Source organism: Choloepus didactylus, chromosome 1, assembly GCF_015220235.1.
Source record: "Choloepus didactylus isolate mChoDid1 chromosome 1, mChoDid1.pri, whole genome shotgun sequence".
Taxonomy (NCBI): Eukaryota; Metazoa; Chordata; class Mammalia; order Pilosa; family Megalonychidae; genus Choloepus; species Choloepus didactylus.
The window spans coordinates 4,822,726-4,965,318 of NC_051307.1; the positions used below are offsets into that span (position 1 = coordinate 4,822,726).

General features: G+C 50.3%; 2 protein-coding genes across 4 annotated transcripts; one reads left to right on the forward strand and one right to left on the reverse strand.

The window, feature by feature from the left end:
- The first annotated feature begins 13,814 nt into the window (after positions 1-13,814).
- On the forward strand, positions 13,815-16,745 carry TFF3 (trefoil factor 3). The gene is made up of 3 exons (XM_037831366.1): positions 13,815-13,941; positions 15,291-15,437; positions 16,604-16,745. Exons 1-3 carry the CDS (start codon positions 13,860-13,862, stop codon positions 16,615-16,617), a joined length of 243 nt encoding a protein of 80 aa, XP_037687294.1. The 5' UTR covers positions 13,815-13,859; the 3' UTR covers positions 16,618-16,745.
- Positions 16,746-26,076: 9,331 nt separating this feature from the next.
- Positions 26,077-115,336, reverse strand: ABCG1 (ATP binding cassette subfamily G member 1). 3 transcript variants are annotated; one of them, XM_037831395.1, is made up of 15 exons: positions 115,226-115,336; positions 95,906-96,149; positions 61,207-61,324; positions 58,916-59,048; positions 52,512-52,562; positions 47,030-47,175; positions 45,786-45,909; positions 45,090-45,204; positions 42,277-42,461; positions 42,034-42,135; positions 40,602-40,770; positions 39,621-39,721; positions 39,178-39,336; positions 35,810-35,928; positions 26,077-34,203 (listed from the first exon to the last, which is right to left on the reverse strand). In XM_037831395.1, the coding sequence occupies exons 2-15, from the start codon at positions 96,123-96,125 to the stop codon at positions 33,975-33,977; spliced, it is 1,971 nt and encodes a 656-aa protein (XP_037687323.1). In that variant the 5' UTR covers positions 96,126-96,149; positions 115,226-115,336; the 3' UTR covers positions 26,077-33,974. The 3 variants fall into 3 exon arrangements, with proteins under 3 accessions (XP_037687323.1, XP_037687313.1, XP_037687305.1); XM_037831385.1 differs by lacking the exon at positions 115,226-115,336 and adding an exon at positions 102,808-102,976 and having other exon boundaries at positions 42,313-42,461; XM_037831377.1 differs by lacking the exon at positions 115,226-115,336 and adding an exon at positions 102,808-102,976.
- Between the last annotated feature and the right edge of the window lie 27,257 nt (positions 115,337-142,593).

A 142,593-nucleotide genomic window follows, 5' to 3' on the forward strand; every position in this document is an offset into this window, starting at 1 on the left:
TACCTTGGCACTTTGAGTGCACTGAATTATGATACAAATGATCCTCATTAAAATGAATAACAAGCACAGCTGCCCACCTCAGTTTGCTTTCCCAGCAATCTATAAAAGTGTCGTGATAAGCAATTGTTCAGCCTCCTTAGCTGTTGGCTTTCTATACATTCCATGGCCTTTGGGCCCTGTTTTTGCCCAGAGTAGTGCAACGTGCTGGATAACTAATTTGTGACCCCAGGGTATTGCAAAATGTATGTTGGATCAGGTCACCACCAATCTCCACGTTATCTTCTCCAGACACCATTCCTGTTTTATCAGGGTGCTTGGGAGCAGAGAGAAGTTTCCACCTAAGCAGAGGAGGCCCAGGAGAAGAGCTAGAAGAACCGACGAAGCCACAGAGCTGCTCCCAGATTGACTAGTTGCTCTGGGCCTAGGAGTGGGAGACAGCCCAGGGGGCTGGTTAGTGAGGTGGGCCACGTCCAGCTGAGCTGAGGCTCAAGGGGTTGAAAGTGTCCACCAAGATGGTCACGACTGCAACAGAGCCATCACTGAGGCTCCATGTCCTGTAGAGGAGGTGACAAGAGCGGCTGCTGTGAAGGCTACACGTCTAGCCCACATTGCCCTGGGCCTGCGCTGGGAGGGAGGACAAGGGGGCGTGATGTTATCCTCAGGGAACACGGTGTGTGGGTCCAAGGCACCCACAAAGGCTGGCACCCCGGTCTCCCATCTCCAGACCCTGCACAGCCATGCCCAGTCAACCTTCCTGTACCCTGGCAGATCTGCAGATGGTGGGCCCAGGTTTGACCCCAAGCCTGGGTCCTTGAGCAGCTGCCTACTGGAGGCTGAACATGGGGGTGCTTCTGCTCGGGGGCTGTTCAGTGTCTCTTCCACCCCACATTCTTCGAGTCTCAGGATGGACCCTGCCCTGTTGCTCTGGAGAGAGGCGTTTTCTTGTTGCATCTCTAGTCATCTTTCTCTTCCTCACCTCCCAGGTAATAGGTCCCTGCTGACTCAGTCACATCCCTTCTGCCTGGCAGAGCCTCACACAGAATTTTCCCTCCCTCTAAGACTTCATGTGCTAAGAACACTGAAGCCCCAAACCCTCAGAAGACTGCATGTGTAGCTGTGAATTTGCTTTTGAAATGACCATATTCTCTACTCAGTCCCTCGTAATTTGCTACGGAGGTAGCGATAGCTATGGATTCTGCATAGATTCCAGACCGTGGGCCTCCGAGTGACTTTGAGTTTATCTTGCCTTCCCCACCCCCCAGGATTGCAGCTTTCTTATCAACAGCGACGACATCATCTTCTTCCCTGGTGAACTTCCCAGCTCCTGGGCTGAGGGCTGTGCACACAACATGGTCACTAAATATTGACTGATCAGTCTTTGTTCAATAATGTTTCCACCCATGGGAACTCAACAAATATTAGCTATTCGGTAACAACTCCTTAAGGCATCTGAAAACAAGATATGATGTGCTTTCTGTGTCAGTATGAATCATCTATTGATGAACCTCAGGATTTAGCTTTTGGTCATTTGGTGTGCAAAATATTGCTACCGCGAGTCTTGCAAACATCAGGTCCACTTGTATCTAGGAGCCGCTGGCTGATGGAAGTAGGTTCTTGCCATGGACTCTGCTTTTCTGTGTGTCTCACTCTTCCCTTTGCTTTCCATCCCCTGATGGATTAAACTCCTCATGGGGTGAATGCTTGAAGCAGTGAAAAAGCATCCTGTGAACCACTGATATGATGGCGAGTGGCAGAGCCAATGTAGGAGGTCTGCTTGCTTCAAACCCAGCAAATGTCCACACAGCACCCCAGTACCTAGCAGCCGGGATCCCCATGGAAAGCTTCCCTGGAAAGGTGGCCAATTATGATGGACTTTTCCTCCACACAGAGAAATCTCTCCCTTCCCTGTGGGGACAATCCCTCACCTCACCTACCAGCGTCGACTTGCCTACCCTATTGGAGGCTCCAGGGGTCACGTGGAGGGTTCCAGTTGGTCACCTTACACATTCTCACTGAATTTTGATAGCCCAGCATGTTTTCATTGTGGGCAAGCTACGTATTTCTCAGGGTGAGATCTGCTTTCAATTTCTCTTGGAGTCCCTGACAACTGCTCTCCTGTGATCTGGTCAAACAATTGTCGAAGATGTGGCAGAAAGAAGCAGGCATCAGATGTGGTGTGGAAGGTGCTTTCAAATCTGATTATTCTTACTCTACATTATAGTGAAAAATCAAATGGAACTTTTTCTTCCCCTCTCTTGGTGAGCAGTAAACCACCATCCACCTGCTCTTTGAACAAATAAGCGGTCATCTCTAAGAAGTCAGAGCAGTGGTCTCTAGCTTAGCTTGCCTTCTCTGGCTGCTTGGAGGCAAAAGAAATGGTGCACGGCACTGATGGAGCGTTGGCCAATGTCAACAGCATCAAACATGGACACTTAGTGCTTCCCCGCTGGGATGCCAGGTCACTCTCTAGCAGGCTCTCCAACCTACCCGGGGACAAAAGCAGGCGTGTACCCTCAAGCAGATCTCTAGTGCAGAGGAAAAGTCGAGATGGCACCGCAGAGGCTCCAGGACGTAGGAATTAAAATTAAAAACCTCAAGATTACCTAAGATCTTTACTTCTCCCGAAGTGATCACTGGGTGGGATTTAAGAGCAGTTCCCTCCCACTCCTTTCTCTTATCCCCAGACCAGCTAAACTTCTTTGGTAATGACCAGGCATCCAGGATGGATGGTTAAAATGGCTCCCCCAAACCAGCTCCCCGTGTTCTGAACTCCTGGCCTCAGGAGAATCGGCTTCCCCCAGGCTCGAGCACACTCATCACCTTCTCTCCCCACTTCGTGCCCCCCTTAGGGGAAGGGAGTTTTAAAATAATTTTTTTAAATGGCCATATTTCAAATATAAAGGAATGCACAACATATAATGTAATAGTCAGCTATGTAAAGGTGCTACTCAGATTTATTAGATGTTGGACTTTTGCTCCATTTGCCTTGGTGACTCTTATTTAAAAAGAAAAAAGAGTAAAATCACCCCCATTCCCATCTTTTTTCCTCCCTCCCCAGAGTTATCAACTCTTCTGAAGACAGTGTATATTATTCCCATTCATATCCATAAACATATGTAATATAATATATAGTAAAGTATTATTCTGGTTTTTTAAATGGTCAGAAATCATATCATAGTTTGCCGGCTTTTATAGCTTCTATTTTACACTTAACTTTTTTTTTTATTATTAAATTCAGTTTTATTGAAATACATTCACACACCATACGATCATCCATGATATACAATCCACTGTCCACAGTATGATAACATAGTTATGCGTTCATCACCACAATCTATCTCTGAACATTTTCCTTACATCAGAAAGAACCAGAACAAGAATAAAAAATAAAAGTGAAAAAAGAACACCCAAATCATCCCCCCATCCCACCCCATTTGTCCTTTAGTTTTTATCCCCATTCCTCCACTCATCCATACACTAGATAAAGGGGGTGTGACCCACAAGGTCTTCACAATCACACTGTCACCCCTTGTAATCTACATTATTATATAATTGCTTTCAGGAGTCCAGACTGCTGGGTTGGAGTTTGGTAGTTTCAGGTATTTACTTCTAGCTATTCCAATACATTAAGCCTAAGAGGTGTTATCTATATAGTGCATAAGAATGTCCACCAGAGTGACCTCTCGACTCCATTTGGAATCTCTCAGCCACTGAAACTATTTCATCTCATTTTGCATCCCCCTTTTGGTCAAGAAGATACTCTCAGTCCCATGATGCCGATGCTGGGTCCAGATTCATCCCCGGGAGTCATATTCTGCGTTGCCAGGGAGATTTACACCCCTGGGAGTCGGGTCCCACGTAGAGGGGAGGGCAGTGAGTTCACCTGTTGAGATGGCTCAGTTAGAGAGAGAGAGGGCCACATCTGAGCAACACAGATGTACCAAGGGGGAGACTCTTAGGCACAATTATATGCAAGTTTAGCCTCTCCTTTGCAGTAACGAGCTTCATAAGGGTATGTCCCATGATTGAGGGCTCAGCACATCAAACCTCCAGTCCCAATGTTTGTGACAACATCAACACCAGTCCAGGTGAGGATGTCCAACCCTTCCGCACCTTTCCCCAGATCCTTGGGGCTGGGGAGGGGGAGGCTGTAATTATATTTTTTATTATCTGCCCAAATTACTCTGGGATGTTTACACTTAACTTTAAAAATTATTCATATTAATGGAATGGATTTGATTCATTCATTTTAACATGGCCATAACATTCCATTGTTTTCATTCTCCTATTGACAGGCAATTAGTGACATTATTCCCAGTGTCTTGCTATTGAAACGATGTGCACTTTCCCAACTTAGTAGATACTATCAAAGTACTTGCCAAAGTGCATGTGCCAATTACATTCTCACCAGCTTTGTATGAGTTCCTATATTTCTATATCCTTGTCAGCATTTGGTGATATCAGCATTTGGTGATACAGACTTAGTAAGTTTTGTAATTCAGTGAGTATGAAATTATATTTTAATGTGAGTTTATTTTGCAATTCCCTGGCTACTAGCAAGGTTGAGCCCTAGTTTCCTTTCCATGAATTTCCTATTTGTATGTTTAAAAACTTAGGTTGTCTTTTTTTCATGGATGTGTAGAAGTTCTTACGTATCTTTGACAGCAGTCCGTCATCAATTAAATGGATTTCAAATATCTTCTTAGATAATTTCTTCATGGTTTACTCATTTGTTGGTGTCTTTGTGGATAGATGTTCTTAATTTTAATAAAGTCAAACTTATTAAACTGTGCCTTCCTGATTTGTGCTATTTTAGAAAATACTAAGAAAACTTTAAAACAACAGGATTGCAGGTTATTAGGTTAGTATACAAAAATCAGCTGTATTTTTATATATTAGCAACAAGCAATTGAAAATAAAATTGCCGTCTCTGAATAAAAGTTGTTTTACTTCCTTCTTTCTGATCTTTATGTCTTTTCTCTTTCTTGCCTTATTATAATTGCTGGAACAACCAATATAATGTTGAATAGAAGTGATAAGAGTGGGCCATCTTGCCCTGTCCTAATATTAGAGGGAATGTTCAATATTTCACCACTGAATATCATGTTAGGTTTTTTGTAGATACCCTTTATCAGCTCAATGATGTTCTCGTATATTTATGAGAATTTTTATCAAGTGTGAAGGTGAATTTTGTTAAATGCTTTTTATGCATCTATTGAAATGATCACATGCATTTTTTCCTTCTTTCTGTCAATGTGATGAGTTTCACTGATAATTTTATATAAAACCTATCTTGTTTTCCTTATTAAACTCAACTGCATCTTGATATATTATTGTTTTTACATCTTGCTGGAATAGACTTGCTAATATTTTGTTAAGTATTTTTGAATCTAGGATCATCAGGGATATTGGTCTTCTAAAAAAATAATATCTTTGTCAGGTATTGGTATTAGTGTTCTGTTGAACTTATAAAATTAGTTGGGAAATGTTTCCTCCTCACCTTTTTCTCTGAGTTTGTATAAGACTGGAGTTATTTCTCTTTTGATTGAATTCACAATGAAACTGTTTTAGCTTGCAGTTCTGTAGGAAGAATATTTTTGATAGCAACTTCAAAAATTTTAGTAGATATCGGACTATTCATATTTTCTATTTCTTCTCATGTCCATTTTGGAAAAATGTTTTTTCAAGGAATTTTTTTATTTTATCTAACTTTTCCAATTTGTTGGCATTAAAGTATTCTTAATATTCTGTAAATATTCATTTATATTATCTGTAGAACTATAGTGATAACCCTTCTTCCTTTCCTGATATTGGTAGTTTGTGTTCTCTTATTATTATTTTCTTGATCAGTATAGCTAGGGGTTTATCAATTTTTGAATCTTTATAAAGATCCAGCCTTGCCAGTTTTTTTCCTCTTGTCTGGTTTTTATTCTGTGTATGTTAGACCTTTTGATATTGTCCCAAAGTTTTTGGGGCTTTGTTCTTTTTTTTTTTTTTTTTTACATCTTTTTTCTGTTATTCAAATTAGATAATTTTTATTGCTCTATCTTCAAGTTCACTGAAATTTTCCTTGGTAATCTTCATTCTGCTGTCAAGAACATCCATTAAACTTTAAATTTCAGATATTGGATTTTCCAGTTCTCGAATGTCCATTTTGTTAATTTTTTAATATGCTCGTTTCTTTTTTTTTTCTGAGATATTCTATCCATTCATTGTAAGCACGTTTTCCTTTACTTCCTCGAGCATAATTATAATAGCTTATCTGATAATTCCAACATCTGGGTCATCTCAGGGTTTGTCTCTGATGATTGCCTTTTCTCTTGAGAATGGGTCACACTTTCCTGTTTCTTTGTCTGTTTAATAATTTTAGTGTACCCTGGTTATTATGATGTTATGTTGTGAAGAGTCTAGATTGCATTATAGCCTTCTCTGAAGAGTGTTTTGTTTGTTTCCATGGGCTGTTGACTTGGTTGCACTCAAACTTCAAACTCCACCTCTTGGGTGGCACTCAGATCTCAATTCAGATCTTTTATATTTAGCTGGAGTTCATCCTGCATCTCCATGATGCAGAGATTTGGGAAGAGATTTGACAAAGAATCTGGGGCTCTCCCCTTTGGTTCCCTTCTTCGGGGGAGGCCCCCTTCACTGTCCAGTGGCTGAGTTGCCCTGTTCTCTGTATGCTGCTTCTTTAGACTATAAACACTGCAATTTTTCTACTGGGATTTAGCCACCTACACACAACACCAAGTGTGGTCTGGCCTCAGCCTAAAGTATGTGAAGATGGTGCACTCATCCCACATCCCATTCCATGCCTTCTTGTGAGTGTCAACTCCCCTCCAGGATCTTCTGGGGACCACCCCACCCTCCAACTCTCCATTGCCTTCAGGTCACTGTTTTTGTACCTCCCCACCCACCCCACCCCCACACACAGAGTTTTAGTCAGTATCTCAAGAAGGATTGGGCTGGTATGAGCTAGTTGGTCATCTGTACTTTCTTTTTTAATGTTTTAAAGTTTTGAGCTCTCACATATGGGCCTTTAATTCATCTGGAAATGTGTTAATGTGTCATAAGTTGGGGATCTAAATTTATCTTTTTTCAATATGGATACTAAGAATGCTTAGCATTTGTCTTAGCTTCCTGGCTGCTAAAACAAATACCATACAATGAGTTGGCTTAACAATGGGAATTCATTGGCTCATGGTTTTGAGGCTAGAAGTCCAAAATCGATGTGTCAGCAGGGCAATGCCTTCTCCCTGAAGACCGTGGCGTTCTGGGGCTGGCTGCCGGTGATCCTTGGTCCTTGGCTTTTCTGTCACCTGGCAACACATGTGATGGTGTCCAGGTTCCAATGACTTCTGGCTTCTTCCCTGGGCTTTCTCTTTCTATGTCTGAATTTTATTCTGCTCATAAAGGACTCCAGTAATCTGGACTAAAGCCCACTGTGATTCAATTGGGCCACACCTCATCTAAAAAAAGTATCTCTCAAAGGTCCTATTTATGATCCATAGGAATGGATTAAGGCTAAAAACTTGTTTCTTCCTGGGGTCCATAATTCAACATACTATGGAGCTGTGAGGTAGGCACCTAAATTTATCTTTTCCCAATATGGATAACTTAATTATCCTGGTACTACTTATAAATTTTTTTTTCTTTTCTCAGTGATATGAAATACATTTCTGTCAGTATCCAGATTGTTTTCTCTCACCAGAGTATGGCTAAGTGCTAGGGAAACAAATGCAGAAGTTCTGTGGGGTTCAGATCTAGAAACAGAACCCAGTGAGGAAGCTCAGCTGCAGGTATGTCTGTTTTTACACCTGCTCCCCATGTCGCCAGATGCCAGCGTGAGGTTAGCTGAGACACGAAGGCCTTGTAGAGGTCATGAGTCAGAGAGATGACAGACCCTGACGCTTAAAAATGGATTTGGCTAAGATTCTCTAGGTCATTATTAAACAGTTTATCTATGTTGAAACTACAAATGGTTTGTGGGAAGCAAATTTTGTGGGAAAGGATGTGTGAGAACAATTTTTTAGGGAGAGCAGTGTCTGTGCCATGGCTCTCCCACTCCCTTCTTGCCCCAAGTTATGTGTGTGTGGGGGGGTTGGGGATTGAGGTGGGCCTGCCCCAAATCCCAATCCTAGTGAATGCCTGACTTCTCCTCCAAAAAAGGGAAAGCACCAGCCAGCCCCTACTGAATCCGAGGCAAAAATAATGATGCATCGAGACGAGAGATGGAGCCCCATTAGGTTACTCACGTCCCTGACCACTTATTGGGACCTGGTGCTTTATGCCCCTCTGTGCCTAGTGGGTGGGTGTTTTCAGTGCACCCTTCACATTGGAGAGTATACAGAGGCCTGAGAAGGCCAGGGGGTCCCTGAGGCCAGGGCTCAGCTGTGGTTGGAATTTAGCGGTCCAGCTCCTCATCTGTGCACAGACAGCCCCGTAACCACGTTCAGGTCCAAGCCCAGGGCCCTAAGCCCACCCAGTACAGAGCCAGGAGCAGCCACCTGCTTCAGGCGGTCCCTGGCCAGCACCGCCATGGGAAATGAGATGTACAGCATCCTCAAGCCTTCCCCCTGCACCCATTGCTTGGCTTGGCCTTTGTTTCTAGAGCTTTAGAAAGTGCCAGCCCCACAGTCCATGAAAGCCAGGTGGTGTTAACACCGCACCCAGGGAATGACTGCAGAGAGGGGAGAGCTTCCAGAAGGCCCTCTTGGCAGATGGTCATCTGGTTTCCTTGGGACAATCCAGTTCACACTGTTCAGACAGAGTGGCTCATGGCACACCCCCACCCACCATCCACCTGGACAGTGCCCCCTACAGACAATCACCACTGTGGTTCCTTCCTAATGGGCATCCACTGCCCCTGCCAGCCCCTCCATCCAGCAGAGCCCCTGCCCAGCCACCGTCAGGAAGTAAAGCTTGCACTTCCTGTGGTCTCAGCCTCCCCTGTGACAAGGAAATTGGAGCCAAGGATCCCACTATGGGGATTATTAGGGATCAATAAATATCTGCAATTGATTGTAGCTGGTGACTCTTGGAGACCAGCAATCAAATAGGTGCTGGGGTGACATTTGGGGCTGGGGAGGGTGTGGGGTCACAGATTCCCAATAAGCAGAAACTGAAACCCGGAGAAAGGCTGGTCCAGCATGGCTGGTGGGGGTCAGGTGGGGCCTGGGGCCCCCCGGCTCTGTCTAGGTCTCTGCATCTCACTGCCCACAGCCCCCACGGTGCCCCCCGGCCCTCCCTGGCTGTCCTCTGGGACCCACTCATGTGGTGGGTACAGTGGGTCCTCGTCGTGTGTAGATGCTCCTGCACCCGGTCTCCTCTGGGACAGTGCCCACCGTGTGCACCCAGACCCCGCAGGGCTCAGCTGCCATCAGTGTCTCTGATGGAGAAGGGCCACAGCTGCTGTGCAGAAAGGACTGTGTTTGTTTCTGACTCATCTGTTCCTGCAAGTTTCCTGGTCATCAGCCAACATGTTCTGGAACTTCCATTGCTGTAGCAGCACTTGGGACTGATGCAACATCCCCAAACCCAAAGAAGCCCTGGACTTCAAGGGTCCTTTCTCAAAACGAGGGGCTAAGATGACCTGAAGTGAGCCTGGAGCTGAACGCTGTCTTCCCTGATGTCCAGAGGCTGTCTCGTGTCCGCATCAAGGAAGGTAGGTGGGACTGGCCAAAATTTGGGGCAGGAGACCCAGGTTCCACCAGGGGCTCCCCAGCGTTGATGCCGGTGGCCTAGAGCTCCCAGCAGCCCTGTGTCACTGCCTCCCCTCCCCACAGCTGGCATGTGGCATCTCTGCCCAGCTCTGAGCCCCCCTACCCGTCCCACTTGTCCTCAGTGTAAAACACACCCAAAGACTTGGGCATCCCCCAAACTGGTCATGCTGTTTGTTTCCTGAAAACAGCCACATTCTGTTCCTGATGGCCCAGGGTGGGTCTGGAAGACCCGCTGAGGAGACAGGAGGAAATTCTGTGCAGAAGGAAGGGCCCGCACCCAAGCCAGCTGCAGAATGAAGTGACAGCTGGTCAGCAGGAGCTCCCCAGGAGGGGTGGGGCCCCAGGACCAGCCCAGGGTGTCCAGTCACACAGCTGTGCACCTTCCTCTTCCAGCTGGCTCTCTGCTGGCTTGAGTAAGCAAAAGCCACTATTGGGAATCTGGGATGGCATAGAGCATATAACCCTAAAGATGCTAAACTGATCCTAAAAATTAGCCTATATTCTCTGTGGGGTGGTGATTGAGTAGCGCCTAGTAGGCAGTACAATTGTCTTTGGACCCTCACCTAGCTGGTGAACTCCTACACAACCCTCAATGCCCAGTTCAGATTTCCCCTCCAATGAGAAGATTTTCTCGTTTGGAATCTGCCAGCTCTTATCACATTGCATTGTAATTAATGCTTCAAGGCTTTTTCTCCCTTGCTGGGCAGTGACTCCTCTAGGTGAGGGGCTCTGCTTGGTGTTATTAGGGCCCCAGCAACCCCAGATCAAGCACCTGGCCTGTGTTCCATGCTCAACCCATGCTTGTCATGAATTTTTACCAATAACCAAGTGCTACTGAGATGGAGAGATGCCTCTGGAGCCCTCAGGGCAAACTGCTGCTCCTTGAGCCAGCCCAGGAGGCTCCCTTGCTTTCCTGGAACCAGGGCACGAAGCCCAGGGAAGGGTGATTTGCAAGGGTGTGTTCCCAGGAGAGTCCACCCACACAACTGGGCGAGGGCTGCACAGCGGCATAGGGGAAGAGGGGAGGGCCTGCCTCCATCAGGACCCGGATCTCAGGGCCACACAGCAGCCACCTGTCAGAGGTGGGGCCCGGGCCTGGGGACACGTGGGCCTCCACCTCTGGTCCCAGCTGTACTTCATCCCTGGTACTGGAACTCCCAGGAGGAACGGGGAGACTGGGGAAGCCTGTGGGGCTCGGGCCCCTGGGAGGCAGGGCTGGCTCTTCCCGCATTCCCTGTCTCTGGTACCAAGCGGAGCCTGGGGCCCCTGGGTAGGGGGCTCACAGGGACCGCAGGAAGTGAACACACACAGACTTCCCTCCACCCACAAGCATTACTCAGCTGCTTTGCCTCCACAGGCTCGGCTCAAATCCCCTTTCCTTTAGGAAGCGTGCTGTCTTCCCGCCTGGTGGGCTCGATCTCTGGCCCTGTCTCGAGCCAGGGCTTGGCAGGTCTTCTACTGCTGCCGCCACAACCCTGCCCTGGGGTTGTGGGTTGAGTTGTGCCTCCAGAAAGACGTGTTCAAGCCCTCACCCCCATCCCGTGCATGTGACTTATTTGCAAAGAGGGTCTTTGAAGATGTGATTAGTTCAGATGAGGCCAAACTGGAGTAGGGTGAGTCCTGATTCAATATGGCTCTTGTCCTTATAAGTAGAGGGACATTTGGACACAGAGAGACAGACAGACACCAGAGAGAAGGAGGCCACGTGAAGTGGGGCGTCTACAAGCCCAGGAACACCACGGGCTCCCGGCCCCCACCAGAAGCTGGAAGAGACCAGGGAGGCCCCTGCCCACAAGTCACAGGGGGCACGCGGCCCTGCCCCACCTTCCTTTCAGACTTCCGGCCGCCAGCACTGGGAGACGATAAACTTCAGTTGTCTCCAGCCGTCCAGTTTGTGGCACACCGTTAGGGCAGCCCCAGGAAACTGAGATGCCTGGCTCAGCTCGGCATCACAGCCCCACACAGTCCTGCAGGCACAGAAACTGAGGCACAAGCAGTGGAAGCAGCTCGCCCATACAGCCCAGGACTCTCAGCCTCATGTCCTAATTACACTGAGCCACTGTCCCCCATAGTGGATTCTCCAAGGACAGGGCTGTGTCACCTTCGTCATTCCTTCCCCCGCCCCAGAGCCCAGGCCTTGTGCAGCAGATGCTCCACCAATATCCACCGAGTTAAATTGAAGCAAACCTCACATGGTGGTTCTCACAGCTGCCCGGAGAGTCTCGGGGTTGGGACTCCGCTGTGGGGGCTCCAAGTTAGCCAGCGGGCGGCAGGGTCCGAGCCCAGACACTGGGCCAATTCTGCAGGTGATGGCAGGTGCAGCCAGGTGGAGACCACTGCCCTTGGAGATGCTCTCAGCCAGGGCACCCTGGAGATAACCGTCCTTCTCTTCCAGGCAGAAGGTTGTGGGTGCCTCCAGCACATCTCCAGGGTCATTATGCTTTCCTGGAACGCAGGCCAGTTCCACAACCAGGACTAAGCTTCTGGACATAATGGGAATGGAAAGACAGGGAAATCTGGCAAGAAAACACTCCCAGGGAATTTTCCTGACGATGATCTGTTTAAGAACATAAAAGTTGTGTTATTAGTTAGCCAGAGTAATGCTCCTCTGGGACAGGGAAAATGCCCTGAAAACAACATAGAAATGACTCTTTCTTCTTCTTTCTCTGGTCTTAGAAGGATCTGAAGCCATCAGTGTGAACTCAGATCAACCCTTCGGGGGCTGGCTGAGGGCAGGGGCCAGGTGTGGGGCTGTCACGGAGGGCTCAGTCCTTGGTTCCCAAGTGTTTCCATTCTCTGATGGACAGCTTCGTGGACCACCCACCCCGCTGGGTATTCAGATTTGCCCTCTCAACATGAGCCTAAGAGCAGCCAGGGGTGCCATTTCCTGGGATAATCCCCAAACCCACCCTGAGGAGTTCCAGATGTTGCTGCTGAAGTCTCGGGTAATATCAGTCCCAAGTAAACCAATGGGTAGGTAAGAGTGCCCCAGTCAGCAAAGAAACCAGGAGAACCTGAAACCACCAGGATTCCACTGGGAGAGAGACCCCTGCTCTCCCCCAGGCAACAACCTGCATGGGAGGTGGCGGCTGCAGACAGAAAGAGCTAAGACTTTGGGGTCCTACAAAAGTGGGTCAAGTGTTATTTCCACCAGGTCTGCTAGGGAAAGCTTCATCAAGCACCTTACATTTTGAGCCTTAATTTCCTCCCCTGGAAAATGGGTGTGATTATTCCCATCTCATCTAGATGTGGTGTTATAAAACAATTTCCAAGATACTGTCTTCATTAAAAAAAAACAAATAGCAATTTGGGGAAAGGTGTATGATAAGCTCCCAATGGTGTTAAAAACATGCTTAAAATCTAGGTAGAACACTTCCGGAAGGACACCTGGGAAAGTGTTAAAAACAGACACCTCTGTACAGGGGTCTTTCATACTGGTTGAGTATCATATTCTTAGTAAAATGTGTTTAACACATTTATTTGATGCATTTATTAAAATGTAGTAGATGACAAAAATATTTTCACTGGAGAAAAGCAAAAGAGAAGCAAAGGGAAGCTCCACCATCCAACTGTTGTGCAAGAGAAATGAACTCCCGTGGGCACGACATGCATGGCTCCGACTTTCCAAATGTCAGAGCCTGATTTGGCATTAAGGGACTTGGGGACCCTCGGTGCCAAATTCAGCATCTTCTCTATTGCCCTGGGCAGCCCCCGAGCTGATGCAGCTCCTGTCCCTGCCAGAAGCCCGGGCCAGCGCCCACCGCCCATGGTCTCCGACGGTGCACGGAGCTTCGTCATTTCCTCCCCGTCCTGGCTGATAGGGTGATCGACACAAATCTGCTCCCCAATGGAGCAGAGTTAGCCTGGAGAGAGGAGCAGGCAGGTGGGCAGCGAGAGCCGCTGTGGCCACTTGGTCATCACCAAAACAATGGGCTCTGGACCACCCTACCCTTCAGGTTGGACTGTCCTTCTGGGGACTGGAAACAAGTGTAGGAGAAAACTGGGTGGAGCTCAAGCTGGGAGAGCAGAGCCCTCCCCAAACAAACACAATTCCAGAAGCTGTGCAAACACGGGGGTATAAATGAGCCTCCCGGACAGCCAGGCGCACGCTGTGCGGTCCCCCAGTGCCTGCTCACCGCCATGGAAGTCAGGACGTTCTGGGTGCTGGCTGTGGCCCTGGCCATGGGCTCCTACAGTGCAGCCAGGGACTATGTCGGCCTGTGTGAGTAGCTTCCAGTGTCCCTCCACCCCCAGCAGGGTGGGATCGTGCGGGGGAGGGGGAGCATGGGAAGATCCAGTCTTGGTGGGCTCAAGAGCTAGAAAGATGACCAAGCATCCACGTTAATTTAATTACCATTTCTTAGATATCCACCCTTCTCATCATAGACCTACAGGTCTCAATGTCCCCGTTTTACAGTCGAGGAAACTGAGGCTCAGCAAGGTTAATCAACTCTCCTAGACAACCTTCCTGATCCTCGTGGGGGCCAGGATTCCCACCCAAACCTGCCTGGCAAAGAGCCCACTGCCCCCCACCTCCCATGCCCTTCCCTGCCAGAGATTTCTGAACCACGATACATTGTTTTGGCACATTCCAAAACAAACAGGGAAGACAAATGCAAATGATTACTTCCAGGACATTTTCAGTACATAGGTGAGGAGAAACAACACCCTTTCCATTGAGCCAGGGCAGTGCTGCTCCAGGTGTGGGGTGTCGCTGTTTGTTCAGCCAAGTCTGAAAAGATCAGGGTGTGACTTTTATCCTGAGCAATGTCCGAATCGATGGCCCCACCCTTGCTGCACATTAAAATTTCCTGGAGAGCTCTGAAAACTTCCAGTGCAGAATGTCTCAGGGTGGGAGCCAGCCTGGCAGTTTTTAAGGATCCCCAGGTGATTCCCAGGGGAGCCGAGTGTGGGCAACACTGGAATAAGGAGTTAAGGCTTGGCAGCAAGCGAAAGGCGCTTAAGTGACTCAACGTGATTTCTAGTTTCCTCGGGAAAAGTCCAGTTAGCTTATGAGATGAACACATGTAACACAGGCTTACTTGACAAATGTATCCTGGAGGCTGGAGTTTGGGCAGAGAAGAAGCCAAGAAGCCAAGCAACTTGGGACTGGGAGAGGAAGGGAAGAAATTAAAAATACTCAGCATGCATTGCAATGCTCTGTATCGAGTGTAAATCCCGTTATACCTTTCATTAAAAGAAAAAAGGTCAGGGCAAGCTTTTGTTTGTTAAAGCAGTGGAAAGGGAAGGGAACCCTGGATTCCCATAGACCCCCTGCCAGCTGGAGGAAGTGAGATGGGGGGAGACGCCAAGTGGGGGATGCCAGGCAAATCACCAGACTTCATGGGTCGCCTTGGCCATTGAGTTCAGCATTTCACCGAACCGTTCCCTTTAACTATTTACACAGAAATAAGATCCTCCTAAGCGGCTAGATGTGGGGGGCAGGAGGCTTTACCATGATTTGAACTCAGGAGCTGGAGGGTAGAGGGGTGCACCCTGGCAAGCTGAGGCCAGCAAAGCAGCCCCACACCCGAGCATTCCCTGGAGCTGACTGGGCTTTGTTGGGGGCAGCGGCGAACCAGTGCGCCGTCCCCGCCAAGGACAGGGTGGACTGCGGCTACCCCGAAGTCACCCCCGAGCAGTGCAACAACAGAGGCTGCTGCTTCGACTCCAGCATCCCTGAGGTGCCCTGGTGCTTCAAGCCACTCCAGGAGACCGGTAAGCACCAGCGGGCCGGCCCTGCAGCCTGGGGACAGCCCCACACTGCGCGGTGGCTGATGGCCGCGTCCTTCCTGGGGCCCAAGGTGGAGAGCCGAAGTCCCCAGAAGGCTGCAGGCCCCCGTGCCCTCAGGAGCACACCCTCAACGACAGTGGCGGGAGGCTCACATCAGGGACCCCCCCATGTGAGGGGTCAACATCTGTCCCCTTTCTCCCTGACCCTGGGGGTTTATGCAAAATACACAGCAAGCACTTCAAAATGGTGCTCACAGCTAAGGCATTATGTAGAAGGAGACCATTTTAAAATTATTCTAGACAGAGGTGGAAAATAGGGAGGGTTGGGAGCTGGGCCAGCTCCCAGGGCTGTTTCAAGCAAACAAACTCCCCTGGGAACGCCTTGCTTGGCCTCTGAGTAGTGCCCACGTCAGACAGCAGGTGGGCAGCCCCGGGTGGGGGATTCGGCGGCCTCCTGGCTCCCCCACTGCTCCGAGAGGACAGGCCCTCCCCTGGGGTCCCTTCTGCCTCATGGTCCCCTCAACGTGAGCCTGACCCAGGAGGCGCAGTCGCCCAGAAGGGCGCTAGCTCAGGGTAACGCTGTGCAGTGGCTGTCCTGAACAGGGGAGCTGCAGCTTCATTCTGCATGGGTCCCCCCAAGTTACGTAGCTGGTTCTGGTCAAGCCCACCAAGAACCCCAGGGTGGAGAGCCTCAGGCCGCTCCTTCCTGCACATTTCCCTTTGCCGGCCTGAAGCCCGGGCTCTCCATACCCCACCGCTGCCTGCCCCCACAAATCCAGGGAGCAGGCCTCTAAGCTCCGGGATGAGGACAGAAGGGCTGCCCCTTGCCTTTTTGCTGGAGGGCCCCAGATGTACTTCCAAGACTCTCCTTTCTTTGAGCTCAGGCCAGTGGCCTTGCCCTGGTGGATCCCGTTTACAGTCTGCCCCGGACACCCACACCCCGGCTCTGTCATCTTGCCGGGAAGCCCGAGATGGGGTCTGCGGCTCTTCTCCCACACAGGGGGGTTCAGCATTTCCCCAGCGACCTAGGGGAGCAGGCAGCACTGGGGGTTGGGGTCTGAGCCTGCCCTGCCCCTGGGAAGTCACAGCTAGGGGGTGCAAGGGGAGGTGCAAGGGGGGTGCTCAGACTGACCCCTCTGCTTTGTTTCTAGAGTGCACGTTCTGAAGGGGGCCCTGCTGCCCAGATGTGAGCCCCCCCACTCTCTGGCCCACTCTCCGTGGGGGCTGCCGTGGCTGCCCCACTGCCACCCTGCTGCCCCTGGCAGGGGTCTCCGCTGAGCCTTTCCAGTCAACATGGGGGGCCCCGTCCTACAGAATAAACATCAGCATGAGCTCGGCTCTTAGCTCTTGAGACTTTGTGCTGTCGTTTGTGTCTTATTTCTGCAGAGTCGCCCTCGGTCCTTTCTCGGCATTTCACAGGTGAGGGAGGGCGGGAGGTTGTTCCCGCAGCTCACCTGGGCCTCAGATCAGGAGGTGACTCCAAAGGAGGGGTGTTCCTTGCGGGGCTAGGAGGTCCCCAAGAGCCGGGGCTGCCTTGACAGGGAGGGCTAGCCAGCCTTGCAAGGCCCACTTCCTCCCGAGGGTTGAGAAAAGGTATTTCAAATGTAATTAAAAAAAAAAAAAAAAAAAAAAAAAAAGACTAGGAGCAGGGAATACAGAACTAAAGCTTAAAAATGTACCAAAAAAAAAAGTTTTTTTAAAAAATTTTTGTCTTGAAGAGACCAAACCAATAAAACCATCTCATGAGCTGGTGCTTTTATGTATTTATTTGTAAGCCAAGCTTAACAGCTGTGGTTCTGTGGGTGGGCTCCTCTTCTTTTTCTCATGAAAATGGATGTGAACCCGTGAGCAGGTGTCACCGTGAGGACCAGCCCCACGGCCTGGCGAGGTCTTGGCTGCCTTTAGGCCCCGGCGTCATCGGGCCCCTTCTGGCTTCCCCACTCGCTGGGAACTCGGCTTCCCGCTTGCACCAGCAGCCTTGGGACGTGCAAAGCTCATCAGGGCCCCAGGTTCCCACCTTCCGCCCGGCTGCACCTCCACGCCGCGCCTGCAGGTGGCGCTCGCGGCGGCGCAGGCGCACCTTGTGCCGCCCCCACCCCCCGTCCCCCCCCCCCCGCGCCCCCCCCCGCCCCGACGCCGCGGCCCGGCCGGGAACAGGGCAGCGCGGGTCCCGGGTTCGTCCGTCCCAGCCGGTTCTCCCCACTGGAGAAGAGGCCGCTGCTGCCAGCGTCACCTCCAGGCCACCGGGGGGATCTTTGCTGCGACGTCCCAGGGCAGCTGGGGCAAGAGGCCGCCCACCTGGGCACCCTCCCCCCAGCCAGTCTCACCTGGACACCCTCCTAGTTCAGCCCGGGGCCCTCTGTCCAGTGCTGCGTGGCCCTCCCTGGGGGATTTGGGGGCGCCGCCCCGGTCCCCAGCCTCCGTCCGCACCCCTGCTGGGTGTCCCGGCTCTGCTTTCCTCCCGCTAACCTGCCTGGCCCCCTTTCCGCTGGGACAGGGACTTTGCTGCCTACCTGCTCTGGGCCATCACTAATCCTAACTGCCCACCCGCATTTCCGAAGAATTCTTCGCCCTGTATCTGCCTCCTCTGTGCCTACTCTTTCTGCTGCCCCACTTGAGTCAGCTCCTTCCACGGGCTCCCCCACGGCACTTCTGGGGTCACGGTCTCCGATGGGACAGCCTTTGTCAGCACCTGTGCCCTTCAGGGAGGGGTGTCCGCCCCAGAACCCCCTCGCCCCACCGTGCGGCTGGCCGGTCTCCCTGGCCGTGCCTGTCCCTTCCTTAGATACGACTGTGCTCAGTGCACGTTCCAGACAGGTGACCATTTACCCTGCTGCAGGGGATGGAGAGGGTTTGCCAACCTCAGCTGAGAACCATTACCTGAGAGATGTGGCACAGGAGGGCCTGTCGAAAGAGCGAGCTTCTGCTGAAGAATCTGATCTGGCACGTTATTCTCTGATATGTGCACTGTGCAAATTTTAGAGCATCCCCCACCCCTCAGACCCAGGCACCCTGTCCCCACCCCTCAGCCCGGGCACCCTGCCCCCGCCTAGGAAAGGTTTCCGCACAGCCCCAGGCCCTGCGCTGCATGTCCTCCAGCCAGCAGTCCCCTGCCCCGGGCAGCCACTTGCCAGCTGAGCCAGCGTCCTGTAGCGGAGCTGGGAGAGCCCCTTCCACGCTCAGCGCAGCTGCTGGGACAGAGCTGCTCGGGCCAAATGCACACGCTCCCGGCCTGTGCACCAGGGTTACCCCGCCCCCTCCAGAACCAGGACCGGGAATCTGGGGTGTGTGCTCCCTGCTTAGCCGGGATGGGGTGAGGGAGGACCCGCTAGGGCGCCCTGAAATCCTGCCACTTTTAAGTAACCTTTTTCTTGATTCAGCACTTGCCCTGCTACAGCAGTCTTTTGACTATTTTCTGGAACTTCGAGAAAGACGTGTCTGCCCATTCTTGCTGGTTGTTCAAGGCTTCTGTGGGGATTGGAGCCCTGAAGTGTCTCACTCTGCCATCTTGCCTGGGGCAGGTGGGGCGGAAGGCATTTGGGATGTCCACTGCACCCAGCGTGACATCGATGCCATCACGTGCGCTTCAGGAGGTCCCAGGAGGAGGGAGAGGACGGGGCCTGGAGGACTGGGAGAGGACTCCTCACGTAGGGTCGGCTGCCCTGGGTGGCCGTGGCAAGCTGACATGTGGGGGGCCGGGGGCCCTGACCCTGGTGCCCATGAGCCCTCCACGTCCAGCCTGGGCTGCACACCGCTCCCGACAGCTCAGGAGAGGGACCAGCGCTGCTGATTTGGGAGAGGAAACGGGTCTGAATTTCCTTCCGGAGTCTCTCAGAATGGTTAATGGAGCACATACTATACACTAACAACACATAAGTTGAATTTTAAAGTATTTCTCACTGGCTCTAGCACTCTCTCCACACACTCTTACACACACACACACACACACACACACACACACACTCACTTCTAGATGCCCGCCACCTTGCTCTGGGGCCTTGGGCAGAGGTGGGGCAGCCTCGGAACCTCAGGGGGGACTGCGGAAGAGAGAAGCAGCCCCTGATGGCTCCCACCGCTGGACTCCGTGTTGTCCTGTTGAACATAAACGATCTCTCAGAACTTCAGCTTCAGACAAGATCACCGTGACCTGGACAGATGAAGACGAAAGACACGGCACAGCCCTGCCCGTGCCACAGCGTGACCCAGCACCCCTCTGCTGGTGAATGTGGGTGATGCTGCTTCCCACCCCCACAGCATCAGCCCGCTTCACTATCCCACCTTCCAGGTGACATTTGCGATTTGCAGTCACAGAATACCCCTGCTTCCCGACAGCAGCCACAAAGCACGTGGCACAAGCCCCAGCTGCGATCAGTCCTGTCTAACAGCCTCTTACCAAGACGCCCGATGTCCAGTGTCACAGTCTATAAGCCCAACCTTGGTGAGCACAGGGGTGTTCCTGGAGGTCTTTGGCTGGCGGCATTGATGGGGCACAGGCCAAAAGCCTCTTCTCTCCTATCCTAACCCTGTTGCTGTTTCCCTCACTGCCGTCCCTCCCTCTAGGGCTCGGTGGGGGTGGTTGGGGTCTGGGGTCATGTTGTCTACGGCAGTGGTCTTCAGTGGAAGCTGGACTGCCCTAGGGGTCACTTGGAATTCTGTGGGTGCTCTTTGGGCGTCATATGAATGGGGGGTGCTATTGGCATGGAGCGGGCATGGCCAGAAGTGGCACAGACACCTGCCTCCATCTGGGGGGCTTTCCACTGTCCCACTGGACACTCATGGCGGTGGCAAACCTGTAGCCCAGAACCTACTTCTGTTTTACATTTAAACACAGAATGGATTTTTCATGGTTTGAATGTATCTCAGACTTTCCAGGAGTAGAGTATCGTGTAAATCAAGGAAAGGCAGCTGTTTGCTTAGTTTGGAACTTTCTCCAAGTTGTTCACTGTTTCCGACCTGTCCACCATCACAACGTCGACTGTTTACAGCAGATGTGCAGCCAGTTCAGACTGCCGGGGTCTGTCTGCATTAGTTGGGGGCACATTTGTAGGATTCAAGTGCCGATGCCTTCACTGTGTCCTACAGCCACATCAAGTGACCAGACCACTGCACAGGACAGGATTTTCCTTCTATTTCTCATATTTTGGAGGATATTACATGTATTTATTTTTCAAAATTGTGTGTGTTGGCATGTCTGTAGGTATCCTGGATAGCAAAAAGGACCTGATAAAATATTGGGTATAAAAGGGTGGGGGGAGGGGGTCAGCGAGGGTGGGAAACCAGGTGAGACCCCCACCTGCCCATCAGGCTTTTCCCCCCAGCTTTTCCATCTTGAACCTAGGTCACCACTTTTGGATTTAAAAATGATGTTGACCCATGTGCCCCTCTGGTTTCCCAACAACAGACTCCCTAAAGCCCCCTGCCCCTCCTCATCTCGGGGCCCAGACCGGTGAGGGTCACCAGGGGAGGGTCACCAGGTAGTCCAAGCGCCAGGAAAACCCACCCTCACCTCCCTCAGAAGCCCGCACCTTCTCCCACCAAGGCCCTCACTTCCCTCCCCACGTCCCTCCCCCTTTCTGAGGGAACCTCTTTCTCCTCAGTATCCCCGCAGCTGTCCGGATGGGCAGGCAAGTAAAACCTGGGGTTCCTGGGAGAACTCACCCTGGCGCTGGGGCTCCCCGTTCCCAAGACACTGTGCCCAGTGGGCCCAGGGTCCCCTGGCTCCTGCAGAGCCTGCCCCCTGACCCCCACGAGGCTGCCCACCCACCCAAGTGGCCTTACCTGACGGCAGTGAGATGGGGGCCCCAGGGCTTTTGTGCTGCCCCGGACGAGCTGGGCAACTTGCAAAAGTCAGGAGCCGGGAGAGAGCCCTGGACCCCCAGCCCTTCCTGCCCTCCCTAGCAGCTGAGGACGAGGACGCTGGGACAGCGAGCCCTGTGCCACCTGCTGAAGTCAGCTGAGCCGTCCAGAAGACGGTGGTTCAGTTACAGCATCTGGAAGGGGCCACTGGCAACTGTTCCATTTTACAAGCCACAGTAAAAAGTGGGTAAAGAAATGTAATTGTTAATGTATTTCCAGCCTTGTGTAAAGGCCCGTGATGTGCTACGTTTATAAAGGAAACCTTGGGACGCTGACAAATTAAACTTGAATAATTAATTCTAATTAATTCTAATAACTTGCTTGCCATGAGTCAGCACAAAATCCTCTTGAACCAGTTCAGCACTTGAGTTCTCTGTAAGCCAGGGGCTGGCATAAATGGGGGGTGGGGTGGGGTCGCCAAGGGGGTGCAAGCACATCCTCGGGAATTTTAGAGGACATTCTTGGCTCTGGGCTGTTGATACTAAGTACCCAAGTTTGCTAACATGTGTTTTGTAATTTCTGGCTAGGGAGGGCTACAGTGTGGGCTGCAAACATTTGTTTTCCCTTTTACTCAAGGTGCAATGAGTAATTTTATACTTGCTTACCTCCTGCGGAATTTGAGGAATTTGCTTAGGGACACAGCCCTGCGGAGCCCACGCCTGGGGTGCTGGGCCCTTTACCCCTGGCCGACCTGGAGCCCTGGGCCTTCGGCTGACACCGGCCGTCAGAGCCACATGCCTTGGCACTGCCGGTTAGCCCCCCCTGTCCCTAGTCAGCGCGCCCTGCAGTTTCCATCTGCCGGTGGCTCAGGGTGGATTCAGACGAATTGGGTTCCATAGGCTCCAGGGATCGTTTGATATCAAATCCCTTCATCACTGACTTGGGAACTGTCCAAGGTTCCAGAACCTTGGAGGGATGGGCTGAGGCCTTCGGGTTGCCCAGAAGCCAGCACACAGGTGGACCCCCATGCTGCTGGTGAGAGAAAAGAGAGAAACACTAGGCTCCCCCCAGCACATGCACGCCAGTTATTTCTCCTGTGGTGTTTATACGCCTTTTCCCCTACCCTGAGGGAAAAAGGGTGTAGGACCAACCCTCTTAGCCCCGGCTAGACAGCTCTGTACTGCTCTGGAATATCTTTGACATTCAGTTAGGTGCATCACTTTACTCCAAGAATTCTTAAACTTTTAGTGGTATAGAGAGGAGGATTTTGCTTCAAACTCAGACACCACGACAGGATTCAGCGGCTTACTGGGGGGACACCTATGAAGGATGGAGGGGCAGGGGTGACAGGGAGAGCCCTGGGACTGGACACCTGTGTGAGGAGAGGGGGAGGCAGGGGCTGGGGGAGAGCTGCAGAGGGTGGTGCCGCTGAGACAGGCTCAGACAGGCCAGGGGGGGTCCCCAACAGAAGCACCCCCAGAGGAGCCCTGGGCTGTGCAGGAACGGCCTGGCTGGGAGCAGGGGGGAGCAGCCCAGCGTTACAGCCGTGGTGGATCGAGGGCAGGAGCCGGAGCTGTTGGTCAGCTGTGTCCCCAGGGCAGGTCCTCTTAGGGGGACATCAGTGGCACCCCCAGGGCAGCCACAGAGACTCCCCTTCACTGTGTGTCCGCTCTGAGGCCTCCAGGAGCCCTGATGGTGGCCTCCGAGTTTGGACCCTCTCTCAGATCTCCATCCTTTTGGGGTTAAAGAGGCTCTGTCAGGTATTGGAAAGGGGGAGAGACCCTTGAGCCTCAGGGTCTCCACGGATAAAATGGAGACGATTACAGTGGCAGCCTCGGAGGGCTGTGGGAGGCTCCCTGAGTTCACAGCTGTGAAAAAGATGAAGATGAAGAAAATATCCACCTTGTCAGCTATACACTGGGAGGCCTGAGCCAGTGCTCCTTGGCCATCCATGGAGCATGGACACAGGGTTCTCAGCTCTGAGCTGCAGCTCCCTCCCTTCCTTAGCTTTTATTTTAAAGTCAAAATGTGCTTTTTGCTCAGTGAAAGAAGTGAGACACAAAGGCCCCCTTGTTATATGATTGCTTTTCTGTAAAATGTCCAGAATGGATAAATCCATAGAGCCTGAAAGTAATGACTGGTTGCCAGGGGCTGGGGCTGGGGGTGGAGGGTGCGGGCAGGTGGGAATGAGGGTGACTGCTGATGGGTACCCGGTTTCTTTTCAAGGCGATGAGAATATTCTGGAATTAGATAGGGGTGATGGTTGTGCAACTCTGTGAGCAAACTAAAAACCACCGAATTTTTCACTTTTATGACGTGAAGTGTATTTCAGTAATACAAATATATTTTAAAAATCTAAATGTGTTTCTGCTTCTCTTTGTTGATTTATGGACTTTAGACAAGGCCCTTGACTTTTTGCTCTGAGGACTGAGGTCTATGTGCTTATGGAGTTCTCAGGTGTGAGCTGAGTTACCTGGTCCCCCAGGCCTTGGGTCCTGCCAGGTGACCTCTAAGGTGGCCTTGTCCCCTTCCCGGGGGCCCCTCAGGGTCAAGGGCTCTCTCCACCTTTTCTGAAACATGCCCGGGCACAAGCTTGATTGTGCTGTTCTCCCTGCTGGCCAGGGCCTGCAGCCTTTCCCTCTTGGGTCTCGAGAGCTCAGACCCCAGGAGTAGGACACAGAGCCCCTCTCCTGGCCCGAGCCCCCAAGGCCGCCTCCCAGGTGCTTTGTTCTGAGGAGGGACAGGCTGTGCCACTCCCAGCCTCGCCCAGCCCCCCACCATGCCCAGCCCCCCTGCCTTGCCCAGCTCCAGTGCCCACTTGAGGGAGCCCTTGGCCATCCCGCTGCCCCACCACTGCTGCACCTCTCATGCCCACCTCCATCCTCACCAACCCTGGGGGGCGTCTCTTGCTCCAGGAACCTGCTGTCAAATATGCCACCCAGGCTGTTTCAGAGGAGGAGCCAGGAAGGAACTAACCCGCTGGCACAAGGGCTTAGGGCGAACAGGTGGACAGGCTGGGGGCAGCCTCAGGACCCGCCGCCCACTTGTGGCTGTGCTGGTCCTTCTGCGGATGCCGCCCTCAGCACAGAGCAAGGAGGGGGGAGGAGAGCTGCGGAGAGGCCACCGACACCTCCCTGTCGGGTCTCAGGCTTTTGCCTCTCTTTCTAGCTCATTATCTTCTGTAGAATGAAGCTAACGAAACTAAAAATGTTGGAAGTACTGGAAGGGATTCGGAGATTCTATACCTAGCTAAAGGGTCGGCCCGTACCGCAGCCTGCGGGCACCACCCGGTCTCGGGACAGTGAATGCCCGGCTGTCGCTAGGCCGCGCTGCCTCTTGTCTCCCCCAGCACCGGGCGGCACTTGGAGTGGGGGCTCACCGCCCACCCACAGGCACTTCTGAAGGACCCTGGCCATGCTGCATGTTCCAGAAATGTTCTTTCTTTGAAGCTGGCCCAATGTGACCCTACACCCCTGACCTCCCACCACCCCAGGCACATGCGTCGCTGGCAGATGCCCCCGTGGCCACAGCAAATAGATGCAGTCCCTGCTGCCGAGGGCCATGGCCTTGTGGGGGCTTCGTGGCCCAGGGCGATTATAGGATGGAGGGTGGGAAGCAGAATGTCCCAGGCTCCCTCGGGACACCAGGAGAGGGGGGGCATACAGGGAGACCTAGAGCCCCCATCTTAGTCAGAGCTCGTCGGGATGCACCTGCTTCATTTTGTGTTTCTTCTGGCTTGGATTTCCCGACAGGGCTCTGTAGTTTAAATGGCAGGTTCTAAGGGTGTAAGTAGAATGCTTTTCAAATTTGCAAATTTAATGAGGCCCGGTTTATCACAGAAACGACCCCCGCGTGGACTAGAACGAAGTGGCTGAATTCATCTGGTTGGCTCTGAGGATGGGGATGGGGGCACATGGGTTTCAGCAGGAAGGAGCCTGTCTGCCCCGAGGGACGTCGGAGAAAGGGGACGGGGAAATAAACGGTTAGCTGGACTTCAGCACTGGATACCTCAAAGGGGTATGCGCCAACGGTTGGGGGCGAGAGTATTAAATATTACGAAATAGACAAGTGTGTAGAATATTGTGATTTTAAAATCCTAATGAAGACAATTTGAGAAGCAGTGGGTGGGAATGGGGGACTTAATGGGGGAAGATGGAGGGATTTGGAGCACAGGACACATCTAGGAATGGAGAACCCTGGGCAGGAAGACGGGAGGGGAACACAGGGTGGGCAGGGGTCCAGAGCAGGGCAGGGGTACCTCAGTGACTTGTCCTCTGCTGGCCAAAGTGCCATACGTACATAAACAAATGCAATGGAAAGAATCCACAAGTCAAATAATATAACAAAATGGTACTCCATCACAAAAGCGTGTAAAATTGCCAGAAGGCTGTTTAATGCACTGGCACTTTAAGAGAACGATACTCTCCATTAGATGGGCGTGGTCTGAGCTCTGCCTGCACCACTGACCAGCTCTCAGGCCTTGTCAGTTGGCTTGTCAATCGCTCAGAGCCTCAGTTTCCTCATCTGAGAAATGGGGACGGTGGTGGTTTCCCAACTCCAAGGATGACAGTGAAATGAGATGATGTATGAAAAGCCCCTTGGCACAGAGCTATCATGCAGCAAGGGCTCAAAAAATGCCACTTGCCGTGCTCACCACCACCACCATCCTGCTTCCCAACCACATCCTAATCTGCAGTAACATCTGGGAAGGGCAGCACAGCATTTAGGAGCGGGGGGCAGTGTAGGAAGAGAAAATGTTCCAGACGCCCGTCAGACCCCAGATCTGAGAGCAGATGTGGGTGAAAGTAAAAGGAGAGAGAAGTGGGAATTCTGAAAATAATGATGCTTTATTTGATTTATATCACATTTTCATCAACGTCATCTAATTCCAGGAAACAAAGTTCAAATTTGCAAAAAATGCACATACAAATTTTCTAAGGAGGTAACTCTACAGAAATATACAAAGCAGGGCCATGGTCTTTAAGATAGAGTGAGAATGCCCACATCTGAGGGTCTGCACAGGTCCCTTGTTCCCACAGAGCCAATCAGCAGAGGGAACAAGTACCCAAAGAGGCAATTTCATTTTTAATATATATATATATGTATGTACGTATGTATATATGTCGCATTTATCTACAACAGTGCAAATCTGTCACAGTGTGCAAGCAACAGTATTTCCTAAAGCTAAATCACTGTAAAGTTACCCATACAGCATTACAAAAACAGGTATTATATAATTACACATTAGATATACAGCTATATGCATATGTTTGCACGCTGATTAAAAAATGTTACTTGCATTGACTTTTGCTTTGGAAGGAAAGAAAAACATCAAATAGTTCCCAATTAAATAAAAGGTAACAATTCATGACATTTAACTAAGATCGGGTATTGCACCAGTATGTCTAAAAAAGGTTAAAAAAAAAAGATACAAGATAAGAGAGTCAGTTACATGTATTAGCTTTTCAAACACACAAGTTTTAATGAGAAAACAACAATGTCTATTCACCTGCTTCCACAAGGGAGCCTAAGACTGTAAAAATTGATTGTGTGGTCTATTTTGTTAGCAGTTGGGATGACAGGATGTTTTGCCACTGTTTTATTTGGCTGACAACTTGAAAAGGAGGCATTTAAGATTAAGCTCAGGAAGCCTGTGTTCCAAAACTTATAGAAAAGAGACTGCCAACCTGCACAAGGACAGAATTGTGGAAAATGTAAAGGTATAAAAACAAAATCGCTACCACAGTCACTAAAATACTTTCAGAAAACCCAGGGTGTGGTTACATTCAGATGAGGTGGTACACGGGGGTCACCAGAAACCCGTGAGAATGGGGCTCCTGGACTCCATTTCACGCCATCCATGACTCCCTAACTGTCCTGCAGATGGAACGCCGTCCCCTTCATGCCCAGTTCATTTCAGCCAGAGAGAGAGGACAAATTCAGGGCCCCCCTAAGGGGGTGTGTGTGGTTTTGGTAACTTCTCCCCCAGAAATGGATGCACCTGCCATCTCCACGGTGCCAGCAAATCCCCATCTGGCCAACACGGTTTCCCCAAAGCTCTTTGTACCCGTGGTGCAGACAGAGGATGCTGCAGGACGGGCTGCAGTGCTGGGCTGGCCTCTGGCTGCCTTCGGGCAGGTGCGGGGGAAAGACGATGCCCTCGTGCTGTCTCCTCCCTGGAGGAGGGACTTGCCTTGGGAACTGGCCCCAGCAGGCCACCTGGGGAGGTGGCCCCCACCTGATGCTCCCCAGCAGGGTCTCAGCACCCCCTCCTCAGCTCACCTTCGCCCCAACTTTCCGCGAGGAGTGGTGTCATGGGAAACGGCGGTGATGGACCATGCTGGGCACAGGCACCCACAGGTGGCTTACGAACTCCCAAAAAATCAGCTCTCAGCATCACAGCAGTGAATATAAATAAATGCCATCCTAACCTGTCCACAGTGCCGGGCCACGTTTAAATTCACGTGCACAGAGTGGGCCACTGGCACCGCACATGGTCATCCGGATGCCCCCCTGCCGTTCCTCAGTGCAGCGCTGTCTCACAGCGGGCAGTGCCGCTCTAATGAGGGAAAGCTCCACTGAACGCAATCAATTTGAGGTTTGTTGTTTTTAGTTTATGTGGCTCGGGTGCTTGCCTTTTCCGAGATCTGGTATTCCCGTGTAGGGGGACCCCGGTGCCACACACCCACGGGTCCGAGGCATGTCCTGGCCCTGGGGGTGTCTCCCGGGAAGACGGAAGCAGACAGGACAGGCTCAGGCCTCCAGCTGTGGAAGGACCCCCAGAGAGCTGACCCCTTGTGGGACAGCACGCCCTCCAAAGCAGAGCCCAAAGCCACCCTGGTGGGCCCCACCCGTGTTTAGATGAAATAAGAGCACCTTTGGGCCTCCTTCCCTTTCTCTCCGGCTCTGCAGTGGCCCCTCACTCGACAAGGACGTGCATCACTTGTATAAACCTCAGGCGAAGCAGCTCCCCTGGCAGGCTCGGGATGCAGGGGTGCCGCTGCCCAACGGCTACTCCCAGGGATGATTCCAACCTGGCCTGTGCGATGGTCCCTTGTTCAGAGAGGACATTATAAAAACAAAAACAAAACCAAGCTAAGGCTAACCCCCTTTTGTCCCCCTCAAAGATGGGGAGAAACATGGGGAAGGATATGGAATAGTTATCAGAAAATCCAGTCTACCCCCAGCGGAAGGAGCACATGCGTGCATCATCCCCAAGCTTTCCTCCTGCCCAGGACAGGTGGGCTTCCAGTACAGGCCAATCGAGGCGAGCAATTATCTCAGAGCCATCTCCCTGAAGGGACACGGTCAAGGACAAGCTCAAGTCACCACAAATTGTCAGCATGACTCTGTTTTCACACTCTGGCACCCTCAGATTGTGCAGCCATTCCGCTCCCCCTACTCTGGGACCTTGGGACTCTGTCCTGCCATGCACGGGCCTGCCTCTCTGCTCTGTCTTTGGGGGGACGACAGAGGCCCCGTGCAAAAGACGCGGCCCCCCGCCACCATGGCCGCCGGCACGTCCTCGCTTCGTGAAGGACCCCACGGCCCAGGCTCGCAGGGTGGGGAACTGGCTGCACCTTCGAGGTCCTGCTCACCTTGGCCGTGGGAGCCAAAGGGCTCGGGAGGAAGGGCTTTCCCCAGGGGAGCTGCGTGCAGAGTCACCGGGCCGGAGAAGTGGGTTTCCCTCAAACCAGAGCCGCGGACGAGGCCTGTCCCTCTGCTGGAACTGCCGCCCAAGTGCCCATCGGTGGAGACCATTGCAATGGGGAGAGGCCCAGAAGGAGGCCAGGCTCAGCCAGGGGCGCCAGGAGCTGCCACACTTCACGGGAGAGCCTGTCCTGACCCTAAGGTTTGACATCTACTGCCGACATTAGCAAGGCACGAGGAAACGGATCAGAACCCAGGAGAATGGAGGGCAAATGCAGACCTTAAGACCGTTCAACAGAAAACAGAAAACCTACCAATAGGGAAAGGTGATTATTTACAATCAGATTTATAAATTTATAATCCGATTATAAATTGGCGCTCTTACTAGACATACACAGAGGTATATTCAAAATACATTCTAAAAATTAATTTTACTTAGTAAAATTTGAGCAAATCATTTGAAGCATTTAACATTGAACACAAGTAAAAAGTTTTATATAAAATATTTTATTAGCAGTCTTGATTTCTTAAAAGAATCTAACTTTGTATTCATATACTCTGCACTGTCCCTCCCCCCATTGGGTTGTTCTATTTGACTTTCTGTCAGTTTCTAATTTAGCTGGCATTTGACGAATGCCATCATGAGTTTTGATGATTCTTTTGCCATCTGCACCATATTCATGAAATGAAATAACTTTGTTTTTCCTTCCTGGGGAAAGGATGAGCGACTGAAGATTTAAAGGCTGATATTTGACTGTGACCAAGGAAATATCACAGAATAATACTGTTAAACGTACACCCGGGGCAAGCCTGCACATAGGCGCATGTGTGTGTGCGTGTGTGTGCACATGTGGACACATGACCACAAGTGCACAAACACGCACACACACACCAACCCTTCTTTGTACTGAGCTAGTTCACAGACATGGTGCATTAGGAAACCAAGGCCAGGGCAAGGGAAGGCACCTCTCCACTGCGTCGAGGGGTCAGATGAGGCCCCCAAACCAGCCAGCGAAGCCCCTCTACTGTGTCAGGTGCCCGGCAGGTGAGGACCACTCCCCCGTCTCAGCCATCTGTTTGGTGACAGCGAATCCAGAACAAAGAGATGAACTAAGAGCAACTGAACTGGTATTGCATTTTATATCTCACAAAGTATTTCCAAGTACATTTGTGCATTAGGAACAGAAGGCAGCATGGGAAAGCAAAAGATACAGGGACTTTGGGGTCTGAGCTGGGTTTGAATGCCACTCGGGGACCCTGGTGAAGTCACGGAGCCCCTCCCAGCCTCAGCGTTCTCCATCTGCGAAATGTTGGCGCTTTTCCAATTTGAAGGGTCCCGATGACATCTGCAGCTGAGACGTCACCTCCTCGGGGCGTTCCCTGGCCCATCCCCGGACAGCTCCAGCACTTTTCCTTTCCAGTGACCATCTGGTCACCACCCCCCCACACCGAGGGCGAGCCCCGCGAGGGCAGGGCCACACTGGACTGTCCTCCCTGCTCAACACCCAGTGGCTGGCTCAGCACCAGGCACCGTGGCGATGGGGTGGTAAACGTTTGCTGAGTGAGTAAACGAGGAAAGGGGTTTGTCAGGCACCCGGCACAGGGCCTGGGACACTCAGCAGGTAAACATGCTCGACACACCGAAGACGCCTATCTTAAATTTGCTCATCGAACAGTGAAAGGTGGTTTTTGCCTCATGGATGTAACCTGCCCCTGTCCCCCTGGAGATGCTGTCCTTGGGTCTGGAAAATGCCTTTTTTGTGGGTCTCTGAGATGAATTTTTACCTAAAAGCTCAATATCCCTTTTCCTGGTCCTGAAGGCCTCCCTGCCAAAGGCAAATTAATCAGATCCCAGCAGCCATTCTCTGGAATATTTCCTCAAGTTGCTTCTCCTCCTGGGGAAAATTTCCCACTTCACCCACACAGGAATTTTTGAAGAATTTAATTGCCTCATTGATATTCAGCAAGAATGGAAGAAAGGGAGGCAAGAAACACTTCCTTGTGGACAAACGTGGAAGCCCGCAGGTACGGGGTTGGCCGGCAGGGCTCCCGAGCGTAACCCGACGCAGTGATCAGCCCCAGGGATGTGGGGATTAGAGTCCCATGGCAAACACCCCTTTCTCTCCTGAAAAGTTGCATTTAAAAGTGATAATCTTTGGACTTGCATTTTTTTTTTTTTTACCACCACTGACAACTGAGCAGGCTGTGTATCTTTTATCCAAGATTCCATCCTTAATTCTAAATGACGAAACTCAATCAGAGATGAGAGGAGCATGTGGCTCATCATATACAAAACCCAAGAGAAGTGGGTTTGGGGAGGTGGTCTAAGTTTACATGCCAGTGACTGGAAGAGAGCACTTCATCAAGTACCTCTTAGCCACAACCAGTGAGGAAAAAAATATGCCATAAGTTGCGTAGATGTTATGGAAGGCCAATGGGAATAAGGTATTTTATCAAACTACCCTAAATCTGGAAATTCAAACAAAAGCATTTAAAAACATTCTTCCAAGGACTTACAGTGAGAACGCTCGACCAAGGGGCACTCGCTGATGCTGAGGAGATCCCCAGGCCACCTCCTGGGGTTGACACAGCCTCACCCCACATGGCTCAAGATCGCCCTAAATCTCTAGGCGGGCAGCCAGCACTCCTGGACCTTCTCTACGCTAACATCTTTTAAAAAGTAACCCTGTGTACTTTGCTTAGAGTTTTCCTTCCAGCAGCCTGCCATCTCTCGGACGCCGATCTGTTCCTCACCTATTAAGGGATGGAGATAATCTGCTAACAGTGGGAAACGGGAATACAGAGAACCTGAAAGACTAGGGAAATGGTTCCTTTCAAAGTCTTCATTGCTTTTGGAACCCAGATCTTGAATCTAGAGGAATCTAGTAATACTGTAGGTTTCAGGGAGAAACGAAGCTGCATTTAGAGCAGAAATGGTGGGGAACAGCTCCTGGCCCCCACTTCTTATTAGGACCACAGGCCCACCACACTAATCCGTGACTGGAAAAGCCCACCCAGAGGGAAAGAGCCCTTCAAGTAGTGACCTAGCCCAAGATAATTCTGGGGAACGATTGAGGACATTGTCCTCATTCCTATTCTCTGTTTTGCCAGGCTGTTCCTAAGGAGGTTTTCTCTATGGGTGATTTTGACAGGCAAGTCTTCCTTAAAATTAAATGAAGACTTTTCATAAAGGCTAATTTTGACCCTGGTGAAATAAGTTAATTTGAAAGGCAATGCCATATTTGTACAGCACAAGGAAAGTTCTATTTAATATATCTCAATTGAGTTCACTAAAAAAGATCCAAGCACAAAAAAGGAATTTCTAAGCATTTGCAGCCCAAATCAGCATGTAAATAAAATTTTGACCTCTTTCATTCTCTTAAAGTAGGAGATAAGAGCTTCAGGGACACAATCAAGGAATCTCTTCAGAGCTGAAAATGGCCTTGAAGATGATCAAGTGTCACTGTGTACAGATGAGGAAACTGAGGCTTCGGGAGGTTAATTGATTTGCTCACAGAAATACAACCTTTCATTAGGAGACCCTGATTCTAGGATAACGATATTCCTGAAGGAGGAAACAATTCCATTTTCCTAAAAAATGGCCTTCTTTGGCCAGAACCATCGCCTACCCCTGGTGTTAAACCGGCTTTGGGACAGCTGGTGAGCATGTGGGCCACCTGGCTCTGAATCCGAAGGTGGCTGTGCGCATCTTTCTGCTCTACGCAGGCTTTACTTCTGTGATAACATCACTGGGAAGAGGGGCTCCAGCCTGAGGATACACGAGTCTAACCCTTGCGAAGCTAAATGTCTGCACAAGTTGTTAGGACTTGTACAACATTCCTTTTAGAGGGTGTAATTGAGATGCCGTAAAAACCAGGTCTGGGAGATAAAATTACCCACAACTCTAAATGCATTGCTTGATGAAGCCATAAACACCCCTGCCACACTGAGAGCCATCACTGATTTCTCACAAAGGTCTTGGATGCTCACGAAATCTTTCAGCAGCTACACCTCTTGTATAGTTAGCTCATCTTTTTCACCAGCTCTAACCATCAATGCTTACAGCCTTAAAGTTCCCTAAGCTCAGCTTTCCTAGGTTCAGTGGAGGTAGCTGACGTGATGTAGAAGGACAGACTGACGTGATGTAGAAGGACAGAGAAGATGTTTTTACAAAATTAACAGGGTGGATTCTCTAGAAAATTTTTAGGCAAAATTAAGGTGCTCAGAAAGTTAAAAGGAAACAATATATGTTGCTTAAAATAAGAAGCAAATGAAAAGTAAAAGACTTTAAGAGTTGCTCAATTTCAACTTACTGCTTCTTTTTATAACTTTTCTGCCTCTCTGCATGGCTAACTGCAGATGATTTTGTCTTCACTCAACCTGGAACATGCATTTGAATCTCTCACAAGCTCTGCGGCGAGCATGGCGATTCCGTTAAACCCCTTATACCTGGAAGCAAAGACTGTTTCTTACCCTGAATCATTTTCTTCTACAAGTACTAAAAAGTTACCAGTTCTTAAAATGAATGAAATTTATAGACTTTTGGCTTGGAAAGTGGCTTCTTATTGGAAAAGAGACAAATCTCAGAAAGAAGAAACCATGAAAAGCAAGTTGTCCAACGGAATCACTCCATGCTTCACCTTTCTCTCCCAAGATCCCTGGTGGTGCAGGGGTCACGTGAGAAGGTGCTTGTCGTCCCTCCTCCGGGACTCACGTTATCTGACCACAGGAGGGACTTTACCTGGGAAGTCTTTTGTCACCAGCTGTGTTGCAGTTTTAAACTCTGCCCCAGCTGGGGTGTTCTAAATTCTGCATGTAAAAAAAAAACAAAAAACAAAAAACACAAAAATCTTTCTATCCCTTCTTCCTAGTTAAAGCTAGAAAGGGTAATGGAGAGAAGACCCAACCCAGCTGGGCGGAGAAGTTGAACACCAGACACCCATAAACCCGACGTGGTTACTAGGAGTTGGGTCAGAAGCGTCCCTGCGTCGTGCCTGGGCCCAGGCTTGCCGGCGCCAGTCTGGACGTGCCCTGGGCTGCAGTGTCTATATTTTTGCCCCGCTCCGTACAGGGCCTTTACCTCTCTGCCCGGATTTTGTACCTCAGGACAAAATAGGCAATGAGGCGCAGGGAGATGAAGAAAATCCCAAGGACGATGAAGTCCAAGTAAAGCTTGGCGTTTTCCACATCGAGTTCTCTCAAAATGGCCTCAGACTTCTGAAAGTGGCAAGTGTCGTCGATGTCGCAGTGCAGGTCTTCGCGATCCAGGCCGTAGATGGAGAGGATGACCCCCTCAAACCCGTACCTGCGGAGGGAAGGGAAGCACGAGGGTGAGGGCGGGCCCCCCAGCCGGCCACCTGACGCTCCCGGGCTGAAGGTGAGACATCATTTGCTGCCTCCGTGACTCTCGGCCTTCCCTCCCTTCTCTGGGGGCTGTCTTCACTGCATAGACTTTCTCACCGCTCAGCAACTTCCCAAGATAAACACACGCAACAGCTTGCCTGTGTTTTTCCCAATTTGGCTTCCTCCAGAGCGGCTGGTGCAAACCACAAACTGCAGGAAGAGCAGCTATTCACTCAGGGTGAAATGAATTGAAACATACTTTGATTACTTCTGATATTACATCATTTTAAACAGCTGGATATTATAAAGGGCCCGAGAGCTTTCCAAGGACTTCAGAGCATTTAAATAAAACATTTCTCTACCATATATTGCCCTGTTCCAAGGCCTACCTTGTTAGAACAAAAACATGAATTTTGAGAAGGAAGCCCTTGGTTTCTGGTTTCTTGGCATTGGAAAGCAAACAGACAGTTGACACTCTGCACAAGAGCTTTGTTTTGATTTTGTTTCTCTGAACAATGTACCTGGGTCTGAGTTGATATTCTAGAAAAGAAGGGCTTGTTCCCAATGCCGGATCTCGTGTGTCACGTGGAATCTCTATGGTGGGGGAAGCATAGCTCTCGGGATGGACGCTGCCAGTTGGGGGCCAATGTGCCAAAAAAAAACACTGGGCAGGGAGGAGGAAACCTGACAGCCTCAAAGCCCAAGGCACTAGGACGTTTGTATTCAGGGATGTTAGGATGTTTAAGAGATGACTGATTTCCCACAGGATTTCTTATTAAAGTTTTACAGAGTGCCCAGAACCTGATTTTAAGCTCTGTTCCTTTCAGAGGGGAACATGAAACTTATCTAGAGGAGTGAATTTCTCAAAGATGAAAACATTGCCCCCTAAGGCAGCTCTCCCAAGGGCCCGTCTATGGGAGAATACTGTGGCTTCTCCAGGGCCCGAATCACTAGTGTTTATTCTGCCCCGTGTGCTGGCTTGGAGCTCTGTACCCCAGAAAAACATGTTCTGAAACTTAACCCATTCCTGTGGCTGTGAATCCTTCTAACCAGGACCTTTGGAGAGCTTAGGTCAGTCAAGGTGTGGCCCAGCCCAGTCAGGATGGGTCTTAATCCTATTACCAAAGACCTTATAGGGAAGGTCAAGGGGGGAGAAGCCAGAGGGAGCAGCCAGGAGCTGGAGGGCAGTGGAACCAGGAGGAGAAGGGAGAGGCCAGGGGAGGCCGCCGTGGACACTGACAGGAGACAGAAAAGCCCAGGACCGAGGATCTCCGGCCACCAGTCTTCTGGGAGAAAGCATTGCCTTCCTGATGCCTTGACTTTGAACTTCTCCTGGCTTCAAAATCGTGAGCCAGTAAATTCCTGTTGTTGAAGCCACCCAATGCGCAGCGTTAGTTTTGGCAGCTGAGAAACTGACCCCTCCTGGTTTTTTGTGTGTTTTGCTAAGGGGGTGGTGCATGTCAAGGAATAAGTGCAAGGCACCAGCACCCCGGGTTCAAATCTGCACGTGGCAGGCAGCTGAGCACGGCTCTGGTGCGGACGCCCCCGGGGCACGGGCTCCCCGCTACCTGACGTAGGACACGTAGGACATCCACTGCAGGTAGGCCGGGATGGTGTCGAAGCTGACGAAGAATCCTGAGAAGAGGAGGACGGGGATGGCCGTCACAGGGCCCACGAAGGTCGCCACCTGGGGGACACAGGGGGCTTATTTTGAGGGAAGAGGTGGGAAGTTGTGCTCCCCTGTGTTCTCAGGGGGCCCCTGGGGGCCATTTTCCACAATCCTCTCCCACTCACAATCAGCTGGAGAGGCTGAGTCCTCAAGAGGACCAGGGTTTTACGGAGGGGTTGACACGACGGCCGGGAAGGCTGCTGGGGAGAGCTCGCTTTCACCTTTAGAAGAGCAGGTGGCCCCGCCTCTGGCCCAGTCAGGCCTGTGCTTTGATGCCTGCATGGGCCCCCTGCCCCGGGAGAGGGGCTTGAAAAGTATGGAAACTGGCTGCAGGGCTTTCTCTGGGAATCATTATTGAGTGTGCTTAATTAGGCAGAGGATACAACCACCTTCCCAAGAAGCTGACAGTTCAGTGCACCCTCGTATTTGAAGGGGTCCCTCCCTCTGGGGGCCCAGGCAGCTGGCTTTCCTGCTGTGACACCACAGCCCCTACAGAACCTCCGCTACTGCTCAGGCCGAGCAGTGCAGAACCCCCGGACAAGAGAACCCCCGGGCGGAAAACCCACAGGCAGGGGACCACAGGCAACTGTGTGTGTGTGTAGTATTTGTGTGTGTGGGAGTGTGAGGGAGTGTAGTGGTATGTGCAGTGGGTGTGGTTTGTGTTTGTGTGGGGGGGTTGTGTGGTTTCTCTTGTGTGTAGTGTGTGGTTCATATGTGTGTGTGGTATGGGTTTGTGTGAGTGGTATGTGTAGTGTGTCTATTACATGTGAGTGGTGTGTGGCATGTATGTGTGAGTGGTGTGTGTGTGGTGTGTGTGTATGTGTGAATGTGGTGTGTGTGTATATGTGTGAGTGGTGTGTGTGTATGTGTGAGTGGTATGTGTGTCGTGTGTGTATGTGTGAGTGGTATGTGTGTCATGTGTCTGTGTGTGTATGTGTGTGGTGTGCGTGTATGTGCGTGTGGTGTGTGTATGTGTGAGTGTGGTGTGTGTGGTGTGTGTGTATATGTGTGAGTGGTATGTGTGTCGTGTGTCTGTGTGTGTGTATGTGTGTGGTGTGTGTGTATGTGTGAGTGTGGTGTGTGTGGTGTGTGTGTATATGTGTGAGTGGTGTGTGTGTGTGAGTGGTATGTGTGTCGTGTGTCTGTGTGTGTGTATGTGTGTGGTGTGCGTGTATGTGTGAGTGGTGGGTGTGTATGTGAGTGTGGTGTGTGTGTATGTGTGAGTGGTATGTGTGTGGTGCATGTGTATGTATGAGTGTGGTGTGAGTGGTGTGTGTGTGTGTATGTGTGTGGTGTGCGTGTATGTGTGTGTGGTGTGTGTGTATACGTGTGAGTGGTATGTGTGTCATGTGTCTGTGTGTGTGTATGTGTGTGGTGTGTGTGTATGTGTGAGTGTGGTGTGTGTGGTGTGTGTGTATATGTGTGAGTGGTGTGTGTGTGAGTGGTATGTGTGTCGTGTGTCTGTGTGTGTGTATGTGTGTGGTGTGCGTGTATGTGTGAGTGGTGGGTGTGTATGTGAGTGTGGTGTGTGTGTATGTGTGAGTGGTATGTGTGTGGTGCATGTGTATGTATGAGTGTGGTGTGAGTGGTGTGTGTGTGTGTATGTGTGAGTGGTGCGTACGTGTGTAGGATGTGCAGACGTGTAACCAGGAGCATCCTGGACTGTGCTAGAACATACGTGGAGCCCCAGGTGAGGGCCGACCCCTCTCCCAGGGCAGGTGGGGCAGGTGCAGGTGTTGTAGCACCTGAGTTGGGAGTTGAGCCTTCCAGGAGGGTGCTGGCTCTCCAGGTGGCCCCAGAACATGCCAGACCCAGGGGCCACGGAAACAAAGACGGAGGGTGTGAGCTGCCCGCTCTCAGCCAGGAACCGCAGGGTTCTGAGTGTGACCCATGGTGGAGGGCAGTGCCGCGTGGGGCACGCAGCCTCCAGGGTCAGGGAGTGATGTATCCGGCACCCTGTGCCCGCACGGGTGGGGCTGTGTCCCGTGTCCGAGGGGCATCCCAGCGGTGGCTGTGGAGGAGGGGCTGGAGCAGCCGACAGGAAACACCAGCACCAATTGGGGCAGCGAACCCTAGTGAAATGCTGTGTGCACCTGTGCCAGGCCTGGAAACCGAGTCAGGGAAACCGGCAACCCCAACCACCAGGTAAGTGTGAGGTCAGATGCAGGGGAGGGGGTGGAGAGCTGGGAGGGAGAACCTGACTCCTGGAGCAGCTACCCGGAGAGCACATGGGACCAGGTTAGGGGATCCCCACCTCCACCTGAGGCTCTGCCAGCACAGGGAGCACGAGGAGAGATGTCTGCTTCCTCTTTGATAGTCCATGGGCGGCTTTCACCACGGTATCTGGCTCATGACAAATATTTACAGGGCCCTCGGCTGTGGGAGGCCACTCCAAGACCCTGCGAGGGCAGTGGCTCCAGGAGGGACGGGGGAGTTATGCAAGCAGGAGGGACATGCCGTTTCCTGGGCACTTGCTGTGGGCCAGCGTGGGTCCGAGTGCCTCACCTCGGTCCATCTTTTTATTCTGCCATCTAGGAGCCAGGGAAGGAGGCCCTGGAGGCTAAGTGGCTCACCCGAGGAGGACAATGGTGATGGAAACGGAGAAGATATCGCATCCAGCCTGGGAGTGGCAGGGGGGCTAAGGCCTGGCCAAGTCACCGAAGGGCTTCTTGGTTTGTTTTTTTAAGGAGAGGACCCCCCCAGAGTATGAAGGAGCTTGTAGGTTTGGGCCACTGTGGCTGGAGGTGGAAACAGGAGACTTGGAGGTGAGGGGAGAAGGGCTTGTGCAGCCCGGGAGGGTGCGTGGAGGGCCTCAGGATGCGGTGGGAGCACAGGAGTTCGGTACGAGGGTCTCGGTGGTAGCTGAGTGAATTGCACTGAAGCCACGAAATGTCGGTGGTTTGCAATGTGGCCTCTTAGTCAGTGGCGTGGCCCTGCCTGGATCACATCCCCTGCCTGGCCTCAGTGTCCCCACCTGTAAAATGGGATGCCCAGCCCCTAAAGCATGGGCTCTTGGTGGGACAAAGTGAGCTCATGTGCAGAAAGCACTGAGGACGGCACCCTAGCATGGAGGGCATCTACAGTCGCACTGTCTGTCATAAATGTGCAACCCTGACCCTCCATGACAGAGGCATCTGTCCCTGTGAACAGCCCCACAGAGCCCACCCGGGAAGGTCGGGGAGGAGGAGATGGCCGTGTCTCGGGGAAGAGGCCGTGGCACCAGCCTGGGGAAGGCCACCCAGCCCGCAGCGTCTCCTTGACCAGTACCTGCAGGGAGGTGGAGGCAGCGCCAATGAGCAGCCCCAGCGACTGGGCCACGAGCGACGTCATGGTTCCCAGGGCGGCGAACAGCACGAAGCGCACGGCGTCGGAGGGCTGCGATGTCATCCAGTACACGATGCTGCAGTAGGCCACGGGGAACATGACCTGGGGACACAGAGGCCCGTCACGCCCGGGCTCAGCCCGGCTCCCAGCAGGCGGGAGGCTGCGGCCTGGACGAGGTCCAGAGCTTCCGGGCAGCGCGTGCTTCCCGCAGAGCCCCAGTCGGGATGCCTCGTCAGGAGACGCCCACCCGCGAGAAAGCCGGTGACCCCCAGCCTCATTCTCTGCAGCCCCCGCTAATGGAGAGCAGACTTTCCCACCCCTCCCCACAGGGTATATACGGAGAGTGCTTGCCCCCTCTTCCGGTGACACCCCCTTTGTTAACGCACCTGAAAGGGGACGTCAGCCATGGTCTTGGCTAGGTAGTAAGCCTTCAGGCTGTACCAGTAATTCAGGTGCTCTCGAAGGAAGACTCCCATCTCCAGAGGAACTGGGAAAATGAGAAAGGGAGTGAGCTGACCCTCCGGTGGGCCAAACATCTGCACAGGGCAGTTGGGCTTGGGCCAAGCTGTTCTAGCCTGTTCCGGCACCACCGCGGGCCTTTCCGAGCTGGGGTGGGGGTGGGGAGATAGGAGATGTTTCCTAGTCCGGAAAAGTTGCTGGCCCTTTTTATAACCTGAAGAGTGATTATTGAGTGGAACATCGGATTGAGAACATCAACTTCAAGAAGCATTCTTTAGTCATGAATGCAAGTGTTCACTGCCGACTTGGCTCTTGCTGGATTTGACCCTCCTGATGGTCTGTGATGACGTGGGTGACACCCCGTGGCCAAGGTCTCATCAGATGGCCTCAGGAATTCAGGGCAATTTAGGGAGGCGATGTCCTCGGGAGGAGGTGTGTGTGCTGAGCTCCCTTCAAGCAATAGCTTTCTACACTGTCATCCCATAGGGACCAAGGGAAGCCTACTATGAGAGCAAACTAGACTTCCAGGGAAATCCATCCAGAAGAGGGTTATCTGCTCAGAAAGTTGGACACACTAGGGCCATCTTAATAACTGTCTTCAAGAAGCTTTAAGAGGTAGAATCTGAGAGCTCCTAATTAGGCCACCCTTCTGAAATATCTCCCCCATCAGCCTCTCCACCATGTTTAAAAGCCTTCCCTGGGCCATTCATTCTTTTGGCTTAAACTTCTCAATTTTGTGTCTAGCAGCAAGATACAATGATGCCTGCACCTGTCAACACAGATGGTATTCAGAAAACAAGATACTGGGTTTCCAGAAAATTTATCTACAGGACAAGCCAGGACCTCAGTCCTGCATTCTTGGGTGGGAAACCCAGGCAGCAAGGAAGGTGTGTGGGGTGGTCACTCACATGTGAGGACGGTGGGCATGAGGGCCGCGAACATGAGGAAGAGCATGGAGAAGAAGAGGAAGCCTGAGTTGCTCAAGACTTTCTTGGCTTCATTCCCAATCCCCAGGTAGAGCAGGCCAATGAGGAGGCCGATTCCAATGTGTGACGTGATCCGCAGGTGTGTCAGGACCTGAGGCAAACACAGTTCTTAGGGCGAGCGGAAGTTCTGGGGTTGGGCAGGCCACAGAGACCCACAAGGCCTGGGCCCCTAGCAGCTCTGATGCCTCAGCCTGCCCCTTCTCCTCCAGGAAACAAGCCCCGAACACTGGGCCGATTCACATATACACAAACGTGCACACACATATATGCACACAGTCATGTGCATACACCTGCACACACATACATGCACACACTCAGCCATGTGCATACCTGTGCACACAAGCACACATGCACACACATATACGCACGCTCAGTCATGTGCATGCACATGCACACACATGCATGCACACATATTTCCATAGCCATGTGCATAAATGTGCACACATGCAGACATATGTAACACACACATGCAAAAGTCACGTGCATGCACATGCACACACATATGCACAATCATGTGCATATAGGTGCACGCATGCACACACACATACACACAGCCCTGTCATGTGCATACACATGCACTCACATGCACACATATGTAGGTGGCATTTTGTTGCTGTTAAAATAGAAGTAACCACTGTCCTTTGTCAAATCCCTTTTGAAAGTGACAAACAAGAGTAGACTACCTTCGGAGAAGAGGAAAAGCAGAGGGGGACAAAGAATGGATATATCCAAGGGACACACTTAAAGAACTCTCTAGTCTTTCAAAATAGGTCCCAGAGGCCCCATGGAGCACTCAACCCCTCCTAGGCTGCCAGTTGCCCTGTTAAATGGTGGCTATTATGACTCCCAGTTATTCGCTGCCTCCTTCCCTGTAATCGAGTACACAGCCCCACCCCATGCCTTGTGACTCGCAGTGCCTTCTTGCCGGGGGATATGTTCCCCTATTCCCCTGTAGCAGGATTGGCCAAATGACCTGTGTGGGCCAGTGGAATGTGAGGCCAAGAGACAACGAGCCACTGCCAAGCAGAAGCCTTGATTTCTCTCTTGCACCTTCCCTTTGCCACAAGAAAAGCGTGATGCAATAGGAGCTGTTCCTTCCTTCTGAGTCCCAGAATGAGAAGACTTGAGCCACAACCAGCCCACAGCCACCAACATGCAATGCAAGCAAGATGTAAATATCTGTGGTTCTAGACACTGGCATTTGGGGATTGTATGTTACCGCAGCATAACAGTGTGAAAGCTGACTAATACAAGGGAAGGAAAAACAATCTGAAAGTTCAGTCAGGATGAGTGAATCAGAAAATGGCCCAACAGCTTCTTTTTCCACAAGAGTATATTTTAAAAACAACCTTACCGAATCCCTCATGATGCTGACGAAAGTCCTTTTGAAGAGGATGCAGAACTGGGTGAGGCAGCTGGCGGAGAAGCTGTGGCAGCCTTCCATGGACGTGGAATCCTGAGGACATATCCAAGAAGCGAGAAGGGGTGAACCTGCCAGCCGAGGATCCAGGACTGTTTTGCTAAGAGAGTTTTCATGCAGCAGGGTGCAAAGCACAGCATGCAGCTCTTCCCCGGGAGGCTTGGGGATTGGCATTACCTTTCTCACCCCCTTTAATCGTTTTGCCTGCTTTACCTCTTCAGAGGGCCGGTGCCAAAGAAAAGGGTTCACCTCGGCATCACCCCCAAGCTCCCTCTTGTAGTCCGAGTCACACATGCCCTCCCGAACGGCTCTCACCAGGCGACCGTTCTGGTCTCCGTATTCACCGGACGCGACTTCCATGACTGCACAGAACAGAGAAGGTGGGGTCAGTCCCGGGGACCCAGGGAAGATGCCCCTAAGTGACTAGTGTGCACCGGGTCACTTTTATCTTGCAACCACAAAGTCATTATTCTAGGGGAAAAGACACAGGTGGGAACATTATCAAATGATTATTTAGATGCTGCATGATGAGGTTGATATGATGCCAAGATCCCTTATTAACTGATATTTAGGCTCCAAAACCCACAGCAAGGCTAATATATTAGGAAACAGGAAATGCAGGTGTGCATTTTGATGTTGGAGAGTCTGAGAAGTGAGTCTATGCATCTACGAATTCATTCATCCTCCAATAGTTATTGAATACCTATGCCAGGCAAGCATCATCCATGGTGCTGGGGAGATGGTAGAAGAGGGTTCCTGCTTGAAGAGCTCGCCATCAGGGGTGTGTGAGTGATGTGAGTGGGGGCAGTTCTACAGGGCCATACAGAAGGGAGCGTCAGGGGCCGGGAGGTGGGCTTGGCCCCCTGGGGGACTCTGAGTTCAGGAGAACCTCCAATGACTGTCATCGTTCACTCCCACCATCCCTCCTTGACCCTGGTCATCGCCCACCCCTCCACCTCCAGAATCACTGCTTCAGCATGTCCCTCTGCCCACCAGTCCCCCTCTTGCCACTTGGCTTGTTCAACTCCTCCCGCAACTATGGCTCTCCAGCCTTCCACTGCCCCTCCTGACCCCTGACCTTCCACTTTCTCCTCATCTGTCTGTCCCCTCCTCCTCCATGCCCCTCCTTGTCCTGGGTCCCACTCTTGCTGATACCCACAGCTCCTTTGTCTCCTGTCTTTCCAGCACACCTCTCTGGCAACACCAGCTACCTGCATCCCCCCAGTCAGTGCCAGGGCAGCCAAGGCCACCCCAGGACACACCCCACTGCAAGTGTTATCACGTTCCTCCCTGTCCGTCCATCCCACTGAGACTCCCACCTCCTCGCAGGCTTTGGTCCCCCTTCCTCTGCCCAGGAGCACTGCATCACGGGCTGTTACAGGTTGAATTGTGTCCCCCCAAAAGAGACCTCAAAGTCATAACCCCCAGTTCCTCAAAATGTGGCCTTATTTGGAAATAGGGTCACTGCACATGTGATTAATTAAGTTGAGACGAGGCTGCACAGGAGGAGGGCAGGCCCTGAGACCTTAGCAGAGCGGAGAAGAGGTGCACTGGGAGGAGGCCAGGGCAAGTCGGGGCCGAGACTACAGTGCTGTGTCCACAAGCCAAGGAGCACCAAGGATGGCCACCACCGAAGCCACTGGAAGCCACCACAGAAGCCACCGGAAGGAGGGAAGGCTCCACCCTGCAGGTCTCTGAGGGGCGCGGCCCTGCCCCCCCAGCTGGTGGACCCCTGGCCTCCAGAGCTGAGAGGCAATCACCTCTGTGGTTTTAGCTTCCCTCCAGCGTGTGGCATGTTTTTACTGCAGCCACAGGACGCTAACATCATCGGCTGCCCCTTATCTCCCTTCTGGAGCAATAGGCAACCGTAAGCTTGGCTTCCTCCCATCGGCTGTTAAGGAAGCTCAAGACCCCCCTTTAAAGAAAGCTCTCACTCACTGTCACCTCCTTCCACCTCCCTGCCCTCTCTCTCCTGTCCACAGCCTGGTTCCTGGAGAGAAGCAATTCCCGGCACAGTGTCCCGTGCAGAAAGTAAGGAGTCCTGGGGGTGGCCTGGCCAGATGTTCTCTAAGAAAACAACTGAGCAAGAACAGCCGATGGCAAAGAGACCAAGGGGAGGGAGACGTAGTGACAAAGGCCTGGCCCCAACCCCAAGCGTGTGGCCGAGGGCGGGACAGGACAGAGGGGGCGGGGGACACAGCGACCCGGGGGTCTGGGCGAAGGCAAGAGGGAGGCCAGGGTCTCCCACCCGGAGAACTGGGTAAAGGAGGGCGCTTTTCACGGTGCTGGAGCGGAAGGAGAAGTGGCAGATGCGACGGGCGGAAGAGAGCGGGTTTGGTTTGGAGGTGCTGGGTTTGAAAAGGCAGCAGAGTTTGTCGAAAGATGTGTGGGGTGGCGTGAAGCATGGAGGTGCATGCTGAGGACGGATTTGGTGGTCGCTGGCGTGAACGCTGCGGGGGGCGTGGACCAAGAAGGGAAGAAGGCAGAGAAGGAAACTTGGGCAACGGTGACACGATGGCCGTCGGGAGCTTTCGAACTCACAAGTGCTGAGCAAATGACAGTGAGTGGGAGCGGGTGAGCCAGCCAACCTCGGGAGTCCCATCTCAAGACGGGAACCCGTGAACCTGGCGCCTGGCGTTCAAAGATCACCTTTTCTTGGTCAAACGTTCAGTTGACGTTTAAATCAGCATTTTGACATCTGTGTGATGGAGCTGCCTAAAGCAAATTATTATAATCTTTTATTTTCTTTTTAGAAATAACTTCCATTAAAGTGGGATCCTAATACGGAACAGTGCTGGGACGCGGTGCTCCTACCACACAGTCGTTTGTTACAGCTTCCTGGTAATTGCACCGAGAGGAAAGGAAACTTCTTTTCCCCTGTGCTTGAAAGTTCCACCACAGGAGGGCACTTGGGCCATTCGGAGAAGGATCTGGGACTTGAGTGGAAAGCCCCCCACTCTTTCCTCCCTGCCAACCAAGGCTCCACTTACCAAAGTCTGCCGGGTTGTGGTAGGTTGGGCAGTTCAGACCCAAATCCCTCAAATAAGGGACCAGATTTGAGACCTTCCCCCGGTACACGCACTGCCCTTGACTTAGGACATAAAGCTGGGAAAAAACAAACAAGGAGAGGGAAGACATCAACCCCCTTGTGAGGAAGCGACGGGGGCCCCCATGAACTCCCTCTGTCTCCCCCTCTTAGAGCTTTAAAGGATCCCCAAGGACGCAGATAGGGTCACAGAGAAGTCTGAGGATAGGGCTTAGAAAATATTTTGGAGCTATTCACATTTCATCTCCTGGGGCTTTTGTGCTCCTAATAAAACTAAAACCTAAGATGTATAAAATGGATGGTACTGAACAAGTATCCTAACTTAACATTGGATTCTGCAGAACAGCTACCCCCCCCCCCCATTTTAACAGGGGAGGGAATCGGACCTCGGCAAGGTCAGGGGCTCACCCAGGACCCCATGGCTGCCCCCGAGGCAGAGAGGGGGCACGTCCCTGCTCTCCTTCTCCCCCAGCCACCTCAGCGGCTTATGTTCCCAAGTCTCATACAACATAACACTCAGGCCACGCAGAAGCGAAAGTGCCGGGTGACCGACCCGAGGCAGAGCGGCCCCGGGATTTGGTCTCATCCAGGCCTCTGGCGGCCGAGCGGGACGCCCAGGGTGGACGCTGGGTCTGCGCACCTGGTCGAAGAGCTCGAACAGCTTGGCACTGGGCTGGTGGATGGTGCAGATGATGGAGCGCCCACCCTGCGCCAGCCCCTTCATCAGCGACACCACCTGGAAGCAGGAGGAGCTGTCCAGGCCGCTGCAAGTCAAGGGGCACCGTGAGACCCCGGAGGGCAGCGGGGGCCAAGCCCACGGCCCCGGGTTCCGGGGGCCCCCATTCCACGGTGAACACGAGGGCACCGAGGGTGCAGCAGGGGGTCCCCCAGACCCACCCCACCCACACCCGCACCCATCTATCCACGTGCCGCCCAAAAGTGGCTACTTAAGGACTCATGGCAGTTGCTTTTTCTAAAATATCTGTTTTCAATCAACCAGTGGACAAACAGGGGCTCCAGGGTGCCCTGGCTGAAGGGACTGGGCTGGTTGAGCCCCTCCCCACAGAAGGCTGCAGACACCCTCGCAAAATTTAGGGGGAGAGTTTGTTTGGAAAATATTTTTAAAAACTAAAAAGTTTTTAAAAATAGGAAAAAAATAATTACGTGGTATTTGGAGAGATGGATGAGCAGGTAGCACTTAGACAGGATGGGGACCGGCTGGAGTCATTTCCAGTGCACACCTGGCCAGACCCCACCTCCTACAACCTGTCCGTGCTCTGAGAGTGGACACGCTGTCATCAGCAAGGAGGCCAGGCAGAACGCTCCCCACAGCTCCAGAGCTGGGTCTAGAGCAGCCTTTTGGCATCAAGCAAGAAAGGGGAATGAAAGGAGCCGGGCCAGCTCAGCATGGAGAGCCCGGGTTGGCAAAGTGAGGCATGGATTCTCCCCGGGCTTCTCTGAGCTTTAACATGCTAACAAGGGTGGCCGTGGCCGAGGATATCAGTGCCCAGCATGTTCCCGAACGTGTCAGACCCCTGGGCCCCTTTCTCCAGGGCATCTCAGGGCACCGGCCGTCAGAGCTGCCTGCCATGGGGAGCACATCATTGTGGAAGGGACAAGTCCCCCAACCACATCCAGGTCTCTGCCTGCAAGTCTGAGAAGACAGGTGTCTCTCAAGTAATAGAGGGAGGGATCTAAGTCAGCCTTCTGCCCTGTGCACCCAGAACAGGAGAAGACGACGGGGAGATGCAGAGCTCACGCCTCCCCCTCCCGAGGCTGCGCTGCCGAGCACGATGACAGGGTGCCTGCAAGACCCACCAAGCTGGGGGTCCCACCCCACCCCCGCCGCTATCAGCCTGGACGCCCTCGCTGCCTCTCGCCTACCTGGTCGGCTCGTCGAAGAACATGACGGGCGGGTTGTTCACCAGCTCCAGGGCGATGGCCAGGCGCTTCCGCTGGCCGCCCGAGAGGCTTCCTGTCCTCGTGTTGGCACACTGCAGCAGACCCAGCGCCGTCAGGATCTCCCGGACCTGCGAGGGACAGCGGGACAACACAGTCGCCGTCAGGGCCCACCTGCTGCAGCCCACCAACAAAGGCCCATGGGGGCGAGGCCTGCAGCCCTCCCCAGCTGGACACACAGCTCATCCTGTCCATGGGGGGAGGAACCAGGGCTAACCCATCACCAAGTGGGTGGACTCCACGTCCACCCCGGAGGCCACGGGGTCGACCGGGGAGGCTGCACTGCAGAGCGGCCACAGAGGGGGTGCCGGGACAGACCTGCGAGCTCAGAGCCCCTGTTCTGGCAAATCCTCCACTTCCAAGCCTGGGACCATACCTGGTTCCGGGTGCTCAAGAATATTTGTTGCATGGGTGGATTAATGGATAAACAAATAGACGGATGATCAGGAGAAAACGAGAGCACCAGAGAGTCGCAGCCATGATGATGGGACATAATGAAAGCAAAGGGCCGGCACGCTGCTTAGCAAGGAGTGAGCGTCACACCCATGGCCGTGCCGGTGACGCTAGCACGGCCACGGCGAAGTCTCTACAGGAGTAGACACATGAAAACGCAGGTCGGGCCTCTGGAAGGAGGGATGGAGCCGCTGTCACGCGGGAAACAGGAAGACGGGTCTGGGATGGCCGTGCACCAAGATCTCCACCGTTCCCTGGGCACCGGGCCCTCACTGTCTGCTCCAGATTATTGATCCAGCCTTGGCTCAGGGAAGAGAAAAGTCAGCAGACTTCGGCGCAAGCGGAGGGTTTGAGCCTGCCCCAGCCCTCCTCGGGGGCGGCTCCTCGGGAAGGCAAGACCGTCAGATGCATCCTGCCTCCGTGCCAAGGTCTCCTCCCAGCGGCAGCCACCTCGGAGCTCCAGCCAGGATCTGACGGCCGCGGCCCCGTCCCTGGCAGGGCAGCCCTGTGGCGTCTGGCCCCTGGTGGACGTAGCGGGCAGCCCCCAGGCCAGCGGCTTCTCTGGGGAGATGAGCTCATCCGAAAGGAGGAATGACTCACAAGGAAGAAAATTTCCACTCCAGGCTCTTGAATTATTTACACTCAGCTAGTACAAAACATGGCTTTGGTAACAGAAAGAGAGGGCACGGCTGCTCGGCAGGCTGGGCAGATGGGACAGGCTGTTAGGTTAGTCCCCACTGCTGCCCCTCGCTGATTCTCTTAACCCAACCCACCACCTCCTTCTAGAACATGTGGCCTCGAGGGCCACCGACCCAGACAGACTTCAGTGAGTTCTCCTGGAAAAAGCTCTATCTGGGTGGGGTGGGGTGGGGACGGCTCTCTCTAGCACACTCTCTCCCCTGCACAGATATTGCTGCCCATTTCTCCCAGCACAAGGCCTGCTGTGGTCTTTGGGAACCAGCTGACTTCATGGGACAACTGAGGCACACAGGCTGGTGCAGGCTCACTTTCACGGCGTTCCACAACCACGGCGCACCCCGTTTCCCCATCCACCATCCTTCAGCCCCCGTCATCAGACAAGGTTCGAGACTACCCGTCGATGCTTTCTTCTCAGGCTGCTTGCTCCTTACGACCAAGTGTCCTCGCCCCCAACTCCCCCCAGCATCATGGTGGAGGCTGGAAAAGGAGGCCAGATGGTGCCATTTCCTTCTGCCTGCTTATGTGTTCACCCCTGGGCCCCTCCCATCGTCTCCAGCATTCTCTCCGAAGGGAGGCCGCACAGGTTGGCCTGGCTTTAAAATTACTCAGGAAGGCCAAACAACGCACTTATTTATTTATACATATTTCGCTACACAAGAAACTCCATGGCTGTTGCAACAGGAGCCTGCCTCGGCCTCCCCGTGGGCTCACTCCCCAGGGACGGAGCCGGCCCGCCTGGGCGCCTGTGGCCAGCCCATGAAGACCTCACTTCTAAGGACGCTGCCTTCCTGCAGGGCCCCCAAGGGCTGAGGCTACTTGTCTGGGAAGCCGGGAAGATTGTGGACAGCACATTCCACCAACTGCTAGAACATTCCATTCCCTTGTGCTTTCACAGCTTTAACAACGTGGGTCCTATGTGTACATAGGGGGCCGGAGGGAAGTGAGTCAGGATGTGAAGTCAGGGGCTGTTTTATCTTTGAATCAGCCATCCTCACGACTTCCTGGAGAGAGGAGAGAACCTGCACCGTTGCTGGGAAGCAAAGGGTCGGTGAGTTGGCTCTGGGGTGGCATCAGCCTGTCCACATTGGGGTTTCCAGTGAGAGATGTGCAGGACCACAGAGCAGATCGGGGATGGCTGGTGGCATCGTTGGCCAGCAGTAGACGGCGGCAAAGAGAGGTGTAAGTGTCTCAGGCTCTCAGAAGATTTAACCACAGAGCAGCAGTGAGGACCGTGCCCAAGGGATGCTTTCCTCCTAGAAACCCAGCTGAGAACAGCACAGGCTTTCTTCCCATGCGTTCCTCAGGCCCCCTGGAGCTCTTCCCAGGAGATGGCCTTGCTCCCCACCAAGGATGTCACCTTCCGCATCTCCTGTCAGCTTCCTAGGGCTGCCACAACAAAGCACCACAAACTAGGTGGCTTAACGCAACAGAGACTCATCACCTCCGAGTCCTGGAGACCGGGGCTCCAGAATCCTTGGCAGGGCCGTGCTTCCCCTGAAGCTCACAGAGTTCTGACAGCTGCTGACAGTCTTCAGCACTCTTTGGCTTGCGGCGTAACTCAACCTCTGCTGCCGTCCCACGGCCGTCTACTTTAGGTCGAAATTTCCTCTTCTTACAAGGATAACAGTCATATTAGACCGGGACCCACTTCAATGCAGTTTGGCCTCATCTTAACTCATCACATTTGCAAACAGGGTCACATTCACGGGAATGGGGTTAGGGCCTGCCCATGTCCTTTGGGGGGACACGATTCCATCTGCAGCCTTCCCTCCTGCTTGAGCAGGCAGCTGCTTTCCTTGCTCCCGTGGCCCACACCCAAGACCCCCCCACCTTACCCAGATGAGGGACTGGAGGCTGGACGCTGCAGATGCAGACAAAGCTGTGCAGGAGCCAAAGAGCCCAGCTTGCTGTGTCCCTCGGCACGGTCAGTCTCCTGGGAAGGGCCCCCTTGTCCACCCAGCCCTTTAACAAAAGCCACTTTTCCAGGTTTCCATTTGAAAAGGCCGATTGATTGAGGGTGATGCTTTGGTGAGATCACACCTCAGCCTCCTTATGGATCACATTTGTTCAAACAAGCTCAAAGACTTGAAAGACATCATCTAATTCAGCCTCACCCTGCCCCGAAAGGCAGGTGTGGTCTCATCTTACACCCCCACATTAGAGACAGAGTGCAGGTGGCAGCTGCCTGGGGTTAGAGGGCGGGCTCCGGAGGCCAGGGTCCAAGCGGCTGTCGACTCCAGGATCAGAGACCCTCTCTGTTTAGCAAGACCCTCCAGCCTCCCTGGTCTGCTCACCCCCACACTGTGTGACTCCTGAGCAGACTTCACTGTCACCCCGTCCTTAGCCCTTGGCTTTGAGAAATCTCTCGCCAGCTCCTCACCCTGTGGGGGAGCCTTCAGCCCTAGTCTCCAAGCCATGGATCAGCTGCCACTGCTGCAGTGTCCCCTGGGAGCCTCCAGGAACCCATCATTTATCTTCGCGTCAATCGCCTTGACTGGTACGTGGGACCCCGGTAGGGCCACTTGAGTAAACTGTTTAGGACTGCAGTTCCCACAGCCCACGAATGCGTCTTGTTGAAAGCGTGCTGCCGGGAGGCTGGGGGCGGTGGACATGGCACGGCCCCGCTTCACGCTGCCTCCAAGCTCTCGGCCCCTCTCCCCTGGCCCGAAAGCTGATGGGGGCCCAGGGCAGTGCAGATGGTCAAAGTTGACCTGAGAGATGCGAAAAGGAACGTTTCCACTTGTCCCCATCTCCCCTTGCACCCCGTTGGGTTGACTTGGGGTTATCTTTTGGATTCTCCCTGGATTCTGTTCTGACACTCAGTTTCCCAGCTCATCTACTGCATGGTCAAAGCTAAGGCTTTTGTTTGTTGTCTAAACTCATCTTCCGAAGCTGTAGCTTCTGGGGAGCAGGGGGAGGTGTGCGTGCATTGTCTGACGCATCGAAGGCACCCCGTTTAGAAGAGATCAGCAATCAGGAGGACCTGCCGCTCTCAGCTGTACCGGAAAGTCACCGCCCAGGCCTCCCGCCTCCAGGTAGGGACAGGAACTCGCGTGGACGCCACGTTTCCCACATCTTCTTTTAGTTTCCCTTAATCCATTTCGTTCCTTCCAATCTCAGAGTAAAGGAGTTCCACGTGACACATTTTCTGCAGCACCACGAGTTGTTTAAGTTCTCCCATAAATCAGGTTCTTTCTACCTGCTCTGCGCATTTTAACCTCCCCCTCAGAGGGGCCCCGGGCTGAGTCATCCACGCTTCCAGGGGTGCAGTGGGCGAGCGCGGGGGACGGGGAGGGAGAGGAGGGAGCCCACAGTCACCCAGCATTGTCTTCATATAAAGGTGGTTTAAAGTCACTTAATACTAACCATTACGTGTGAGAGGAGAGGGCACGAACATCATAAATAGAATCGCTATTAATATTTCTTCGCCTATTAAACTGCATTCTATTAACAATTCCATTTCATATCAAACAGGAAGAGGCAAGTTATATCATTGATGCCAATTGTAAACCCTTCTATAAGGGCATTGAGTGAGAAAAATAACCATAAATAAGTGGAATTTCACTAAGTTCTAGCCTTACACTGAAAAGTCCACTAGTGCTAGCCTGAGAGGGTAGAAGAAGAACGTTTCCTTTGGACAATGCCTAAAGATAAGTTGATCAAATCCTGGCCAAGTGGGGCTTTCTGGGTATGCTTACTGGCACCCCCCTTCTCACTCCCTGGGGGTTTAGAAAACTGTAAAAAAGCACTGAAAAGGGTTAGATCTCAGCCATCATGGAAACATGTTTATTTTTTGAAAGATTGGTTAATAACATGTAGAAACCAAATTTATTCTTGTGAGTGTATGTGGGTGGAGGTTGGTTATTTTTAAATGAATGACTAACCACCTTCATTATTACTATTTTATAAAAAAACAATTTAATGCCAAGTGCATTAAACACTGTGAGGAACAGAGCCGTTGATCTGAATCTGAATTTGGTCTCTCTGGCCACTGAAGCTTTAAGCCAATTGTCCTGCTATATCCTCGCTGCTTTTGCACTGCAACCCCTGGATCTAAGTCAAAGCCAAGGTTATCTCCAGCACCACCTCCCAACGGGCCACAACTACTGCAGGTCACGGCACATCGAGATGCCATACCTCTCACACAGGAGGCTGTGGGAGGCCACGTGGAAACAGAACAAACAACCATCCCCAACAGAACCCCTGCATACACTTTCCAATGAATTGCACACACTTTATGGACCATCATACTCACCATCTCCTTTCTGCCTTCATCCTTCTCCTGAAGCTTCAGATGTGCAGACACCTGCAGGGACAGGGCAGCAGTGAGAAGCAGAACGAACGGCCACCCCCTGGGCAATCACAGCTGCAGAGAGAAGGTCCCTTAGAGGCCCCGACACGGTCACACCCCAGTCCCTGAGCCCCAGCAGCTTTCCGAGATACCTGGATGACTAAGGAAAACCCAGGGAGCTCTTGGCTCCCTGCTTCTTTTGGCTCAACAAAGGTGGGGTGGTAGGAGAGCAGTGAATGCAACGGACACTTCAGTCATCTCGGTAGAACTCTCTGCTGTGTCCATTAGAGACAGTGGACACAGGCAGTTGAGAGATAAGGAAACCCCAGGCCTCAGCATCTGCTGCCCTTGCTGGGCTGGGCCAGTGGTGTGTATGCAGGGATCTGGCAGGACAGCTGTGGAACTATCCATGGTGGGAATATTTACACCACAGGCACTGGCAAATGTTCCCATCAGGACATTTTTGGGAGTTGGAGAGGGGGAGATCTCGTCTACCAGCACACTGCCGGGCCCTAGACCCTGCATGACGGAACTTCAGAGTAGGAACTGACACGCCCCGAAATGGCCTTGGTCCCGTTTCCTGTGGATTTCCGTGGCCTTGGACAAGCAGGTGCCTCCTTTCCTCACTGGCACAACAGTGAGGCTAACACCTGCTCACCTTGCTTCTCTAGTGGCTGCAAGGGTCAGAGGCAAATGCACAAAAATGCATGACTGTCGATTCTGAGGCCTGACTGGTCTCGCTGACTGGCAGCCAGTACCATCCCTACGTGGGTGACAGGACCGTAAAAGTGAAAGGTATCACAGCCACAAGGTAACAGTTTTAATCAGCAGGATCACGACATTCTCAGAATCAAGATCTAATTTCATTTAACTTGGAAAATCAAGTGTACTTCAGGCCCTGATCAAGATGGCAGAGTGAGATGCTTCAGGTCTCCATCCCTCCACAGAAGCTTTGAACAACCTGCAAGAACTGGTAGAAGCATCTTTCTCAAAGCTCAGAACAAAGCAAAACAAAAGAGCAGTAGAGAGACAGCATAAGATTGCAGTAACAGGGTGAGTGCTGAATCAAAAAACAAGGCCACTGAAAAGTGGTAGGATCTCGTGGTCCCCTGGCCAGCTCCTCTCCCATTTCCTCATCAGTTTAGTGCAGGATCCACCTGCACTCCCAGTGTGGACGCCTGGTCCTGGTTCTGGAGGGAGCAGAGTAATCTTCATGCACATACTGAGAGAATGCGTGCCTGCCCAGGGTGTCTGGAGGTGGCCCGAGGGACTCACCATCCCAGGACTCGCCATACACATAAAAGGCGGCTCACCAAGCTCTCCTACAAGACACTGTGGGAGAGCAGTCATGTGGCTGCCTGGAGCAGGGGACTGCTGGCTGTAGGACAAACAGTACAGGGCCCGGGACCATGAGGAAACTGTTTCCTAGGGAAGAGGGGACATTGGGAGCAGTGTGAATGGGTAAGTTCCTAAGGCCACATGTACATGCCCAAGGTGAGACACATATGCAGACAGGACCAGGGAGACCCCCGTGCTTTGGCCTGGAGCTGTTCTCTAAACTCATTGTATGGGTAAGCCCTGAAGGAAAGCACTAGCACAGGTCAATCTGCAAAGACTGGGAAAGGGGTTTTGTTTTCTGTTTTTTGTTGTTGTTGTTGTTGTTGCTACTTTCTGGCCATCAAGGAAAGCTCTGTTGTAATGCTAGCTCAGTACAAACTTTAAGAGACAGATGCTTCAGAGTCTAAATCCTAGTGACAACACTCTAAATATCAAAAGATTACAAAACATACAAAGAACTAGGAAATGATGGCCCAGGCAAAGATTAAAACCATCATTGAGGTGGATCAGACCTGGGGCATTCCAGACAAAGACTTTTAAAACTGGTCCTAAATATGCTCAAAGAGCTAAAGGAAAACATGGACAAAGAACTAAAGGAAATCAGGAAACTGACAGATGAGCACAAAGAAAATATCAATAGATATTCCCTTATGAAAGGGAACCAAACAGAGCTGAAGACCACAGTAACAGAAATTTAAAATTTCTTAGAAGGGTTCAATGGCACATTGGAGCTGGCAAAAGAATCAGTGAACTTGAAGATAAGACAAATATAAGAATCCGGTCTGAGTTGCAGAAAGAGGAAAGAATGAAGAGAAGTGAACAGAGCCTGAGGAACCTGTGGGACATTTTGAAACAAAGCAATGTATGTATGTGGGAGCCCCAAAAGGAGACAAAAGAGAAAAGGGGGCAGAGAGAATACTCAAAGAAATAATTGCTGAAACTTCCCAAATTTAATGAAAGACATGAACATACACATCCAAGATGCTCAACGAACTCCAAACAGGATAAACCCAAATAGACCTATACTGCATCAAAATATATTCAAACTGTCAAAAGCCAAAGATAAAGAGAGAATTTTGAAAGCTTCAAGAGAGAAGCAATGTGTCACATCCAAGGGAGCCTCAAGAGGATTGTGTCGATTTCTCATTGGGAACCATGGAGGCAAAAAGGCAGCAGGATGACATATAAAGTGCTGAAAGCAAAAAAATACCAACCAAAAATTTTATATCTGGTCAAGCTGTCTTTCAAAAATGAGGGGGGTACTAAGCCATTCCTAGATAAACAAAAGCTAAGGGATTTTATCACCACTAGACCAGCCCTACAAGAGAGGCTAAAGGGAGTTCTGCAGGTTGAAAGGAAAGAACAATAGAGAATTGGCTGAAGCCACATAAAAAAATAAAGATCTCCAATAAGGATAATGATATGGGTAAATACAAATATCAGTACTATTGTATTTTTTATCTCAAGCCCCACATTTTACTCCTACAGGATCTAAAACGCAAATGTAAAAATGTGATTATAAATCAATGGTTTTGGACTGATAACGTATAAATATGTAGTTTGTGGCAAGAACTATATAAAGGTGGGTGGACAGAGGGGTACGGGAACATAGCTTCTGTACGCTATTGAAGTTGTTAAGTTGGTACGAAAGCAGAGGAGATTGTTACAGATTTAATACCCATGGCAACCACAAAGAAAATACCAGAGAATATGCAAACTCATAGACACAGAAAGTAGAGTACAAGCTACCAGGGGTGGGGTATAGAGGGACTGGGAATTCATGCAGAATGAGTGCAGGGTTTCTGTGTGGGGCGAAGGGAACATTCTGGTAATGGGTGGTGGCGAGGAAACCGCAACAGTGTGTGTGATTAGTCCCACTGAAGTGTATGAGGGATTTGGATGTGAAGAGTTTCACAATTATGAAAAAGAAAGAAAGAAAGAGAAACTAAAGTGAGAATGACAAATGCAATACATGCCACTGGATGGGATCTAAGAATGGAGGAGAAGAGGCTCAAAAGGACATTATCAGGATATAAAAAAAAATTGGAATGTATAATGTAAGCTTTATATCAATTAAATTTCTTGAACTCAATAACTGCCCTTAAGGTGATTACATAAGTGAATATCCTTGCTCATAGAAAAGGTACATGGAAGTATTACATATCCGAGGAGTATGATGTGTGCAACCTGCTCTCAACTGTTCAGAAAACAGTGTGCTGGTTCGGAGCTGCTATGTACCCCAGAAAAGGCCACGTTCTTTTAATCCATTCCTGTGGGTGCAGATCTATTGTGCCATGTGCCTTGCTATCTGACAGAGGAACCCCGGATGCTAGTAGCCTTTCTTCAGAGAAAGTATCATCCTGGTGACGCTATAATTGGGACATTTTCATGGGCTTAGAATTGTAAATTTGCAAGCTAATAAATCTCCATTGTAAAAGCCAAACCATTTCTGGTATATTGCATTCTGGCAGCTTTAGCAAACCAAAATACATAGATGGTTAGATAGATAGATAGATAGATAGATAGATAGATAGATAGATAGATATAGAAAGAACAACATGGCAAAGGTGGCAAAATGCTAAAATGGTGGATCTGGGCATCTGGGGGTGGGAATATGTTGGAGTTCTCTGTATGGGGTTTGTGCTAATTTTGCATCTGTTGTGTAAGTTTGAAATTATTTCAAAATGAAAAGTTTTTAAAAATGTCCTCCATAGGGCAGAGCCTGGTGACGAGGTTGCATCAGCCAAGAAAAGCCATGACTGAGCTGGAAGTCAAAGCCCAGGTTCTGAAACCAGCAAGCGGGCGCTTCATTCAATGACTCACCGAGAAGCTAAACTTCGGGAGCACAAGAAGAGGCAACTCAGGAATCAACAGGGCAAGTATAAAGCTTGTATTTACTAAGTGCATAGAACAGAGAACACTGAGGAAAAGGAAAAACATCTCTGGTGGCTGTTTTGCCTATTTGCAAACTCTTATGCTTTCTCCGTGTTCCCATCCTAAGGGTCACTTGGTGGCTGGGGGATAATTAGGCTGCACAGCTCACGTGCCTGCCAGTGCAGGCGAGCCTTGGGGAGCGGTACCCCCTTACTTGCAGAATGCTCAGTGTCCAGGGAAGGTGAATGAAAACAGCCCTATGGGGCCCTCTCTTTCTGTATCCCTACAAAGCAGGTTAGGGGGCAGATCACGTATTTGAAAAATGAACCTGCCTTGTTTTGCAGAGCCAAAAATCCCTCAGAGCTGCCCTTGGGATGAAACGCCATACAGCTGCCACACTCTGATACTGCCAGGTGGGAAGCTTCGCCAAATCAAAGTCAGGAGTTGCGGCTGTTAATTTTATGTGTCAACGTGGCTGGGCTATGGTGTCCAGTAGTTCGGTGAAACACTGGTCTATCACGTGGAGGTGTTCAGCAGATGGGATAGGCATCTATGATCAGCTGCCCTCAAGTAAAGATTTCCCTCCATAATGTGGGTAGGTCTCATCCAATCACTTGGAGGACTTATCAGCAGGAACTGAGAGTTCAGAGTCAGAAGGAATTTTGCCTGAAGACTGTACCCTCCACTCCTTCCTGAGTCTCCAATCTAGAGTTCCGCAAGAATTCAACATCACTCTTACCAGAATTTCCAGCTTCCAGCCTGCCCTGTGAATTCGGACTTGCCAGACCCCACAATTGCACAAGCCAGTTCCTCCTAATAAATCCCTCTCTATACAAATTCTCATACACGTATCAGTTGGATCCATTTCTCTGGAAACCCCTGGCTGCACAGGAGTTCAGGGCAAACCCTCTCTGGGTGGGAAAATCCAGACCCCCTCGTCCCGCCCCTACCTCCCCACCCCACATTGACCAAAGCCCAAGGCAGACCTGGCTGAGAAGGTCGCCCAGCCCCAGGGGAGGTGGGCAGGCCAGGGACTCTCTTTTGCAGTGGACAAGAGGAAAGCCGGAAAAAAAGCAGCCCTGCACACGTACTGAGTCATGACAAGCACCCAGGGCTGCCAGTTGGTTTCAACCTCTTAGTGGGAGGCATTCTAGCAGTTTCCACTGCTCACAAGTAGGTCAGTGTAGTCCAGGCCATGTGGGTTCAGCCTTTTAAAAAAAAATGGCCCTGTAATCCTTGGCAGGGTCACGGATGTTCAAAGAGTGCAGCCAGGGGTTCCGGGGCACTTGTATAGTAAAGGCTCCACCCAAGAGGCAAAAGTATTTTTAAAATCTCAAAAATACTGGGCTCATCCACAGAGGACTTAAGTGGAGACATTCAGAGAACACTTACTAGGAGTAAAGAGTAACAGTGACTGAGTTGTCATAAAAAGGAGAATTGATTGAGCGCCAACTGTATGCTGGGTTCTTCTACTGCCCACTTGCACCATCCCATTTAACAGTCAAAATCCAACCCGCACAGGCTTACAGGTGAGGAGACTGATACCGTGGAAGGCCAAGCAGTTGGCAATTGGGAAACCAGATTTGGGGAGACCTGCCCCTGAGCCCCAACATGGGCTAACTGCTTAACTCTGTGGTGCTTTGTCCTCATCTGCTCCCCCTGAGGTCATGGTAACTGCTTGGCAGGGCCAGCGTGATGACCGCATGGAGTGAAGTGCACGCAGGGCCTGTGACCCCGTAGGTGATCGGCCGATGCTGGTTGCAGCCCCCCCACCTGGCAGGCAGGTGAGTCAGAGGAGGAGGCCCTTGGAGCCCTAAGCAAGTCAACAGGGTAGCTGGGACGTACGGCTAAAGACATAGAATGACTCAAGGGCAGAACGTGGGGTCCCACAGTGGGAAGAGGGAGTGGTCGCCACGACATTTCAGCCAATCACCTTCTCAGAAACTTGGCCACGGCTCTGCCATCCAAGGGCTCCTTAGAGCCCAGGGTCCTGGGAACTGGGGTTGGGTCTCTGCCGGAGGGAGGGGCTCGCTCATGTGCAGGCAGCCCACAGCCGCCCACCCTCTCCAGGCCCAGGCCGCGGGGTCCTCACGGGGGGCGTCTGCCTCACACGGGGGAGAGGGGAGGGTGGGCCTGGGGCCGGGCCGGGGTCTTACCATCATGGCTTCCTGCACGGTGAGGTGTGGCAGCAGCATGTCGTCCTGCATGATGTAACAGGACACCTTCCGGAAGCAGCGCAGGTCCCGGGGCAGGCCGTTGACGATCACCTCTCCCTCCATGCCCGTCTCCCTGCGGGGCCAAGGACAGGAGACGCCGTGAGCAATAAGCCCCTTCCCCCGTGGCTCCCCCAAGGCCTGGGGAGGGGCTGCGAGCTGGGGCGGCCTCCCTCCCGCAGCTTCCAGAGGAGAAGGAACCACAGGGAGAAGGTGCCCGGCCGGGGCTGGGAAGCCATGGCAGGGTCTCCCCAGCCAGCACATTTACAGCACAAGGGGCGGCTGCACTTTCTTTGCCAACTAAACAATCAAAGATGCACATGGGCATTCTTGGACAGGCAGCAGCCAGGTCAAGATGTACCACCCCAGCCTGGCTGAGGCTTGTACAGTTGGTTTCTGGACTCTTCTGTGTGTCACCGAGGCCACGCCAATTGCCCCAAAGGCCAGAGATCTCTGTCTCAGGAGATGTGTCCAGTGCTGGCCCCCCAGGTCCTGACCTGGGAAGGGACACTGGCCTGGTCCCCAGGCTCTGGGGCTCAGAGAGAAGGCTGGGCCGTGGACCAAGGAAGCTGTCCTCTCAGCACCGTGCACAGGGTGGGAGCACCCCACGTGCAAATGTGAAGATGGAAGGGGGGGCTCACCCATTCACTCAAAACCCAAGGTACACCCCTCCTGCGTGACACTCGCTGGGTGCAGTGGATTGGCCCTGGGAGGGTCCCAGATGACCGTCCTCATGTCCTGCCAAAGGCCCCCTTTCCAGCCCTGCCTCCTAGATGCTGTGGAGGGCAGCAGCCAAGCCGAGTCCACAGAGACCAGTGAAATCACATCCACCTTCATTCAGCCCGTGGCTGTGACTGAGGACCTTTTGGTGGACCCCTTCTTTCCTCCAGGGAACAGGTTGGCTGCCACTTGGGGACCCAGCCCAGAAGCCCAATTGTGTCTAGGATGCCCCCAGGAGCTCTGGGGTGCTCACACATCATTCAGGGCATCCAGAGGCTGTGAGTGTGCAAAACACTGAAAACCACTGCTGCCACAGAAAATCCTCGACCCTTCTCTGTCTCTCTCATGACACTGGTGTTGGGAACTTGGCTTTAACCTTGAGAAGTGACTGCAAAAGGGTGGGATATGTCATAAGTGGGATTTTTTTTTTTTTAAATACTAATGTCTAGCATTAGAAATGCTAAAAAGAATTGCTAATACAGTAGAAAATCAGAAATCTTAAGGAAAAGGGTGATATTTGTCATTATTTTCAGTAAGTAAACTTCTCATTATTGTTTACTAGTTGCTAAAGCTAACAAATGGAACCTACAGTAAATGGAAAGAGTTGGCATGAAAGAGCATTATTTTTAAGACTTCTGAAGATTCAGTCTTCTGATTATTGACAAATGAATGACACTGGCTGTGGGATTGGGGATCGCGGTTTCCAAAATCCTAGAGCAACTAAAATCACCACAAGAGTGCCACGAACTCGGCCACATATTCTCCCCTATCTCTTCTGGAAATGCCTGTTGTTCTTTTGCTCTTCATTCATACTTGTTCTCTCAGGGCTCCACCACCATCCCCTCTCCCAACCTTGACCTTTCCACTTCTTCCTGTCCCTGCTACAAGACCCAGGCCACGGTCAGGTTGAGGCTGCGAGCCGCCACGTGCCTTCTGCCCCGAGGACACTCAGCTGCTCCCCACCCGTCACACGGCAAGAGGCCGGCGCTGCCTTTAGATGCCTGCGGTGTCATTCTCTTCCCCGTGCCTGTCAGCCTCACAGATTTCACACCTTGTTGACGGTAAAATTCCCACCTCATGCCTCACTGGGGCCCACGGGGAGCCTTAAGGGCCATCACTGGGTGCCGGACAATGGCACGTTCATGGGCCACGGACCGAAGAGGCTCCAGTTCTCACCGGCCGCCATCTGGGTGAGGCCCTCCCTCTCCTCGGCAGGTTTGCTCACCTGTATCCTTGGCTCACCTGTATTCTTGGCTCACCTGTATCCTTTGCTCACCTGTATCATTGGCTCACCTGTATCCTTGGCTCACCTGTATCCTTGGCTCACTTGTATCCTTTGCTCACCTGTATCATTGGTTCACCTGTATCCTTGGCTCACCTGTATTCTTGGCTCACCTGTATCCTTTGCTCACCTGTATCATTGGCTCACCTGTATCCTTGGCTCACCTGTATCCTTGGCTCACTTGTATCCTTTGCTCACCTGTATCATTGGTTCACCTGTATCCTTGGCTCACCTGTATCCAGCCAGGATATTCATGAGCGTGGATTTCCCAGCTCCAGAAGGGCCCATGATCGCCACCAGCTCTCCACTGTTGAATTTTCCTGAGATTCCTTTTAGAAGCGTTTTGTATCCTACAAAAAGCAGAGCACACCAATTTTCTAACCATCCCAAGATTCGTTTTGTTTAACCCCTGACATGGTAAAGCAAGCAGGCAATACACTGAGTACAGAACTGGGCCAAAAGGTGGTGATTTTCATGCCATATTATAAAATGCTGAGTTCTAGGCAAGAAAATAGACCTCGTGTCTTCTTCATGCCTTGGTCTCCTCCCCTAATTGCATCCCACTGGTTTTCAAAATGATAATAATCACCTGTACATGTACAATGCTGGAAAGTTTACAAAGCACTTTCCTGGCATTACCAGATGGAGGAGAATACTACTATTCCAAGCCAAGAAGAGAAAAGGATGTCTGCAGCCAGTGTGAGTGGATCCTAACCCAGTTCTCCACCACCGCTGCCCCTAAGACGGCCAGCACATGCCTTGTGAATGATGCTCCGTTTAAAAAGAGCTTATCATTTTCCCACCACATCCAATTGCTTTAGAATTTCTAAAGAGTGAAACTGACAGCATCGTAAAAGGAAAAAGGAACACCTCCCAAGCAAAACCACATTTATTCTATTTTATCCAAGCAAACAATTTAAATGTGCCATAAAGAATAAACAGAAGCAGCTGGATTTGCAGATAAAGACTCCTAATTGAGAAGCATGTTTCAGAGCAAGATCGGATGAGAAAGTAGCCCTAGCTGATCAGGAGGCAGGCAAGCCTGGATCTTGGCTCCCAGGCTGTGTCCAGGGGAGAGCAAGGAGATTGGGGCGCTTTGCACACGCCCTCCCCACAGATGTCTCCCCGGGCGGTGGCTGAACTCCCTGGGCCCCCCACACACCCCCGTGTATGGCGCCCGCCTGGGGTCTTCACATCTTTCACAGGTGGGACACCTGGACGGTCGTCAGGTGCCAACTTAATATGTGTGGGAGTCCCCGGGGCCTCATTTAAGCGAGACAGAGAGAAGCGGAAGCAGAGGGCAGGAAGCCGCGTCCTGGGATTCTGCCTCTGGGGAGGGCTGAGGTGGCACCCCAGTGGGAAGGGGTAAGGCAGAGGCGACAGCAGGCTGCAGTCACAGCTCAGACCTGCAAAGGCGTCAAATTCCTACAATAAGGATGTGGGTGACGAGAGGGGAGCAAACGCGCGGTACACGGGAGCCATGGGGGACTGGGGAGGGAGAGCCGGGGGGAACGGTTGAGTCAGGGGAGGGGTGGGGAACCCCAACATGCTTCATCCTCCACCACCCCTGCCCTGCAGCAGACAGATGGACGCCGGGCGCTGGGACAGCAGAGCGGGCCCCTGGCAGGCCCTGCCCCAAGTGGGGGCCTCCTCCTCCTGACTGTGTTCTGTGGCCAGGGGCTGGGTACCTGGGGACCCTCAGCTACCCGGGGGCCAGCATGACCTCCCCAGGGGATGCTGCACCCCGGGTGGCCTGCTCTTCACCGGCCTCTTGCCTCACGTCGGAATCAGGGTTACTTCTGGGCAAGCCCTTCTTTGAGCTGTTCCCTCTCCAAGCTCAGTGATGAGCCCCAGCTGTTCCCTCCCAGTCCACCGGAAGCTGCCTGAGGATGCAGAGGGTGGCTGAGATGACCACTGGCCACTGGGAGCCCAGGTGCAGCTCCACATGTCTCAGGATTCTAGAAAGTCTTTCCCACCTGCGATGGTTTGGAGGCTTTAAGGAGCTCAGAAGATCACGTTCTTAGAGCTAATCTATTCCTGTGGGTGTGGACCTACTGTGGGTGGGACCTTTTGATTAGGTTATTTCAGTTGAGGCTGCCCCAAGTGGGTCTTAATCCTCTCACTGGAGTCCTTTATAAGACGACATTCAGAGAAAGAAAGAGAAAGACACAGATGCTCAGGAGGAAGCCACAGACACCAGAAGTTGGAAACAAAGAAACCTGGGAGAGAAGGGAGAGAGCAGCAGATGCCACCATGCGCCTTGCCACGTGACAGAGGAGCTCAGGATCACTGGCAGCCGGCCTTCGGGAAGAGAGCATCACCTGTTGATACCTTGATTTGGATATTTTCACAGCTCAGAACTGTAAGCTTGTAAATTATTAAATCCCCATTGTAAAAGCCATCCCAGTTCTGGAACATTCCATTTCAGCAGCTTCAGCAAGAGTCCGTCAGTCTTTCTCTCCATCTGACAGGACCTGTGCCAGCCCCCCTCAGATACTGGGGCCCCGCTCCGGGCACCATGGGATCGTGTGGCCTGATGGTGAATCCCCTGGGCTGTTCCGTAGCCTCCTGCAGCTGACCACTGAGGCGTCACAGGGACGCTGACTTCCAGGTGATGGAGAACAGAGTGTGCAGGAAGGGCTGTGGGCTGGCTGCAGAGGATCTCTCTGTGTGAGAGCCCAGGGGTCCCACAGTGGAGAGAACACAGGACCCAGTTCAGGGGTGTGCTCTACATATAATAAAACCTGCTTTACTTTAAAAACAACAAGCTTGTGCTATGGACTATGGGAGGTGAATGGTGTCCCCCCAAGACCTGGTCAAGTCCTAACTCCGGTCCCATAATGTGACCTTATTTGGAAATAGGGATATTGCAGACAGAATTAGTAAAATTAAGATGAGGTCATACTGGGGTATGCCGGGTCTTTAGTTCAATATGAGTGGTGTCCTTTAGGAAAAGGGAAATTTGGACACATAGACAGACAGACAGATACCCCAGGGGAGAAGGTCATGTGATGATAGAGGCTGTGGCTGCAAGCCAGGGAGTGCCAAGGACAGACGGACGCCACCAGAAGCTGGAAGGCACCAAGAGGCTCCTCCCCGACAGGTTTCCGAGGGAGCACGGCCCTGCCTACACCTCAGTTTTGGACTTCTGGTCCCCAGTATAACATGATAATAAATTGCTTTTGTTTTCCGCCACCAGGTTTGTGGTACTTCATTATATCAGGGATGTACAGGGGCTGGAAAAAATTTTTAACTGACACTGGAAACAGAAGTCAAGTAAACGTCGATGTGCCCCACTCGTGGACAGCCAGAGTTGCCCCTGTAGAGACAATGCCCCTCTAGAGGGGGAAGGTCTGAATGAGAGGCTAACCGACAGGACACACACCTGTGACAGCCAGGGCTTGTGTATCCAGTCAGCACGTGCCCCTGTATTTACAGGAGGAGGCCATCCTTCTCCCCTGAGCCACGCATTTTGCTCCCCATTGAGCTCTGCTCGGCCTGGTCCTTGTAATGGCTGTGCGGCCTGCCCCTGTACCTGTGGACACCTGTCCAGGTGTGAGCTTGTCCATTGCTGCTTTTCCAATGGGTCATGGGCACTCAAAAGACAACAGGCACAGAAACCCCCGAGAGGCAGGACCACTTAGCACCCATCGTCGGCTGCGTGTGGGTCCTGGTTCAGAGCCCAGACCAGGACAGCCAGACCCCAGGCCCCGAGGAGCTGGGCCAGGCCAGGTGGGCCTCTGCAGGTGAGGGGGACGAGAGGCTCTCCTCCCCGCCCTGCTCTGGCCCCCAAAGTCTGCCTCTATTGCTGCGATCCCTCTGAACTCTGCTGTTTAATATCTTTTTAGGGACCACAACCCCAAGATCAATTAATCAGGAAGAACAAAGAAGCCCTGGGTGCCATTAGGCAGCTCTGAGAAATGGAAAGAAGTGGGAGAAGACAGTCGGCCAGAAACCAGAGCCCTGCCACTCAGCGGCTACTAACAACATGTTTCTGGAGTTGACGAGCGGAAGGTCGCTCTTTCCACAAGGAATTCAGAGTGGTGGCCACCATCCCTGGCTGAGGGCCTCGTCTCCAGGCCAGATCCCACAGGGATGTCAGCCAGCGCATGCCAGGCCGGCAGGAAAGGCCCAGAAGCCCTGGGGGTCTGGCTGCTTGGGCCGTCCCCGGGACCCAGCCTGGGCACTACATGACCCTCTCCTGGTGGTCCTCTGTCTTACCTTATGCTAGCACAAACCCACCCCTGGGGGATGCCATAAAAACCACCTATCTAGTGGCAATCAAGATCTGCAAATTGTTGGGTTTTGAGAGCATAATCTCTCTTCATTGCAAATGCTGACGTACAGCACACGTACAGCAAAGCGCCCCCCATCCTAAGTCTGCAGTGCCTTGGGCTTTCCCAGGCCAAACATGCCCGTGCGGCTGGTGCCCGGATCAAAAAGCAGGAACAAAACCAGCCCTAGAAGCCCCTGCCCCCTTCTGCTCACTTCAGTGGGTAATTTTCCTACTGTAGGGATCAAGAGAACACCCCCTTTCTCTGAGGAAAATCAAGGAGCCCCCCTGAACTGGGACTTTGCTTCCCCCTGCCCAGGAAGGCCACACCCCTGCCTGGCAGCAGCTGCCCAGAAGAGATGTTTCCTGTTCAGAATATATTACAGGAAGCCTTGGAGAAGTGGAATGCACCGACTGTTTGCACGTCCCATCTAAGCTAATGGTGCTCTACAAAGAGAAACGACATCTGTGCACAGCTACAGAGTTCAGGGGATAACAGCGTAACTTCAGTCCTGGGGTGCAGGGGGCAGTTTCTGTCATTTCGTAGCATGTGCCCTTCTGCAGGGTGGCCACACGAGGCGCAGGTGCCGGACAGCCTCCTCCGGACGGCACGGACCAGCTTCCTTAGCAGTTGGCGAGGGCTGGGTTCTTCTCCATCTTTTGCGGATGAGTGAGGAGGGCTCAGAGAGGGTTCTGGAGCTGCTGCAGCCACGCAGCCGGTCAGCAGGGCCACAGAGGTTCCAGGCACCTCTGCCTGGCTCCAGAGGCAGCCCCTGCACCTGGGGCCCCATGCCTTTGCCAGCACCGGCGGAGGAGCCCATGGGTTCAGGCCTGGTTCTGTCCACAGCCCGGCCCAGCCCGGCCTGCAGCAGCCCCCTGTCCATCCCTCCTCCCTCGTGGGGCCTCGTTCAGAGGGGATCACTCGACAGACAGCTCAAGGCAGAAAGGTGCATTTAGCAGCTGGTACACGAAAGACTTAACAGAGGAGGGGAAGAGATTACAAGCCCATCTCCCCACCTGCCCCCAAAAAGAATTCCCCTGGGTCAGCAAAGGCCAAGGGCAGGGAGTCATGACTGGGTGTGGGAGCAGTTCTGAAAAGCCCCTCTGTCCATCCGCAGAGCTCTCCACTCATCCAATCCTCCCTCAGCCTTTGATTTCTTCCTCATTCCACAAAACACCTTTGACTTAAAGAAAACTCTTGCCAGGGGGTCTGGGGCTTCTCTGCGGTTCAGGGGGATCCCCAGCCCTTTTCCTACTGAAGGGGCTGCTCGCTGCAGCCTCCTGGACCCACCAGGCCGCTCTCTGGAGTGAGTGTCCTGGAGACACCCCCTGCCCCTCCCCGCCCAGGCTGCCGAGGCCACAAAGTGGGGTTCAAGGGGATGTGTTTCAGAGCAGATGGCAGAACAGGGCCTGTTGGCTATGCCCCGCAGGGACTATAAGGCCCCCACCCTGCCCAGCCGCAGCAAATAATAAGCAGCTCGTCCCCCAAACCCCAGCGAGGGCTTCCCGTGCTCAGGTTTCATGGAACCAGCTGTGGTTCTGACAGGGGCCGCTGTTCCTGAAGTGCCCCCGGGGCTAGTAAGTCCCTGGGCCTTGTTCCCCAGCTGGGCCCCCAAAGGCGCCTTCTGAGGGTGCTGGGCCCTGGGTCCTCGCAGAAAACCAGGGCTGTGCTTCACGGGTGCACGTGTCAGATGCCCGCTGGCACTTGGGGCTCTGCCCTCTCCAGGGCTCAGGGGTGCCGTAAAAACAACTGTTGATAAACAGCAGGGACAAAAAGCCAAACCCTACTGTAAAGCTCCGTGGCCAGAGGCGACCCTTGTTCTGGTCCATCACCAGGAGCTCTCCAAGGTAGCTGGGCCTGGGCGTCGACGCGTGTCCCCCAAAAGACACGATGAAGTCCTCACCCCCAGTTAAGGTGAGGCCAAACTGGATGAGGGCGAGCCCTGAACCCAGTGTGACCTGGCTGGGCAGGGGAGAGGGCCACGCCAACACGGAGGAAGAGTCAAGCCAAGGAACGCCCGGGGCCACAGGCCCCACCAGGAGCTGAGGCGGCCAGGGAGGCTGCTCCCCCACAGGTTTCGGAGGGAGCACGGCCCACCCACACCTCGAGTTTGGAGCCTGGGAGCTGTGGGGGACACATTTCTGTTGTTTTAAGCCCTCCCGGTCTGTAATCCTTTGTTACGCAGCCCAGGAGACCACGGCACACAATGACTCCGCTCCTAAACCTAAAGGCAGAGAGCCGCGTCTCGTCCCAAACGGCGAGTCCCCGGTGTGCTGCGAGGGGCTCCCATCTGCAGCAGAGGGAGAAGAGCTGCCCAAACCCCTCTGTCCTGCCGTGCCCTGGGCCCGTCCACCTGCCATTGCCTGTCGGGCAGGGGCTCCTGGGACTGGGTCTTAAATCCCACTGTGCTAGTTGGATGTCTTATGTTCCCCAAAACACCATGTTCTTCGATGCAATCTTCGGGGGCAGATGTATTAGTGCTGATTAGGTTGGAACCCTTTGATTCCATGGAGGTGTGACTCAATCAACGGTGAGTGAAACCTTTGATTGAATTATTTCCATGGATATATGGACACCATCCATTCAGGGTGGGTTTTGATTTAATCCCTGGAGTCCTATAAAAGAGCTCACAAACGGAAGGACCTCAGAGCAGCTGCAGCTAAGGGCAACACTTTGGAGAAGCCACTTTGAAACGCAACGTGGGAGCAAGCAGACCCCAGCCACGTGCCTTCCCCAACAGAGGCTCTCTGGATGCCATCAGCCACTCTCCAGTGAAGGCACCCTACAGTTAATACCTTACCTTGGACACTTGATGGCCTTAAGACTGTAACTTTGTAACCAAATAAACCCCCTTTATAAAAGCCAATCCGTTTCTGATGTTTTGCGTAACAGCAGCATCAGCAAACCAAACACCCGCCCTTTCATTTCCTCAATAAGAGACATTCTGTCTCGGAGAAAGCTGTATATAAAATACTGATTATAAAATGTCCATTAGCCCCACTCCCACCACTCCTTATCCCTGGGGTCAGTCTTTCAACTGCAAAAACCAGAACACCATCATCAGGCCTGACCCCAGGGGAGCCGAGATCCCCTTGGCAGGCATCCCCCTGTCGAGCACACGGCTGGTGCTGAGCTCACCGGCCCACCCAGGGTGGCTCCCTGGGGTGCGTTACCCACCCCATGCCAGTTTCTAGGAATTCCACGTCAGAAGAGGGGAGAGGGCAAGAGAAAGGAGGAGTGGGACCTAAGCGGGGGCAAGGTGGGGTGTGTCACATACAATGGGGGAGGGGGCTTCACTATGTGCAGGTTCTGGAATGTTCCTTTAGTTCTTTCTCCCTGCCAATGGGGATCTTCCTGCTCCTTGGCACTTGCGAGGTGGAAGCTGGGGTGAGTGCAGGGACCAAGGGGAAAATGAGAAAGTCCTGCCTCCTTCCGCTGTCCGTCTCCAACAAGGCAGCTGGGGGAGGGGAGATGGCTCAGACCCCGGGGCCCCCCGGCTGTCAATCACCCCGGTGCCGAGGATGCGTGTCTTGCACTGCTCTCCTCCCTGCAGATAACGGGTTTTCAATATTTGGGTGAGCTCCTTAAAAAATCTTTTCAACTGCAAAAGAGTGTGGTCAAAAGCGTCCGGCAGGAAAACCAGGAAGGAGGAATGTACAATTCACAAAGTGACCTCCTGGCTTTGCACAGTCCGTGACATCACAGAGAGGCCAGCACCCCTCTCAGCATCTCAGACCCCCCTGAGAGGAGTCTGGTCCCAGTTCAGCCACCACTGAGTTACACAACTTGGGCTGGGTCCCAGGAATTCTCGGGGGCCTGGTTTCCTGCTCCCACGCAGGGGACGGGGTTGAGGTCAGAGTCTGCTCCAGGAGTCCCCAAGAAGCCTCACCTTCCCACCCCATGGCCCACTGATGTCACTTTGCCACTGCTAGAAGGACACGTCCAGGAGATGGTGGCATTTGCTGCACAGGGTCTGCTGTGCACAGAAGGTGGCACCACCCAGGAGAAGCCAGCAGGAAAGGGGACGAGCAAAGCAAACGTCACCCGTTCCAGCCTCCAGCTGGGGAAACGGGCAGCTCTGCCCCCCTGTCCCGAGGCAATGAGTGGGAGCGTGGGCATTAGGCCGGCTCCTGGGCAAATTCCAGCCTGCACACAGCAGGGGAGCCTGGACCTCAGGTGCCCTGTCCTCAAAGAAGAGGTCTGCACTCCAAAGCCCCTTCCAGTACCAGAATTCACTAGACTGGAGGCGCACACAGCTCGGGCTCCTTTGGTCAGACAGCCCACTGTAGGTTCCTGTTGAAATGTCCCAAGGGCTCCAGCAAGGGGTCTGGGGCAGGGAGCACCCACGGGACACACGGCACTCGGGACGGTCTTCCGAGGAAACCAGAGCCTGAATTTTTCCCCAGTCTGAAGCCGGTCTTTCTTTCCGCATAGATGCTTTTCCTTTGTTTGTAAACAATCACAATTAAGAAGCAGCAGAAGGGACCTGAGCCAGTTATAAAGAGCTGGATAACAAATGCAGATCATTGATTATTTTCAAATGGGTTTGCCTTGAAATTTTTAAAAACTGGTAAAATTTTGCACAGCAGGTTTGCAGAATTCTACAGCAGGGCGTGTTCTAGCTCCGCCAGGCAGACGCGACCAAACCCCAGTGCGCTGCCCCACGCACCACACACCCGGCAGCCCTCCGTCAACTGGGGCTGCATCCTACCGACACTTCATTTTCTTCACCACGGGCAGAAATGCTGGCAAACATTCCTACTTTACTGGTGAAAATTAATGCCGATGTCCGAGGATGCAAAAATTACAGTGATCCAAAGATTGCCTTACCTGATTAGCACAGCGACGCTGCAGACCCTCCTCAGCATTTACAAACCAGGCCCTGCACATCCGCTGCAGGACGGCAAAGGGAGGGAGGCAGGGTGGGAGGGGCAGCCACATCTGCAGGTCTCAAGGGGTGGCTTTGGGGGGTCAAGAGGTACCTCTTCTGACGGTTCACGTCACTGCCCAATGGGTAAATATCTCCTGCACGGGTCAGCGTGACCCATTTTTAATCTGATTGCATCAAGCCTGGTTGAGGGCCATACGCACACATCCCAACTCTGTTCTGGAAGGATGCCTCCCATGGGGCTGGAGCTCCATCCTGGCCAGGCAGGGGGACACCCCTCTCCGCTGGATGCCTGTGACATTCTTCAGGGGCTCGTCAAGTGCGGTCACTTCTTGGCCACTGATTTAAATGCACTGTGATTTCTGGAGCTTTGCATTCACTGTGGGAGCCGGTGAGCATGGGGGCCAAAGTGAGGGGTTAGCCAAAGTCCCCAGGGCACTGGCCGTCTCCCCACAGAGCAGGACAATGGCCCTTAGGGCCCCAGCGCACCCATCCCTACCACGGAAGGAACTCCAAGTGCTCACCCCAACACTGGTGGGTTTAACTTCGCGGGTCCTCACTCCTCATTAAAAATAGCCCCGGTGAACGGCAAGGAGGGCCTCAGGCCAGACGCCGAATATTAAAAACCTCCAGCCCGGTGCTGCTCGGCCTTGAAGATCTGAGAAACAATTCTGAGGGGACCCACCTGGGGTGGCGCCCAGGAGATTCAAAAGGGCGCCTTAAGTTTCCAGATCTCGGCTCTGGTGGTGTGCCGCTAATTAGCAGGGTGACATTGCCCAAGCTCCCTCAGCCTTCCAAATCCTCCTCCTGCTCGTCAGGAGAGACCGCCGGGGGAGAGAAGACAGGCCACGGAACAGGAAAGGGTATCTGCATCAGACATCCAAAAACGGACTTGTATTCAGAATGCATACAACTAAATCATGACTTTTATCCCCGTATTCTTTTTGGAATCAGTCTGGGTATAAACTCATCAATTAAGAAAGAAGCAGGCAACTTGGAAGTGCTGTTTCTGTAGCGCAGGAATGGGGAGCACACGGGAGAATCTTTGGCGAAAGTAGAGCCACCTCTTCCCTGGCAGAGATGAGGGGCTCGAGCCTCCATAAACGTGGGGAAAACTCCAGGAAACAAAACACACCGAAACAGTGATCGTGTTCTCTGTGGGGGGGGGGGTGGGGTTGTTCTGTGACTTCCATAAAAGTACTCCAGCCCCAAGAGGTGAACAGAAAAGCTCCCAAATTAAATTCATTTCAATGTACTTGTGCCCATTTCTGTAATTTACATCTGAAAGAGCCCTCAGTGAAAATCTCATGTGCACACACTGGTGTATACATGCCATGCCCACAAGCACAGGCACACACCATGCACGGACACACACACCTACACTCACACCACACAGTATATCCACACACACCCCTTGTATACACACGTGCACACACACAAGCACACACATGCACGTCCACATACCATGTACATACACACACATGAGCACACACACACAATGCACACACAGCCAGTCCATCAAATCCCTGACAGTGGAGCTCCTGCACCAGAGCAGGCACTGCGAGAGGGGAGCCATTTGCATCTGCCTGTTGGGCATGAAGCAGTTTCCTATCACTGCAGTATTTTTATACTTATAAAGCAGAACTGGTTTTATTTTCTCACAAACTTCAAATCCCAGCTAGAGCAAGGAAGAAAAGAAGTCCTGCTGAATATTTAAATTATGTCAGTAGCATCAGTAAGGTTGCCAAATAATCTCCAAATATCAAGTCACTCTCAACTTGAGAGCCGCCCAACAAGACCCAGTTTCTATACCAAAGTTGCAATATTTTTCCCCTGGGTGCCATCATCTAGAAGATGTGCCCAGGTGCACCTCTCTCTCTCTCTCTTTCCCCTCCCCTCCCCTCCCCTCCCTCTCTCCCTCCTCCTTCTCTCTGTCCCTGCCCTCATCCTCAGCCCCAGAGTCGAAAGAAACCCCTGGTCAAGATGGAACAGTCTGTCTCCTCCCAGACGCCTCCTCTAGATTTCACTTCTGCCCCTAACTCTGAGCGAAACCTCACGACAACAAGACAAAGGTCCACAGACCATAACTTCCGGTGATGTTTCTTTCTCTTTTATTAAACTAATGTTTTGGAGCAGTTGTAGGCTTACAGAAAATTCATGTAGGAAGTACAGAGCCCCCATACACCTCCCACAGCTTTCCCTGTTAACACCTTGCATTAGTGCAGTGCATTTATTACAATTGATGAACCAATATGATTGTAATCTTATTAACTACAATCCATAGCTCACATCAGGACTTGCTCTCTGGCATTTATTTTTTCCTTACCTGCTCCTCCTCTTTAATGCCCAAGGGCCTGCGAACCAGCTGGCTCAGGTTTCCGCAGTACATGGCAAAACCAACACCCTCTTTCTTTCTCAAACCTCTTCTCGTGTGTGTTTGTTTTATTTTGCAGCTTCTGAAATAGTAAAGGGGCTTCAGAGCCAACCAAAATAACAGGAACCAGATCTGGGAAATTGGGGTTAGTAACATCAAAATGAACCTGAGAACAGATACAAGGGCTTCTCCGTGACAGGGAAGCAAGAGCTCCTCATCAGATGAGGACATTATCATCCGTCCCCAAACCACGCGAGCAGCTCATGGCCCCTAACCCCTCCTCGCGTCAGGAAGTCCTTTCCACCCCCAGGAGAAGATCCGATTTAATTTGTCACACTGTGAAAATCTCTGGTTGGGTTTTTAGCAGGCACCGTACTCTGGAAGTCAACTTGATAACAGACGAGGCAGCAGGCTTTCGGCGCGATTTTCCACTGGGCGCTAGTTTAATGGCTTTAAAGTGGTCACCTGACCACAGCCAAGAGAGGCTTCGCATCCTGCTCTCCTTGGCGCCCTTCCCCGGCTCTACGGCCTCTCTCGAGCTCAGCATTCCCGTCTGTCCGCTGCCTGTTTGCCACCCCCAGACCTCCCACCTGCCCTGTCCCCGGCCCCCTTCCTTCCCCGGCCCCCTCCGTCTACTAAGTGTCACTTCTGCCCCTAACTCTAAGCCCTAGCCGTTCCTGCTCATTCTCTCCGCCCTGCTCAGATCTGAGTATTTTGATAGCATCCCAGATAGCATGCAATGCCAGGATAGCATCCCAGAAGTGCTGGGGGAGAATCACCCCTTAAATACAAGGCAAAAGAACATCCTACCTCTCTGAAGCTCCCCAAGAAGAAACACACACTCTCTTCTCTTTCCTCTAACCCAACCACAATAGTTGGAAAATCCATTTATCTTAAAACACACCCACTGCAGAAGCAGGGCCCCCTGCCTCTCCTTCCATGCCAAGCTGTTCTACAGACCAAGACAAAAACAGCCCTGTGATCCCAGGGGTCCCCTTTTGTTTTCCCTGAAACCAACTGCACGTCACGCCCAGGCACCCACAACCTTTCAAGCACCCTCCATGAGGGGCTCTCTCCTGGGGGGTCCAGTGAAGACGGTCCTCCCCAACATTATCCAAAGGGGCTTCTCGAACAGACGACTTCAGGCGAGAAAAGGGGGCCCATGAAGGGGGGTAGCAGGTTGCGCACCAAGCTGGATGGAAGCCCAGCGTGGTTCCAGCCCACTCCCAGTCCTCCCGACGGCCTGCTGACCCTCAGCGTCTCCCGCTGCACACCCCACCTTCATTCAGGGCGAGCACTCTCCCAGGAGAACAGCCGTATCTCTCCAAGGCTGGGATCTGAATTTTAGATGCCTAGTCCACAGTGTTCCGGAAGCTCCACCTACATCTATCCCCATCCTAATTCTCTCTTCCAGATGCATGCAGGTGCTTTAGGAAGCCTGGTGCTCCTTCCACATTTCTGTAGAACATGCCGGCAGCAGCCCCTGCTACAAAGTTTCTCCTTCTTTCCACTGCCACAGCCAACAAGAGTGTCCACGGGAATCAGCCGTACCCACTCCCACCACCCCCTGGACCCAGGATGACATCTGGGAGGCAGCTTCTCTCTGTGACATCCCTAAACCTATCACCAAAGTGGAGTTAAAATTCAAGTGGAGAATCAGAACCCAGAAAGCAGACCCTACCAGAGCCCATGAGGAAGCGGCGCTTGCCCAGGCAGCAGGGAGGAAAGGTCATAAGAATGGAGGGTGTGGTAGTTAATTTCATATGTCCACTTGACTAGGTGATGGTGTCCAGTTATGTGGTCAAGCAAGCACTGGCCTGCTTGTTACTGTGAGGGAGCTGCATGGATGGATGGGCATCTACAGCCAGTTGGTTGCATCTACAGCTGATTGCATCTACAATTAACAAAAAAGACTGCCCTCAACAATGTGGGGAGTCTCCTCATCCAATCAGTTGGAGGTCTTACAAGCCAGAATGCTATGGATCCCAGGAGAAAGCATGGTTTTGCCAACACCTTGATGTGGGACTTCTATCAATCAAGATCACGAGATGATAAAGACTTGTTGTTTAACCCAATCCACTATGTGGTATTTGTCATAGCAGCCTGGCAAAGTAAGACAGACAGTCCCCTCCAAACTGCAGTCCCCAAGCCAGGAAGTCATCTCTGTGTTCTTCCAAGCAGCTTTGTGCTGAATAGAGACTTGTTTGGGGACTCATTTCAAAGCTGAATGACATCAGAGTTACTCTCCATTAAAGAAAGATCACAGTGCAACACCGATCAGAAGCCATATGCCCTCCAAAAAGCCACGGGGACAACTCACAACAGCACAACCAAAATAAACTTAGCTAACGCACCAATCAGCCAGGCACAGCACACTTCACAGACGGCCCAAGCTTTGTGCTATGCGTTGTGCTTTGTTGCTATCGGTCCTTAATACGTGCATACAAGGACAGTGAGGAACCTGGGTGTATTTAATGAAAACCCGATCCATGCTCTAATATTAAATGACTGCATTCCTGATCCCAAATTCAAATTCTGAAAGCAAAGAAAAAACAAACCGAAATCTAGCGCACCACAACCGTAGGGGCAGCGAGCTTTCGGTGGCTTCCAGAAACAGGATTTGGCCAACAACCACTGGGCTTTAATGCTCCCCCTGAATGTTTACATTAATGACATGTCTTGAACAGAAAAGAGCTACCAACAGCTTGTTCTCCTCCAGGTCACCGTGCAGAGCTGGAGACACACTGATTATCCTCTCACCACCACGTGAGGCCACATCCGAGATGCATTTGGGTACCAGCTTCAGGAGAAGTGCCCAGGGATTGCCACGCTCCCACGTTCCTTGTAGCCACAAGTTAAAGGATGCTACAGAGCCCACCTGCTCCGTGAACGTTCCCTGTCGTCACAGGTAGACAGGCGTGGAAGGGCACCATGCACGCGTGTTGGATCTTCATTTACCTTGGAAGATAATCACCTTGAGCCAGTGAGACACAGGAGCCTGCTCTTCCCCAGAAGGAGGTCTGGCCTGGCTGGTCTGAACCAGGATTTGGGTGGGATTCTGAGCATCCCTCAGCTCTCTTTGGGAGTCTCATCATCCCCTTCTCTGCTGTGCCAAGGGTGCCCCGGCCTCTCCATGGGACCATCTCTAAATCGTCCCATCAGCCAGGAAAGATGTGCAGACCATGCTTAATGGACCATTTGTGATTCCTTGTGTGTTCTCACATGTCACACACTCATTTGGCTTCCACCAACATATAATGCCTTTAAAATGTGCCGTGTCCCTGTTCAACCATAGTGGAGACCTCTGCTTCCCACCCTGGGCATATGGTTTCAGAAGGCCGTCCTACAGCAGCCGTGGACTCTGTCTCAGGAGAAAGTCAACATGCCCAAATGTAAATCATCAGTTCCTAGGCCTGGGGCTCAAGGTCTTCCTTCCAGACCCTTCCACCACCCCTTCATCAGTGCTCCCTCTCACCAGGTGGGTCTGCTCAGGACCTCCAAGACATGCGTTGGCTTATAAGGTGACCCCACCAACAATGCCCACCCTGCCCTCTTCCCACCCTTAGCCTGCCCAGGGGGGACATCAGAGGATCCATTGAAAGGGTGGCCAGTGACAGCTCCCCCTAAAGCCACCCCTTGCTCATCACGGGGCTTTGGTCAGCTTAATGCATCTCTCTGCACCTCCGTCTCCTGGTCTGAAAACTGGGATAACAATACTGACCGCCTGGCCCTGCCGGGAAGACAAAAGGAGATGGGGACTAGAAGCATCGGACAAGTGGGAGAGCCTCCATCCACCTTTGGTCCTTCCCTTTACCCACTCGGACCCAAGGCAATTTCTTCTCCATCCAACTGGACAATTTTCACCGAGTTGCTCATTCTGTCACCTGGGGAGGCAAAGCAGCAGGCCCTGGAGCCAAACTGGTTGCATCCAGATCCTGCCTCCCTCCTGGACCTGTCTCCTCATTTGAATGAAAAAGGTAATGATGGCCCGTAGAGGGCCCTGTCGGTGTGAAGGGTCATTGCACGGGGTGAAGGGTCAGTGCACAGGGTGAAGGGTCAGTACACGTGGGCACATTGGGCGTGTCCGGCCCAGTGCATGTGGCCTTACCCCGGGCTAGCTAAGGAGACCTCTGTGTGGATGGTACAAGCAGGGATTTATCACTTTCTTGCTCAGAACAAAACAAGTATGTGCCCATAAAATACAAATTTAGACAGGTAGTGACCAGATTTAATCCTAAAAGCTGGTCTACCTTGCACAATTCTCTGAAACTGGGCCTCCTAATCTGTAAAATGAGAAGATTGGATGAATCAAATCATTAAGGTCTTTTTCTAACTCTGAAATTATGTTTTCCTATATAAATACAATCACACATGTACGTAAGTGCATATCCAAGTGCAAAGATATGTGCATGCCATTGTATCATGAAATTAAATTTCCTGTTGTCTGCAAGGCAAAATTATGAAGAAGAAACTAAAGCACTGTGGGATTACCCTCCATTCCTTTATGTCAGGGAGGAGAAGCTGTGACTGAGGATGTCTCTCTCAGCCACAGGAGCAAAGCAGCTGTGTTTACTATTCCTGTCCATGAACTGAAGTTACTTGATGAAAATATTCACCGGCAGGTAAAGCGATAGAACAGCTTTACTGTCCTGGCAGTATCTGAAGGTGAAAATTTTCTAAACGATAATTCCCTTTAAGAGGTATTTTACTCCCTGCTACGTGGGATCTGACACCCAAAGAAGTGAATCTCCTTGGCAACATGGAATATGACTCCCGGGGAGGAATGTAGACCCGGCATCGTGGGATGGAGAACATCTTCTTGACCAAAAGGGGGATGTGAAAGGAAATGAAATAAGCTTCAGTGGCAGAGATTTTCCAAAAGGAGCCGAGAGGTCACTCTGGTGGGCACTCTTACGCACAATTTAGACAACCCTTTTTAGGTTCTAATGAATTGGAATAGCTAGCAGTAAGTACCTGAAGCTATCAAACTACAACCCAGAACCCATGAATCTTGAAGACAATTGTATAAAAATGTAGCTTATGAGGGGTGACAATGGGATTGGGAAAGCCATAAGGACCACACTCCCCTTTGTCGAGTTTATGGATGGATGAGTAGAAAAATAGGGGAAGGAAACAAACAAACAGATAAAGGTACCCACTGTTCTTTTTCACTGTAATTGTTCTTTTTCACTTTAATTTTTATTCTTATTATTTTTGTGTGTGTGGTAATGAAAATGTCAAAAATTAATTTTGGTGATGAATGCACAACTATATAATGGTGCTGTGAACAACTGAATGCACGCTTTGTTTTCTATGACTGCATGGTATGTGAATATATCTCAATAAAAATGAATTTTTTAAAAAAAGAGGTATTTTATATCCACTTTTTCCCCTTAAGAAACTGCTTTATAGACATGGCTTCTGTAAAGACCCTCACATTTATTTCCTCCAGGTGTTCAGGTGGCAAATTCAATTATGGCCACTCTGCAAATCCAGATGCTGACGCCTGCAATGTAAGTTTGTTGCCCAGATGCCTGGGCAGATCCGCAAAGCGGCCACCTGCCCTCTCCCCAGTCGCTCACGTCCCCACCCACCGGAGGCAGCTGCTTCCTCCAGCAGAGTGTCCCCCGCCTGCCCCCGGCCTCTTGGGGACCCGCCTGCCCAGGGCCGCTGTTCTTGATTGAATTCCAGAACATCCGGTAGAAGAGGAGCCGCGGGCCATGTTGTCCTGCCTGCTGGTGTCAGCACCTCCCGGCTCCTTTAGCAGCTGCTTCCCTGGGGAGATGATGCCAAAGGGGTGGACCTCGGGAGCGCAGCAGGAGAAAAGTCAGGATGGCTTGGAGTTCCCACCAAGGCTCAGCCCAGGGAACACATTACTCACCCAAACCTCCCTGCTTTCACTTCAGCCCAGAGCCACCACCTGCTGTCCCTCTCTCTCTCTCTCGGTCTGGAATGCTTGCACGTGCAGCCCCTGGGCCTCTCCAGGCCAACTCCAACCAAACAGGAGCTCAGCCACAATGATCTCTGCTCTTTGCCACCCCTCCTGTCCTCCCCCTGCACCCACTGACTGGCCAGGGAGGCCGCCTCATCTGCTGGCCTTTAGGATGTGATACAAGACAACAGATCTTAAAAACGGAAAGACCCCACCTTCCAAGAAAGCATGCAACCAAGGCAGGATCAAGAGGCAAGCTGGGGTGAAAATACTCTGTTTTTCTTGTCTGGGAATCCTTTTCATTTGGAATGAATTTCCAAAGCCAACTGTAATGAAAGCAGTTTTCTCATTGCTCAATAATTATAGCTACAAAAACCCCAATGCAAGAGCCTCCTTATAAACCCAGCTTATGTACAATCCAACAGAAAGCGACTGTCACAGTGTTAAGTAGATCCCATTTTCTTTGGTTGCTCCATCTGTGGCCTTTCCAGAGTCCTCTGACTGGGAAGGCACCTGATTGCACGTGCACAGGTACAAGCGTTCACTGGAGGTGGCCCAGGGGTGGCTCATGGGAACACCAAGCCCAGCAAACTCGCTTCTCCCTCCAGACACTCAGCTCTGAGACAGGGCCTGAACTGTGTGGACATCCGGAGGGCAGCCGGGCCACAGTTGGGGGTCCGGGAAGCTGCCAGGCACAGGGTCCTCTCACTCGGAGGCTGCGCTCCCTTGGTGAGTCGGGGCGTTGGTGGAGCTCACAGTTTGGCTCCCACCCGCCCCTGGTCAGTCAAGCCAAAAGACCACTCTGAACCCCCAGTGCACCTGCAATTGGGGTTTCTTCTCCCTCTGGTTGTTCTGTATGTGAAAGTTCTCCCCAGCCCTAAAGTCACTCTCAGCTCTAATCAGGGTTTCCCAAGCTTTCTGTAGAGTCATTTTCTTGTGGCAGGGAAATGGGCCTCGGTAAGCCACCCCTGCCCGTCAGCGGCTGTCCAGAAGCCACACGCCTCCCAGCTGGCGCTAGAACGACCGTCACCACCTCCAGGTCAGAAGAATAATTTTTAAAATTCATTAATTTCGATCTCTCAATTCAGAATGTGCACTATTCAGATAAGGAATAAGCTCAAGTTCTTTGCTCTACCAAAAAACACGTGGGGCCTGAAAGTAAAACCACAAATCAGATTTGGGGAAACGGGGTGACTGGGAGAGCAAGCTCCGAGGTCTGCTGTCGGCCCCGGGCCGGTGGCAGCACGTCGCAGCCGCTAACCGTGCAGGTGTCTGCCCCGGCCAGGGAGCTGGGGTGGGGCCGGCCTATTCCGTCAGGGCCGCGTGTTAATAACTGCCGGGAGAATAAAACAGGCGCATGTGGATCTGGCTGGAACAGACCCGGGGAGCTCGGGGCCGGGGTGCTGCACCCTGAGAAGCTGTGAGTGGCCGTGTCCTCTCGGCGATGCACTCCCCACCTCAGGCCAGCTCAGGCGCCAGCCTGGTAAATAATTGTGTTGCTTACAATGACTTTTTTATTTTTGGCCAGAAGAGAGCAATTTTTCTCTTAGTGAAAATTAAGGAGAGTTTACAGATGATGAAAGAAAATGGCCAGGTTAGAGCTGTCCTTCTCTCAGCTTCTCTCCCGCCCTAGACGCATCTGCCTTCAGGCTGTAACAAGCCTCTCTCGCAGACCGTCGCCTCCCAGCTGTTTCCAGGGGCCACCAAGGGACTGGCCGCTGGATGCATCAGATGGTGATGGAGAGACCCACAGTCTCACATGGGGCTTAAACGGATTTTACAAATAAGCACAAGGATGCATTATTTCCTTTATTCCTACAGGTGACATTGCAAACCAGCACATGTAAACACATAGGTGGCACTATCGAAGCATGTGGCTCTCCGGATCAGACTAAGAGAAAGATACAACTTGCACCCTCTTAAATAAGTGTCAGCTGCTGGATCCAGGCATCCCTGCCTTCCCATCCAGCATCCCAGTACCCAGCATTTCCCATGCAGGTGTCCCGGGGATGGTGAGGATTTATTCAGCGTCCCTGAGGAGGGAAGGGGGTAGGCAGGCTCCCCAGGACCCGGTGTGGCTCACGAGAACGTGCCCTGGCCCTGCTGTCCCACACAACGCAGCTGTCTGAACCCCTGTCCGACGGTCCTGGGTTCACAGGGAGCCTGGCTTTGAAGCCCCAGGAGCTGCAGAGATGCTGAGTCCTCCTGAGCCTTTGGAGAGCAGCCCCTCCTGCCTCCAGCGGAAGTGGGAGCAAGGCTATTCCCTGCTCCAGCCTTTAAAGGGCCAGGGGTCTCTCAAGCAGCCCTCAACTCCCCCCTTTATGCTGATTCATCGGATCTCAAAGTGGAGCCCCTGCACCAGTGGCAGCAACCTCACCAGGAACTTGTTAGAAACGCAAACTCAGGGCAGCCCAGGCCAAGTGGGTCAGAAACCGGGGTGGGAGCTCCACAGTCTATTTTAACAAGTCTTCCAGGTGCTTCTGGGGTCTGCTCTGATGTGGGACCATGGCCCTAATCCTTCCTTCAGCTTCCGGGAGCATGAAAACACAAAACCACACAACACACCCCATGGGTGACTGCCCCACTTGAATGTCAGCCCTAAAGGGCACGGTAGCTGTGGTCGACCAGATGGAAATGATGGAGCCCCTAAAGCAAGTTCTCTTCACTTGTCTCTCATCTTCTCCTCTGTCCTTAGAGTCACCATTTGGTTCTAGAGCTCAGAAATCCAAGCTCTTAATTGCTTCAGCAACACCATTCTCCCCCTCATTGCACAGTTAAGGAAATCCCAAGACACTGATACAAAATATTACAATAGGGAAAACTGCATGTGAGGGGCAATCCTGTACTTTCTGCATGACTTTTCTGAAACCCACAACTGCTCTAATAATAACAACAAAAAAAAAGATGAAAAAAAATCTAATATTCCCTGGTGGAAACTTGGAAAGTCAAAATACTTGTACATGCTCAGGCAACTTTGCTTAAAATAAAATGCAGCACAGTCTACCTTGACACTGGCCCCACGTGTCTTAGAAAAATTTTCTTATTCTTCTGTGCTTTCAATGGCAGGCATGTTTGTAAAACGAGTAATCAAAAGCACATTGGGTTATTCTTAATACAATGAAATTTCATAAGAAATAGTATGAAATTATTATAGCCCCATTAATTTTTAAATTGCCCCCAGAAACACAGCTCAAATGCATTCCTCCCTCTCAGTCCATAGCAAGCGTATGGATGTCAGCAGGAAGAAGAATTTCCACTCGACCCTGTTTTCATCAACAATGCGGAAATCCGGTGGCCCTGCTTGGGTTGTCTTGGTCAGCGTCACCTTTGCACTCAGGTGATGCTCTCCCAAGGTATCTGTTAAAGTCAGAATTATAACGTTTCCAGAAGCTACCATTCTTATCTGCCCAGATCACAGACACATGAGTGGTTGATCCAGAACCTGTGGACCCTGCTTTCTAGAGAGCCCACTCATGGCCATTCTGACATGGTGGCTGTGCTCACTTAGACCTGGGGGGTACGGTGGGCACACCTGCAGTCGGGCAAGCAGCCTAGCGTGCATTTGTCATGGATTGTACTGCCCTGATGGCAGCACGGGTGTCACCTGGGTCAGGGGCTTGGCACAGGTCTCCACCAGGGACAACCTTCCAAGCACCTCAGACTCTCACCGACGACAGCACTCACGTGAGTGAGGTATTTAGATGGACGGCACTTGGAAATGCTCAGGAAGTCTACGTTTACTGTAAACTGTGGGCTAGCAGTCTTCCTTTTCTTCTTGAAGCTTAACATTTTGCCCCAAACTACTTTTAAAATAACTCAAAGGCTTTCATCTATTTTATTGATTCTAGGTTATAATAATTATTTCTATTACATTTTATTACATAGAATACAATATTCATAAAAATTGTAGCTACTGTGTATTAAACATTTATTATATCAGGCTCAATGCTTCCATATATCAAGTCATTTGATCTGATAAGATGGGTATTATTATTTTTATTCCCTTTGTACAAGGAGGTTAAGTAACTTGCCCAGTTACCTGCTAGTAAATGGTAGAGCTGGGTTACGAACACTTTATATCCCTATCTACACTTACACTGCTTCCTTCCCTACAGCATGCGTTTCACTAAATGGCACTAGACCCAACACCGTTTTATTAAAAGAGAAAGAAAGAAAAAAGGAAAATTTTAACTGTCTCATATATACTTCAATTCCTCTCAAACTTCTTCTTGTTACATATGAACTTGAGTAACTGCAAAGGATGGAAAACGCATTTTCTCTGTCACAAAACATGACACAATTTCACATTAAATATTGCACATCCAAGAACAGCAGTCACCTCCAACATCTGTGCTGCCACCGTTCATGGCCATGGGCAGCCAGCTGGCACACGGGACACAGCATCTTTAATTTTCAGTCATGAAAATCCAGCCACAAGACTAAAACACAGAGGCCCTGATAAAATCTCACATCCTCTTTAAGTAACCTATATTAACCTCTCCCGTGAGCCCAATTCTGAAGTGCAACACTGCAGCAAAGCTTTGTTTCAATGGTGGAAATTTCCACCCTGCAACTAACAAATGGAGACGCTTAATATAAATAGTCTCAAAGATGCAAAAGTCATCATCCAGTGCTCCCAAAGTTCTTTAAAGACCTTCTGGAAACAATAAAACCTCTACCTTCTCTGTCTGTGGAAATGCACAAACCTTAACTAACAGGCACTTACTAATGTTGCCACAATGTTGGGGGTTGATTTAGTCCCATGATGCACAGGAAACCAGGGAAAGGAAGCATATAAAAATCTCAGGAAGAACAACTCCAGGCAGCAAGTAAACTAACTTTATTACTTGGGGAAAGCAGAGGTTAGGAATCCCAGGCTCAGGTAAAAGAGGGTGCTCTCTGTGCTATCCCTGCGCAAATGAGCCCCAAGATCCTTGTCCCTCAAAAGAATGGTAAGAGAACCTTCCCACAGGATTACTGAGAAAACTGAGTCATTGCTCATGAGCCAATAAATACCACATTGAAACCATCATCACCATCATTGTCGCCATCATCATTTATAAGTTTAATTTTTATTGAAGCTGAGAACACGATAGTAACCAATCTTTGGCAAAATGTGGCTCACAGCACCATGTAGTGTAATGAATACCCCACTGCGGGACGGCCACTGTTCTAAGGGCTTTGTGAGAATGAGCTCAGCAACTTTTCACTCTCCATTCTACAGATGCAGAAATGGAGGCCTAAGAAATAGAAGCCCAATGGCTCATTAGGAGCAGAGGCAGGGTTCAAGCTCAGGCTGCCTGACCCAGAATCCAGGCTCTCACACCCACCCACTACTCCACCTACCCATCCACAATGCTGTAGGTAAGGTCAGTGGTTGGGCTGCCCCAGGGAAATCGCACCCAGAAACCACCTCCATGATGATCCATCAGAGATGGCTCCTGGGTTTGACACAGCAAGAGAAGATCAGAACACTTCATCTCCTCAAGACTCTTCTTTTTCTCCTTACTTTTCCTAATATCTCTTTTAAGGTAAAGGTATACATTCTTCTACTGAGATTAAGGTTTTTGTTATTTCATTCATTCATTTGGCTACTGTTGGGGTTTGAATCCACCCTCCACAAAGCATGTTCAAGTCCTAACTCCCAAGTCTGCGGGTGTGAACTCATTTGTAAATGGGATCATCAAAGATCCTATTAATATGAGGCCCAACTGAAGCAGGATGGGTCTCAATCCAATGTGACTGGAGTCCTTACAAGGAGAGGGAATTTTGACATGGAAGTCAGTAGAGACCAGAGGAGGAGATGCAAAGACAGATTGTCACATGATGGAGGCAGAGACTGAGCCACCCCCAGAATGCTAGAGACTGGAGAAAGAATGGCCTGCCAGTAGCTTGGTTTTGGATTTCTAGCCTCCAAAGTGGTAAGACAGTAAATTCTCATTGTTTAAGCCAAGCAATGGGTGGTATTTGTCATAGCAGCCCTGGCAGACTAGGACAGCAACTATCTATTGAGTGCCCCCTCTGAGCCAGGCCCTGGGCTGGGCAGCAGGGATACAGGGATGATTGTCACGGTCCCTATTCGGAAACTGAGAAGAACAAAAACACAAAACCATACACTCAGATCCATGATTGTGGGGGCAGAGTGGTACCAAGGTACCTAGCAATGACCCTGGCTGTGGAAAGGCATACCCCAGCCTGGGAAGACAAGATGTGTTTCTGGCAGAGGGCATGGCCTGGGCAAAGAAAACACAGATGCTTTTCCCAACAGGCAGTTCAGCCTGCCTACACCTAGCATGGCAGGGGGTGGGGTTGGGGAGATATGATGCTGGCAAGAGCTCTTTTGGCCAGGCTAAGTGGTTTTAAACTCTTAAGGGCATGTCTAACTCAGAAATTAAGGGATGGTTCTCAAGAAACACAGAGCACTCTTAGGAAGAGAGAAAGTGACAAGATGATAATAATCATCACCATCTCTAAGTCAGATAAAAATTGGAGACAAGGAAAGTTGCATGGTTTGGCTCAGGGCCCATGGCACATTTATAACAACTTAAAGAAGCAGGACTAGAGTTAGAAGGCACCCTGCTCATACCATTGAAGATGGAACCATTCTGTACAAACTGATATTCAGGCCTTTTCAAACAGGAAACCCACAAACTTCCTTTGCAATTCTTAATGGGAACTCTGAAAAAACACAAAACCAAATGCAAGGTCCCTCCATTTTTGATGTAGGCTTATATATATAAAGTGTTTTTATGTTAGCAATATTATTGTTATTGTTTTAGTAACATGCCATCATAATTACCGTAAGTGTATACTTCCTATTTGCAAAGGGTGTTACCTGCCTCACTGGAAAAAACTGAGGAAAAAATAAGAGGGAATTTACTGTATCAAAGTTACCCAATATCCACTCCCTATATCCACCTTCAGCTCAGTTAGTTACACTTGAGAACTATAATCTCTATGTAGACTTCCCAAAGAGCCAACTGTATAATCACAAAACCAAATAAACAAGTAAACAAGTAAAACTCAAGAGTATGAGAAAAATTATTAGCCCTTGGTCTCCTTGTATTCGGTTAGGGACTCAAAGGGTTGAACAAAGCATATGAATGACGGTGTTTAACCTTTCACAACACACCTAAATTAAGCCCAAGGGAACCAGTCAACCAGGTGTCTAGAGATGGCTCTGGTCTCCAGGGAGGGTACAACATGGCACCTCTGGTTCACCAAAGCATTCCCAGGCCTTGGAGGACTTCAAGACATCTGAATGAAGCACAACTGGTAGAAATGAGGTTTATTATCACATTTGCAGGTTCACAAAATATGTATAATAGATGCTATGGAAAAGCATACCTTAAAACACAGCCATTCTTTGTCCCTGCCTCACCCAACACACCCGTGATGCAAGTGACTCAGCAGGCAGCTGGGAAGCAGTAACCTTGCAGCATGGCCCCTCTGAATTCCAGCTGGCTGACTCAATACCCCACTTCTGACTCCTGAGGGGAATTCCAGGGTCCCATAAACACCCTGGTCATTTTTAAATGCTGACCACAGAGAAGGCTCAGCATGGCTGGTTGCTTTCCCACCAAACCTGCTGGACCCAACCCTCAGGAGGCCCTGCCTCTCATCACTTCTCCCCACGACATAAACTTAAAACAAAACCAAACAAGAATGTTCTATAAGGAATCCAAAATCAATTGCCTCCTAGAAAAATTGTGAGACCTGAATTAAGGATGCTATCTTTCACTTTAAATAAAAGTCTGGAAAATTCAGGAGCTCTCCCCACTGTGATGAAATCTCCAAGACCCTATGCAGGCCAGACACCTTCCTGAGCACGGTCATTGTAACCGTGTGTGCCCTCACCCCTCCCAGGGCAGTCTTTCCAACAAGTTTAAAAGGAAAGCAAGCCCAGACATAAAAACAATAACCGTGGAGTAAAATCTCCATTCATCGGATCCACTCTCGCGAAGTCAAGAAAGGGAAACTGTGTTCCTGGAAGGTTCTCACAATTTCTGGGCCCCGGGGTGGGAGTGGGGGTTTCACTGGACCCGGGGATGACACACAGACCGGACACGCTGGGCAGGGGGGTTGGCAGACCCCTGTGATCCGCCCCTAACCACCTACGGGGCCCCCACGCGGGACCGCAGAAGACGCGACAGCGAATGCCGCCGGCGGCCCCTGCTCTATCCTTCCTAGCAACAGCGCCGGGCGCGCGCAGCCAATCGGGCCGCTCCCCGCGGGCGCCGCGCAGCCAGACGGGGTTACCCGCGAGCGTTGACCGGGAGTAACCCCGGGCGGGCGGGCACTGCGCAGGCGCCCACGCGCCACAGCCGCCCCGCCCGCACCTGCCGGCTCGCGGGGGTTTTCTTCAGGTGGAATTCTCCAGATCCTTCCGGATGCTTCAGAAGTCCTCCAGGCAGCCTCTGCAGCCGTGTGAGGGCAGGCGCGGCCCCGCCGGAGAAGGGGCCCGTCCTCCTCCAGGCCTGAAGCCGCAGGGGCTGCCCGTCGGCCGCGGAGCCTCGCCCCCCAGCCGGGTGGGGGGACCCGGAGCCTCCCGCCGCCCCAGCCCGTGACAGCAGCCCCTGCCCCCGCCAGAGACGGGGCCACCCTGCATCTGAGGCCCCCGGGGTCGCTCAGGCCCTGCCTGGGGTCCGCTTCTCTCTTCCAGCCAGATCGACCCCGGCTGCCTTTCTGTGTGTCTCAGAAATACCAAACCGAGATTTCAAAACAGAGATTATAGTGGTTCTGCGAAGTTCCAGAAAGCAGTGCTTCTGGAATCCAGCTTTTAGCTCAACATACAGAGAATTTTCTAAGAATTTGAACTGTGCAAAGGAGGGCCCGGTGGCCTGCCTGTCCGTGGACGAGCACCCCGTGGAGTTCATTGCGAGGCATGGAGTTGCGAGTTGGGGGTTCAGTCTGCATCCTAGATGTGCCCCTTACCCACCAGTGCTCCTGGGTAGGGCCCGCTTCCCCCATCAAACCTCCCTCTCCTTCATGTCAGAAACAGAACTGAGAGCCCCCTCCCGGGGTTCCTGGGAAGGCTTAATGAGACAATGTGCTGGAGCAAACAGCATTTGCTCAGTAAACATCAGTTATTTTTAATTAAAAAATAAACACTTCTTCCCCAAAAAGGGATGGGGGAGAAATAACAACTGAGAAACCCCATAAAAAGCATGCAGAAAGGTTCACTTTTAAGGCAGGCAATTGAGCTGTCAGGGCAAGGGGACTTTTTTTGGTCTGAGTGCACCAACTTCCCTTTTGACAGTAAACGAAACGGTGTGACTCACGCCCTGCTCCTCTCTCAAGCTCCATCCTTAGTTTATAGACAGGGTGGAATGTCCCCACCCTGCCCCCCATGGAGGCCAGTGAGATGCCCATCTTCCCTTGCAGGATCTGACTTCTTGCCTCTGAGGCCCACCGGCTTCGCATCTTATTTCTTCCTTTCCAGGTAGCCCCGGATTTTGATGCACTTGGATAGTGTTTTGTACTTGGTTAGCACCTCCCTCCCCATTTGTGAGCTCATTTCAAAACAAAGATTATAGTGGCTCTGCAAAGTTCCAGAAAGCAGAACTTGGATCAACAAATTAATGTTTCTGGAGTCCAGCTTTTAGCTCAACATGCAGAAACATTTTCTAAGAATTCGAATTGTGCAAACAAGGTCCCCTTGGCCTGCCTGTCTGTGGGCAGGTGTCACTTCCTGGTGGCTGCAGTGCTTGGATGGAGGCTGGGTGCCCATTGTCAGAGGCAAGAGGGATCCCTCCTCGGGGTAGGAGATCAGCCGGAAGGAGCCCCAAGCTCCTTTTGGCTCCAAGAATCAGACTCCAAATATCAGTCTCAGATGGACATAATCACAGTCTTGAAGTCACTCGGCATGTCTTAATTTTGACTCCACATGCCATTTGCCCCATAGAGTGCAAAGGTGATTAACAACAACACAGCTGACATAGTGAGAAATGAAACTACTGGCTTGTGGTCAGTCAGAATCCACACAAGCACATCAGCCGCCATTCTAACTCGGAAAACTCTCGATGCCTTTTCTCACAACATGGGCAAAACAATGAGGTATTATATTACAATCATTTTATTTGGAGGTAAGCTTTCCTATACAGGTTTTGGAACTTCATCAGTTTGGATTTGATAAAGAATGCACCTCCATTACAAACTCCTCACTTGTACTGTTCAGTTTTTCTAAATACATTTAATCTGAGCTAAATGGTTACCTTTGTCCCTTATGTAAGCTAATCTATTGATTCTAGAACTGAACTTGAAAAGAGCAGGTGTATGGTTACTAAACATTTTTTTCCTGCGAATTTATAAACAAAAGAAATGGTTTCATGTTCAGCAAACTGTCACCTATGGTTATTTCTTGGACTTAGTGGATGAGGTTCTTTGTTCAAGAATGTGAAGTTTTCAAGAAACAAGCATATTTGAGGTGTTAAAGGAAGGCCTGAGGGCACCCACCAAGCGGGTGGAAATGAGTATTGCAAGATTGTCCTCAGAAGGTTACATGGTGACACCAACTCCCCCGTAAGCAGAACATAGTTCTGGAAAGTCACAATGAAGAGGCCAGATGACTCCAAGAATAGGACTCTGGGAAAATGACAGTCTTCGCATGCCCTAGTAAAGACCCTGCCAACCAGAAGGGGCAAGGTGCCCAGCCACTAAAGCAAAGGTGTAAAGGAGACTGAAAGCCAATGTTGGCAGGGCCCTATGAGCTGCCAAGGGTGGGTGGGCAGGCTGTGGAGCATGATGATGGTACATTTTTGAACCACCTACCTCTGACTTCAGGTCCCAGCTGATGACAGTTTGGCTTCTCAGGAAGTGGGCTCAAGGAGAGGATGTGGCAACTAGAGACAGAAGCGCATCTAGTATTCTTGGCTGCTACAAATCTCCCTGTAAACTAGTAAACTGCCCTTTTGGTTTTGTCCACCAATCCCTGTGAGATCATCTGACACATGTCTTCCCTGAGAGTTGGCCCACTGTCAACATTTATTCAAAGCTTCTTTCTGGGTCTATAAAGCAGAGAATCAGAACCAGCATGGAAGACCTCATCACCAAAGGGGTGTCACCCCTGGAGCCCTAAGCAGGTGGCTGTCCCAGGGAACAGTACTTATACCTAAGAACAGGCCCCTAGGGTGAAGAGAGGAGCTCTCAGTTCCTCCACGTTCCACCAAGGCAACACAGGGCGATTTGGCAACCCTTGGTAAATGTTCTAGCCTCAAGAAAGGAGCCCTTGCAAGCAGATCAAGGACACCACACTGCACTAAAACATTGGCCACAGCCTCAAGTAAAGATACAGGCAAAAAGATGAAAAGCAATTTACTTTTGGACCCAAAGGGAGCCCCACCTTAGCATGTTACGTACCAAGAAGTGAAAACCCATTCATTCTAGGAGAACATAAATCTCCATCAGACTTGAGCACCTACCCCCCTGAAAGCCCAGGGCTATCTCAGGATCTCTGCAGTCCTCCTATAACTGGACTTCCCTTCTCATCCCTGTTCCAGAGGGATGGATCAAATCACCCAGCAGTTGGTTGGAATCCAGTCTTCCCTTAATGGAATTCCTGAAAGGGATATACTAATGGCACATTCCATTCATTTTAGCCAGCCTGTCATTACAGGCACTCACCTTGTGAACTAATTAGGGAAACTAAGAGAAAGCAAACTTTAATTTGAGAAGGGTGTTCAAATGCATTTTTATAGCTTACAAGCAGACCAGTGAAGATAATTTGACTTGAATTCCTGGTTGGGTTTCAAAGGAGGAGAGGATATTCAATTCCATCAGTGTGTGACCATTTTGAGACACCAGCCTGATGAGAATAGTAAAGAAAATTCTCTAAAGCCCCAGATATGGTTACTTTTGTTTTCAACCTGCACTTCATCACCAGGTAATCTGGGGAAGCATATCTAGTATCTAAGACTCATGTCACCTGCTTGAGAGAAACCATGCCACACTCATCAGTGTGAGGGACTAGGACAACTAGAGCCTCTCCAATGGAATTGGAAATTCTTTAATGCATTATAGATGACAAAAGGTAACTGACATCCAAGCAGATAAACTAAAAGAAAAATAAGTCAGAGAACATTCTTGGTGATCCCGAATCATCTGGTAAAACAGATGAGGCACCTCCATACCATGGACAGTCTGGTGGTTCCTAGTCTCCTGGTAAACACTTGTTGATAACTGATCTTGGCTTGACACCCTGCAGACCCATCTTCTCTTCAATATTTCGATCTTGAGCATATCTCTGAACCTCATGTCAGTTTCCATGGGTAAAATGGGCAGAGTCCCTCCTGAATCAGTCCCGAAAGCCAAACAGACTGAAGAATTGCTTTTGTTTTAGTCAGTTACACCTGCAAACTGCTTGGATCCTCTTGGAGGTGCGGGGGAGGTAGTGACATGCAGAGTACTCCGAGTACTAGGTTTGTTTGTTGCGACCAATCACATCCTAATAAAAATGAGGCGCCTTTGTGAGTGGGCATTGAAAGCCAGAAAGCACTATCTAGTTATAAAGTCTCCTCCCTATCTCCATCATGTTCATCTAAGAACAATTTCATTATGTGGATTCTCTTCTTAAGAAGGAGTCATGTTAACATGTTTTCTACGTTACAGGAAGAAAAAGCTGCTTTCAAAAAATGTCACAAGGAAAGGTAGAGAAGAACAACTAAAGCAGAGTGTCCCAGTGTGTCTCCTGATGTAACAGTTTGTGTGGCAGCACTGAAGTCACTCTTGCTCCAAACCATTTGTCCCATCAACTTTTGCTCCGTGAGTGAATTCCTTGAGGAAAAGTAATTACTGTATCAGAAGCATGTGAAATTTTCCTTTGGGTTTACTTTTTCTCTTGAGAATCATTCCTTTCTGAATTATATTCTCTACTAGGAATCTATTATATGATCTAGTTTTTCCTCCAAAGACATCATTAATCATATGGTGAAAATGTAACTACAATTGAAAATTCCAGATGTATTGTTCAACGTCATATTCAATGCTCAGCAATCATCAGGCTCAAGAATTTTAAAGAATCAGCACCAGGCATCTCCTACTTAAAAATACTGCTATTGACAAAAGCTTTGAACAACCACTAAGAACTGGCAGAAATACCTTTCTTAAAGCTCCAGAAAAAATATTAAAGGACTGCAGTAACAGGGTGAGTGCTGAACCAGGAAAAAAGCTACTTAAAAGCACGAGGAGCTCCTGGTGCACTGGCTTGCCCCTCCCCAACCCTTCACCTGTTGGTGTAAAGCAAATATCAGAGAATCTGCAGGCTCATAGAGACAGAAGTTAGAGTACAGGCCATCAGGGGTGAGAGGAAGGAGCATTGGGGAGCTAATGCATAAAGGGTGTAGGGTTTCTGTTTGGGGAAATGGGGAATTTTTAGTACTGGAAGGTGGTGAGGGTACCAAAATTTTGTGAATGTGATTAATCCCACGGAATGGTGTGCTTGGGAGGGGTTGGGATGGAAAGATCTGTGTTGTCTTAAGTATTTCCACACTAAAAGAAAGAAAGAGAAACTAGAGAGATAATGACAATGAAAGGCAATACATGATCCTGGATGGAATCTCACAAGGGAGGAGAAAAGGTTCAAAGGGACATTATTGGGACATAGGAAAAAATTGAATATAGACTGTAATTGTATCAATGTTAAATTTCTTGAACTTGATAATTGCACTTAAGGTGGCTACGTACGTGAATATCCTTGCTCTTAGGAAACGTACATGGCAGCATTGTGTTCAAGGAGAACATTGTGTACAACCTATACTCAAGTGTTCAGAAGATAGATGATAGATAGATGATCGAATGATATGGAAAATGTGGTAAAATGTTAAAATTGGTGGATCTGGGTATCTTTAGGAGGGGGTTAGGAGCACGTTGAAGTTCTCTGAATGGGGGTTGTATTATTTTTGTAACTGTCCTGTAAGTTTAAAAGTATTCAAACTAAAGTTTGTTAAAAAATAATGCTATTGATTCACTCATCACTTTTCTTCTAAGGATTGTGAAGTTCTCTTTTCTCTGTCTTCCTTCTTTACAATAATTATGTAGGAGTTTACAAGGCCATTCTAGTCGCTCCCATACCTGATGTCAGGTTTGTGTCCTGGCACCACGTTCTGGGGGAAATGATGAGAGAAAAGGACTCTCCTGGAATTTATGCAGTGGTCCAGTCCCATTGCAACGGACAGAAATCTGGACAGCAGTCGGAACAGCTGAGGCCCAGCTTTGGCTGTGACCTGGAGCAATTGGCTTCCACCCTTGGACTCCTTTTTCCTTAAATACATGAAGGGTTTGGACCAAGTACCCTCAAAACCCCGTCAGCTCCTGTGTTCTGAGATGCTTCGCTCCTAACCAATGCCGCAGCATCCACCTGCAGTGTGATAATCATAATCAGCCCAGCGGGTTAACCTGAATTTTTAAAGAGTTCAAAAATCAGCTTGACACAGGCAAGAAAACTAAAATGATGAAAAAAGTAAGAGAAGCCTCTCCTAAACCTATGGTTGTCCTTGGAGTCACACAGAGAAAATGCTAGGTGTAACAGCTCCAAAGGAGAAACGGGGAAATGCAGACAGTGGCTGGGACTCGACTTCTCAGTTTAACCTGATCATTGATGCGGACTGAGAAGAACCACAGCTCTCAGAGGGGCTAAAACAGGAAGGGGAAGAACCCACGTTGAGGGGAAGAGGAGACAGACTTGAAGAACAAGCCAGAGCAAAAGCAGCCCAAGGTAGTGTACCCTGTCAGAAAAGTATAAGTAGAATTTATGTGTTACTGGACCCCAAAGGAACTCCAGCTGGGAAGCCCTGATAACTGGGTCCAGACTTAAAGTGTACTTTCATTCTTCATCCTGAGGGAGGCTATTAGTTGAGGAAATACGTTACCCAAGTTCAGAGTCAACTGGGGTTAGTGCCCAAGAGAGACCTGGTGACGAGATGGTGGTGAGCACTGAGAAGAGTTTTTGCAGCTAATTCCCCTCAACAGGGAAAATTCTAGGTTTCCCTGGCTGCTGCATCCAGCCTAATGGGGGAGCCAAGCCAGTAAGCAAGAGAAGACAGGGCCCTTGCTGGGCAACACAGCCTCCAGGAAGAGATCTGTGCTGGGCAGGGCGCCGCCACTGTGTCATACTCCACAGCATTTGAAACCTCTCACTAGCCCAGGAGCAGGGGCCAGCCCCTTACCCCTTCATGGCCTCAGTTTTCTTTGTATTCCTGGAGAAGGTAGACAGTGTTTTCCAACCTAAATGTATGCTGGGGCAAAAATCCATTTAATCCTCAACTGCAGGTGCCAGGAACAAAGAAAACTGGGACTCAAAGGGGAGGAGGGGAGAAGTTGGACACAGCTGCTGCTGCAGAGAAGGGGAAGCCAGGCAGCAAAACCATGCCTCACTTGTTGAGAAACCAGCAGCTGGGGTACACCAGACTGATCATGTCCATCATCCCCTGCAGCTCTAACCATCTCTGACTCATGGGCAGGTCCCCTGGCACCCATTTCCTACTCCTCCTTCCTGAGCCCACACAGGTTACTACAGGGCAAGTGCCTTATCTTGTGGCCACCTGGGCTGAGCAACCAAGATGGGCCAACAAGAATGGACAGCTATGGCCTCGTCCTCACAAATTAGTAGGCCATCACCTGTTTGTTAACTTTGACATTTAATGTGACTACTTTTAACACTCAGAGAATATAGGGTTTACATGTCAGGCACCTGACTAGGGAGTGATTTTCTTCACTTGTAAACACTGGCCAAGCCCTTGCTGTATGCCCGGCATTGTATGTTGGATTTCAAACCAAGATTCTGCTATAGTTTTCAAATGTTTACGTTTCAACGTTACAAACCACCACCTTCATTTTACCTATCCAGCATTTTCAACCATCACAACAGTGTCTCCATGGTCACACTTAACAGAGAGACGGAAATCATTCCATGTTGCTCACAGATTCAGCCCAATGAATAGATTTACAGACAAATCAAGTAAAACAAAACAAAGTCCTAATGATTTATTGGGAGCATTTTTCTGTAAAGCCTTTCATCAGGTTGAGAAAGAAAAAGCTGTAACTCTATATTGAAGTCTCAACAGGCTCAAACAAGTGGTCCCATCCCTGAGCCTGCCACAGAATTTCTTTCATAACAAAATATGCTGGCATACTCTGAAAATGTAAGTATCAGATAACAGTTCTATATAATCGGCCATTGAGAAGGTACAGGTTCAGTTCCTGGTTGTGCAAACACAGACATAAAATCATCCACAACCAATCTGGGCTTGCAGTTGCCAGAGACCAGTCTATCAAGAGTCTAAAGTTTGGTTACAACCAAGAGCAGAGTGCCCATGCCAAAGGTCTCGAAGGCTTGGGCTTCAAGAGAGTAGGAAAACAAAAGCAAGTACTAGGAGGAAAAGGAAGAAGAAATCAAAAATAAATAAAAATTATAAAGCACATCTTGGTTGTCAAAAAGAAAAAAAAGTAGAATCTAGATTTCAGTTCCAATAGTACCTGAGTCACTTAACATTGTTCAAAATGCCTTCCAAGATTTTTCAAGTTGCTTTAAAAGGATGCATTAGAATCAAGGGACCATCATTTCCAGGTAACGTCTAACGTCTTCTCTCCATCACCACCTGCCTCCCAACCCACCTGAAATACTTTTGGCCTGGTGACAGTTGCACGGTCCAGAAGACACGCAGAATGAGTTCTACAGGCTGGAAAAAGAAGTACCAACCCAGGGAGAACTGAAGTCTTCCCACTTTGAATAGATAGAGCTGGGAAAGGAAGCACCAAGTTGCTGAGAAAATGCAAAACTATAGTTGTCAACTGTCAATTCCCCGTAACATGTAGCAAGCTTGGGGCAAACTCCTGTACTTTTTAGAAGACCTCCCGAATTCCATCCCTCTCTGTTTCTTCAGTATTTATCTATATGGCTCATTTAGGACAGTTACTTTGTATTTATATTCCCCACTCACTCACCCACCCAACACCAACCACTTTCAAGATCCCTAATGTATTGGTTTCCAGAGAGGCCACTGGCTACTATTTTACACCTCAAACTCAGGAGGTAAGTAACACCTGTCTTCCACTTGATCTGATATGTTAAAACATGGTTCCCTCTTGAAAGACTAACCAACAGCATACGTGAGAGATGACAGAAACAAATTCACATTGACACTGACCAAATTCTGTGACATTCTGCATCTTTTCCAACAGCAGGTTATTTGTAATAACATCAGAGAACTTTAGAGTTACCGGAAACCTTAAGATCAACCAATTAAACCTGTTCATCTCCTACAATCTATTGATCATCTAACCAACCTGATCAACCTGAAATCATTTAATTCAACCTGTTGGAAATTGGGACCTAAAGCAGTTAAATAAATTGGCCATGGCAAAAACAGAGTTGAGATGAGAATCTTAGTCACCCAACTTGGGATGTGTCCCAGATAACCAGTTACTTCCTACACATTTCTTAATGAACAAAGCAGACTCCCACCCTACCTTTCTTCCTCCACCAGGGTCCTTCAGGAACGGAGTAGGAAAGGTCCTTGAATTCAATGTTCACTGCCGCCCTCCGAGGCAAGGAGGAGAAGCGCTGGGCCTCTGTGAGGTTGTTGTCCACTTTCTTCAGATGTCCATTCAGCAGGTCCGTCTCAGTGGCTTCCATGCCGCTGGAGACCACCTCGTCCACCGAGACGCACACCGACTTTGGCTCCGTCATCGCTGCAGAGTAACTGCTGGCATTCTAGAAAAGCAGGGAGGAAGCAACAAGATGGTATCAGCTGCATCCAGGAAAGGAGCGCCAGGAGGTTGGCCATCAGGTCCAGGGTCATTGGTTATTAACAGCAACACTTCTTAAACTCCAAGAGTGCCTCTGGCATGAGAAGAAAGATGGTTACCTAAAGGGAATGCTCATCTCTATCAGTCTTTTTTCCTTCTGTTAAAAAAAATGCTTATAATAAAATGCAAAAGCTATCTGCAGGTTTTCCTTTGGAGTCATAAATCTAATCACAAAAACTGTAATAAATGAATCATTTGCTCCAAGAAACCTCCAGCCACCATAAAAATTATCTATTTACAATCCACTCAGTGAAAAACTAGATATAGGGGCATGATATGACCTCCTAAAAATGTATATAACTGTAAGTTTTATTTAAAATCTGCTATTTTAATGTCTTCCTCATGTAATCTCCTAAAAATTCTCAAGAACAATAACCCCACTTGAGCTGCTGGGTTTTAAGGGGGTTGGGTTTTTTTATTTTACTTTTTAAATGTCCAAATCTCTTACAACTCTACTTTCTCACTCTATCTTCATAACAGCACTAAAATGTTGGAAAGACCGATATTTTTCTCTTATACAGATGAGGAAACAAGGGTGCAAACAATTTAAGGAATATGCTCCGAGTCCCATAGTCAGGTAAGTAGCAGAGGTGAAACCAAGAGTTTGAGTCATCAGAAAAGCAGATGTTCTCTCCTCTACATCATGAGGGGGTCTGGTATTTTGTAGCTACCATTGGCTTTTAAAGCTTCCATTGGGAGTCAATTGAGCTACAACAGATGTGCCAAGAACCAAAAGTATTTATGCAAAGAAAGGAATATCCTTTTTTAATGGCTTGGCAACCTTGAATAAATCAATATGTTCAGGTACCTCCAAAACACAGACGCACCCTGGGGTGAGTAAATGTTATGCTTTACTTCTTCCAGCTGCCTCTCGGGTCAAGAGAGAAGGTTCCAACCTTTCAAAAGTGTGAGCTTTCAGTGACGCTTCTCCATACTGTCGAAAGGTAGTCTGCCTCGCAGGGACAGCCCATTGGAGGGCCACCTATTGTAATTCAGGCTCCTTGACTCATCTGGGGACTGAGGAGACATTGCAGTGTTGGTTTGTCCTAAAGAGGAACCATCTAGTTCTGTTATATTCCCATAGGTTTATTAAGTATTCCTTACAGTTACTAGCTTTGATCATTTTTGCTTCTACTCTAAAACAAAAACAAAAACAGAATGGTTCATCCAGAAAAATCCCCACAAACTTGAGCAACTCAAATGGTCAAAGAGCAAAACCCCCGTTAGATCGTCCTGAGGGTACAGAGCTGTTTGATATAAAAGTTGGCAGTCTTTCCATCATGGTATTTAAGGGTTCAAAACTCTGCCACTGAACATGGAGATTTCAAACATTCGCAACATAAACAGGATGGGAAGAGGTGGGCACAGGGAATTCCCACTCTTTCGACGACTGAAAGCGTAGCTTTGCACTGTAAGAACAAAGACACACATACATGTACCCCCTCATAAGCATCCCCTATCTGAAAATCTTAACCTAATAAAAAATTAGCTCATTGACTATAACATTCTGTGGATAAAAATAAAGGTGCAGAGTAAAACTCTGACAGAATTAGGCTTGGTTTGCTGATTTCAACAAGTATGTGGAACGTTTCAGACAAAAACATAAGTCGGTTCATAAATTCCCGAAACAAAGTTAGGGAAGTTCCGTCTCCTCAGAGCCTTGGGGTCACACTGGCCCGGGCACCCGGAGAGAGGCTGCAGGATGAAGCGGCTGCACCCCTCGCCTGCCTGGGGGCCTCCTGTGCTGGGAAGTCTTGAGGAAATCGTAGGCAACCCTGCCCTAGCTCAGCCCGCTCCTGGCTTGGCAGAGGGGGAAAGAATGTGCAGCTTCAGCTCCAGCCTCCCCCAGAGCAGGGCCCTGTGCTGCTCCTTCACCGTCTCCCCTGCCCTTCCAGACCACATACCACTGTCACAGGTTTACAACCCACTAGGATGCCAAAGGACCCCTGGAAAGTGCCAACTGCTTCAGGAGGTGGAGGAGGGAGCAGTGGGTAATGATAATGAGCTCCAGGCCCAGTCCTCAAAATCCATTCTCATCCATGCCTTCCCACACAAAGGGAAAGGCAAAAAGTGCCGGTTCCATGCCCACATCCTGCTGGCAAACCCAGGCTCTACCTCGGGGGATCGCCAAAGGCTGTTAGAGGCTGGGGAGAGTGGTCCAGCCAGCTCCCCTCCACCTGTGGGCTCCCTCTACCTCCACCCCCAGCTGCCATGGACCTGCTCTCCAAGCGCCCACCACAGGCGTCTGACCCCTGGTGAACTGCAGGGATGGGCCGCTTCTTTCCTTTCTGAAGAAACCCACAAAAACGCAGGATGGATAACCATGGCCCCATACATCTACCGATTGTGGCAGATGTCAGACCTATATTTTGATGAGAGTCTGACTTTCCCCACCAGATTCTAAGCTTAACTATTCACTCACCCACTCATTCAACCATTCATTCAACAAACTGAGCACCAAATTAAGCCTGGGGTCAGGGTCAGACAGACAGACACAGCCTCCGGCCTCAGCAAACTCACGTTCAAGGTCAGACTCCAGGCCAGAGAGCAGGCAATTACACTTCAGTACAGCAGGGACTATGATAAGATGGCGCAGGGACCCGCAGAAGCCATCTAACCCAGAACAGACCCTGCGGCGGGGGAGCCAGGACGGGGTCTTTCTGCAGAAATGAAGTCTAAGCTGAGACGACCAAGGTGAGAGGGTTGGTGTGTGTGTGTGGAGGGGGCACGCGCTGGTTCATGTGCTCCACGACGGGAACAGCATTGCTAAGGCTCAGCGGCACGTGAGAGTGGTACAGCAGGATCTGAAAGAGGCTCAGGGGCTGGAGCATGATATGGTTGGGGGGTGGGTGGGAGGGGAGGGCTTTGGAGTAAGACGAGACCAGCGAGGCAAATAAGGCTCCCACGGTGGAAGGCCGGCGAACCTTGTCACGGGTTTGGACTTCATCTAGAGGTCTCTGAGGAATCAGGGAGAGATCTAGGGTTGGGAATAACAGGGCCAGATGTGCAGTTGGGGACAGGTCCCTACAGCACTGTGGAGTTGGGGGTGGGGGGTGGGGGGCTGCTGCAGTAGAGGGGTGATGGTGTCTCTAATCACCTGGCGGCAGCAGGATGGAGACCAGTGGACAGGCCAGTAGGACAAAGGGGGTGACTAAACTGATGGGGAGTGAGAGAGAGAGAGAGAAGTGGGAGTCAGGTACTCAGTATTTAAAGTATTAGATAACAACGCCTCCTGTACACCAGGTGAATGATTTTAAGCAATAGCTACTATGGACTCATCAATTCCAAGGCGCCTATTAAACTCCATTCTGTACGTATCCTACCCCTTCTTCTCCCCACATCCCTATAACCATCTCCATTTAGGGGAGCAGAGAGACTGCCTGACTTGCCCAAGATCTCACAGGCAGGGGTCCGGCCCCCAGGGCTTCTGTGTCTGTGCCCCCAAACTCCCACGCAGCCTCCTTAACTGCGGAAGGACAACTCGATTCCTGATCGGTGTTTGAACCTGGCTTAGCTTTCCATCGGCCTGGCTCGTCCTTGCCCCCGTTCACCACGGGAAACTCAGCAACAGATTTCGGATGTGACACGACCCCGCCCCCAAATCAATCGACACCACAGCAGGGTGCCCAGCTGCCCCCCCCCCCGTTCCTCCACGGGGCGCTGAATGCTCGCACCCCATTAATAAAATCACGAAACCCCACATGACACGAGGCAGAAGCCTGTCCCTCCAAAATGGACCAGCTCTCTGGAAAGACATCCTCAGATGAGTGCAGCTGGTAATGTAGGTTATGGCTCAGTTCTCCTCAGCCTCTGGGGCTCATTAAAAATAAAACAAAACCTCTTCCTGCCCCACTGTTTGCCTTTCATTTTTCTGCCTCCCTGTGTTACTGAGCTGTCTTGGATGCTCCCCCACCCCCTCCACACACAAAATTTGTACTGCAGAATAAAAGGTAAATAATAGTAAGTTCGTTTGTGGGTGCCGAGTGCTGAGGAGACCCTATTTGGGTTTTTCCTGGCTGCTGTTTGTGAGAATATTTTCCTAGGTGCTGAGCAGGGTGACCCCTAATTTCGTTTGGCAGACAGAGATGCCCCTTTACCGGGAGGGTCTTAAACAGTCACTAAGCCACTCCCAGGGCATTCTGAGACATGTTCCCTCTGTTTATTCCAGGGAAGCAGAGTTAGAGGAAGAAACTTTCTCCCTCAGCGTCCTGGGGAAGGAGGAAGGGGGAGGAGCAGGGAGCGGACCCAGGCACTGGGCATGCCACTCTTCCTCTCGCGTCTCTCGGTTCTCGCTGCCAGCCCAGTGCCCACCCAGACAGTGGTTGGGCAGTGGAGCCCTCCCTGGGACCTGGCAGCACGGGGCATGTGAGAGCAAAGCCACTGACCCAGAAGCTTCACGGCCACCACTCGGAAAATACCCCAAACACCACGCCTCTGAGAAGTGCAGATTCCATGTGGGGGTCACCCAAATGCTGACCTTCATCACCAATAACCCCCAGTGGCGGAACAGCTCCAAAGCCCACCATCTGACGGGAAAGGCGTGTCGCCCCTCGCAGCCCCGCTCGGGGATGCCCGGCCCCTTGCCCGGATGCTCCGTTCCTTGTCAGTGCACCTTCTCACACCTGACACCCTCGCCCCGGGGGCTGGGCCCAGAGCAGGAGGCACGGGAGGGCCAAGCTCAGCATCTCAGGTGTGTCTCACGGACTCTTTGTTCATGATTTGGATGGAGTTTTTTTAAATAGAAAAAAAATGCAAGATTTTCAGACAGGAAAACTATTTTCAAACAAAATAATGCTCCCTGAATAAACAAGCCCAGACTTTAGTGCCCCTATGTGACAAACTATATCAAACCACAACATAACTTGACCTAAAAGAACAATCTACATCTTAAAACAGTCGAATTCACTGTTTTTCCATATTTTACAAACCACCTTTGTATGTCTAAAAGGACCCAGCATCCACAAGCTTGGAAATCTTCTCTACCTACAACTAACAATAATCTCTCTTATTTTCCATGATCAACATAACTGAGATGTCCCAAATAGATGAACAAGCGTGAAAAGAATTCCCAAGGGAATGCGCAACCAGAAAAAAAGCAAATGGCATGCGGAGGAGATCGGCTTTTAAGTGTTCTTCATCGTCCCTCAAGTAGGAAGCGGAGCTGTCGGGGCAGAGAGCGCTGGCACAGATGGAAGCTGGCTTCCGAGTCCCCCTACCACAGGGTCTCCCTCCTCTACCAATGACTTGACGTGTCTGCCAACCCCGTTCTATCGGTTTACACAAAATCATTATATAATGAGCTGGCAGGTTCGGTGTGTGCTACAGTAACCTGTTTGGAATCATAGGATGCAGTTGTCAGAACGGAGCATGCGCAGAAACCGGGCTACTTTTTTTTTCTCTCGAGCTCAAGGCAAGAGGTAACTGTCGGTCAAATCCTGCTGAGCCCAGCTGACTTCAAATACAGGATGCTAAAAATGAAATAAGGGGCGGGGTGGGGGTGAACCCCCAGTGCGTGCTATGCGCTGTGGGTTTACAGCCCGTGGGAAGTAACTAGCAGCGTAGTAAATACATGGATAGATGGCGGATAGAGGGTGGATGAATGGATAGGGGCTACGGGTGGGAAAACGGAATACTTTCTTTTCCTGCTTCAGATGACCTAAAATCAAGTCCACAGTTACCAACTGCAATGCTGATTTGCTAGGCATAGAAACCAAAGCGCCCCAGGGTGGCATGGGGTGGGGACGGGTCGGCGGGGATTGACAATGAAGCAAGCCGGCTTAGTTCTCTCCTTTTTGCTAACATGAGTTGATGGAGATGCTACAAAGGAGCAAGAGGTGTCTCTTGCCCATCGCTTGGGAAAGCACTTGCAGTCACTGTGTCTAGCAAAGAATTCGCCCGTCTCCCGTCGCCCTCTCCGGAGCTGGCACCCTCGGGAGACGGGAAACGCGCGCTTCTGTGCCCACCGGGTCTGTCTCTCCAGGTGCAGAAGGGCTGAGGTTGGGAACCCAGGCTCGCCCCTCGCCAGCCTCCCCGGGGACTCGTCGCCCTCTCCCCACTAGGTTCGGGCGAGGCTGTCCCCGGGGGGCGCAGGGGGAGCGCAGGCTCCGGCTCTCAGGGAGCAGCTCCCTCTTTTGTTCTCCCAGACCTTGCCGGGCGCTCCAGAGGCTCGCACGGAATCCCTGCTGCCCGAGCGCCGGGCCGCGCGCGCCGGCGGCGGGATAGTGACCCTCCCTAGCGTCCAGGACCCCCGCCCCTCGCCCGGAGGCGGACAGGGTCACGGGCTTCTGCCCACTTGTGGGGCTGCCTCCCGCCCCACTCGTGGCCCCTCCGCCTTCCCCGCGTCCTCGGCGGGTCCGAGGAGCATCCCGGACGCCAGGTGGCCGGGGCAGGGGGCATCGCAGCCGGCGCCTCTCCGGGGGGGACCTTCGGTCAGCGCCCCGAGGACGCGCTCCCGGGAGCGACGGAGCGAGGACGGAGAGGGCTCAGCGTGCGGGTCTCTGCGTGTTTCCTGCTCGCGGGTAAAGAGAGCCGGAGCCCTGCGGGCGAAGGATGGGCTCACTCACCATGGCGGTGCCGACCGAGAAGGCGGCCATCAGACAGGCCATGCCCCGGGGGCGCGGCGGCGATGGTGGCGGCGGGGACGAGGCTGCGGGCGGCGGGGACGCGGCGGCGGGAACGAGGCTGCGGGGACGCGGCTGTGCTCGCGGGCTCCTCTGTGCGCCTGGCTGCGGCTCCAGCTCCGCTCCGCTCCGCTCCGGCCCCGCCCCCGGCCCCGCCCCCGGCCCGCGCGCAGGGGGCGGGGCCTCCGGGCAGGTGTGCGAGCGGGTGCTTTGCTCCAGCCGGGGGCTGCTCATCAGTTCCCCCGCCAGGCTCCGGAGAGCCTTCGGGGCTGGAGCCCATCCGCCCTCGTCCCGAGTCTCCCATCCGCAGGGGCCTGGCTGGCGCCGTCGGTCCCCCAGATCGGGCGTCCCCCGGAGTTCGAGCCTGCGGGGGGCTCCCGGCAGACAGGGGCGTCCCCATCGCTCCACCCCAAATCCAGGTTGGCCAGGCTGGGTGAACAGGGCTCGAGGGGGCGGCCTGGAGGGAGCGGCCTGGAGGGAGCGCGGAGGGTAGAGGCTTGCTTGTTTTCTCGTTTTCCTTTTGAGTTCTTGGGGCCTCTGCCAGGAAGGACCTTGAGGCCTCACTGCTGCGGGGACAGGAAAAGAAGGTGGTCCTCCCACGCGTCCCGCCCCCCACGACAGCTGAGCCAGGGCCGCCTTGGGGTGATCCCCTCATGAGGCGACGCGCCCACGCCTCCATGCAACATTCGCTGCGGGCCAGACGCGGTGCTAAGTCCCGGGGAAAAGGGGGTGCTGGGTAAAGGAGCCCGGGCTTCTGCGCCCTCCGCCCCCCTACAGAAAGGAAAGGCTGGTTTTTACAACGCGGTGTTCCCAGGGCCTGGCAGCTGTGTTCCCTGTGAACTAACAGGGAAGGAGACTCGGGGAGCCCCCTCACTTGGCCCCCTATTGGAATAGCAGGTGCCTGGGATCTGCTGAAGGCCCCACGTGTCTTGTCATTGGTGATAAGTGGGACTGGTTTCTAGCAGCCACGGCAACAAGGCATTCTTTACCCTGGCTCAAATGCTCATGCTTTGGTTGAGTCCTTTGCCTGTCGGACAAACAGGAATGTGTCCCCCCAGCATCCCCACCACACCTGGGCTGCGGGAAGCCTGTCTCTTCCTCCTCATGCTAGAGACAGAGAGGAGGCAGGGGTTTCCCGCCAGGCAGGTGGCCTTCACATCCACAGCCCGGTGACCCCCTGGCATCGAAGGAGGGAAATGGGGAAGGATGGAGCCGAGAGCTTTCAATGAATAGTTCCACCTGAGGAGTCAGGAAATCACCTCTATTTCACCCTTGGCTGTGGCGATCTGACGGCTGTACTTCCAGGCACCGCTCTCCGGACACCAGGCCCAGGGGGGCCTGTAGTGCCCTAAAAATACCAAACAGGGAGGCCAACGAAGCCCAAGTGTTCTGGAAAGATGATTCAAATCCACAAGCCTCCTGGGGAGAGTTTGGGCCACAGGGCAGAAGGAAAACGTGCCCTGCTTCTCGGGATGGGATCAGTCCCCAGCCCGGCCATGCTGCCACTGGCTCCAGGGGCAGGTGGGACACAAAGCCGGAGAGGAGGCCACGCACCGCGGGCTGGCCGGGGATTCTCTGTGAGAGTCTCCCCAGACCCTTCCCGGCAATGTGACCCGAGCACAGGGCCATGCACCACACTTCATGGAATGTGTCCAGAATTTCCTTCCGGAATCCACCGCCCCACTTCCTCCCACCCCCTCCCCCTGAGTTCTCCACTCTGTGTTTTGTGCAGGATTGATCAGCCTTCAGCTCAAGGGTAGGACGACTGGCTCCAGCTAATCCATGTCACCACCCAACCCGTCCTCGAGTTGGCTCAGGAGCTGGAGCCAGAGAGACGAGAGGTGAAGCTCGCCGGACACCTGGGAGCAGCCGGGTGACCAGCGTGGAGCCAGAGGAGGGAGTGGACATCGCCGGGGGTGCAGAGGGCAGACGGCGATGAGCTGCTGGGTTTTCTGTCATAAGGCACTGAGACTCCTCACTGATACACCTGTCCAAGAGGAAATAATAAGCTTCACCACGTGGGGCCATTGGGGAGCGAGTCCGTGTCCTGCGGCTGCTGTAACAAGGAAATGTAAAGCCTGGGGGTGGGGTGGGGCTTAAAACGACAGACGTTTATGGTCTCGCAGTTCTGGAGAACAACAGTCCAAGGGCAGGGCTCCTTCTGGAACCTGCAGTGCAGGTGACTTCCCAGCCACTTTCAGCTTCGGGTGGCAGCCATGTTTGGCGTTACTTGGCTTGAAGCTGCAGCTCTTCGCTCTCTGCCTCTGTCTCATGTGGCCTTCTCCCCTCCATGTCTTCTCTCCCCTTGTAAGGACACCAGACTTACAGGGTTGAGGACCCAACTACTCCCCCATGACCTCACCTTAACCAATCCCAAACAGGACCCCAGGCACGGGGCCAGGGCTTGGAAGGTGCACCTGTCTTTGTGCAGGATATAGTCCAGCCCACTCCAGGGAGTAAGTGGCGTCAGGCATGGAAGGCACTTCCAGGTGTTTCACACGGAGCAGGGGCTCCAGCTCTAGTCTCCTGATGCCATCCTCCCGTGCCGGATAGGGGATAAGAAAATGAGAGAGTAGGATGCATCTGTGGGGTTTGCATCAGGACTCTTGGTTGTCAGCGATAGAAACCCAAGTCCAGCTGGCATCAGCTAAAAGGGAGTGCATCGTCTTAGGTAAAGGAAGTGTGCTCCACTGGGGTCAAAGACCCACGCCACATCCTTGGCCCTGGTTTCTTGTTCTCTCTGTGGTTCATCTGCTGGCTGTCCTCAGACAGGCCGGGTCCCCACAGCCCTCCCAGCAGCTCCAGGCTTGCATCCCAGCAGCGGGCAGCCAACCACTCTGCCCTGAAGTGGGAGGAGTGGGTGGGCAAAACATGGACTCGGTCAAATGGCTCAAACAGACGGCCAGACAGGTCAGCCCCCACGGAACCATGTGCAAGCCCTCCACCAAGGCCAACTGGAGGCACTCCGAGCGGAAGAGTGGAGCCAAGCAAGCACAAGAGGGCCTCCTCATGGAACTGTCCAGTCCAGATCCCATCTGGAAATTTCTGCAAAGACAGCACTGACCTGTTGTTGGCCAGGCTGGGCTTGAGTTCTGGCTCGGAGCTGCTTTCTCGTCAACAGGCAGCCATTGCATCATTAAGTAGTCGACATTTTTAGCCAGCTGTTCCTGGGCCTGATGGGGCACCCTGTCCCTCTGACCATGCTGGGCTCTGGAGCCCACTCCTCCACATGGCAGGCCCCCAGCTATTCAATAGTGGTGCCATGTTCCTTTCCAGGCCTTCTCTTTCCTGGAGCAAATATCCCCAGTCTCTTGGAAGTCTCTCTGACATCCCTTCGTGGAAGATGCCCTTCATCCAGCTTACCCTTCCCGGGATGAGTTTCAGGTTGCCGATGTTCCTTGAAAACTGTGGGGTGAAAGCTGACCCCCCTGTGTGTCTGACCGGGTCAGGGCAGAGCAGGGAGGGTTGGTCAGCGCCCTTGATCTGATGCTCCACCTCTACTGACACAGCACAAGCTGGCATCACCTTGTTGAATCATACTGAAGTCTCAGCCAATTCAAAACCGAGGTCTTCATAAAGAGAACCGCTATTCCGTCCGGCCTCCCCATCACATACAAGTTCACTTGGTGTTTAGCACCTCTCTTCAGGCTTCACATTGTCTCTTTGAAGCTAATTTCTGGTTGCTCCGTCCTCCCTGCCTGGGCACTGGCTGGTCCCTGTACTCCCTCCCCTGGCCGTTGAGTGCCTTCCTCACTCGAACCCTCGGTGAGGGTTGAACAGGACAGGCTCAACCCTGCTGCCAACCACCAGGGTTTTGCTGTCCACAGATCCATGAACTGATATTTTGGGGGCAAATAGATTAGTCAACCGAATCACCAAATGACTGAATTGACTTTCCTTATAATTATGTAGTTTCAGTCAACTGGTTTGCATTTTATCCCCCAAAATCCCATTTTAAGGAATGTCCAGTTTATCTCTACTGGGGCTCCCAGCTGCTGAGGCTAGAAAATGAGGGGAAGTAGGGGGACCCTGAGGACTCGTTGTTCAGCACGAGGACCAACACTTAGTAGCTGGCACGGTGGGGTGTACCCATAAATCAGACATCCCAGTGGACTTGCTGTGGGGCTGCAGATTGACCAGGGTGAGCTTTTACAGCTAGCTGGCCGTCAGGGAGTGAGGCTGGCTTAGTGTCTTGGAGTCCTCCCATCCCTGGAGGTTCCTAAGGTCTCTGGATTCCTCTAGAGAATCCTTTGGGGATACTCCCATAGCTTTCCAGCTGTCTCCCTTCCAGCAGGCTAAGAAGAATTGTAAGGAATGCTTGCTTCCTTACTCAGCCCTCCTAGAGTTTGGGTGGTTTGGCTTTCAACAGGTGGCCTGGGAGCGTTCTTTGATTAGAGGGTGGACCAGCTCTGGATTCTTCTCAGCCAACTTCCCACTCAAGGCCGAAGATTTCGGCCACACACTCAGCAGACACACTGAGAGTGCCTACTTGGTTCTGGGAGTAGAGTGGACAGAACAAAAAGCCCTGGTTCGGGAGACAGAAAATACAGAAGTCAACAAGCCGTGGTATCTCCTCGGAGAAAAAGACAGCCAGGGGAGGGGGACAGAGAGTGACAGGGAAAGATTTGAAATGGAATCTCCAATACAGGCTTGCTCCAGAAGCCCACCATATTTTAGGGGTAATTCTTTGCTTAGGCCAGAGGAACTCTTGTCATGTTGATCCCGGAGATCCAGGCTGAGGCGGACTGGGGACCTGCCCTTCCAGATCAGTTTCTATGTGCCTGCCTTAGGGACCCACCCTCTGCAGCCCCCCGCCCCAAACTGCCTCTCCCCAGGGCAAGGCCGTGACAGTCTGTGCACCCTGTAACTTCCTATTTATGTTGCTCACTGCTCGTTACTCCCCCTAGCATGGTTGTTCCATGTGGGCAGGACTTTGTCCACTGACGGGTCCCCGGCACCCAGAGCAGGGCCTGGGTGAGGCTTCTGTTCTGGCTTCTCAAGCCATTAAGGTGATGCACCCAGACCCACCCCAGCTCCGTGGTCCCCAGCCCAGGCTGTTTGCAGGTGCACACAGCTTCCCAGGGGAGAGGGGCCTCCCGCCAGCCATGCCCTTACCTCCCAGCATGGCCAGGGAACACCTCGCCCATTTTACAAGTCTCCATTTCACGGAGGAAAACACAACACTAAAGGAGAAGGCTGCCCATCCCACCCCCCAAGTCCAGTCCCTGCCAGGGTGACTGCTGCCTCGTGGCAACATGGAATTTCTTTCTCTAAAGACTCAACCAAATTAGGGGCTGAGGGAGGGGATGTGTTTGTTTGATTTTTACAATGCAGAGCTCAGACTCTGAAGGTAAAAGCTTCCAGCCAAATAAGAGCAGAATACAGCACCGTGGCAGCCAGGAGGAATGAGGAGCCGTTGTGTCCGGGGAGGAGCTCATCCCCTGGCTGATGCCGAGAGGTGGAAGGGAACCTGGGGAGGGAGGGAGGGAGGCTGGGCCGAGCCCCCCTCTGCTGGACCCCAGGCCAAGGCAACCGCTGTGAACAGCACCTGCTCCTTAGCGGGGGAGGCCCCGGCTGGCTCCACCTGGGCCAGGCCTGGACACCTGCCTCCTGCTCAGACCTGCACAGGTGGGTTCTTCTCTGATCCTTCCACATGGGGTCAGCAGAAAATCAAGGGCCACTGGCCCTTTTCTACCTGTGTTCACTCAGGAACTGTGGCTTCCATTAGAGAGAGAGGGAGAGGGAGGGAGACGAGAAGGAGGAGGAGGAGAAGGGAAGGAGGGAAGGAAAAGCAAGTACCTTAACAGATAAGAATAGGGGCAAAGGCCTCTCTCTCTCTAACTGAGCCATCTCGATAGGTGAACTCGCTGCCCTCCCCCCTACATGGGACCCGACTCCCGGAGTTGTAAATCTCCCTGGCAACGCAGAGTATGACTCCCGGGGATGAATGTGGACCCGGCATCGTGGGACTGAGAGTATCTTCTTGACCAAAAGGGGGATGCAAAATGAGACGAAATAGTTTCAGTGGCTGAGAGATTTCAAATGGAGTCGAGAGGTCACTCTGGTGGACATTCTTATGCACTATATAGATAACATGTCTTAGGTTTTAATGTATTGTAATAGCTAGAAGTAAATACCTGAAACTACCAAACTCCAACCCAGCAGTCTGGACTCCTGAAGACAATTATATAATAATGTAGATTGTGAGAATTATGTTAAGTTTAGCTTTCACACAGGACAGGTGTGCCTAGCAAGGTGGGGCACTTAAGGAATTGGTAGAAGGTTAAAAAGACAAACTGTAATCCAAGTCAGTCCCCCTGCTTATCCGCCCACTATCCACAGTCAGTCCCCCTGCTTATCTGCCCACTATCTACTATCCTTGCAGGTGGAGCCTCAGAATAGAGGTTCTCAAAATAGCCTCATAACTTGTTACCAAACTAGCCCAAACTGGCTCTAAAGAGGCCTGGGCATACCCCTTATAGTCAGGGGTGGGGATTTGTTCCAACAGGTTCCTAATGTTGCAAATTTGCACAGGAAACATATTTCAAATGTTTCCAATTTGGGCGGGCTAGTTAGGCTTGTTGAATAAAATGTAACCTCTGAAGTATCCAGCCAATGGAGAAACAGGGGAGGGACTTGTGATTAGGTTTAGGGAATAAATACTGCTGAATCTATTGTTGTGCGCGCCAACCCGTACAATTTGGTTGGGCCTGTTCTTGCAAGATCGTGAATAAATTCTTTTCTTCTCCACAATCGGGTGAGCGTTTATTCCTTTTTAGGAATAGTGCTTGTTTCTCACAGATTACAAGGGGTGACAGTGTGATTGTGAAGACCTTGTGGATCACACCCCCTTTATCTAGTGTATGGATGAGTAGAAAAATGGGGATAAAAACTAAAGGACAAATGGGGTAGGATGAGGGGATGATTTGGGTGTTCTTTTTTCACTTTTATTTTTTATTCTTGTTCTGGTTCTTTCTGATGTAAGGAAAATGTTCAGAGATAGATTGTGGTGATGAGCACATAACTATGTTATCATACTGTGGACAGTGGATTGTATACCATGGATGATTGTATGGTGTGTGAATGCATTTCAATAAAACTGAATTTAATAAAAAAAAAAAAAAAAAAAAAGAATAGGGGCAAAGGAAAACCAGCCTCAGCCCTTGTTGGGAAAGGGTGAGAAAGGGGAGAAAACAGATAAAATGTGTCAAAGGGAAAGTGGCAGCGGACGGCTGGGCACGTATACCCAATGGGAACTCTTATTTGCTTCATTTTAAAAAAGCAGATTTTTTAATTGTCACATTTGCTTGATTCCTATTTGCTGGCTGCCTTGCCTTAAACAGTATCTGTCTCCAACCTACAGCCCCCCACCCCACCCCGCCCCCATCACACCCCACAGAGCTGGCAGGAGCCTCGGAGCCGAACCAGCGGCCTGGACACACACACACACACACACACACACACACACACACACACACACACACACACACACACACACACACACGGCCTGTCTGGGGGTCCCAGACAAAGGAGGAGGAGTAGATGGGAAGAGAGAGCCAGGAGGGGTGTGCAGGGCCTAGCCGGGCAGAGGGGAACTGCCCAGAAGGCTGGGGTGGAAAGATGAGCTCAAAGAGAATGTTTGCAGGGGAAAAGAAAAACCAGCTAAGGATCTCATAAAGTTAAGTATCACAACCGGATGTAACAAATGTAACAAAGCGTGGCTCAGAAAGATCCAGGAAAACATCTCTTCAGGCAAATGAAAGAGCAAATATCTGGCAATGGGATGACCTTCAAAATTGAAGATTAGAATGAAAATTTCAGAGGCAGACACCAGAGAGCTCCCGGAGCCCTCCTTCCCACACGTAATTTGAAGTCTTCTGTCCGTCCCCCCTGTAAAAGGTCCCGGCTAGGAAATACTGGTAACCTGGGGGCCGCCGGGTGTCCTGTGGATCTTCCCAACCCCGCCTCCATGCACTCAACTCCCCCCCACCACCCAGAACAGGCCAGAACATTCCTTCCTTCCGGTGTGTCCATCAGAGCTCTCCCTGGGGCGTCCCGGACCCTGGAGGGAGACGGTCGCTTTCCCTTTGGGGGCTGACAAGCCGTATGGGGTCCTTCTGGCCCTAGGAGTGTGGCTGAGAGTGGAGAGAGCGGCCTGTGGAGGGCAGTGGAGCTGGGAGACGGAGAAAGCAGCCAGGCCGTCATGGCCCCAGCTCCTGGATCGGGGCGTCCTGAGTTTGAGTTTGTTGTTGGCCCTTCCAGAGAGGCTGGGCAGCAGGTGGGGCGGCACTGACCCAGCAGGACCCCAGGGTGGGTCCTCGCTGCTGGGTGCCTTCGTGCCCCCGGAGTGCGCAGGCCATGAGTGTGTCCACCTCCTAGGATTGTTTTGAGGTTTGAATAAGCCCATGTCTGAAAATCCTTAGAACGGCGCCCATCTATAAATGCTGGTCGGTGTTTTCCTTCCCTGTGGGGGCCGGCCCTGTCCCTCCAGTCTTGAAGCAGCTGAGATCCCCTCATTAGGACACTCAGCTGACGGAGGAGCTAGACGTCAGGGCTGAGCCCGGTTCATGAGAAAACCCTCGCCAGTAGCTTGGATAGATCCACCTTCTCGCCGTTTGTGGCCCCCTGCTCGGCTGCTCCCCAGGGAGGTTACAAATCCCAGGGTCCTTCTAGGATTTCCTTGTCCCAGGCATCCCTCGTAGCCTGACACCCAGCCAGGGGAGGGGCTTAATGAAAACCGTCCCTCTGTCCGGACAGCCTCTGACACTTGGGAAGCACTGTAACCTGAGGACCCCTGGGATCCCTGCAGCTGGGGGGCAGGTCCCATCCCTGGGCACCATGGCTATTTCTCGCCCACACCTGGTGCAGGGCAAGCACACCTCATGGTTTCCAGGTGGTTTCCAGTCAGGTAACGCGCCCCTGGTCCTGGAAGGTGCACACCCAGCCGGGCCCCGGTCCAACCCCCACGGCTCCCCAGGCCACAGCGGAAGCACAGGCCTCCCGAGACCCCGGGCTCTCCTGGAGGCTGCAAACCCCAGTCCGCAGCTCCAGGAGAAAGGACTGGGACCTCCCGCCTCCCTCCCACTGCAGAACCCTAGCAGTCCTCTCGCTGAGCCCTGGCTTTTGAAAGCAAAAGTCGGGTTAGGGGATTCTCTTCTGCTTGCCTGGAAACTTCTGCACTGGGACTAGAAACTCAGAATTCCCCAAGGCAAGAGAAAAACAACCCAATCAAAAAAGAAACAAAAAAATAAAAATAAAAAAAATAAAAAAGGACTTGGTTATTTCTTAAGGGAGAGGATGGGAGGAAATCTAGGGCAGGGAAAATTAAAACCAGGAATTATCTCAATAAATTATCCTGCCCCATGGAAAAGAGGAAACAGAGGTGCTGGGAGGGTCTCACCCACTGGGAGCCACAGTGCCAAGGCAGGGGCCCCCGGCTTCCAACCCCCGGCTGAGTACATTTCTCACTTCTCTACAGCACTTAAATATTTGTTGTAGGAATAGGCCAAAAATGTTTCAGGAGAAGGGGAGAGATCCATAAGAAGCCCAAATTCAGTCTGTGAAAAGTCAAGGACAGGCTTCTGGGGAGATGGCGTAGACATACATTCCCTATTTCTTCTGCTAAGTACAACTAAAATCCCTGGACACCTTGTAGAAAACCAACATAGGAAGCCTCAGAAAGGCAGAGAGAAGGCAGGCTGGTTGGGGACCAACACAGTGGGGAGTCCCTGGGCTTTTCCTTCAGCCTCATGTATCTCAGAGCAGCCTGCAGCCTGGAAATTCTGATGGGCATGTACAAAAAAAAGCCCCAGTGAAAGACTGCTCCCTGCAGCCCAGGGGACAGGGAAGAGCAACCCAGCAAGGCAGAAGATTGTTAGATGGTAGCTGCTCTATCCCAGACAAACACTGCAGAAAGAACGTGACCCGATCCCCACCAAGCCAGCCAAGAATGCAAGGGCAGCCTGATTTCCACCCTTGTCAGACCAGAACAAGGTGCCCCGACCCCCACCCAGTCAAAGCTTTATCAGAGGCCAGGAGGGGGGCTTGAATTCCACCCCAGCCTGCAGCAGCGAGAGCCCCTTTCCCTCCCCACTGTCAGAGGAGGCCTCGTAGAGTCAGGACTTTCACCCCCACCCAGTGGTGAAAGGATGTCCTCCCCGTCCCACCCCCAAGTGGGCACCATGGGGAGCAGTAACTCGTCTCCACACCCCTCCCAGCCAGGAATGTGCCAGTGGAGGCTGAATGGGAGCTGGAACTCCCACTTCTGCCCAGCAGTAATGGGGGCTCCCTGTGGGTGTCAACGAAGGCTGAGGCGGGAACCTGGACTTCTACCCCTACCCGGCAGTAGCAGGTAGCACACCTCCCTGGCCCCCCCCAGATGATATCAGATAAACTCTGTTAGCACAGAAAGCTTAAAAGATCTGGAGTCTCATAGCACCCCAAATATCTAGGTTTCGATTTAAAATATCACCCAGTATACCAAGACTCAGGAAAATCTCAATCTGAATGAAAAAGCACAATCACAGATGTTAACACTGAGATGACAGACCATTAGAATCCATAGCATGGAATACTATACAGCAATGAAAAGGCATATGCAGCAATCTGGTTGAATCTCCAGAAAATTAAGCTGAGTGAAGAACACCAATCCCAAAAGATTACAGACTGTGTGTGTCCCTTTATATGACCTTCTTGAAATGACAAAATTGTGGAAATGGAGAACAGATTAGGGGTTGCCAGGAGATAAGGAGGGGTGGGGCAGGGGAACGAGGGTTTGGCAAGTGAAGGGCATTAGCAGGGGCCCTTGTGAATGGAAACATCCTGAATTTTGACCATTAATGTGAACATCCTCATTGTGATATTGGACTCCGGTTTTGCTAAATGATGCCATTGGGGGAAACTGATTAGGGTGTGGGGATCTCTCTTACAATTGCATTTGAATCTACAATTATATCAAAGTAAAATGTTTAATTTACGAAACAGTCACAGACGATCCTGAGTGATGGGCACACAGCACTGAACACAAGGGAGCACTTGTGACGTCTTTCGTCAGCTGTCGGGTGAGGACAGGCCCCTGTTTGATAAGAAGGACCCAGAAGGACCCTATGTAAAGAAAGAGGAGAGAAAATAGAAATCCTGAATTTCGACTGCTTGGTCTCCCCTCTGGAGATGTGTGTGCGAGCAAAGCCAAGTTTTCGAGGCGTCTGCAGGCAGACGCCCTGCCCCAGTCACCAGCCATTGTGATATGGGGCAAATTCCTTAACCTCGCGAACCCTCAGGCATCCTCAGTAAAATGGGAATGAAAGAGTACTTTTGAGACAGCTGAGGATGAGGGAGTATTTAAGTTCCCCTGGGAGAGATAAGAGAGGGAGGCTCGCATGCTTCTAACAGATTTCTTCCCTTTTGTGATACTAGGACCCCCTGTCCTTCCCTGACCCCCAATTGCTTCCACTGCTCACCTTTCCCAAAATGGCTTTTCACTTCTGGTTTCCTACACTGACCTGTTGCATAGGAAGTTCCGCAAGGAAAAATGGATGGACAGCACTTAGAGGAACCCCTAAGCCATAGTACTGGTTAAATAGCATCCCCCCACAATTCACATCCACTTGAAACTCAGAATGTGACCTTGCTTGGAAACAAGGTCTTTGCAGGTGTAATTAAAGTAAGTTGACACCAGGTCACCCCGGGTTGGGGTGGCCCTAAATCCAGTGACTGGAGTCCATGTGAGATGCACACAGACACCCAGACAGAACTCCCCATGGCCATGAGGCAGGGATTGTAGAGAAGCTCCTGCAAGCCGAGACCCAAGGGTGGCCTCCCCTGGAAGCCAGCAGGCAGGGGACAGGCTCTCCCCCAGGGCTCCAGAAAAGCCGCCCTTGCTGGCACCGTGGGTGCAGGCCCCTGGCCTCCTTCCATTGTTTTGAGCCACCTGCTGAGTGGCAATCTGTTACCGCAGCCCTAAAACCAACTTCAGATTCATAGCTTTTCGATATTAATCCATAAGGCACTTGACTTCTCAGTGACAGCCAACACCTCTGGCTTTGCATCTTCCTGTTCAGTGTCCTCACTGGTCTCGGGGTCCCAGCAGGACAGGGGAAGGCTCAGACTCCTTCTCCCTGGCTCTAGCATCTAGCAAGCACCTGGTTCTGGGGCGCCTCTCAAATATTTGTTGATGGACTGATTTAAATCACAACACTTTACATCACAGTTGAAACACAAATTATTTGCTGCCCAAACTGGAAGGCATGGCTTACATCTTCCTTGATCTACAATTAGTACTACAACTAGCTAGTTAATTTGCTCCATACATTAATATTGCAAAATATATTTTTACCAAAAAAGCATTTTGTCAATGACTCACCCACAAACTTAGGCGTAAACACTTCCCAAGGAGCTCGTCTGCTGCAAGAAGGAGACCCCGCCGCAGTTAATAAGGGAAAGAGTCTTACATGGGACAGAATTTAAACTTTCACCACCACAGACACATAAAAACCCCCAAACCACAACGGATGATTCGGTTTCTGTTTTCTGCTCCAAGGAGAATGGTTTTAAAATAGGCATGATGCAATCCGATGTGTATTATTAAAATTGCCCAATGTAATTGTTACTTCAGAAAACAGGAAGTGAGAGAGCAGGTTACTAAAGGGCAGTTCTGCTCCTTCCCAGCCGATTAGGCACAAAACACCCAGCACCTGTCTGCCCACGGACAGACCCGAGTGGGAAACTCGACCTATGTCCCACTTTGGGTCGGCTTGCAGCTTTTGCTTTTGCGAATGTGTCCTTTGGAATTTATGTTTTATAACACGCACTGAAAACAATTACAGCAAAATCTGAACTTCACCAGGGTCTGTAAGGCAATAGTTAAGGGTAAATCAAGCATCTTCAAGTTAAGGTCTAGAATAATTTAAACATCATCTAATGGTAGCTCCAGCCAATGATGGCCACAATGGTGGAAAGGCGGGGAGTGTGCTGGCAAAGCATTCAAGACCTTGAAAGGGGGATAGTAATGACCCAACAAGGCCCAATGGCTCAGGAGGGCATATCAGGAACCTGGCACTGTGCTGAGCACATTACATCTGTTAATTCACAACTCCATGAACCAGACTGCTATATTATTCATAGATGGGAAATAAGGCACAGAGAGGTTATGTAACTTTCCTAAGGTCACACAGCAAAAAAGCACCCAATTTCAGATTCAAAGCAGGCCAGAGGCTGCATTTGTTTTTCCTGTAAGAAGGATTTTTCTTCTTTTAAAGGCACAAATCTTAATGCAAAGCTAAATGAAGTTGGCACATGTATACATCTGTATATTAGCAACCCATATCATAATACAGAACATTTCTGTCATGTGCAAATATTCCCTGTCAATTCTTATGTCTAGAGGCAAAAGTGATGCTGGCTTCGATCACCATAGGTTAGTTTTGTTTGTTCTTGATCTTACATAAATGGAATCCTATGGCAGGTATGGGAGCTGACTCTTTTCACTCAATGTCACTGTTTTGAGATTAGTTCAGGTGGTTGCCTGTATCGGTGGTTCATTCTTTTGTACCACAGTTGTTACTTTTCCATGCTGCTACTGAAGGGCACTGGAGTTGTTTCCGGTTTTTGGCTATTTTGAATAAAGCTGCTAGCAACATTGCAGAATATATCTTTTGGTGGACAAACACACACATTTCTCTTGAGTTAAATCATGGAACATGGGATAAGAATACGTTTAGCTTTAGTTAATACCAACAACCGGTTTTCCAAATTTATACCCATTTATTCTCCCCCTAGCAACATAAGAGATTTCCAGTTGCACCTCATCCCTGCCACCACTTCCTACTGTCAGGTTTTTGTTTTGAATTTGGTCATTCTGATAGGTGTGTGATGATTACATCATCAAGGTTTTAATTTTCATTTCTGTACTGACTAATGACAGACCTATTAATCTTTTTCCCCATTGTTAATTGCATTTTTTGTTGGTTTTTGTACTGATTTGTAGCATTTGTTGCTATATTCTGGACCTGAGCCCTCTGTGATATATAAGTATTGCGAATACCTTCTCCCAGTCTAGCTTGTCATTTGCATTAACAGTGTTTTTGATGATGGAAGTTCTTAGTTTTAATGAAATCCAATTTATCAGTTTTTTCTTTTATGTTAACATGGGTTTTTGTTTTTGCACGATGTCCTCTTTCAGGAGTCTTTGCTTACCTTAAGAACCTGAAAATATTTTCTTTTAGAAGCTTGATTGAGTTTTCACATGAAAGTCTATGGTCCATCTTGAATTAATTTTTATATACACCAGAAGGTAGAAGTCAGGGTGCATGGTTTCCATCTGCTGATTCAATTGCTCCAGCAGTTCACTGAGTTCTCCTGGTGCTTTGATGTAATCACGTGACCGTGTATGGGGGAGAGGCAGGCATGGTTCCGCGTTGTCTCTTCTTGCCCATTGATGTATTTGCCCTTACACCTACGTCACAATATCTTAATTAGTGTCACTTCAAAATAGGTCTTGAAATCTGACTGTGTCAGCCCTACAACTTTGTTCTCAGATTGGCTTGGCTTTTCTGGACCCTTTGTACTTTCATAATTTATAGCATCAGCCTGTCGATTGTCATCAGAAAAAGGAGGGGAAAGAAAGAAAGAAGCCTATGAAGGTGTTGACTGGGATTACATTGAATCCATAAAGCAGTTTGAGGAGAATTGACATCATAACAACATTAAAAATTCTAATCCATGAATATGGAATATCTGGCCATGTATTTTTGTCTTCTTTAATTTCTCAGAAATGTTATAAAGTTTTCAGTCTGAGGTTTCTGTCCATATTTAGCTAGATTTATTCTTAAGTTATTCTATAGATTTGATAATATTGTAAATGGTACATTTTAATCTCACTGTCCAAAGCTTTGTTGCTAGTATGTAGACACAAACTGATTTTTATGTATCAGCTTTGCATCCTGCAATGTTGCAAAAATCACTTATTTCCACTCTAATCTTTATTTTTTCCTCTCTTCTGCTTGCGTTGGGTTTAACTTGCTCTATACTTCCTAGTTTCTAAAAGTAACTGGTTAGGTTATTGATTTTGGATCTTTTTACAGTAGATATTTACAGCTATAAATTTGTTTCTATACACTGATTTCACTGCATCCGATAAGTTTGGGTGTGTTATATCTTGATGGTCATTCATCTCAAGTATTTTCTAATTCCCTTTGTGGTTTCTGCCCTGATCCATTGGTTATTTAGGTGTGTGTTGTTTAATTCCCACATATTTGTGGTTTTCCTAAAACCACATATCAGTGATAATAGTTTATAGATTTGTTTATAGATTTTTAAAAAAAAATCATTCATGCTGTTTGGATTTAGTCTTTTGAATCTGTGGATTGCTGTTTTTAATAAGAGTTAGAAAATATTTGGCTATTATTTCTTCAACTATTGCCTGTCTCTGAATCTCTCTTCTCCCTGTCTCTCTCCCTGCCTCTCCCTCTCTCTCCCCGTCTTGGACTCCATTTGCACCTACGCTTGATCATGTCCTACATATCTTGTACTTTGTTCTGCTTTTACATTTTTTCCTCTCTGCGACTCATTTTGGATATTTTCTATTGATTCATCTTCAAGTTCATTAATTTTATGTTCTGCTGTATCCGGTGTAAAATATACTAATTTCAAAAATGTATTTGCAATTCTAGAATGTTCATTTGATTATTTTCATAGATTCTAATTCTCCGTTGAAATGCTTCCTCTTTGGCATCCATTTTGTCTATTGTTTACTCTATTTTTAAACACATTTATCATCATTATTTTGAAGCCCTTGGCTGCTAATTCCGTCATCTGGACCATTCTCTGAAGTTTGGCACCTAAACATGCAGGCCGTTTCCCCAGAGGAAGTGAACGGAAACCCCTCTCCCGAGGTCTGTTGCTTCCACAGTTGATAACCTCTCACCCACAGCCAGTTGCTCTCTGGGTTTGTTTTGTCTTCGTGGATACATCATTTCTTAGAGTTCGTGATTACACTTCCAGGAACAGGCCTGTGGATGAAGTCACCAGTGCAATAAGCCAAATTGTCATGAGTTCACTGCCCTATGTCTAGAAAGCGGGAGACCTCCTTCCTGTCCCACAAACAATTTAGGAAGCTGTCTTGGGCGACACCCCATCTATACATAAAATTCCAATTTCACCACTTTCCTGGACTTAGCCAATTCACAGTGAAGATTGCCCATGCACCCCTTTGCAACCCACAGTTTGAGTAACTTTTTCTGTTGGAAACACCCTAAAATTACCTCTACTGCAATTCAATGAAAATATCATGTGGTACCTATTACAACCTTTGGTATCTTAAAAACACAGGTAGCACCATAATGCAGACCATTGCAGGTTAGTGATAAAGATAACGTAATATGGAAGTCAGCTGCAATTCTGGGATGTGGGCCTGGAACTGCTTCACTGATATTTTCCTCCACTTCGGAGAATTTCAAGGGATCCTTCAAAGGTTTGTGACATCAGGACAAGCCCCAAGGTGTGCAGTTGAGGTTCATGTGACAAACACTTCCAGTGGAAGAATTTAATAGCTTTTTTTAAAAACTCAAACTCAGTTGCTGCGCCATGTGGATTTTGACACAATGTAGATACTTTACTATTTCAATTGTACCAGGTTTTCAACTCTTAATCATCTGAAAGGGAAGAGGAGCCCCCAGGGCCGGCAGGTGGCCTGGGACGTGGGTAACAGGAAAACTCAAAGCCAAGCACGGATAAGGCAAGCGCTGTGCCGGGGGCTCCTGGTGGACCCCAGGACTGCTCCGGGGGGTTTTCTGATGCTCAATGTCCTGGAGTTTTGGCTCGCACCCTGTTTTCCCTTATCTCCCAAACCACCCTACCCCCACTGCCCTTCGCATGTCTCCAGCAGACGCACCCTTGGCTCCTCCATCACCCATCAGAGGATGTGGCCTCAGACCCACCCCTCCAGCCACCTGCCTCCAGGTGGGCTTGCATTCCCGGCCTCCCAGGTAAGAAGCTGGCCTGCACCACCGCCCTCTCCTGAGAAGCCTAAGCCCCCAGCTAGGAGGGGGACACCGTCCCTGAGCCTGGGAGCAGTGGCTCCTTCTGCAGCCCACTTTGCCTGCAGGCATCACAGTCAAATCCACCCCTGGGTTGTGGGCCAGTGTGTCTGTGGGTCGTGACCCTCACCCAGCTCATCTCTCCGCTCTGAGACGGGGTGGCTGTGGGTGCCTATGGTGGCTTTGTAGCAAGTAGGTTGACCTGGGTTTGCAGGAGGCCGGCGCCAGTCATTTGAACACGCTCCGGATGCCTGTTGACTTATTACTGAGGGAGGCCGCTGTTGGGGCAGCTGCTGTCTCCTGCTGAACCACTGCTGAGTTTGGGGAGATGGAGCTTTCCCAGGATCTGCAAGCCCATAAGCACGCGGGCCTCCCGGGGCGGGTGGCTCCAGAGAGAAACTGAGCAGGCCGGGATTTCACCTTCCTGGTCCGATGCTTCCCTGCCAGGGGGATCAGTGATGATGGACCATGTCTTTCTCAACCAAGCCAGCCTCCCTCCTGTCCCCACAATGGCCCAGCCCCGTGATGGTCTCCAGCATCCCAACCACCCCATCCTCTGCCCTTTCCCAGTTGCTGGGCTCCTCGTGTCCCCTCCTTATACTTCAGCCTGGGGGTGCAGTGGAATCATGAGGTCATGCCTCAGACTCTCTGATGTATGTGGTTGGAGGTGCGGCCTGTGTACCAGAATTTAGGATCGCTCCCTACGTGATTCAAATACTCACCTAAACTTGAGGATTATGCCCTATACCAAGTCCCCAGACTTGAATGTGTGTGAGAGTCACCCGGGAGCTTGTCAAAAACCCTACACACGTTCTGCTTCAGTGGCTCTAGGACTGTGCGTCTGTAGCCAGCTTCCAGGATGCACATGTCCAGCACTTCTGTCCTTTCCCGTGCTGTGTAGGCCTCAAGTCTGAGCTGGCAGTGGACTTGCTGGCTCCTTTCTCTGGCCATGTCATTTACTCCTAACCCTCCCAACCCAGCCAGTCCCCTGCCCCTTTGCAGTGAGGAGCTCCAGGCCCACCTGCCTAGCAGGATCATCTGGTACACTGGACTGTTAGAGCGCTGTGATGCCAACACCCCACCCAGACCATTAAATCAGGGTTCCGGGTGTGGGATCCAGGAGCAGGTAACCTGGAGGCCACACAGTGTGGCCTCGTGTCCCTCTCCACCCTCCGTTGGCTCCCACCACTCCCACCCTCATAGTTTGGCACCCCTGCTGCAAGGAGCCTTCCTTCTGTCCTAAGCAGATCTGCTGGTGGATTGTGCAGCTGTCTGGGCTCAGGGCACCCATCCACATGGCTGTAGGTTACAACAGGCATGATTACAGCATAGCCCAGGCCCACCAGGACAGAAGGCATGAGGGTTTTTCCCCTGATAAACCACAGGGAAAGAAAAGAGAAGTAAATAGTGACCCCAAGTTAACTGCATCTTTGTTCCTCCAAAAAAAAAATGTTCTGGAATTTTTCTCGATATGCCGGAGGCTACAGGGGCTTTGAGAACTGCAGGGCACCAACCCAGAGAAGCAAGTGGCACCCAGGCAGCTGGGGACTGGTGGGAGGACAGGCAAGGCCTTGGCCGCACCAGGAAGGGCAGGGGCTGGTTCATCGCCAGCCTCTCTTCCGACCATCCTTTGGCGGCCCCTCCAGTCACCCACCCTCTCACTGCTGTCTCAGGTGCCCTCAAGCTCACTGTCCCCACCCCTGCTTTCCAGAGCCCGCTCTTGGCATCTGAGATGAGCTGATGGCTGCCACCTCTCTCAGGGATATTTGCATTTAAGACACTGTGTGTGGTGTAAAGGGGTCTGCCTTTTAAAAAGAAGCTGTCTTATGGGGTGGAAGGGACACCACTTTGCTGACCCACCAAGGTTCAAGCCAGGGAGCAAACATGGTCCTCCAAATATAAAGAGTCTGGATAAATGAAGAATAACAGTTAGTGAAAATTCATGTTTTCACCACAGAAAGTCTTTTTCAAGCTGCTTGGCTAATTTTTCTCATTTTCTTATGGTCTACACCCTGGAATATTCTGGGCAGTGGCCAGGGGGAAGGCCTAGCACAGAGCAAGAGAACTGTACATGCCTTAGGGGGAAGAAACAGGCCGAAGCTGGTAGGGAGAGAGCTTGCAGTTTGGGGGTTTTACTTTTTTTCTCACTAATAAGGAGAGCCAGAGAAGGTCCCTGATGGATTTTAGGAAATCGACACGTGGCTTGAGCCACCTTTCCTTTTTAATAGACAAAGCTAGAGCCACCCCAGTCTCGGACTCTGTCCCACCTCAAGAGGCAGAGTTGGGAAGGTGTTATTAAAAAAAGGGAAGGGGGCTGCGAATAGGAAAACGGCAAAGGAAGCAGGGGAATAGGTGTGGATGGGGGGTGAGGGGAACCACGGAGAGTACGGGAGTGGGGAAGGTGAGTTCAGTGCCACAAGAGCCACACAAATTGCCACTAAGGAATTCTGTAAAGCAGGAAAGGGAGGAAGAGAGAGAAGCGAGGGGAGGGGTGTGTGTGTCCGGGGACCCACACGGAGCCCAGGGGCTTCCCAGATCTCTCCTGAAGCCGGCTGCTCCGGCCTTCTGCATCCTCTCCCTTGGAGAACCTTCTTGAGCAGTTCCCATTGAATATACGATCCCGGCAACGAATGGACATGTGTAAGCCCACCCGAACAGGCCTCAACTCTGCTGGAAGCTGTGGATGAACCTAGCGGTGTTAGCAGCCATCCTCTCTAAATCTAGTCACCAGCAGGAGCCTCGTGAAGCCTGAGAATCAGAAAGAATCGAGACACACACATTAGTTCATCCCTAAGGCTTTTGAGGAACCAAGAGCAGGTGCACTGAGCGGGCGAGCAGGCAGACAGAGCCTGCTTTCTGCAAGAGTTTATCTTTCCGGCATCGCTGTTTGTCTGGGCTCAGGCAACTGATATGCACTATGACATATATGTGTCATGTGTACATATGCATTTATTATGTGCCTTATAGTTTATTGTCGTCTACAGAGAAGCAGCCATGTGGGTCAAAGCTTTCCAGAGCAGAAAGGTGAGCTTGTGCTGCAAAGGAAAACAAAGTAACATCCTCAAGGATGAAACCCGCCATTTGTATTTGGAGCAATGGGAATGTTTGGGTAATGGATGGACGTGAGGGAAGTACAGCACTGTGAACGTGATAGCCAGCGCTGAAATGTGTAGCTGAATGTGGTTACTAGAATGAAAAGGTTTTTTAAAATCCGTGGAACTGCACAACACAAATAGTGAACCTTGAGTTAACCCATAGACTACAGTTAATTGTATAATTATAGAAATGTGCTTTTATCAATTGTAACAAATGTCCCACACTTACGCAAGGTGTTAGTAAAAAGGTGATATCCGGGAACCCTGTATTCTTTGCATGATTGTTCTGTAAACTCGCAACTTCTCTAAATTAAAAAAAAATTTTTTTAAAGAAACTAATGTGGGTTTTCTCTGGGGAGGAGATTAAGGAGGCTGCAAGTCGGGCTGAAAGAGGAAGACTTACTTTTCATTGTGGTCTCTTTTGCACCTTTTGAGTTTTGTACCACATGCATGTGTTCCTTATTTGAAAAATAGATTTAAAACTTAAAAAAAGGAGGTGTACCATGATCGAAAAAGGGGACTATGGTTTGCAGAGGTCCAGAGGCCAAGTCACTCTGAAATCTGGTGCTTACGTGTGCAGAGCTGGCCAGCAGGTGAGCAACGTGTTCAACTGAATACTGCTTCGTGGGGGATATCAGTTAATTTGTGTATTAGAAAAAATAACCCAAAGACAAGGTACAATGCATTGGAAGACTTTACAGGCTCTGAAGCCAGTTAACAAATAAAGAAAAAGAAGTGGAGAGAGCAGGAGATGTTAAACTCTGCAGGAAGGCATTCGAGTTTGGATATTTTATCTCCTGACTGGTCCCCTCTCCTTTTTACATGTGATGTCTGCATTTGTTTACATTTCACCACACAAACTAAAACAAAACTGAGCAAAATGGAGGCATTTATGAGCTCATGGAAAACTACATATTACTTTTTATTTTTTATAAGTTTATTGCAAAAGAAAGGAAGAGAGGGAGGGAGGAAGGAAGGAAGGAAGGAAGGAAGGAAGGAAGGAAGGAATAAAGTCAGGGGTAGGGCATTTTTGCCTCCTTCCCACCTGACATCTGCAGATTCTCATAGTCACCTGGTCCCCTGAATAATTTCAGGGTGTCGTAAACCACATAAGAATATCTCTTGTGGTTGAGATTGAAAAAAGATGTATAGGAGACTGAAGTTCGATAGAAATCACGAGGAGGCTGCGAGGTCTCAAACATGCCCACCAAGACGATAGCCCAGATCCCAACTGGGGCCAAGAGGAAAAGCCAGCAAGCACCCCCTGCAGGTTCAAGAGGATTTGGAAATCAGTAACACCAGGCGGCTGGGGGGTCTACGTGCATGTTCCCTGCCCCACGTGCTGCCATCTCTGCTCAGTGGCACCCACCTGGCCAGTGCTTGACAGTCAGGCCTCCGCCCGACAACAGTGGGCCCTGCGGGTGGGCAGCTGAGCTGGGTGCTGGGTGGGTTGGTCAAGGGAGTGTGGAGTGTGGGACAGCCTGTGGACTGGCCATAAGACCGTCTGTCTTAGTTTGCTAAAGCTGATGAAATGCAGTATACCAGAAACAGGCAGGCTTTTGACAGTGGGGATTTATTAACTTACAGTTCTGAGGTCATGAAAATGTCCAAATCAAGACATCAACAGGCAATGCTTTCTCCCCGAAGATTGGCGACCAGCTACCCCGGGCTCCCCTGTCACACAGCCAGGCACATGGTGGCGTCTGCTGCTCCATGCCTTCTCTCCCGGGTTTCGTTGCTGCTCCTGGCGGCCCTGTCTGTGTCTTTCTTTCCGAGCGTCTGTGTCTTTCTTTCTGTTTTCTGTGCATCCTTCTCTCTCAGCTTCTCCGTGTGCTTCTCTGAATTTCATCCTCTTTTAAAGGACTCCAGTAAGAGGATTAAGACCCACCTGGGACAGCCTCAACTGCAATAACCTAATCACAGGGTCCCACCCACAATAGGTCTACACCCACAGAAAGGATGATCTTTTCTGGGGTACATACAGCTTTAAACCCTCACACCGTCTAACTTGCAGACTCTGTGAGAACCTGGACTGATGAATATAAAAATATTCAGGCAGGGCAGTGAGCAGCTCTATTCAAACAGCAGCAGGGCCAGAGAGGAGCAGGATTGGTTTCCCTGAGGCTATAACAAATTACTGCAAATTTAGTGGCCTAAATCAACACAAATTTATTCTCTTACAGTTCTGGGGTCAGACGTCTTAAAATCAAGGCCAAGTACCAGGCTCCAGGCTTCGGGAGAATCTGTTTCCTGGCCTCTCTTCCCCCTTCTGAAGACCACCTGCATCCCGTGGCTCGGGCCCCACCCTCATCCTCAGAGCCAGAGGTGTAGCTGCCCCTCCATCTGGCTCTGACCCTCCGCTCCACTGGCACAGCTCCTCTCTGGCTCTGACCTCCTGCGTCTCTTGAATAAGGACCCTCATGATGACCTCAGGCCCATCTGGACAGTCCAGGGCTGTCTCCCTTCTCAAGAGCATTCACTTCTGCACACCTGCAAAGTCCCTTTTGCCAGGTGAGGTGACACAGTCATGGGGGCACCTTTGGAGGGGACCATGACTCAGCCCCCCAAGGCAGCCAAGGACCCAACGGGGAGAGCCACTTCAGCCCCCACCCGCCACCCCTGGGCATGCTCTTTAAACATCAAACAGCATCCAGAATGAAAAGGAGCCCTAGTTATGAAGACATCAACTTCCAACAGTTTCTGTCTTTTGGAAACACAGAAACCCTAACTTAACAGATGTGACTGTGACTATGGGAACGCTTTTGAGATCCTGGTGGAGCAGCGGGGGAAGGGCATGTAGATTGCTGTTGGCGCAGTGCCCGGCCCTGGCTCTGGTACTCAGCCCCGGCCCCTGTCCTGGGTTAAAGACTCAGGGGCGGGGGCAGCTGGTCATGTCAGCTCCAGCCGGGTCCAGGGCTCACGGTTGCCAGCAGGGGCTCCACCCGGATGCCAGCCGGCCTCGCCCAGGGGTGCCAGCACTTTCATGGGCTCATTCTTTAGGATCTGCTGTGCATTTTCCCACAGACGCAGGGGTTAGGTTCCCAGGCCAGCTCATCAAAGCCTGTTTTTGTGTCGCTTGTAGATAAATTGCTTTTCTGTCGTTCTTTGTGTACTGAGTTGTGGAACGCAGCATATGGAGCTCTGCCACGTCAGGTCCAGTGCTGTGTGTGTCGGAGCTATCCCCTGTCCAGCTCCAGCCCCCACGAGGTGGACAAGCCTTGGTCTCCCCCAGGCACAAAGGCTCCAGCAGCCCCAGACCAATTTTCAGGGACACAGACATGGGGAGCTCCTAGGCCATAGTGCCCACATGGGGTCTTGTGGCTCAGTGTCCCCTGGGGGGTGGCCCAGGTCTACTGTGGCAGCCTCGGGGCTGAGGAGAAGCAGGAAGGAAGAGCTGGGAAGAGCTGAGGCCCCAGCTGAGGCAGCTGTCATACCTCAAGGACCTAGGTTGGCACTGTCACTGCTGAAGGCCAAGCCTGCCCATGGCTCCAAGAGCTGAGCTCGAGCTTCCCAGCTCCTTCCCAGGCAAAGGCTGGTGCTGGGAACCCAGGCCCACAGGCTTCCTTCTACGGAGCTGTCAAAGCATCTTTCGTCAATGGTCCGGGTGTCATCTGAGCATGTTCTCAGAAGGCCCTATTCCCGCCCCCCTGAAGTTGATCCCAAAGAAATGAGGGAAAGAGAAATGCTGGATGTCAGGGAAGCAAGGAGCCTGGCACAGCTCTCCTTGGGGTGCCCGCCTCTCCCTGCTGGGACACCAGAACCCCGTGCCAGCCGCCCCCTCTGATGGACACCTCCCTGGTCGCTTGGGCTTGGACGCCCATGCGGGCCCCCCCAGAGCAAGCCCCAACACTGCGCTCTGAACCCCAGCACCCCCACCCCCCACCAGGGCTCAGCCCCACCCAACTACTTTGGGACCAGAATTCTCAGAAAGGGGGAGAAAGGGAAAATCTCTTTTTAAAAAATAGGATAAATCATGCATGCATATAGTGACAAATTAAAGATTTATGAGCAAAAGGCTTACAGCTACCTCTACCCCAGCACATAATACTCAGGTGACCTGTGTTACCAGCTTGGTGCTCAGCCTTCCACAGTGTTCTCTGGGGCAGAAAGCACCAGCCTTCGTATGTGTGTGTGTGAATAATGCATATACAGTAGCTTTGCTTTCTTTTAAATAAAAATGAAATTACCCTACTCACCCTACCTTTCCATGTAATATGAAAACATTCCATGGTCATATATAGAAATCTAACTCTTAGTTTATTGGCCACATAATTTTCCATCGAACGGAATTGCTACAGTTTATTCAGTCATTCCCCAGTGCATGAACATTGGATTTGCTGCCAAATATTTTGCTAATCCAGGCAACCCTAGCTACTTTCTTTCTTTCTGTTTTCTCAGTCAACCTAAACATCACTTCCCACCCAGCTTGTCTCTGAACATGGTCACTAATACTGGATTTCTTCTCTAAAAGCCATGGCTTATTTCTGACCTAAGCAGTTGGCTCCTAAGAAACGGACAAACCATTTCTCTTTTGCATCAATTTTTCCTCATATTTGAAAGAGTTTGGGTTTGTTTGTTTTTGAAGAGCTGTTTTGCTCACTCCTCTTTGAATAAAAAAGCAGCTGTCTTTGACATCACTAGCTCCCATTCTGATTGAAATACCATGGAGAGGAAGAACGACTGAGGCCTCGTCAACCTGGAAAACCAGAAAGCCGTGGCTTTCCCAGTGGGCTCGTGGACGTCTAACAGCTGGACGTTGGGGGAAGGGGACCCGACCTGTAGTGCTCGCCAATTCCTGTGGTGTAAACACTCCCCCCACTGGCTGATTGCAAGCTTCTGACATGATTTCACTGCAAGCAGAGCCAGGAAGCAATGTGCCGTGACACAGGATGACAGTCTGTCCACCAAACAGGCGTGAGCGGCAGAAATAACCTCTAGGACAGAGAAAACAATAAAGTGCTATAAAATAATGAGGAAGTGACCAGGTGTGTGTGTATGTTACCTCTGGTCTACAAATAATTTAACTGTGAAGCGTGACAGTGTTTAACGACTCCTTCTAGGCGGCGGAAGCCAGCCCCGGCACACTGCTGGCTTTGAGTCCCCAGCAGCGCGGCCGCATGGGGACGGGGAAAGTGCCCCTCCTGTCCCTCCCACACTGGCCAAGTGGCGTCCGTTATAAACTGGACCTAGGCCGGACATGGAAGACTCAGCCCAAAGAACGCCTCGCTTCCAGGCACAGAATTTATTTGTGGTTTTAAATAAACACTTCCCAACTTCCAAACATTAAGGTGTTTAAAAAAAAATCCTAGGCCCAATTTTCCAGTGGGTCCCTGATATGTTAACTCAGAGAGCTCCCCCCTTTCTTTTCTAGACACACAGATGCACACATACACATTTCCACCAATTCCCACAAACAAACCATTGGCTTTGAATAGCTTATTTGCCAAGCAGTTTCATAATACTTTATATGAGGTTTTGCAATTGTCTGCTTAGTTTTTGACCATTTTAAAGCCCGTTTGTAGTACCAGGGAGCACCATGGGGGAGTGAGGGGACTTTACGGGTGGGGGTGAGGAGACCTGGGCTCTGCTCCTTGGCCCTCGGCTCACAAACCCGGGACCTCGGGCGAAGGTGTCCCTTCTCTGGACCTCAGTGTCCTCAGCTGCAGGGGAGACGGGGGTTTCCAGGCAAGGTGGTTCCGGAAAATCCTGCACTGATGCCTCCTGCTGCCCCAAACATCAAATCTGAAAAGAAAAAACCGTCCCCAAAGCTGCCATGAAGCTCTCCATGGCTGGGACCTGAAGGTCACAGGGGAGACCGGAAGAGAGAAGCCAGGGGACAGGGCAGACCACCCCGCTGGGAACTGCAGCTGAGAAAAGCGGCCGCTGACCACGGGGCTCGGGCTTCTAGGGTGACACTCCGGGAGCCCAGGGAGGTGACCACCGACAGCTTCACAGCCAGAAACCCAACAGTCCTGCTGGCAGCAGCCCCCAGCCCCTGGGAGAGACCCAAGGCCCGCCTGGGGTAAGCGTGGGGGTGGGAGTCAGGGGCGGGGGTGCCAGCCATACAGCGACGGATCAGTGGGGCATGGGCAAGACAAACAATCACCCCAAATGAGCCTGCAAACCAAAATTCCAAAACACAGGCAGAATTCCAATGTCTGGAGGGGCAGCCAGCAAAACCATCATTTAGAACATGAATGCACCTCAAATAAAATGAATCTTATAGAACATTCTAGCAGAGATACATGAAGAAACCAATTATGTTTACAAATACATTACACAAAGACATAAGCAGATATTTTTTAAAAAGAGCCACTTAGAAATCTTGGAAATGAAGAATAAAATTAAATGAAATAAAAATAAAAATAAAGCATAGCAGACATCCATTGCTATCCAAGCTCTCCCTATCTGAATTCCTGAACTTAAATTAATTCAGCTAAAAATGTTAGGCTGTTTCTCTATATCCAAACTCTCATGAGCTGCAATCCCCAAACTCAGAAACTGAATATATTTAGAGTGCAACATCCCTCAGTCTCCAAACTTGCCATCACAGCTTTCCCTCTCTACACTCAAGGTTGGGAGACAGAGGGAAACTTGTACCAGGCAAGAATTAGAAAAAATGAGCTAGAGTAACATGTAACAGTATGGATAAATCACAAAAATAAGCATGATAAAAGAAAAAAAATTGAGTGAGAAGGACCAATGGCAGAATGATATGTATGTATTTGAGTAGCGTTTATGTAAAGCCTGTAACAACTTATTTATATACGATTTCTTTACATCAAGTTGGAAAACAAGCATGTGTGCAAACTTTTAACTTGCAAAACAACAAAGCAGTGACAATTAGCAATAAGGGGTGCCAGACGTGTTCTGAGCTCTTTGCATGTGCTCATTTTTTTAACCTTCCCAGCAACATCACTAGAAACATAATATTTATATCCATTATAAAAACAAAGGAAAGGAGGCAATCCTGCCTCTCAAGAGAAGGGAATTCACCGTGGTAGGTGGTCAATCTCTAACGACACATGAACATTTTATCGAGTTGAGGTTTTCTTCATTCCAGTGATTTTTCTCAAAACATTAAAATAAACAAATAAATCCCAAACTGTTTAATCCAAGCAGAAAATCTAACCATCCAGAAAAGCTCCTTGAGTTTGTTGATGTGAGGGAAATCAAAATTGCAAGAAGAGTGAAAACCAGCAGGCGTATTTTTTACGGTTTTACGTTAGCACAAAGAATTCAATGCAACATGTGAGAATGTTTCTGAGAATGTTTTAGCCACTTAAAAATGGCCCGTTTCTAAAAGGAAACCAAGCATATACTGCTGGAAGAAATCCACGTTTCTAGGAAGTCAAATTGGACTTGGGTGCCCTGCCTCATACAAAGGATTACTTTTAGGAATCCATCAATCCTGCATGTGTATCTTATGCCCAAAAAAGTCAGAAATTTAGGCTGGAAGGAATCTGGGGTCACGTGTCCAGTCTCTTTATCTCACAGACGAAGGAAATCATCTGCCATTTCTCCAATTGCATCATTTTTTCTTATTTAGACTTTGATGCATCTCCGCAGCTGCCTTGCGATCGTTCTCAGGTTTGGGGAAGCAGTGTCCTGGGAAAGAAGGATCCGGTAACTCAAAGCTCTTCCAGTGAGTGGAACCCTAACATATGTACCACTTTGAGTTTCCAGAAAGAGACTCGAAAGCAGTTCCGTCACCACAGTGACTGTGGCGGTCGGCAAGTCCCCAAAGGGCTTCTGGGGGGCAGAGGGGGGCATGGCTGCCAGCTGGGGCAGGGACTGTGGCCTCTTGGCCTGTGCGGATGGCACCAGAGCCGGGGAGTAGAAAACAGGAAGGACAAAGCACACCTGTAAGTGTTAAATGTGCCTTCCATCCATTCGCGCAAACACCGAGCATCTATTGGGATCTAAGTCATATTGCCGGGGACACAGTGACAGAGCTGTGGCATGCTTGGTCCCCAACCAGTTAACAGATTCAAAATGTTATGAACTTAAGGCAGTGTTTGATCAAGTGCCAGTGTTCTGTAGAAATGCAAAATAAAAAAAAGTCTTCTGAGATGGACCAGCAGGAACAGCTTCAAGAGCGCAGCCGGCAGTGTGCTGGATCTGTACTGGAGTGAAAGTCACAAGTATTAAGCGCCCACTGTGTGCAGGGAAGAAGCTGCTGGGTGGGTGTTGCCCCAGGGCCAAGGGTCGGGTCCCTAACTTTGAAGCTCAAGAGCAGTTTGTCATGTTTTATAAAGCCAACTTCAAAACTGCGGTTTGAAGGCTTTTCTTTTAAAAATGTACTGTTTAGATGACTACATGGCAGCCACGAAAAGGAATAGGGGCTGAGAAGCTATGAGAAGTTGTCAGGGGGAATCAGGATGCTTGCAAGGTTGTCAAGACCGCAGATGGCCTAATGTGACGGTGTGCAGACAGGTGTTTGAAGGCTGTTGGAACGTATATTGACATTTTGAAAGAAAACTTCCAGGGAGAGTAGGAAGATCAACATAGCTTCCCCTGCAGAAGCCCTTCTTGGCAGGTGGGAGCCCGTGTATTTGGGGATCAAAGTCACCAAGGATGGTAGTTTAAAAAAAATACGAATTGGAAAGACAGGTCAGAGTCAAAAGCTCACAGCTTAGAGGCTTTGAGGAAGGACCCTGCTAAGTCTATCTGAATTCTGGAAGTCAGACAAATCGGGTACAGGTGAAGAAACGAAGCCAGACTGAGAGTTACCTACTGTAAATGCACCAGCCATAGGGACAGCAGGCAATGTGGCTTTAAAGTGCACACAATGCGTTTAGGTATCACTGCCTCATTCCAGAGAGGAGGATGATGATTGAATGTGTGCTATTATGGGCCAATCACTGGTAAGATAATTTAAGAGACAAACTAAGGCCCAGAAAAGCAGAATCTAATTCCAGGTGGATGCTGTATGTCCAGCACTGTGATGCTTTGGAGGATTTCTGGACCCCAGAAGATGGTGTTCTTAAAGCTAATCCTTTCCTGCAGGTGTAGACCTGCTGTGGGTGGGGACTTTGGGTTACATTAGTTCAGTTGAGGCTGCCCCAGGTGGGTCTTAATCCTCTTACTGGAGTGCTTTATAAGTGGATGAGATCCCTGAAGATCGGGAAAGTGATTGAACTAGAGGAAGGGGGAGCAACAGACAAGATGGAATTTAACAAAGGATTATAAATATTGAATCTCTATATAATTTTCTTTTTCTTTGTTGCTAGGGTATTAGAATAGTTATAAGGAAAGAATTGAAATGGTGGAACTGTAACCCATAGCATCCTTTGAAATTTGTTCTATAGCTACTTGTTAAACAGTAATTTGAAAGCTAAACCTTTTTGTGTATATGTTATATTTCACAATAAGGAAATAACTGAAGCTATGGTACTATAACTCATAAAAACTTTGGAAATGTCCTATATATCTACTTGTTAAATCATACTTAGAAAAATATTACCCTTTTGTATATATATTATATTTCATAATAAGGAAATAACTGAAACTGTGGAATAGTAAGCTATAATAGTCCTTGAAATTTGCTCTCTAACTACTTGTTAAATTGCACCTGGAAAGTTGTCACTTTTATGTGTATATGTTGTATTCTGCAATAAAAAAAATGAAAAAAAAAAAAAGAGGAGAAACAGAAATTTGGAGAAAAAGACAGGAGCTGAGAAAGAAAGCCACAGAAGGAGAAGCCATGAGCTGAAAGCAAGGAAAGCCAGGAGAGCAGGGAGAGAGCAGCCGAGTCTTCAGAGCCCAGGTATCGTTCTGATGGAGCCCTAACATGGACATTTTCACGGCCTCAAAACTGTAAGCTTGTAAGTTCATCAATCCCCATTGTAGAAGCCAACCCATTTTATGGTATCTGGATTTCAGCCGCTTTAGCAAACTAAACCAGCACCCTCCCTGCCTTTCTTCAGTTAACCCAATGCCTTTTTCCAGGGAGAGTCCTCCCCAGGTGGTACCCTGCAATCCAGCCCTGACCAATCAGAGCACCCCACCGTGGTGATTGGTTTTGAACTTGCTCACGTGTCCCAAGCTGGGCCAATCAGATTCTCCCCTGGAGCTCTGTGCTGGAGCCAGTGGGAAAGGCTGTCATGTCCGTGGATGTGGCTAACCCAGTAAGGTGGGAGCCCAGGGGTGCAGCCAGCGAGCTCCCCAGCCAGGCAGGGCGCCCCGAGTGATGGGGAACAGGGCAGGGGAAGGGAGAGGACCTGTGACACCTCTGAGCCCTGCCAGGGACCAGCTGTGTACACTGGGGACTTTGCATTTATGTGACGTGATGAACTCCCTATTTTGCTTAGGTTAGTTTGACATAATTGCAGTTTAGAAAGAGTCCTGACTAGCAGCTTTTTATTATAATACTTTTTGAAATAACATTTTAAAGAAATTACAGCTAGCAATTCCCCCAAATAGAAATAAAACTAGCTCTTAACTCAGGTCATTGAGAGAGGAATGATCTGCACTGTAGACGTACAGAGAAACCTTTGCATTTATACACTCTTTCCCACCCACCCCCATCCAAACATGCTTTACAGGGTGTTATGAGATGAAATCCCTTTTCCAGGCACTAGGACCTTGTGAAGTGCCCCCGAGTAATCATTTTCTCAGTGGTACCTTACCAGTTTGGAACTTCTGAAATGAAGCCTGGCCCACTTTCTTGGGGATCGTTTTTTGAGTTGGTTGAACCAGGCTGAATACTCGTGGAAAGCCCTACGCCCTTACAAGGCCACTTCAAATGCAAACCACACACTGAGAACACCGTGTGGGGGCCATCCTGGCTCTCAGATGAGGATTTGCAGTCGTGCTGCCTCCTCCCCGATGAGCCAAATGGGGCATTTCCTGAAGAACAAATCCTGACCAGGTTTGTCTCTTGGGGGATGTTCTGGATTCACTGGTGTCCCTGTTGGACCCTAAATTAGCTAGTTCCTCTTGGCTCTTCAGCCATACCCAACAGCTCTCCAACTGGCTGGGGCCCAGACAGACACAGACGGGATTCTCTGTGGGCTCAGGCCGCAGTCTTCAGGCCCGCTGAGGTGCCGGGACGCCAGAAGTCCCAGCCACCCACTCGCCAGCCTCTGTTGCCACAGCTGGCCCGGCCATTAGCCAGGGGCCCGAGGCCCAGGTCACCCCAAAAGCAGCCGGCCCTCTTTTCCCACCCCCGTCTCTTGCCTCTACAGTTCTGTGGAATCGTGGCCCAAGGGGTCCCTGAGAGACGGAGCTGTCAGCGAGAATGTGGGCGCAGGGGACGCAGCACCCACCTAGGAGAGGGACGACCCGACATCACGGCCAGCTCTGCCAGGGGGCTGGGGCACCTCGGGCCTGGGCCCCATTCCTCATGCATGAGAGAAGGGATTGGACGAGGTCAAAGGTGTTCAAACTGCCCCCTTTTCGCTTCGGGGGGCCGTGGGGCTGGTGGTGAGTGGGCACCACTGCCACCGCCGCTTCCATCAGAATCACTCACGGTGGGCTCCTTGGCTAACAAATATATTTGAAACACACCAGAGTGCATTATCCCCGAAAGCCTTTCCAGTGCTGCCATGCAGTGAATGAGAAAACGAATCGCTAATCCAGAGTGACTCACGCCCTGGAAAGAAAAAAAATAAATCTGGAGCAAATCAGCGATCACCTGGTGGGAACGTCCATACCTCTCCTTGAGCATTTAACCTCCTCTGCCTTATACAGGGGTAACAAGTGCATGTGACTCCCCCTCATAAATATGTACCAAAGAAATAAAATATGAAACAGGAAGACTGTTGAATTTACTTCTAATTTACATTTGAGAGAAAGTTCCTTAGTTTTTGTTTTTATTTTTTTTTAAATTAAGTATACTTTAAAGGCCCTTGTTTGAAATAAGTACACTTCTGTAATAGAAGGTTAAAACTAGCTGGGAGGAATATTATTTTTGTTTTATTGTTTATTTATGTAGAAACTTTTATTAAAGCACATTGTTATAATTTTCCCAACATTTCAAGGATTAGAAAATTAGAGAAAGTTCAGCAAAGCAGAGTAAGTCATAATGCTTCAATTGTTTTGAATTCAAAATTCTAGAAGAGAAATATTTCCACATCCCCGCTTTCAGAACAGAGAACATTGTCACACATTGTGAGCCAATTCTAACTATTTCCCTGCCTCCCCAGTCACTTTAGAAAACGTGCAGTACATAAATTCAAAACCTTGAGCATGAAATTTCCCGAGCTCTTACTACCATTCACACTACTATCTATGCAGTGCTCTAGTTCAGTTTCAGAGAGTTCCTTGCAGTCCATGAAGCTGCTAAGCTGCCTCAATTTCCCCAAAGAAACTGGGAGCCAGCAGCACAAGAAGACCGTGGAGCAAGAGGGTACTTTGGGCCACTTGCTAGGCCAGTTAGTGGAGAGAGACACTCGTGACCCACTCTCTATTCCCAGGCAGCACCCACAGCCGCATTTGTTTACGACACAATCACACCTGCGGCTTCCAGGCACATGGTCACCCAAGAGGGCCACGCCCTGCGGCCTCGGGAAGGGTGCCAGAGCCAGATTCCACCGTGTCCTGATTCGTGACCTTTCAACGTCAGGTGTCTTTGACACATGCTTTTATTTTCATGTGTTCTCCTACCGTCATGCAAAACTTTGAATAGGGGGTTCATAGTGAGAGGTGAGGCCAGAGGGGAGAAGGTAAAGCTAGTGCTCCAATCTGTGTTTAGAATTTGATTTCCGGTGGTCTCATCATTCTTCAGTTAGGCAGCAGGAAGTTAGCGAGTGGAACATTTGTTGAACTTCTACCAAGTGCCAGGCATTGTGCTAAGGTTACAAGATGAATAGATATTGTTTCTGCTCTCAAGGACCTTATTGTCTAATGCAGGAGGACAAATAAATAATAACAATGCTGCTGCAATCAAAGTACAAACAGCACTCTCTGGAAGCAAGAGAAAAAAGCCACACATTTGCTGTTATTTTGGTATTTTGTTTAAAAATGTTTTTATCTGAAAAGTATTTTTTTTCCTTTAAATTGTGATTTTAAGAGAAAGATCTGCTCTTAAAAAGATGACTATGTATTGTAGGATTCCTAACATATGTATGGAAACAATAGCTTAAAGGAAGATGTGGGGAAAATGAAAGTCCAGAGTTATAGTTGTAACTTTCTTACACCAAGGTGAAGTGGTGTAATGCTATCTGAAGGAAGACTGTGACAAATTAAAATTTTTCACGGAGCATAATACTAAAAAACCATAGAGCCATCACTAAATAACAAAACAAAGAAGTACAACTAATAAGCTGATAGTGGAGATGAAATGGAATACTAAAAATGTATTCAACAGATCAAAATAATGCAGGAAAAAAGGAAAAATGTACAAACAGGTGGGACAAATTAAAAGCAAATAGCAAATAGTAGGTTTTAAACCCAACCATATCTAAAACTATCTTAAATATAAATGGGCTAAACCTACCTCCAGTTAAATGGCAGAGATTGCCACACTGGACAAATAAAACAGACTCAACTATAGGCTGTTTACAGGAACACAAAGGCAAAGGTAGGTTAAAGGGAAAATAGTGGGAGAAGAAAAAAAATATACCATGCAAACACTAAGCATAGGGTAGCTGGAATGGTGTCTTATTTTGCCAGAGCCACTATAACAAACAGCACACCCTGGTTGGTTTAAACAACAGGAATTTATCATCTCAGGTTTCGGGGGCTATTGGCAGAGCTCACTCTCTCTCAGGGTCTGTAATGTCCTAGCAGCCCTCCGGCCCATGGCAAGCTCTCTGTCTCCTTGTGTCTGTTCCTTCTGGTTCTACTGACTTCTGACTTCTCTTGACTGACCGTCTATGAATTTCTTTTGCTTTCAAACTCTCCAGTCACATGGACTAAAACCCACCCTGAATCCATTTGGCCTCAACTAAATAGGATCATTGAAGATTTATTCATAAATGAGTTCACACCTTAACAAATAGTAACAGCTTCAAGGGTCCTATTTACAAATGGGTTCACACCCACAGGACTGGGGGTTAGGGCTTGAATGTGTGTTTATGGGGGACATGATTTAATCCCCAACAAATGGCCATATTAGTATCAGACAAAGTGAACTTCAGAACAAGAAATATTGCCAGATAAAGAGAGAGATTTCAGGATGAAAAGGGAATGAATTCCTTTTTCAAGAGACCTATGAATCGTAAATGTGTATGCAGCCAGAGAGAAATTTATAGCTTTAAATGCTTATGTAAGAAAAGAATTACAGTGCTTCAAAATACTTAAAGGAGAATCTGACAGATCTGAAAGGAGAAATAGGCAAATCTACAGTTATGGTTGGAGATTTAAATGCTCCTCTCTAGGAAACTGATAGAACAAATAGACAAAAAAATTAGTAAAAATATATCCCTTACTCAGGAGCAATGCTATCAACCACTATCCACCAACATGCTTTACTAACCTTTATGAACACCTCACCCAACAGCAAGCAAAATACATGTTCTTTTCAAGTGTATGTGGGACAGTCACCAAGATATGTGATATTCTGGACCATAAAACAAGTCTCAATAAATTTTAAAGGATTCAAGTCATGCAATGAATGTTCTTTGACCACAAAGGAATTAAACTAGAAATCAATAACAGAAAGGTCTGTGGACAATCCTCAAATATTTGTAAATTAAACAACATACTTCTAAATAACTCATGGATCAAATAGGAATCACAATGGAAATTAGGAAATGTTTTTAATGCAACATGTGGTGGTTTGAAGCTGTATGTACCCCAGAAGAACATGATCTTAAAGTTGACCCATCCCTGTGGGTGTGTACCCCTTGTAAGGAGGACCTTTTGATAAGGTGAATTCAGCTAAGGTGTGTGTGGCCCAGCCCAGTCGGGAAGGGTCATGATCCTATCACTAGAGTCCTTTATAAGCAGAATGAATTCAGACAAGAGAGATAGAAAGCAACAGGAAGCAAGAAGCTGAAACGGAACCCAGGAGAGAAGGAAGAGACCAGAAAATCTGCCATGTGACAGAGGAACCCAGGATCACCAGCAGCCAACCTCCGAGCACCACAGTCCTCAGGGAGAAAGCATGGCCTTGATGATGCCTTGATTTGAACTTTCTCTTTGCCCCAAAACCATGAGCGAAAAAATTCCCATTATTTAAGCTGACTCATTTCATGTTATTTGTTTAAGCAGCCCAGGAAACTAAGACAGAATAAAAATGAAATCACAATTATATCAGAATTTGTGGGACACAGCTAGAGAAAAATTAATATCTTTAAATGCTTGTATAAGCAAAAAGCAAGGATCTCAAATCAATTATCTAAGCTTGCAAGCTAAGAAATTGGTAAAACAACAGCAAATTAAACATAAAGCAAGAAGATGGAAGGTAACAATTCAGATAAGGGCAATGAAACATAAAACAGTAAAACAATGGAAAAATTGAAAAACCAAAACCAAGTTCTTTGAAAAAAATCAAGACAAATTGCTAAGTCACGATGAAAAAAAAAAAGAAAGAAAAAAGAAAAGGAAAAAAGAGAGAAGACATAAATTATCAATATCAGGAATTTTAAGACAGCATCACTGTAGATCCTATAGATATTAAAATGATAATAAGGGGATATTATGAACAATTTTCATCTGGCAAATCCCACCTAATGCATTAATTAATGGATCTCATAAAATACTTTTGCTTACAGAGCATTTCATTGTTTGGCCTCTTCCACAAAGCCAGGGATTTTTATGTGTTTTGTCACTAATATAACCCTAATACTTAGAAAAATTCCTGGAAGATAGTAAGTACTCAATAAATATTGTAGTACTAATGAATAACCTAGGAGTACTTTGATGATAATTTTCTATACCAGACTGATTGTTCAATTGAGGCGTTAGCACAGATCCTTTAACTTGGCTCCAAACAGCCCGTCTGAAGAATACCTAGGTCTTAGACAAACTCTTTTCTGTCTAAAAATAGGAATAATCATCACCATTAGTTTAATAAGTCAGTTTCATTTAACTTTCTCTCCATTCACAATGGCTCATTTCAACCACCATTTTAAAAATTGAAGCAGAGAGCAATTGGAGAGAACGTGGACAGAAGTTGGGTACCAACCCATCTGCTTTCAGGAAGGAGTCATGTGGCATTGTCATCGTGGGGTGCTACACGCTACTGCATTCTTGTCTGTCATCACGGGGGTGCTACAAGCGACTACACTCTTGTTCTCCCCCCTTGCCAGTCCCTCTCTGGAGCGCCAGACCTCAAACCCACGGGCAGCGTGGCTGGAGGGCCTTGCCTGAGAAGCCCACATCTGCCCGGAGCACTGTTTGGCTGGATTGGTTTTCTGCTTTAATTTAGCTTTGTTTTACTTTCACTTGCTTTGCATTTCACAAAGAAAGCAGGTGGAAGGGCATAGAGCACAGAAGAGACGACAGCGACAAGGATGCCTTGAGACCTAAATGTTCAAGGACGAAAGGGCCGGGTGAAGCTTAGCTAGCCGCGCATGTTTTCCAAATTGAGTTTGAAGGAGAATTTACTCACCAGGTGACCCCAGGCAGAGGGGGTAACATAAGACTCACTATGCGGTTTGTGCAAAGGGCCCGGGTCGAGTAAGGCTGAGTTTTGCTTTCGTGATGTCCACCGCCTTCTGGGGACCGGCGCTCTCCCCGCGCTGTCGTGGTGGATTGGGTGACTTACGTGCCTCAACATAGGCATGTTCTTAATCTAATCCGTGTTCCTGGGTCTTCAGGGCCTCTTGAAGGTGTCATTTTTGGTAAAGGTGTGACCCAACTGAATGAGGGAAGCCAGAAGTCAGAGGATGTCACAGGTAGAAGCCGGAAGTTGGCGGAAACCGGAAGAGCTGACACAGGAGAGAGGCGGCCGTGACGGGGGACGGGATGCCAACCCAGGAACCCCAAGGATTGTGGCAAGCCAGCGCCGGAACACTGGAAACTCGGGAAAAACAAGGCCTGCCGATGCCTGGATGCTGGGCTTTTAACCTCAAAACCGTGAGACCATAAATTCCCACTGCTTAAGTGAACCCATTGCATGATATTTGTCACAGCCCCCTGGCAACCTAAGGCACCTGCCAGACCCACTTGCTCTCGTCCCTGAGTCTGTACACACCTTTCCTTCTCCCAGGGATGGCTCCCCTCCCTTTCAACTCCAGTTTGCTTGGCAAATTTCTCTTGGTTCCTCAAGACTCTACTCAGATGTCTCTTCCATTGGGAAACCATCCTAAACCGCCCCCCAACACACACACACACACACACGCACAGTGCGGGGACTTCCCCTGTGTTCCCCTAACCTTGTGCAAATGCCTCCATTGTCCTTTTGCACTGCAGTCTTTTTGTTTGGTCTTCCCCAGTAGACAGTAGGGCAAGAGGTGAGCCATATTCATTTTGAATCCTCACCTGCTAGGACAGTTCCTGATTGGCTGGGCTTAGCCACCTTCTAAAATCATTGGTTGACTTTCACTCTATCAGGTGACAGAGGTGCGAACCCAGCAGTGGGAGATGGGGTGAGAGGTGAAGGAGGAAGGAGAAGGCAGGAAAAGACTGTACCTGGAAGGCCTTGAGGAATGAGGAGTCTCTCCAGGTGTGGACAGGTAAAGGGGCGTACCAGACAGATGGAATACCAGAGCAAAGGCAGAGGGGCACGGCCTGTGGGGTCCAGCATGGCAGGATCACAGAGTGTGGGGTCACAGGCAGGAAGTGAGGTCCATGTGGACCCTGAAAGTCAGGGAGAAGGATGAGTTTTGTTCCGCAGGTGTCCGGCCATGAGGAGCCACTGACTTTGGAGAAACGGACCAGGTCTCTGATTCAGCAAGTTCACTCCAGCAGCTATGAGGAGGACATCCTGGGCTTTAGGATGTCAAATCCCCTCCGGACTATGGTTTCCAGTCTCCCTTTCATTCTTCTCACTCTAGAAAATGTGGTGGTCAGCTGCTACCAGCATTTCTCACACAGGGATGTAGATTCCCCTAAAGTTTCTACACAAAGTCAAACAAATTATTGTTCTTTAATAAGTCAACACTGCAAAGCAGCAGCAGGGTTGGCTGAAGGCCTTTGCAAGAAAGTCCATGAACCAATCAACTGGCCTTGAAGTAGAGGCAGAGAGAGAGAATACATTTTTTATAAAGAAGGAGCAGTGAGTTAAGTCATAAAATGTTCTACCCAAGACGTATTCTGCTGTAGTTCTTAGGAATCTCTAATCTTCAAACATTGTGTAATATTTTGGAATAATGTATACTCAGATCTTCTTTCTGCTTTGCTGTGGCTAGTGTTCTTGTTTAAATTCGCCATGAATTCACATTAGTTCTGCAGAGCAAAATAATAAAACAAGCTCAAGTAGGCCATTGAAACCTTCTAAACCTGGCTCCCTGTTCTCATACTCCGATACAAAGGTAAAATTCACATTTAGGTGAACAGGTTCATTATTTACTCCAATCTTTCCAAGACTTAATATCCCCTAGGCCTGGCACAATCTGTGGCTTCTGCTAAGGTACTTTGCGTTTACATTGTGATATCATTGCCAAGGAGGGGGGTTTTGTAATAGGTTGATTCTGCTTTGAATGCCCAGGAAAATTCCAAGTTTTCTGATACCCAGGAAACTTCCATTTTTCTCTAATGGAAAAACTGCCCTGGGGAAAGAATCCCCGGAGCTTTTTCTTTGCTTGAGAATCCGTTTACCAATGTCATTTCTCTCCAATTCTTTTATATTATTCAGAATACAAAGTTTTAAGACAAAACATTGAAGAGTATTTCTTTTTAGGGTAAATTCTTCTTTAGGAAAATCTTAATGAACTTGAAGACTTTTCCCATGACTTTTTTGGTGTAGGGGGTGAAAAGGGTTAGCCCCAGGGGAATTTAAATTTATATTTGTTATGTCTTGATTATATGTAGGTATATACTGTATCTTGGTATTATGACAGTTTTTAATGAGTTACTCCTCATTACCATTGGCCTAGGGAAGCTGATTGCCACAATGCTGAATACCTGTGTTGAAAACAAAGACCAGTTCAAATGGGAAAGTGTTTGTTTTTAAACCCCAAAAAATGTGGTGGCCCCGTTCCTGCCTAATTGCCGGTCATCTTTAAACTGAGCGTGTTGGTAGCTTTTCATATGAAGGGACTGGTTGCAGCAGGTGCCCCCCCTGGTGCTAAGGTACTCGGCATGTCCTCCTGCTAGCCCTGGGATTCTCTTGAGCCCCCACCCCACATACCATTTCTTCCCACACCCCTGCTCCGAAGCCATCGCTTCCACCTTCCCTTCCATCTGTTGCATGGCTTAAGGTCTCATGTGTCGCCTGGTTTCATTAAAGATGGAGCTTATATTTCTGTTTCTTACTCCTCTTGTTGCCTATGAGTCTTTCCAGAGATACGGGGAAATTCTGACTTAATGCCACCATTTTTAAACCAGAATATTCCCGTGGTGCATTTTTAAAGTGTGTCAACTATAACCACCATTTACAATTTTACTGCATTATTTTCTAGGTGAGAAGTAAAATAGATGTGTTCCTTATTCAAAGAAAGTCTAAAGCCTTTCCTTTATATCACTGCTTGGGTTATCAAAACAAGATAATCTATAGGTTAAATACAATAAGGTTGGTGAGTAAATCCAATTTCCTAAAATGAACCAAC

Excerpts from the sequence above, each read along its gene's own strand:
- TFF3 (XM_037831366.1), top strand. The coding sequence starts at position 13,860 with ATGGAAGTCAGGACGTTCTGGGTGCTGGCTGTGGCCCTGGCCATGGGC. Across the intron at positions 13,942-15,290 it reads CAGGGACTATGTCGGCCTGT|CGGCGAACCAGTGCGCCGTC; the intron begins GTGAGTAGCTTC and ends TGTTGGGGGCAG.
- ABCG1 (XM_037831377.1), bottom strand. The coding sequence starts at position 102,849 with ATGGCCTGTCTGATGGCCGCCTTCTCGGTCGGCACCGCCATG. Across the intron at positions 45,205-45,785 it reads TGTTCGAGCTCTTCGACCAG|CTTTATGTCCTAAGTCAAGG; the intron begins GTGCGCAGACCC and ends GTTTTTTCCCAG. Across the intron at positions 42,136-42,276 it reads GATTAAAGGGGGTGAGAAAG|GATTCCACGTCCATGGAAGG; the intron begins GTAATGCCAATC and ends ATATGTCCTCAG.